This window comes from Musca vetustissima, unplaced genomic scaffold (genome assembly GCF_032173495.1).
Source record: "Musca vetustissima isolate MV318-11 ecotype Yass unplaced genomic scaffold, APGP_CSIRO_Mvet_v1 utg7685, whole genome shotgun sequence".
Lineage (NCBI taxonomy): Eukaryota > Metazoa > Arthropoda > Insecta > Diptera > Muscidae > Musca > Musca vetustissima.
In genome coordinates this window covers 682,250-826,428 of record NW_026887687.1, presented here as the reverse complement: position 1 = coordinate 826,428, position 144,179 = coordinate 682,250, and the positions used below count along the sequence as shown (strand labels likewise).

The 144,179-nt window shown below is 32.3% G+C and overlaps 9 protein-coding genes and 4 non-coding genes across 13 annotated transcripts; 4 read left to right on the top strand and 9 right to left on the bottom strand.

Moving 5' to 3' along the window:
• Window positions 1-34,924: 34,924 nt before the first annotated feature.
• On the bottom strand, window positions 34,925-38,250 carry LOC133335367 (cuticle protein 19-like). Its single transcript, XM_061543647.1, has 4 exons — window positions 38,224-38,250; window positions 38,052-38,135; window positions 35,300-35,374; window positions 34,925-35,161 (listed from the first exon to the last, which is right to left on the bottom strand). Exons 1-4 carry the CDS (start codon window positions 38,248-38,250, stop codon window positions 34,925-34,927), a joined length of 423 nt encoding a protein of 140 aa, XP_061399631.1.
• A 2,024-nt stretch (window positions 38,251-40,274) lies between these two features.
• Window positions 40,275-44,467, bottom strand: LOC133335366 (cuticle protein 8-like). The gene is made up of 3 exons (XM_061543646.1): window positions 44,453-44,467; window positions 40,599-40,724; window positions 40,275-40,538 (listed from the first exon to the last, which is right to left on the bottom strand). The coding sequence occupies exons 1-3, from the start codon at window positions 44,465-44,467 to the stop codon at window positions 40,275-40,277; spliced, it is 405 nt and encodes a 134-aa protein (XP_061399630.1).
• Window positions 44,468-48,543: 4,076 nt separating this feature from the next.
• On the bottom strand, window positions 48,544-51,199 carry LOC133335365 (cuticle protein 8-like). The gene is made up of 3 exons (XM_061543645.1): window positions 51,068-51,199; window positions 48,912-49,052; window positions 48,544-48,835 (listed from the first exon to the last, which is right to left on the bottom strand). The coding sequence occupies exons 1-3, from the start codon at window positions 51,197-51,199 to the stop codon at window positions 48,554-48,556; spliced, it is 555 nt and encodes a 184-aa protein (XP_061399629.1). The 3' UTR covers window positions 48,544-48,553.
• A 9,681-nt stretch (window positions 51,200-60,880) lies between these two features.
• Window positions 60,881-61,046, bottom strand: LOC133335389 (U1 spliceosomal RNA). The gene has a single exon (XR_009754521.1). It is a non-coding gene; the product is annotated as a U1 spliceosomal RNA (small nuclear RNA).
• A 463-nt stretch (window positions 61,047-61,509) lies between these two features.
• Window positions 61,510-61,675, top strand: LOC133335390 (U1 spliceosomal RNA). The gene has a single exon (XR_009754522.1). It is a non-coding gene; the product is annotated as a U1 spliceosomal RNA (small nuclear RNA).
• A 4,072-nt stretch (window positions 61,676-65,747) lies between these two features.
• On the bottom strand, window positions 65,748-65,913 carry LOC133335388 (U1 spliceosomal RNA). Its single transcript, XR_009754520.1, has one exon. It is a non-coding gene; the product is annotated as a U1 spliceosomal RNA (small nuclear RNA).
• Window positions 65,914-66,408: 495 nt separating this feature from the next.
• LOC133335387 (U1 spliceosomal RNA) lies at window positions 66,409-66,574 on the top strand. The gene has a single exon (XR_009754519.1). It is a non-coding gene; the product is annotated as a U1 spliceosomal RNA (small nuclear RNA).
• A 19,729-nt stretch (window positions 66,575-86,303) lies between these two features.
• On the top strand, window positions 86,304-89,021 carry LOC133335364 (uncharacterized). The gene is made up of 4 exons (XM_061543644.1): window positions 86,304-87,161; window positions 87,406-88,107; window positions 88,175-88,304; window positions 88,366-89,021. The coding sequence occupies exons 1-4, from the start codon at window positions 86,304-86,306 to the stop codon at window positions 89,013-89,015; spliced, it is 2,340 nt and encodes a 779-aa protein (XP_061399628.1). The 3' UTR covers window positions 89,016-89,021.
• A 7,632-nt stretch (window positions 89,022-96,653) lies between these two features.
• LOC133335377 (signal transducer and activator of transcription C) lies at window positions 96,654-97,383 on the bottom strand. Its single transcript, XM_061543656.1, has one exon. It carries the CDS (start codon window positions 97,381-97,383, stop codon window positions 96,745-96,747), a length of 639 nt encoding a protein of 212 aa, XP_061399640.1. The 3' UTR covers window positions 96,654-96,744.
• Window positions 97,384-97,392: 9 nt separating this feature from the next.
• LOC133335376 (adult enhancer factor 1) lies at window positions 97,393-99,036 on the bottom strand. Its single transcript, XM_061543655.1, has 2 exons — window positions 98,114-99,036; window positions 97,393-97,529 (listed from the first exon to the last, which is right to left on the bottom strand). The coding sequence occupies exons 1-2, from the start codon at window positions 98,937-98,939 to the stop codon at window positions 97,393-97,395; spliced, it is 963 nt and encodes a 320-aa protein (XP_061399639.1). The 5' UTR covers window positions 98,940-99,036.
• A 6,411-nt stretch (window positions 99,037-105,447) lies between these two features.
• Window positions 105,448-112,807, bottom strand: LOC133335362 (X-linked retinitis pigmentosa GTPase regulator). Its single transcript, XM_061543643.1, has 6 exons — window positions 112,666-112,807; window positions 109,426-109,638; window positions 109,135-109,350; window positions 107,171-108,319; window positions 105,737-107,113; window positions 105,448-105,618 (listed from the first exon to the last, which is right to left on the bottom strand). Exons 1-6 carry the CDS (start codon window positions 112,802-112,804, stop codon window positions 105,524-105,526), a joined length of 3,189 nt encoding a protein of 1,062 aa, XP_061399627.1. The 5' UTR covers window positions 112,805-112,807; the 3' UTR covers window positions 105,448-105,523.
• An 8,456-nt stretch (window positions 112,808-121,263) lies between these two features.
• LOC133335361 (uncharacterized) lies at window positions 121,264-122,911 on the top strand. The gene is made up of 3 exons (XM_061543642.1): window positions 121,264-122,470; window positions 122,538-122,740; window positions 122,816-122,911. Exons 1-3 carry the CDS (start codon window positions 121,264-121,266, stop codon window positions 122,909-122,911), a joined length of 1,506 nt encoding a protein of 501 aa, XP_061399626.1.
• A 2,053-nt stretch (window positions 122,912-124,964) lies between these two features.
• LOC133335360 (trichohyalin) lies at window positions 124,965-133,578 on the bottom strand. The gene is made up of 6 exons (XM_061543641.1): window positions 133,502-133,578; window positions 133,107-133,427; window positions 132,927-133,038; window positions 130,540-130,590; window positions 129,299-129,463; window positions 124,965-126,483 (listed from the first exon to the last, which is right to left on the bottom strand). Exons 1-6 carry the CDS (start codon window positions 133,530-133,532, stop codon window positions 124,965-124,967), a joined length of 2,199 nt encoding a protein of 732 aa, XP_061399625.1. The 5' UTR covers window positions 133,533-133,578.
• Between the last annotated feature and the right edge of the window lie 10,601 nt (window positions 133,579-144,179).

Below are 144,179 nucleotides of genomic sequence, written 5' to 3'. Positions count from 1 at the left end.
TAAATGTATAATTATTGAGATCGATATCAATTTACAATCACCATTGTCTTCACCAATGTAATGAGTTGTAATTTTTTTTTAATTCCATGACAAATCACCAACACACCCTCTTTCAAATTTGTTTGGGGGAAGATAATAAGCTGTGTGGCTGCGTAGGTTATCGGACAAATTGATGTAAAAGGAACGTGCCATTTATTTTTGTCATAATCATAAAATATTTTGACAGATGTCATGTCATTTGTTTCAATAGATAGGGAAGGTGTTCTGATTTGAAGGAAACAAGTGAAATGATTTTTGACTTCGCATTATTGACATTCACTTCTGAATGTTTGAATGGATTTACGAATTAATTTTTACTAAGAGGGTATAGAAAATTGTGACATATACCTATATCTAAAAATTCCTTAAATTCAGGAGCATTGCGCATTTGTTCTTGTTAATGGGTGGTACAATAGATACACAATATTACCAACAGATTCTGACACACACGCATTGTACCTTGTGAGAGAATTTTTGATCCAAAACCACACATTTATAATAAAACTACAACAGTATTCTCCCATACCTGATCCCCTAGATTTCTTCTCAAGACTGATGAGATCCAAAATACTAAAACCTGCGTTTACCCATAAATCAATTTAAAAGGTTTTTAAGGCTGATTTTTTGTGACCCTCAGCCTCATTAACATTGAGGGTATATTCACATTGCTACGAAAAAAATGTGATCCATTGAATTTCTTTGGACCAAAAATTTTCAATACATCTTTGATCAATTGCACAACCAAATATTTTAACAGATCTGTTTGATGTTAAAAAAGGGGGCTTATATGTTCACTTATACTAATGCCTCCCCCCATTAAGGGCCAACATTTTAAAAAAAATGGGTAAATCCAATATGAGAGAATGGATTGTCTTATGTGATCCCAATTATGCAAATTGTTATATTTTTACTAAACCCATTAAGCGATTGGAGTGCCCAAATCGTAATATTTTATTTTCAAACTTAGATTAAGGCTCAATATGTGATTCATTGGTCTCCTTCTTCTGATAACTCCATCCCCAAAGGGTTAACATTTTTGAAATTGTAAATTTGATATGAAGCGGATTGATTCATAAGATTGCACATCATACTATTATTATGAATCTTACATTAAATCGGATGATAGAATCTATAGAGTCACTTCTTCTCAAACATCCCCTTAGATGGTAAACTCTGTGGTAGAAAAATGTTATATAAAAGAAATGGTGAATCTTGTGGTGTCTAAACGTAGCCGAACTATTGGTTATATATGTAGTTCTATCATCTTTGATACCATTCTAAAAACATCCACATTTTGAAAATTATAAATTTAAGGGGACCTCCCCCATTCTCGATTTTAATTTAAATTTTCAAGATTTTCATTGGGCTGGTAAATGAATACCAATGCATGTTAAGGTTTGTTTGTAAGGTTTGTTTGAGAAGAAAAGCAATTTGCAAAATTAGGTTGTTGCTGTTTTGTTGTTGTTTTTGGTGATTAAAGAAAAGTCCTTATTTTTGATGGAGTGCAGATCCTCACTGGAACATCGGAATCCGATAATTCCAAGGATGTTAGAAAGAACTAGGATTATTGACTTCGCTCAAAAATTAACAAAATGGCAGACCTTCAAAAAAAAGGTTTCTGGAAATTCGCCTATTTTTGACAACAAACTAAGTTAAAAATAAAGAAGTTCTTCGCCGATAGGCTTTATCCCAGTTCGTACGAGAGCTATACACTCCTATAGAAACGTGTCACAATTTGGAACCAATTGGATTATTAGTTTTCGAGTTATCGTGTCCGCCATTCGTAAAACACTTCTTCGCGTTACCTCAGGCTGACACAATAAATCGGCTATATTTTCAAGAGTTCTTGAGATTTTCACTTTAAATTTTGTAGGGACATTCTTGAATTAGTGTAGTTTCGAAAAACTAAATACAATTTCTTGACACCGAGAATAGAGGGATCCCCTTTAATTAAAAGAATTTCTTCATATTGACACAAGAAAGGGGTTTGCGGAGGCCATCGCAAATCAAAATAACAACAAAAGTTAGAATAATGTTATACAATTAGAGTATATATTTGTCTGCAAAACCAGACTAACACTTATTTCTCGTTCCTTAACGTGTTGTCCCTTTTGATATCATATCGGCATATATAGGACTGTGATTGAAAAAATATCTATAGAATATTCGGGGCATGGTCAATGACATCGTTCGAAGTAACCTTATTAAATACTACTCTTCGTATAACTATAGCGTTCTACATACTTTGCTTATAGTGACTTTGATTATTATAGTGCCACCTTGGTAACTCTGCCATAATATCACTTCGATTTATTCATTCACTTTAACTGATGTATACTTTATGCATAATTGAAATAATATTTAATAACAAAAATATTGAAGTATGTTTTTAGGCGTTGTGAATTTGGCGTTATATTATATGAAAGTAAAATGAAAAACCAATATTGAGAAAATACAACACATATGTAGAGATTTATGCCAATTGAGTAATAACTGACTCATTGGAATAGGATAGTGAAATAAATGTTTACAGTATCTACGGTATGGTTTAATTTATACAAGAACGTCCATAAAGTTGCACAGAAAATGTTTCCAATCATTAATTCGTTTGCGCACCTCATTGCAAAGTTCCCCATTAGATTTATGTCATACCCACTACGTCAGTTTAAACATATTTCCGGTAAACGTTTCGATATTACATCGCACGGACGTCCGTTTGGTTTTCTTACCATCCTATCGTTTGATATAAAGCCAAATGGCCAAATAACCACTGCCGCCAACATCTGTTCACTTGGCACCAGACAAGTCACCATAACATGTTGCGATTGCGACCATTTGTATTAATCTCTTGTGCATTAATGTGTGTTAGTCTTCAAGCAACACACACGCACACACATTAACAAAGTTTAAGTTCAATAACCATTGAAACCCGACCACACATCTACCAGCCAAAAAAGCCTGACTGAGTTAAATGCCTATTTTATATTTTTGGGGTAATTTATTAAAACAAACTTGGCTCTCGCTCAATTCAAATAATGACTGGTGGTAACGTAAGGTGTGAACATGCGTCCGCTGCTGCAGTCTGCTGAATCAAACAGCATTGCATTGAGATTGTGCGTATAAACGACAAGTTGGATAGCTTCCAGTATGCTGCTAAACTGACTGACCGGTATGGCGAGGTCGCATATGTAATTGAATTTTGAAGTTCGATGTTAACAATGACATTATCATTAACAAAATATTCATTTTTAGTAAATAAATAATAGTGAGGGAATACCCAAAAAAATAGATTGGCAACATATTTCATAATATCTAAAATTAATTCATATGCAATTAAATAATTTATAGTTACTCAAAGCATTAAATAAGGTCAATTGAAAAGTTCTCGGTAAGACACATAGATGGTGCTACAATAATTACATTTATATCAAAGAATTTTTATATAAATAATACGATTTTGCAGAAATATCAGATTTATTAGATCAACCCACATGACGAATCATGGATCTATGAGACGAACGCGAAGACCGTGTGGTTCATAGAAGACAAGCAAAATCCGGAGAAGAAAAACTTCGAAGAAAAGTTGTCCTTTTACTTCGACAAAACTGGTCATGTGGCAATTGTGTCGCATGGGCAAAGTAGGACAGTCCATTCTGAGTAGAAAATCCCAATTTTGCCTTAAGAGGATAATGTGAAGACCAGTGGGATTCTCATAGAAGACCAATAAATGTTTTCGTAGACCAATAGGTCTTCTCACAAAAGCCAAATGAGTATTCTCATAGAAGACCACAAGGTATCCTCACAAAAGCCACATGAGTATTCTCATAGTAGTCTAATAGGTCTTCTCATAAAAGACCAAAAAAGTGTTCTCATAGAAGTCCAAGAGGTCTTCGCATGAAAAACGAAGTGTTCCTCACGTAGAAGACCAAAAGGTATTCTTATAGAATACCAAGAAGTCTTATTCGAGAACAAGAGGTGTTCTCATAGAAGACCAAGATGTCTTCCCATAGAAGTCCACTAGGTCCATAAAAGTCCAGTTTGTCTTTTCATAGAAGACCAAGAGGTCCTCTTATAGAAGATGAAGTGGTCTTCGCATAAGAGGTGTTCTCATAGAAGACCAAGAGGTGTTCTCATAGAAGATAAAGATGTTATCTTATAGAAGACCAAGAGGTCTTCTTAAAGAAGACCAGGAGGTCTTCTTATAGCAGACCAAGAGGTATTCATATAGAAGACCAAGAGCTCTTCTTATGGAACACCAAGAGGGGTTCTTATAGAAGACCAAGAGGTCTTCTTATGGAACACCAAGAGGGGTTCTCATAGAATACTAAGAGATCTACTCGTAGAAGACCAAGAAGGTTTGTCATAGAATACCAAGAGGCCGTTCTATAAAACACCATGAGGGGTTATCATAAAAAAAACCAGAGGACTTCTCAAAGAAGACCATTTAGGTATTTTTGTAATCCTTGCCGTATTTTCAAAACGTGGCTGCAATCTGGCAATAAGGGTTTTCATTTTGTGGATAAACTAAACATACGCAACAAGTTAATGCGTTTATTTGTCAACGCAACGCAAAAACGCAAACTTCGTGAAGAACATATTTAAAGTTACTTTGTGAATTTATTTAATATATTCGAAAATGCCCTTCCCACGAAAATAAACCAATGTTTAACATTTATTTTTCATTCTTTATTATATTATAGGAAATCATCAATAATTAATGCAATGCTTTTATTTTTTAATATTTAAGATGAACAAGACTAAACAAAAGAATATTATTGTTAATGGGTTAGTATGAATTAAATGTTAGATACAAAAATATAATGAAACAATTTGATGATTACATGAAATATGAATATTAAAAAAAGTTACTAACAGCTAGGAACAGTCTATGAATGAGTTAAATAGGACAAAAGAGGAAAACTATTAGAGGTAAATCAATTCATTTTGGATTAGTTGAAACAAAAAGCGTAAAATTAAATCACACAGCTCAATACATTGCCGCTGCTATGGTTTCATTAGTTAGTTCTTATTACGTAGAAATTCAGTTCAAGGTTAATGAATAGAGTCAAGTTTAGCAGTTAATGCTATCACAGAAATACATAAAAAATCAATTACAAAAATTTATATAGTTTTTTAACACACACACATAAATTAATAACAATTCTATAAATAAGATAATAAGGCTACAGAAGTATAAGTTTGGGTACTGATGAGTATGGGCGCTTAAATGATGATGATGATGATGGCATTGAAAAGGAGCATCGCTATTTAAAAATTGACTTCATTGTTTTTTGGCCTTTTAGAGAGAGTTGTCATGCGAATTTCAAACACAAAATAGTGGTCGAAGAAGACAGTTTACAAATTAACTAATTATATGTAAAAATCTTGGCATTTGATAAGCTAACATAAACTATCTATGGTGCACCTCCACTACCCTCCGACAAGGGGTTTGAGGTTAAAAACAATTTAAAATACATTTATAATCACTGTTTACATTTAACTTGTCGTTAAGATATTAATTGTGGATGATGAGTGAGAGATAGAGAGAGAGTGTGTATTTTCTGGTCGCATTTAATAATGATGTTCGTGGGCTTCTTCGTGATGATGAATGGGAGCAGTTTTGTGAACAACAGCATTGAAGCCATTGTGCTTATCGGCAGTATAGTCCACAGTACGAATGGAACCATCAGGTTCAACCAAAGAGTATTGACCTAAAAGCACAACAACAAAACAAAAAATAGCAGATTAATAATAACATTTTTTCAAGCTTGGTTTAAATTATCAAAACAATACATGTTCAAAGTAAATATTGTTAAATTTAATTGTTGCAATTGTAGCAAACCGAAAACAAAAACAATTGTCTGCTACAGTTGCACATAATTGCAAAGACGTGAACGTTATTGCCAAAAAAAAAGCCATTAGTGCTACTTGCAAAATTACATGACTTTTTTCGCAACAATTACAAAATATGTGATTAACAAAGAAATGTAGTTTTAAGTGTTTATAATTAGCAATTTAAAGAGTTCACATTGTTGTTTAATTTTTTAACTAGTTCGCAATTTAAACATATAATTATTATAATATCAGATTAACGAAGATCCTATTTAATTGTAAAACTCAAATAAAATAGATATATATATATATACGGCACTAGGGCTGCCAAAGATTGACATGTTTACCTTACATGTGTTCGAAACGGATAAATTTTTAGGTTCTTGGGATACTACGTAGGTTATTTTGTTTATTTTTTATGGTATGCATAGGACGTTTAACCAAGTTATTCGAGCAATTGAACGTTTTATATCCCCCTCCGCCGGGAGCACCCATAGATGTAGGTACTTCTTCTAGGAGGAAATGAATCCTTTCAAAGCCAAAAAAAAAATCTACTAAGACCTTCAATATATTAATTGACTTAAATAGTGAATATATTTTGTAGAGGAAACAAATTTTGAATGTATGCACTAAAAAAGTAAACAATAAAGTCTGGTCAGGCAAACAATGTGCTACCCCTTAATATCAACGCCGAAATTTAACTTTCAGAGGCCAAACAAATTTTTATTACAATTGTTCCATATTTATATGGTTATAATATACTGAACTACAATAGAGCCTGCAGACCCCAAAGTTTATGACACCAGGATAAAGATAAATAGAGGAGCCATTCAAAGCTGGGGAAAATAACAGATCCAAATATATTCGGACAAAAATTATCCTGCATAGATTAAAAATGTTGTAATTTTTATCATACTACGATCTTAGAACAGTTGTCCCGTAAATATTGACGGATCATTATGATAACTGTCCTGGTGGGCAACAAGTCTATTTTATTGGGTGGTCCATTTTATTCCCACAACATAAACGGACCAAAACAAACGGACTGACCATAAAATATAGATTTCGCTGGAGCCTGAGTCAACAATGGAAATGATTTGTACATAACCTGTAATTTGATTATAAGTTCTAATAATAATCGATTTAGCTAATCGAAATCTGATGATCGATGGATTAAAGAGGCTCTAAGATGAATATGTCGTGATGTTATAAAATGGGTTCTAACAAACTAATAATAATCTTGCAACAATGTCGTGTAAGATATAATTAAATAGGGTACTCAAATTATTTTTGAGACCGTACTCTTTGGGTCCCATGAATGGTACCATTGCTCCAAATAGTACCACCCCATTTATACATTTCTTCGAATTTGCTACAAAGAGAACTATGAAATTTTACAAGATATCTGTTATGAACTGTAAAATTACACAATATAGTACGACGAATATAATTCGAACAGAATAAGCTAAAATTCTACAAAAGGTGTAATTTTTTGTACCAAAAGGTACAAGTGGTAGATACCACGAATACCAATTGATACCAAATAATTTTGTTCTGTTGAAGAAAGCTATAAATATAAATGTTTTGTGAGCGTATTTTTTTGCTGTTTGAAATAAATATAAAAATTGTCACCAAACGTAGGACACCTTTACAAGATTATTCCGATTACTTTACATAATTGCAGACATAACAACCCGTGGAAGTCGTAATCTTTGTTGCTGTATATTATATAAAGTCAGTGCTGTATATATAGCAAAATAAAGTCATTTGACAAACTCATCTTCAAAAACTGAAATCGAAATCATATACCTGAACAGTTCAATATCCTTTGCTACCAACTTACCCTTCACAGAATCACCTTCACGTGTCTCATGTTGAGATTTTACATCACCGGTGTGATAATCATTTACACCATATTTGAAAGCGTATTTTGGTGGTGCCTAAAAAAATAAATACACTCATATTAACATATCTCAAGGCCAATACTTTTTTCATTTTATTCTATTCTCGAATAACACACTTACATAATAATCCACATGTTCATCTTCATGTTGTTCTTCATGATGTTCATAGGCCTCTCCCAAACGTTCAATTTGATGGCCACCATGTCCATAGTCATGTGACAATTCATAGGCTTGTTCGTGGCCACCTTCATAGTAGTGATGATCCAAGGGATAGGCCAAAGTTAGGCACAAAGCAGAGGCGAAGATAACAAACTGTTGAGGACGAAGAGAATCAATTTTAAAATTTCAACAAACACTTTAGTAAATTAGAACGATGTATATTCATAATTTTTATTTAATATATAATTAGGTTTTTTATTTAGACACGTAATCCATTAGTTCATTTTTGGGGCATATTGATGTTCCAATTCACATATTATTATTGTTATTTATTTTCGATGTTATTTAATTTATTTTATTTTTTTCTATATTATCATGTCAAACACCAAGTTCGTTTATTAAGTCTTTTAGGGGTTTTTCTTAATATTTTTTTTCTTTTTGTATTTTATTTTAATATTTTCATTTTCATGTTATGCACTTAGTTCATTCTATATAATTTCTTAAAGTCCTTTTTCACATTAACTATAATATTCATATATCCACTTTTATCACAGGCTCGCTCACCTTAAAGACCATTTTTATTTTTCTAAATTTTTATTTTTAAAATAAATTTAAAACTTTTTTTTATATTTTTGTAAGGAGATCACTATTTCGAAGCTGTTCTTTTGTTTTGAGTTTTTTTTATATTTTTGTTTTCGTTGTTAGCAAACAAGAAGCGTTGTTAACCAAATGAATTTCCACCGCGGAATAATGTTGTTCAAATGAAAATTTGTTGCTTTTATATATTTAGGAAGAAATTGTTGGCTTTATCCATGCAGTCAGCAAACATCAGCCAAACTATAAAAAAAACCTGGTAACAACAGCAGCAGCAAACAGTGAACACAGCTAGCAATACATGTGTCTGTCTGTACGTGTAAAGGTGTAGAAGACGAAGAAGAAGGGGTAAATCGAAATGTATGGACGATGATGGTGGTGGCTGCAACTGTTGCACAGACGCAGACAAAACATAACATTCACAAATGAAGCGCTGCAAAAATAAAAACAACAACGACCATAATATGTGCATTCGAATATAAATAAACTTATTTTTTGTTTCCACTAAATAACAAAAACAACAAATAGTTTAACAAAACCAACAACAATCATGAAAGCTCCACATTCACACTCTATTGTTTTTCTAAGCAGCAGGTTTTGCAAAGAAACAAAATTGAACCAATTGCATTTTCAAGAAGGGGGTAGATTGTTGGAGTATTTTCTATTGGTGGTGGGGTTTACAGTTAAGTTGTACCCTACCTAGAGGGTGGAACAATAATTAATTAGAGGGTGGAATAATGGGGACAGTTTCGTATGCAAGTGCTATTATTGAACTCTAAAGCCATCCCAGATTTTCGGACAACATTTTCTGTAATTTGGAATATGTTATAAAATTAATTAATTTCCAATACTTAAAATCAACTCCTGTCGAAGTATCATGATTTCATAATATAGTATATATGCATACATATATTAGTTTGGGGAAAAAGAAATCCATTATTTTTATATGAACTATAGGACTTTATTTAAAATGCTTCGGAATGTCCGATTTGGGCCACATATGCATCGTTTGATTGATTTGTTGGCATTTTAATAATCAGCATCGATTTCTCCGATTCTATCGACATTTTCGACGACCGGCCTACCTGTGAGAGGTGAACTTTTAAAATCAAAAAATCCTGAACGGAATCTACCCAACCACTTGCAAAGAATTTAGTATTTTGAGTTCGCTTTGTATATATTCCCACCAAAAATAATAAATTTTGCTCCACTATTTGCCCCCATATAACGGAAGCTCCCCATTTTTCGGTGTAGGGCCCATATTAACGGACCCGCACTCTATTCCGTACTAAAGAGATTTTGAGCGTTTTCCAACCAAATCAGGAGGCTAGGAGGTTACACGAGGAGGTTTCAGTTCGAAATTTAAATTTATGTTAAAATCTGTTGAATAATATGCAAGTTCCTTCGAAGAAACGTAACATTAAAGTTGATCTGATGAGTTTGGATAGGGGTTATGAAAAAAACTTGACTTAAATTTAAAATATTCAATGAAAACCATTCATTGGAAAATACCAAAATATCATCGAAATTCTAATAAATGGATTTTATTTTAAAATATGAATCTTTCCGTAATACCAAAAAACGATCCCTTCGAAGAAGACGTTTTCACCAACATAATGTTACACAATTATAATACCTTCACAAGCAGACTTTCTGAATTGTCGTGATTTTTCAGACACAGCTTTATCAATTGTGAGATCTGACAATTTTTGAGAGGATATAGTATGACAAGTGTGTAGGCCTCTTAATTAATTTGATTGAAATAAAAATTAATTTAATTACAAATAAAATAAAAAATTTCAAATATGGAAAGAACTTTTTTAAATATGATAAATTGTCGATATCTTTGAGTCTGAGTCTAAAGGCTTAATGATCCATCACTACCTTGATTGCTTACAAGTTACCAACAAAATTTCATTCCTAATATATATAGGGAATAGTATGCATTCAAAATTTCTCAACAAAACGAGCTTTATATAGGGTATGAGTAGGTCTATCTTGCTCTCTGTAGTCTCTTTTTTAAACTACTTAAAACTCTAAGAGAAATGCAAACGTAATAACCTCCATTACATGGCAAAGTAGAAACTGTGAAACAAAAAAATATTATCATTATTGCATATTGACCATATTTCATAGTAGTGTCTATAACAATTCACATTATACAGTTTAACTAAAACTAATTATGTATGTGTGTGTGTGTTTTCACAGCGAAGTATATTCCATACAACATTTAGGGAGTTTGCTGAAATCAGCTGGCCTAATTTTCACCTTTACTTATTCAAAGAAAAGTTAATACGTCAATTGCAATTAAAGAAAAAAAGAAACGTTATCAGTGATTGGCTTATTTTTATGCAAGACTGATAACCATCTCATACACACACATAGTTATGTATGTAATTTAATATAAGTAATTTAAGAAAATTTCAATATGACAATCTCCAAACATAAATCCATTCATCAATTAAATAAATTGTTATTAAATCAGAAGAAAAACTGCAATATGGGGTAATTGAGTGTGGCGGCAAGTCGAACGTTGTTCATAAATATGTTATCACTTTAGAGTTAGATATTTTAGAAAGGTAAAGGAAATTGTGAAAAGTCTGTGGAAACTAGTTTTAAGGATTTATTAACTTTATGGGGTGTAAATAATCATAAATTATTATATACTTAATCATAACAAAAAATAATAATTTATAAATCCACTATTTTTATAAAAATATAATGGTATGTTGCATTTCATAATATCGAAAAATATAATTTACATCATCTTTGCCAAATCGCAATAGTAGTCACCAAAATTTTATTTCCCAAAAAAAAAGACAGAAACTCGAACAAGATGATCACGATTCCCTAAACAAGACTGACCAAAATAATTGCACAGCAACTGAAATGACATCCATGACCAAAACTAAACGAAGAAAAAACGCAAATCTATCCTCTGGCCATTTTCGCTTTTGTGTGGGAATCACAGGGAACAATGCAATTCGAATTGCAGTGGCGAACGACGGTAACGACATAAATTGACAGTCTGATTGGCAGACTGGACGATAACTAAAAATGCAATCAAATCAAATTTAGGTTAAAGCTCAGATAATCCCATGCCGTGGCTGGCAATCATCACCATTCGAAACTACATCGGCACATAACTTGACGAAATTGAGTCACTAAATGAAGTTAAACTGCAATTATGTTTGCCATCAAGGTCTAATTTGAAATTTTGTTGTTGTTGTTCGGTTAACGAGGCGACTGGAGTGTAATTTTTAATTCAGCAAACAACCAAAAATAATAACAATGGCAATAATGAAAATTATGTCGAAATAACTTAAATTTAACACAAGAAAATATAAGTTGACTTGAGGAGTACCGTTGAAAAAAATAAAAAATATTGTAACAGAAGAATTTTATTTATTTTTTTTTTTTTTGGCAACATTTGTTCATCAAATTCGCTAGTTAACGGATAAAGTAATTAATCACATAAATTAGAGCATTTCGGAATGTGTGCGTGTATGTATTCGCGAAGGTTGTTATTTATATATAAGAGCTTTGGAATATATACGAACTGGGCCGACTATATGCTAAGTTTCGAAGGAACATTGGTATGAAATTGAACGAACTTAAATATGTGATTTTTACCTATATATGTGAACCGACTAACATCAATCCGTATATCGTTTGCGTACGATGGGACAACCTTATTAAAATTTATATCAATCAGACACCCGTGCGAATGATATATGGAATATATATGCCTGCATCTGCACCAATTTCAACAAAACGTCAATAACGTCATTCTAGTCTCAATTTGATACGTTGTGCAAACTTTTGTGTCAATCGGACAAACATTAGGAGTTTGGTGCAGCATTTACATTAGATATGGAGCCATATATAAATCTGAACCGATTTTCACGATCCTTAACACACATCATTGTACTCTTATATATTCTCGATTTCATTTTTTTATGATTTTCAAGCAAATGGACGTGCATTAAAGTTTGAAAAGCACTTCTGCTGACACAATAAATCGGCATAAATCAATATTTCTAGAGATTTTCATTTGAAATTTTAAAGGTATATTATTGAGTTAGAAAACGAAAATTCAAACCGAGAATGGGTGGTAGCCTTTAGGGTTTCAATTGTATTTTCAAAAATGTTTTCCTTCTGATTTTAGGTGACCTAACACCACCCCAACGTGGTAATACCCACTAACCGATTGGACGTTAGACTTTGTAATTTGTTGAGGCCTGCTTTAATTTTAATTTAAATATTGAATTAAAGGGATAAACTGAGGCCTACATTGATTCATAGACGGTCCATTCTGTTTGGAGACATTCAAAATACATCTTATGAATGGTTCCCAAGTAGGACCTTCATTTTCATTTTAAATCATCAGGAATCGGTTCGCCCTTTCGCCACCAATATAAATTCGCACACAACCTGATTTGATTACAATTATTGATCATATTTTATCGAAAAAATTTTCAACAACAACAAACTATTTTGTATTGCATCAACTCTTATAAATAAGAGGGCCTCTTGAACTCTGTTATAAGCGACTTCGACTGTATATTAATTAATATAGGAGTATCCATATACAAAATACACCCCAAATATTAAAAATTTATAATTTCCTTATAACCCCAGGACCTTTTTCACCCCACCATGTCTCCATAATGTTAATGTGTTTAAAGTAGTACATAATTATGACTACAACGATTATACGAGTACTGTTGTTGGTTGTTCGTTCTTTTTGTTGTTGTTGTGTTTTATTGCATTTAACAGGTGAAAAATCATATTGCAATCAATGTCCAATTCCACTCAAGTGATTTTTAAGTGTATTCCCATTAAAACCGATTTGAAAATTTACAGTTGCAATTGGTGGTAGTTGGCAATTTGCTGTTTGTGCCATGATGTCAGTCAGTCACTTAGATAGATAGTCATTCAGTCAGTCTGTGGTCCATCTGTTGTGTAGTTGTCTGCCAACAGAAATACAAGTAGCTGTTGTTTGTATTGTTTCCATATCAACAAACGAGCCAGCAACACAAACAACAACATCAGCAAAGAGTCAAACATTTTAACATCCTTAATAACAGTTTGTTTGTTGTTAACTTTGTGATCTATCCGTTTGCTTAGATGTCTGTGTGTATGTCAGTCCGTCTAGGGGCTAGCAGGTGCAATGTTCAACATTTCGGCGTTTTTTTTATTATTTGTTTGTATATAATTTTCTTTAATAGAGTATTTTCCTCGTAAAGTGCTTTGCTTTAGGTGCCTACAGCTGTTGATTGTTCGCCAGGGTTTTTGCCATATTTTTTTCTTGCCTTTTTTTCGATATCTTTGCCTCCATTAGCATGAAGAGGTTTTTCATAGCCAAATATTATCTATGTACGTGTTTCTTTTATGGCCCACACAACAATTACCCGGTTACCCATATAAAACATCTGGTGGCTGCATGGCTGGCAGCCTGGTGATTTTAAAAATGTCTCAAAAACGAAATAAAAGCAATACGAAGGGAAAGACAAAATTAATGATTTAGTTTTAGGAATCAAATATTACACTTAAAGAAATAATAATTTGTTAATAATATAACGATACAATTCAATCTAAAACAAAAGACTTAAGAAACAAGCGCAGCAAGTGAGTTTTGATATACTTTGCTCCATAGGTATCGAAGTTTGGAATCTCTAGCTAATAAGATTAATAAGATGCACGGTTTTTTTATTTTTACATATGATTTTGTAATATCGTGTATAACATTTTTCTAAATTTTAAGGCAGTATTATTAATTACAATATACATATATATATATATAGGGGAGAGGGGGACACCTTTGAACGTGGGGCACCTTTGAACAGCGCTCATAAAATCTCGGTTTAAAATTTTTCCGACCCGCATCCAAATTTTTTTATGTGCCAGTCTTGTTCTTTATCAGCGTAAACCATTTTGTCTAGCTTTTTCAGTCGTCGACAAAATTTACATGAGTGACTATGTTTTCGCACTGCAACAGTAAACTTTTAATTTTTTGGGCGCAGGAAGAATTCAGTGATAGTTTCCATTCGTTAAACAATTTTTTTCCATTCCGACAATCATTTCAAACATAACTAATGTATTTTCTTTCATATATATTTATTACAAAAAATTTATTATAAACTTCCGCAAAATACCACAGGTGGGGCACCTTTGAACATGGCCACTAAACTCCAGTAAAAAACGGATTTTTTAACTTTTGGCTTCGATTTCTCAAAAATTTCAAATGGTCTAATAAGATTACGAAATTAGCTGTACTTTTCACCATATAAATTTTTCTTTTTATGTCATTTTATGTTTTAATAAATTTTGATCAGAATTTTTAATTTTCGAGTATTTTTGTATATATTTTTTAATAAATAAATGCATTTCTGACACTGTAAAAACCATGCCGTTCAAAAATACTAATTTTTGTTCAAAGGTGCCCCCTAGGGGGATAGTTTTTAACACTTTGACTTCGGCCATTAAAACAGTAATAAAATATGTATATCGAGCTTAAAGTATGTCATATGTATATTCATTTTAAAGGTTACATATGTACCTATTAGTTAAAACTTATAAGAATAGTTCTTTAAAATGGTTCGAAATTACATACGTAACACCTTACGTGATTCTATTGACAAAAATGCGATAGAAAAATGCTATTTCTAATGATGCGTGTGGCCTTGAGACGTCAACGTCTGCATCCAGAAAATATAGCCTTAAACGACAGACATTGAGTAGCATATTAAAGCATATTAAAACAAAATAGAAGCCTAAGAGGATCTGAATTCCAACCAGACTGATAGTAATGATAATTACCAGGCTATGCCTATGGGTGCCGAATGTACCTCATCATATTGCGAATTTGATTTTTTTTTACAAAACTAATTTATCATATGTTTTTGGTTATAGTTTTTATAATTAAGTATCAGAGGACAATAACCAGCCATAAAGTTTTTATATCTGTTGAATAAGTACTGTGATATAGTGCTGTAAACAAAAAGTGCCGATGCTGCCCCAGTCTCCCCTATCTTTACACCAAAAAGGAGTAGTCGAATACGATCCAAAATATTTCCGGATCTTAGTTGACACTTGATTAGGTTTAAAATCTTTAAATACGATTTTGATTTGAACACCTTGAACCAAATGCATAAAATGGATACCATAGAAGAAGATAATAAAAAATAGGGAATAACACTGTGATACATTACACACCTACCACAATAAGTTGATCTTCTGTAAAACCAAATTCGGAAAAAAATTTAAAATATTAAGCTCCTTCTCATCGAGGGCACATTAAATTTGTCGCAGTGTTATTGCCTATTTCTCCAAGTACATTCATGACACTCTTTAAATCATACAACCAGTGTCTTGCATTTCCTCATTTAAGACTTCTAGTTGTCTCTCTAACATCAAACAATGTTAGACAAAAACAAAACAATGACAAAAAATCCGACCACGTAACTATTATGTTCACATCACATATTGGACCCGTATTGAACTGTGTTTCAACGAACATGGTGATCATGTTAATATTTCACTTGTTCCATGTGTCGTTAAGATGGACTTCACAAGAAGGGTCTTTATGCGGTCAATTGGAGGCACGAAAATACAGAGTGTGGGAACTTCTCTGACAAAAGTCATTGAAGTTATTGTAACCAAAAATTGCCTCTGGTCATTGTATCCTTATATGTTAGCAGTTACAAAGCTATGTAAATACTCTCAGGTACAATGCATAGCAAATCTCATGAGGTTGTGAAATAAAGTATATTTCAAAATTAAACTATTTTGGAAAGGATTGAGTCAATTTTTGTGTAATTTTTCTTGCAATGAATCAATGGGTGACATAATTTTTGATTGTAACCAATTTTATGTTTGTATATGGCAACCTAATTGGGAGTTATCAAAGCAATATTTTTTGTTACCATTATTATACGCTTTTGTTTGTTGCGTATATCTATACGGTATCCATACATTTGTGTAAGTGAACTACCCCCAAAGGATTGTTGGTTTTTCTTGTATGGATATCTAATCAAGCTAAAATGTCTCAATGCGTGCAATTTGAAACGTGTGTGTATAACTGCTACTTATGCGTTGTAAACAGCGTAAAACTTGACATTAAATCTGTTGGGGAAAACATGTATTAGATGCTGGACGAGTTTGAGACGTTTTGTGGATTCCCCATATTTATAGAGTTGCCATCATTTACATAAATATATCAAGGATACCGTAATTAATTGTTGTATGTATAAATATGGTAACCAAATCCTTTTAGGAGGCTATAGGGCACATATTTAATGTAACACATTTTATAGTATAATTATAGAGGTTTAATTATGTGTTATTGAAGCCAAAGGTTGAAATATAGGTACAAATTTTCAAATAATGAGTCGCATTTACACAGGTAGTGGAGTCTGGGGACCATTCGGCACTTTTTTAGAGCTTTTTATCTCAGAACATATTCAACTGGTTATTGTCCTCTGATACTTACTTGTAAAAACTAGTACCAAAAACATATGATAAATAAGCATTTGTTAATTATTTTTACGATTTTGTCAAAAAAATCAAATTTGCCTAAGGTGCCCCTACCCGGGGCTGATGGAGTGCATTCTCACCATAGTCATAGCCTGGGAACTATCACCGCTATCAGTCTGGTTGAAATTCAAATCCTCTAAAAGTTCTATTTTGTTTTAATATGCGACTCAATGTTTGACTTTAAGGCTATATTTTCTAGCGACGGACGTTGACGTATCAAGGCCACACACAACATTAGAAATAGCTTTTTCTATTGCATGTTCATCAATACAAGAAATTTAGTCTTATATATGTAACTAGCATATACCCGCTACTTCGTTAGCGACTGTGGGATGTTTTTAAAACCCTATATCGAACATTATTAAAATTTTAGAACCATTTAGAAAAATGTTCTGCCATAGTATGTTCTCAAATCTAACTCTGTATCTCAAACCCTATACTAAATTTGGTGTATTTTTTACCTTTTGTACTCTTGTAATACTTATTTTGAAAAAAATCTAATATAGCTTCACCCAAATCCAAATTGAGTATCACTTAGTGCACATAAATATAAATTTCCATAACTACCTACTTTAGCAATCATAAGTACGAATTTCCAACACTTCCCACTACACCGGTTCGCCAAATACAAATGGTAACACATTTAGTACTTTTTAGTACTTTTCGTACCGTTCTAGTACGAATTTCCAAAAACCCAGCCTTATCTGTCACATTTGGACCAAGAGTGACCCTCACCCAAAATTTCAAGATTCTAGCTTCAGCCGTTTCCTCTGGGCGTTGATGAATCGTTAAATCAGTCAGTCAATCACCTTACTCTTTTATTAGTATAGATTTCTAAACACATTAAAAGATTATTTTTAAAGACAAACTTAAAAACATTTTGAGGAAATAACACAGCAATATCTGTATATGGACGAATGTGCCCCATTTTAAAATGCCAAATGTACCAGAAGGTACAAGTGCCATATATAAAGATCGAAGACTGAACTCCTTTTAATATCTCATCCACAACAAGATATCATTTGAAAGTTTAATATCTCAGAAGCCATGATATGTATAGGAAAATTTATAAAATATCCAAAAAAGCTAATGGAAGATTCAATTTATTTCCAAGTTTTAGTCAGACTTGTACATAAAATCTGTGAAAAATTTCAGGATTGAATTTTTAATTTTGATTTCCCAATTTTAAAAACACATCCTCCTTTACATCATACATCAAAACAACTGTACTTGGCAACCAATTTATTGTGAAAAATCCCATTTTTCCCATTTAGGTGTATAGCACTTGTCAACGGATATATTATCCTGCATTTTTGACATAACCAATTAAAATAATAAAGATTGTGTAAATTAATACAACATCAAACTTGAAAAATTTTCATTCATTCATGAAACCGGTAGTTTATTAAAAGAAATAACAACTATGACCAATATTTGTGGAAGGACAACTAAACATAAATTAATGTCATTGAACTTAGATGTTGGAATGAACCAATTTTGGGCTTACTAACTAGATAATGGCATGATCAAGTTATTCTATTCATTTCTTTAATTCATGGCTAAACAATACAATTAAATATTAATTAATAATTTGTGAACAATACCAAAAGGAGAAAACGACTTATGACTGACCATAACAATGTGATCAATCGCCCAGGCTAACAGATTGAAAATTAAGTTACATTTCTTATGACATATATTTGATTTGCCATCACATTTTTTCCTAGTTTTTCTATTGCACCCCAAACAACTGTTTTTCTGAAATACCAACACATGCACACACACATACGAGTATGTGAACATTTCGGTTTTGTTTTATAGTCGATTTACTTCCTAGCCGCCACAGTTGCTTAAGATGTGGTTTAGCATGCTTTCGCATTTAAGCTTTGGGTGCAAAGTAAAGCAGAAAATAAAATTATAAAACTAAAAATTAAAACAGAAAAAAAATTGAAAAGAAATAGTTGTTTATTTGCCTGATTAATTAACGTTAACGTGATCATGTGTTTGATCGACTCACATTCAATGTGGTGGTGGAATATCATGCCATGGACGCTGACGAAGGAGCCACATTGTATGTGACTGCTTGTTGATGTTGTTATAAATGGAGCTGAATAGGCAAACTAACATAAAAACCGGCACAGACATCCTCATCCATACGCGACTTCCTTGGTAGCTACGATTTTGCATTTGCAAACAATGAAATACGCCAGAGCAAATGATCTGTTTTTGTGTCTGTGTAAGTGTGTCCCACTTGAATAAATTTATTCGCTATTAATCACTTAATCATTTTATAAGATATTCATTAGGGATGTGTGTTTAAAATACTGATGCTGATATCTAATGTCAGTGAGTAAAAACCAAAAAGTACGAAAAAATACAATACCATACGTTTGTAATAGATAGACTACATCTGTCAGATAGTACAATATTTCGATTTCGTAATTTGTATCCTTTTCTCTATAAGAAAATCATTTCCATTTAAGGAAAAAGTGAATCAATTATCTATGTATGGAATTATCTATGGATATAGAATTTGTATTAAAATATTTACAGTTGTCTATGTGATATGATAGTGTTTAGTATTACCATAGAATTCCGAAGTGATCGCTTTGACATTTCACATGAAGTTCCAGTTATGTTCAAGGGCTAAGCATATAATTTTCATGCTGGTCAGGTGATATATAGAGGATGAAATGGCCCAACAACTTTATTTTTTCTGGTTTTCTAGTCGCTCTACGTACTCCGAACTACACAAATTTTACACAGGAATGGCTGATCTGACCAATTAATTACAACGACAATATTTAACTGGCGAAAACGTTTGTGTGTAAAATGATAAAATTTGAATCTTATGGTTCACATGAGAAAAAGAAGATATTGGCCTTTAATCGGTCACTAATTTGCAAATATTGTGAAATATTGTCCAGGCTTTTTCAGAAGGTTTGAGTTCAGAGGAAATTGTGTAAAGTATCATATTGTCGTTTCCCACAGAATATACTGCTCCGCTCACAGTATTTCATTAATTTTCCCCATTAAATAGTTTGCTTAACATTTAATTTCTTTATTGATAACAATAATTTCACAACTACATTATTAAAAAAAATATTTTACAAAATAAAAAATTATATAATTGTTAATTATTGTTGTTGCCTGTATTTGGTTTTTACTCTTCGTGTATTTGTAGATTGATTTGTTTTTCATTTCAATTTAACGCTATTTTCAAAGTGGAAATTAAATAAATTGCAAATATTTACGCTTCTTCTCTGCTTTCAAAACAATGAAAATACCAGACATCGAACCATCAAACTTAATCAAAGCTTTGTAAAATGCACGTTTAACTTTACGCACACATACACACAAATGCAGACCAGCGAATAAAATTTATGACCAACATGCCTACTGAATTTTTAAAATTGTGTCATAATTAATCTGCAATTGAGCGCCGCCACAACAATGTAACTTTCGGTGAAATAATGAAAAGAAAAAAAAACAATCAATGATAGGAAATGTTATATCATAGCAACGGCAATGCCGGCCATTCATGCCGACTCAACTTGGCCAGAAAAACCAGCCCTAAATGCATCTAATAACTTAATCTCTTCGAAAATGAAATTTGGCACAGCTTCAAAAGCGAGTTTTGCTGCAACGTTTTTGTGAAAGTAACCAAGTAAGGCGTCACGTTTTGGGCGTGGGTGGAAGTATGAACGCTAGCCAAAAGCGATCTAGACATTTGCGATATGGCAATGAAACATGCAAACGGGAAAAAAGAAAAAAGAAATTATGCCCATTAGAAAGCACGAACTATATTTACGTTCATGTTTTCCTTTTAACACCTTTAAAGAAAACGAACAACAACAACAAAAGCAACTTTGTATGAGAAATCCAGTTGACCTTGACCTAAACCTTTCGTTCACTTTTGGTTATCCCTCCATAAATCCACATATTTTACAATGATATTGTGATATGTTATCTTATTGTTGTTTATCACCTAAAATGGTTACACAAAATATATTTCTTCATTTTTATTTTCCTTTGACATCGACAAAAAAAACAAAATCTGGTTTCCATCTCTCGTTTTGGTCTTGGTGAAATGTTGGCCTGTCCAACAACATCACATCTCAAATATGTCGATTGGAAAATGTTGGAACAACAAAACGTAAAAAGAAATTGGAAACCACACATCAACGTAATAAAACACAAAACTGACATCATCATAGCCTCAGCTACGGACATTTGGAAAAGTGTCCATGCCTGAATGATATAAAAAACGCACACACACATACAACCCAAACTGGAAAATTTCATAATATCCGGTTGTTGTGGGGAAGTAGCCAGAAATTTATTGATTTTTAACATTCATTTATCACAATAAATACAGGGTGACAAGTTTGAGAGACCAATTATTTTTAGTATATAACGTGAAAATAATGAAGGAAAATTCATATTACAATTGAAATATGAATTTAATTAGTTTACAACCTGTGTATTTCCACCCAACTCAACGACGTTTTTACTTCTTCTCAAATACTTTGTGTGCTTTCATATAAAATTCTTTGTTTCTCAAACTTCGAAGGTCCGAAGCTCCCGCGTCCTTTCCGTGGGAGCTATGTCAAAATATGGATCTATATCGAAAAAATAGCTAAACATTTTCTAGTCCTCCTCCTATCATCTTCAACGATGGACATTACCTAAGATCGACCAAGTCTTCCAGAAAACGAAATACCAAACTACGGACACTCAGTTTGCGCTAGTATTTTTCAACACACCGAAAATGGATATCTGAAAAACTCAAAATACCGATTAACAAAATATGGGGTTAACGTTTTTGGTAGTGAGATTGAGAACTGAAAATATGAAATTATATCCAATACCGAAGCTACCGTTATAAGGGTGTTACTTTAAAAAGTTAGACAGTTTTGATAGGCAAACTTGCTACGCGATCTATACACATTTCTACAGACGGAAATGACTAAATCGACATAGACATTTATTCTGATCAAGAATATATATATCATTCTTGATCAGAATGTGTTGCAAAGGGAAACAAATTAAATATACTTACTTGTGAGATCTAACAATGTTTAAGATATGTATGGGCCTGTTCATTAATTTATATTGGCTTTATTATGCCTTTACATAAAGAATACAAATAAACCGAGACCGAACTTAACATGTGGCTCCGGTTCAAAATTTTGTACAAATACATCAGAAAAAAACTGTGAGGGCAGCAGTATGGTCGAACGGGGTCGACCGCATGATACCCTACACAACTAAAATGAAAACCAATCATTATGCGGTTCTATATTCTGAGCCTACACCCTCTTGATCGGTATGGTATTTACAAATTATAATGGACGGATGGACACACAAGCCTAGATCGACTCCGCTAGTCGAGGTATGACCACCACCATTTTTTCAAAAAAAAAAAAAATCAACTCAATAAGGATTCGTAATCACTATGAAGAAGAAAATTAAATTCGTAAAAACTATACCTCCAACCCACCTGGGAACTATAAATGCATTTATTAATTTGAAAATATGGCTAGAACATCATATTAGTGCAGTTGTATATCTACTTTATCAAGTATTTGACCTATTTAGGTCAAAAATTTTTTACTCTTTCTTTGAAACGCTATTTTCGTGAATTTCTATTGTATTTAATTATATAGAGCAATATACAAAGTTCTATACTCCGTGTGCCCGTTATATTTTGATCACCATGGAAGTTATGTCCTTACTCCTTCAAAGATTCAAATTTTCCAAACTTTTAAAAATTTCCAATAAAATATAAAATAACAATTTAAAATAATTCCTTTTATCTATCGCCATAAATCAGAAATAATTTCACAAAAAAAGTTATGTACAAGATGCTCATATTACATCTATGAAATCTATATACAACATTAAACAAAAGACTTAAGACACAAACCGCACCGCTAACAACAACCACTTTGGCAACCTGTCTGGTAAAATTACCATAATAACGGCAACTTCATAGGTATTGTTCGCGTCTGTGGTATAAATAACCGCCAACTACAACACCCACTATATTTTTCTTTCACTTCGATTAAATACAAAGGAAAGGGTGAAGGAGAGGAAGAAAGAAAAAATATATAGGCTATAAAAATTTTGTACGATTTTTTTGGCAAATGCAACAAAAAAGACCGAAGAAATTTGCAACTTTAACCGCAATCAACTACAAGTATGGTTTTATTACAGTCAGACAATGCAGCTATGTAATTACAAGCAAACGAAAAACGGGATAATTTGTAATACTTCCAAATTGCCAACCTATGTATATGTACAAATATTATATATTGGTAAATATTTTAAAATTTTGAAGCAGTTATTGTAAAAAAATAATAAATAATAATCATAATTCCAAAAATAGGTTAATTATTTTCCAAAATATATACATGTTTAGAGTGATAAATATTTTAGAGCCCAGGAAATTAACAAGAGTGCCAAAAACATCTGGTAGCTGTGATTGAATGACTTGGATGTCCTTTAATACATGGAAGATGATATCAAGGAAAAGAAATAATGTTGGATACATTTTGGAAAATCCACGATTTATAACAACTTTATAGGCTTCTACAGATTTCTATTACAGACGCATATTTCTTAACACCATATTTTTAGATTTTAAATTTAATCTAATCATTCCCATATGGTATGCCCATAAGTAGCACTGAATTTGAATTTATATAATCCCCAAAAATAACAAAAGAATTTTCATGGTGTAAAACTGTTCAGCATTTTTTTCCAAAGCTCTCTATAAACGCAGTCAATGATGATGAAAAACGTGTTGAATTTGTAAAGTAATATTTCTTGTTGTTGGCTATTTTACATTAAGGCCTAGTTGCACGCAAATACTCTTTACATTTTTGTATGCAACACATTTTGTGTGTTTTCTTTTCAATATTTCGCAAAAAAACTAAAACGATTTTCAATAGAAGACTTTAGCAAAATACACAACTAAACTGCAAAAAACCCAAAATATTGAAAGAAAACGAACATAAACCGAAATAATTCAACAAAAAGATAAAATAGAAGAAACAGGTGAAATATTTATTCCAAAATCTTCCGGGTGATTAAGGTGAGTGATATTCACAGGAATTCGTAGCACGCTCACATACAAGCAAGCAGTGCTTGACATGAAAAGTCAGCAACATAAAAGACAATGAAGTAAAAAATTATTATAGAAAATCGGTCATTTGCATATAACACAAAAAAAAGAAAACCAAAAACAACACAGAAAGTTTATGAAAAGATACGGCTGGCTGCTGATCACCTATCTGGATCAGCAAGCCAGCAGTGTGCGACCACAATTGAATATTCATTATTTTTATGGGTTTTCTGCAAATTTTGCTTTGGCACAATTGAAGTCACTTGTTTTTGTAGAGTGAATGTGGTGTGTGTGTGATGTTATATGTAGAGTATTAAGATTCTGATATCGATTTCAAATGGGTTTTTAATTGAGGGTGAAGTTAATGTTTCGGTGATTAAGAACGAAATTGAAATTAATCTAATTTATTTCTAATGACAAACCAATAAAATTCACATTTCATTGACGTTATTTTTTTATATTTACATTTTTAAGATAAGTTATTTCAGGGACAAATATATTCCAAGCATGCGAGACATTATAGTCAATATTTTTTTAATTCAAATTTTAAACAAAGACATATAATGCTGCTCCAAATTCGTAAAAATCTTTTGACTATAAGATTTTTATTCTGACCGCATTAGCATTCTATTTGGCATTTGTCTTCGAATCTAAATTTGACAATTTGTGAAAAAGAAAGTTTGGATAAACTATTCATAGGTATTTAGCAGCGTAAAAAATAAATTTCAAAATTTTAGCTAAATACATATTTCAAAGTATATGTCGATATTTTCAAATTAAATTTGACATCTCGTATCTCCAGCCGATGTTAATGAATAGACAATCAACTCTCAATATAGGCCATTGCTTAAAAGATCAAGACAAACATTTTTGCTTTTGTAAGACATGTTCCAAGGTGGGACTCGTTCCCATTCACCATAAGGTGGAGTGTATATTAAATTTATCATTCCGTTTGCAACACCTCGAAGTATTCCTGAAGACCCCATAAAGATCACAACCAAAGCCTATGACGATTGAGCCGAAGATAGAGCTTTAAAATTTGCACAGGGCATATATCGAGGATATAGACCATTATACTATGTAATTTTTCAATAATTTGGCGTACTGGGTCCTTGAAGGGTGAGACCCATATTTGCAGAAAATTGTCAGTATGAGTCTATGTCAACCCCCGGGAAAATTCTAGGTATTTTGATATTTCTAGGCTCATTTTCCAACTGAAGTGACTAAAATTTGCATTCTTAGTTCCAAGTGAAAATGTTAACAAGACGTCCATGTTTTGAAATATTCCTCATATAAAAATACCATCCTATTTTTTGAGAATATAGCCATGTTTTCAAATAAAAGAATCAGATTTTTCAACTGTCGGGAGATGTCAAATAAAGTTCCAACTTAATTTTCGGCACGTATTGTATTTAATTTTCTCAGAGCATGAACTAGGAAACAATTGACGCAACACTCATATAAATATCCCTATCGATTTGGCATTATATGTTGCCATTATTTTATTTTTTATCAAATAATAAATAAATATTCTACAATACATAGTTTTTTCCCCTAAAATGTAAAATTAACATTAGATATAAAATTAAATCATTATAGACCAGCTAATTCAAGTTTATTATTTTTTTAGAGCTCTTCTACACAATGACATCGATTTTTAATTATATTTAAAATTTAAATCCACTATCACTCCAAATCTTTCAAATATTCTTTACGAGTTTGACTTATTATACGATCATACCAATCGCCATTCTCACTATTCTCGAAGTTCAAAGATCTTCCCTTCGCGGCACCATAAAATTCTGTGTCAGCTTCAGGATCTTCGGATTTTCTCAATGTTTCGGGAGGCAAAGATTTTTCGGCATTATTTTCTTTGGATTTGACATATTTATCAGTCGGCGATGGACCCAAATCGGGAGCTTTTAAAACCTTCTCTGCATTGTTTTCTTTTCTTTGGTCATACTTCAGGTTTTTGTTGTCTTCATTTTGATCATTAGAATCTTCTTCATTTTTCTTGGTAACATCTCCCACCTCTGCCGGAGCATGTGGCAATTCAAATGGTGCTATGGGAAATTCTGGTGGTATAAATTGATTAAATGTTGCAAAACCAATATCCGTTGCCTTTTTCTTATCATTGGCCAAGAGGGGAGTTTCGCCATTGATTACTTCCAGTACGGCCGGATTGACAATTTCCTTTTCCAATTTAGAAGGATTTAAATCAATGCCATGTTCAGCTTTAATCGGTTCCACTGGCAATAACACTGAAGTCAAATTCAGTTTTTCCTTCTCATCATATTTCACTTCTGGTTGTATGGACTCGGTTGGTTTTTCCATTAGAATATTTGGTTTTTCCGTTGGCCAATTATCAACCCATTTATCTTGCTCTTCCGCTTCAAAAGTTTCCGTTTGACTTGAATAACCCTGATCTTTGTCAGCCATAAAATGTGTAACGGTAACACTGCCATCCGGCTTCACATAGCCATATGAACCTTTAATGCTGCCATTGCTGAAGCGTTTCTCGTCCCTGAATTGAATATTACCTGTGGCTTTGTCATGCACCTCAAAACCAAAGGCATAGGTGTTGGGACCTGTGTGTGTATGTGGAAGATAAGTTTGGTTTAAGCATAAACTATTTGCATTGAAAGCTTAGATTAAAGCTTTTCGTTAGCAAGCTTACCATAAATGTTGTGGCGGTAATACGATGTTACCGGACGTTTACGTTCACTGTAATTGTGGTCTGCTTCAAGATGGTCATCATTTTTGGCGGGTATATTTAGCGCTGCTACATTGCATATAATTAGGCTTATGAGAAGACACTGCAAAGAAAGGGAAAATTTGTAAATTTAAACAACAAACATTAGTAAATACTTTGGAAAATTATTTTTTTATTGAAGTTTAAATTTTCTAATATTATTTAATGTTTCCAAAGCTACATAAGAGGAATACTGATTAGATTCAAATTTTAATTTGTTATTTTTAAGCCAAGTGTGGCTTTACGTCTACGTTCTTAGAAAGTGTAAACATATTTGCAGACAATTTTTAATACATTTTCATGTTTTTATGCGTATATAGGTCCTACCCCATGTTCGGTATATGTTGAAGGTTTAGGCGTATTTAAAATTTAAAGTGATGCAATTTTTATCCCGAGTTCTTGGTGCGTAAAACACGTCTTTATTAGCCATTTACGGCATTGATTTTAAAAGCATTTCCAACCGTAAATAGATTATAATTTATAGTTCTTGGAGGATGAGTAACATATTTACAAATCATTTCAGAATAAGTATACGTTTTGACATAGCCTCCATATAAATGGTCCTTTCCAGTTTATGTTTTTTAGATTTTTCCAGAAGCATTTTCCAACCAAAATGGCAGCAATTTACAATTCTGTGTTCTTGACAAAATCTTCACGATCTTTGCATATAGGATGGGTTCTGCCCAAAGAAGACCTCTATTGTTTTTGGTACAGATCGGTTAATATTTGGGCACGAAATGGACCAAATACTTATTTTTCGGTTTTTCTGGTCGTTTTAGAGACCACAATTTGTACATGGAGAAGGATTGGGCCAAAGAATAAGCATGCCTTTTTGATAAAGATTGGTCAATATTTAGCGGGTGAAATGGATGTTTTTTTTTTTTTTTTTTTTTGAAAAATGGCAAAATTTGTCTATAGACCCGAGAAGTAGATAGTATATCCAAGTAGAGTGGTTGGCCTTTAAATTGATACTTATTATATTGTCGTATGTACTCGGATATGGGAGTTACACTTAAATGTTTACAGGTGCTTGCGTATCCATATATTAGATGATCGCTTTGAAATGTTCCATGAGGTTCCAGTTATGGTAAAGGATAACGCCTATAATTTTCGGTGATGATCAGATAATAATTTTGGGGTGAAATGAGTTTTTTTTTATCAGCCATACATCACAACACAACCCACGGTGACTGGTTTTCTAATACATTAATAACCTAAGAACACATAATTTACAATGACATAGCCTCCATATAAAGGTGCTGGCTTCATTTCAATACAGAATAGAGTGTAATTGGTATTTTGAGTTCATGACGTCCGTTCCCGTTTTCCACCCGTTTAATATGCTATAGCCTTTTCCTAATTTGCACTTTTCCGAAAACTTTATATGCGATACTTATTTCGTACATCCACTGCTCTAATTATGGCAGACAAATGTGATGTTTGGCCCACAATTCACTGGTTCAAATTACATTTGTATTTTCAAAAGGAAACTTATAAAAAAGTAAAACTTTCAGTTGTAAAAAAAATCCTAAATTCCTTGTATTTTACACATTCACACACATGTTCGCTTTTCCATGTTTAACAATAATTTCCTCTATGCGCTAGGTATGGCGCTGCCCCACCTTCAATAATTATTTTTATTACTCTCTTTTTCAATAATTTAATAATAAACACCTCAATTTTTTAATATTTTATGTTTTACTAAAAACCACTTCAAGTTCATTACAAATTTTACATCAAAACAATTATTAATTTCACTTTCATTGTCCAGCAGTTATTTTATTGTTTAATTACTATTTAATGACATCACAACGACTTCTGCCAGTTCAACAAACTTACTCGAAAACTGAGTGATAAATACTCATAGCGGCACTTCATTATTTGAATAACAATTTGTTGTATATTTTTTCGAATATATCTCCGTTTGAAATTTCCCTTCGCTATTTCTTTCAGTAATTCACTCGTTAACGTTTGAAATTAAACTGACAACAATGAGGGCTAACCCATAGAATTCTACCTTCCCACTCAGCTGTCGGACTTGGCAAGAAAGTTTTCTAAAAACAAATAGACAAACAGACACTCGCACGCAAACGCTCAATTTTTGTGGCTAGTTTGTAAATTGAATGGTTTTAGCTTGAGGTGGCGTAATAACAGCCATAATTTTTCGCACATTCTATGAAACGAAAAAAAAACAAAGTAAAAGGTAATAGACGAAAAAGAAGTAGAAGATGACTACTACAAAAATTAATTATGAATTCTATACGAATTATTGAACGTCGATAATTAGAATTAAATGCAAATTAATCAGGGGAAGACCATATGAATGTAAAAAATGCGCTGATAGTTTGAGGAAGGCGTTTTATTTCAAGATGGTATACACGTTGCGTGTTCGTTGCTTAAGTCTTTGGTTTTATTCTTTCATTTGAAGAGCATAATTTTTGGAGAATGACAGAGAAATAGTTATTCAATTTAAAACGAATAATAACATAATAGTCCCATGTGTTATTCATGCCCTACTAATCCATTTATAAAATAATGTTATAAAATCCTAATCGCAGGGAATTTCAATAATTCATTATCTTTAATTGGGTTTCAACAAAAACAGTTGTCCGTGTTCAAATGCATATTGGGGGAAATAATCAGCCAATAAATCAAGTTCTAATCTTAATACATATTTGTCACGGCAGTGAAATGTCTGCTACAACAAAATCAAACTTTTTAGAATAATGCAACTATTTTACAGAAAAATCTATTTGCTTTAGAAAATGCAAAGATTTTCTTTTCCTCCTATACAAATGCAACAATTTTTAGTACTTTTCGTATACACATAGTAAGAACTAAGCTTGAAATCAAATCGAATGTAAAAATTTAAAATGAAAAAAATTCTTTAAGTATATATATATTTTTTTAATTTTTATATTTTTCTTTTTTATATTTTCTTGCTGATATTTATATAACAATAATTCTTATAAACTAAAATAAACATGTTTATATACAATGAGAAAATGTTTAAAACTTATAAAGGATAGATTTTAAAAGCTTCAATATTATGTACAATGGACTGCATACGATTAAAATAAAAAACAGAAATGATAATATGAAAACAATGAAAAGAATAGAATAGTAAATTAGTCTGGAAACATTAGAGAGAAAGTGAAAAAGAATTGAAGATGAAGGAAATTCAAATAGAAATATCACAATTTTTTAAAACAAAATTCATAAAAACTTTGAAATGGCACATCAAATATAAAGGACTGCTTTTGATCTTGTCAGTCTAATAATATAAGTTTTAGATATAAGAAACAAAATTAGAAAATTCAATAAAAAATAAAAAAGAAGTAAAGAAAGAAATTTATCCAAGATAGAAAAAGATTCCGAAAGAATAGAAAAAAAGTTAAGCGCATAATAAAAATAATGCAATTTAAACATTTTTCAAAGGGAACTTTCTTTTGAAAAGTTTCACTAAATTTGTTTACGTTTAAGTATTGCACTATTTTTTTTAGAATAAACTCATTTAAAAAAATAACTCTAAAGTATACATTTTGTGTCATCCTAGCAACTCATATTTGTAATTTGTAATATTTTGTCAGTCAGAAAGCACTTCTCCTCTACTCATCCCTGACTATATTTTTTCTTCTTTTAGATCAATTTCACGCTTAATAATGATGCAGAGCCGGAGCAGCATGTATGGCATGCACGGGAACAGCATGTACAGCGGGAGCACTCTTGTGTACAACAGCATTGAAACCGTTATGTTTATCCGAACTATAATGAACGGTACGTACTGAACCATCGGGTTCCACTAATGAATATTCACCCTTTACCACATCACCATCACGTTCTTCAGCTTGGGACTTGATGTCACCGGTGTGGGTATCTTTAACGCCATAATGGAAGGAATATTTTGGGTAGGCCTGGTTTTTAATGCGGAAAGAGAGAAAGGAGAAGATATTTTAAGGCAATTAAATAGCACTAACAACAGTTTTTATCTTACCACTGGTTCAGGTTCATGGGCATGCGCAATAATGGGTGCAGCATGAATCAATTGTCCATGTCCATAGTGGCCCAATTCAATGGGAATGGCATATGCAGCAACAATTAGGAAGGTAATGGCAACAATGTACTGAAATTCAAAAGAAGAAAATGTATTTGTTAGTAAAATTTTCGATTATTATAATCTTCAATTAAAATGAATCAGGCCGAACTTGTTATACACTATCCATACGAAACAAAAAAAAAAGTAAAAAATGCGATGACACCTCACCAGAATTAAACGAGACCTACAGCATGCATTGGGACCTCTAATAGAAACTTTTTAAACACCCCCCTAAAAAATTCGCGTTCAATTTCTCTATGTTTTTTCCCTAGCAAAGCTATAAATCACCTCTTAGCACTGCATTTACTGAAGACCATATAAAGTAGAGCTTGTAAGGTTGAAAATTTCCTATGTCAACATATCTATATTCATAGCCAATTTGCTTGAGAAATATGTACTTTATACGCGGGCTATGTTCTTGCAAAATATTCTATAAAATCCACTCTTATTGATCGGAAATTCCTTGGGACATATTCTGACATAACTGTGCACTTGAAATATTTTTTTACAATATTTTTAAAATTCAAATATTTATCTTCGATCTCTAAAAAAAATATAAAAATTACTATTATATGTCGGATAGTTATTGAAAAATAATAATAATCGCCAGTCTTTACCAAGAAAAATTAGAAGTCCACATTTAAGTTCTAATGTTCCTAAAATAAAATTTTAAAGAGTACAAGCTATAGCTCCGATAATCATTGAAAACAAGCTTCAAAAACAACCACACTATAACAAACTATATCAGTCTTTACAACTGCGATAGAATGCAATAATCCTTCAAAAATCCTTTTAAAAATTTTCGCTTTATTGACGAATATTCCTTCCTTATTGATTTCAAAATCATATAAATGTATTTTTTTAAAAATCTTGCACAAATATTATTTAAAACATACTCTACGATAGCTTAAAGAGTCTTTAAGTCTTTGATCAAATATTCTCATAATCTTTAACAAATATAAATCACGCTCATAGCTGTGGTAGTCCTATCCTAGAAAAATAAATGTTCAAAACTCTTTAAGCTCTTATAGTTGTGGAAGTCATTCAAACAATATTTTTCACAAATCCAATTACATTCTTTAACAAGTCCACATATGATGATCCTTAAAAAGTGTTCCTGGGAAAGCTGCGAATCCCTTAGAATCAACAGTTGTTATTTCTTGATTAATATGCCTTCATAGAGATTTCTGGTTGATTGGTACACCGTGCACTTTATAACTATTTGAGTTTTTTTTATTATTTTATTAAAAATCTCATTAAATATTTGCACGCACATACAATTTAGTTCTTATTATCCTTTAAGGACATAATTTGATATTTTTCAGATACTTCTTTTGTCAGCACTACTTTTGTATACTCTGTCCATTTTTTTTTTTAAGTTTTATACCTTCATTTTATTTATTGTTTAATTATTATTGCACTGTACTGATTTAAGATGATTTCAAAAGCTACAAATTATAAAAAACACAAAATATTAATGTTTTTGTTTTTTAATCCCAAAAAATATGTTTTAATACTTCGTTTATGGAGGTGGTATTAACCGACTGATGGCAAATGTTGAACTGCTATAAATTTCAAATAACCAAAACACTTTATATACAAAATTCCTAACATTACCACAGTCTGTAGGCAAATGCCACCCAAGGATGTTGTTGTTGCTGTGGTTTTTATTTTAGCTACTGTAATTTCGTTTTTCAATTTCTGTTAGTGCAACATCTAAATCAAATACTCGAGGAAAAAAACCTTCAAAGTAAATCAAACTTTTGATATGAAGAAAAAAAAACACAGTGGTCATATTTTTGCATTTTTATGAAAATTTGAGGTTGAAAATTCACTGGTCATTTCAAAAAGTAACCACGCATTATGTCATTATTGTTTACATTACCAGTCCCACTGTTAACTGGATCATATGCCACACAAAAAATGCAACAACACAAACTAATATGCAGATACATGGACGACAACCCACTAATTCATTCCACCGATGTGATGAAGAAATCTTTCATGTGAAAACTACGCCTCGCCTTCTTGTTAGCGAAAAAAAGTGCCAGCGTCAGTACCAGCGCCAACGTTTTGAGTACCGCAAAAGAGATATATTCTGTTGCAACATAATCTAGACATGTTTTACTTCTATTACATTAAATCATATCACGCGGACGAAAGAAATGTTCACAATTTTATTTCAAATGCGAATTTGTTGTAAACTGCAAAAAAGTTTGTGATAAAAGTGCACTCAAGTGTAATAATAACATCCGGAAGGTGACATAGATATGCGTAAAAAACAAGGTAAACCTTAATACCTTAGTGTATTCGATTTCAAATAAACAAATTGATAACATATTTGTAACTAGAGTTGCCATGTGGCCAGGGAGATGTGATGTGTATGATGGATGTAGGGATGAATGAAAATATAATTGTAAGAAATTTACATGAACTCTCAGATCCATTACCAATTTATTTAAGGAACTAATAGATCTATAGGTTTGATTCTTTAAATGGTTTATTTAAAGACCTTTTAAACTCTGAAGAATCATAGATTCTATACAGAGTTTATATTATGAACTATCAGACACCTTTACCTAAATAACTATCAAATCAATAAACTTTATTTTTATAAGTCCATCAGACCTACAAGATCCCCACCGGTTTCCGTTTCCGTTTGCAATACCTCGAAATAATCGTCGGATATCGTGGGATATATCAGACCATGCTTTGGCTGCAATTTGATATTTTAGGTTCTCATTCTGTGTCAAACCTCTCTACAAAACAAACAAAAAATGGTCAAAATTATCCCATGTTTCCACATTACGGTACTTCGCAAATTTCAGTATTTTGGGGAGTTTTGACAATTTGTTTTCAATCAAATTGGCTGAAATTTTATATTTTAGATTACATTGGATGTCAAAAATTCTTACCAAAAATTGTCAATATCGGTTCCTTTTCTGTTATAGACCTCATATTTCAGGCATTTTTTCAACCGTAACGCGTCCTTTTCGATGTGTTCAAGGACCTAGCCCAACTTCAAGTCTGAGTATTTGTTATTTCGTTTTCTCCTGTCCCGATCGATTTTAGATACTTTGAATGGCCTCCTCATTACATGTTTAAAGATTATACATTTAAAAGCTTGGAGGAGTCTATCAGAGCTATAAGCGTAAATTTTTCAAAAAAATCTATCCGATTTTATATTAATCTATCAGAACTATAAACGTTTAGACGTGAAGGGTGCTCTTTAAGAACATTATTAAGAGAATTATAAACATACACATTTAAATTATTTGTTTCAGGACAATTAAGGTCAAAATAATGTCGGCACCAAGCATATCTAATTGGGTTTACAAGTTTTCTGCTTCATTCCACGAGACATTCTCCCATAATCTACAAAGAATTATAATTTTTAAAAATTACAAGAACATTGAATTACGTATTACCTATTTGCATTATTTTCAGATAGCACCCTTAATATAATAAGTCAACACATTCCCGAATTCAGTAGCGTATTTTTCATTCCTAAAATTTAATTAATAACAAATTTATCTTTTTGATGCCTTAATTATGACATATACATTATTTATTTTATTCACATGTATATCCTATGACCAACAGGAGAGAGAGAGACACACAAATAATTTTGAAATATATGTGTATAGGACATACAATTACATAGGATATAATATTTACAAAAATTCTTTAATATATATTTGGCTAGATTATAATATAATACACAAAATTGTCCTTGGTTTACTATATACCCATTTCATATTTACAATAACTTCGTAAACTATATATAAACTAGATATTAATTATATCACTTAAAATACTTTGAATAGATAAAAATGCATTTGTATGAGCAACTTCTTTGTTCCGAACTACATCAATTAATTTTAATAATGATGATCATATACAGGAGCTGGATGAACGGCTGGGCCGGTTTTGTGTACAACAGCATTGAAACCATTGTGATCATCAGCATTATAGTCGACGGTACGCACTGAACCATCGGGTTCAACCAATGAATATTGTCCCTTAACAACATCGCCGTCACGTTCCTCGGCTTGAGATTTTATATCACCTGTATGGGGATCCTTGACACCATAACTGAAGGAATATTTGGGGTAGTGCTTTAAAATAATAACACAAATATTGTTTTATATTATTACCAAAAAAGTAGATAATCTGCAATATCAAATCTTCATTATTTTACTTACAACTGGTTCCACATGACCATGAATTGCAATTGGAGCCTCGGCTAAAATTGCTCCATGTTCATAGTGTTCGATAGGATATGGAATGGCCTGAACGGTAGCAATGAATAAGACTAGAGCGATCAAGTACTAGAATATGAAGGAAGATTAATTGATATTTTATTAATTTAGTAATTAGATAACTGAGTGGAATATCGTGTACATAGTAATATGATTTAATAACAATAAAGACATTTTATGTCAATTTTACATCAGTAACATGAAATGACAAAACTAAAATTTCTGAACTAAAAATTCTAGATCTCACTCAACGAAGGCAATATTTTAAAAGTTTCTGTGAAGAAATATAATATCAAATGAGAACCCTAATTATTAGATTACCTCCACCTCGTTTAGAAACTCCAAATATGACCTCCATAATGCCTAAAATGGGGCGAGGATTTAATATGGGTGATATGTCTAGGCATGAACCTATATGGCATTTTTATGTTTACAAATTTAAAATGCTATTGCTATTTTAACACATGAAACTATAAAAACTTTTTATCGATGAAACATAAATCCTAAACATGAACATAAAATTTTTCTGAACACATTTTGGGAATTTGAAAATTATATGAAGATCATTCCAAAATATTGGTAGATATATCCTGTTTTCAATACCAAAAATCATAGGTTCAATATATATTCTATTGAAAATCCGTTTTATTAGGTCCTTTATGGAAAATTGACCTCAAAAGGTCAATCGTTTCAGTAATAAATAGGGATTTTTAGCGGATTTCATTCACCACAATTAGTCAACACTTTTAGATATTCGTGCATCAATGGGTAAACAATTATCGTTTTAACGGTACCGCTTTAAAACTTATTTTCAGGGATTTCCAAATGTGAAACACGATTTATTAGATAAAATATGCAAATGATAAATCCTTTATCCCGATTTTTAATATAAGGGCTTTCATCCGAGGACTTAAAGTTCCAGCGATGAACTATTTTGCTTTACTATTAATTTATTTATATTTAGTTTATTAAATTAATAGTTTATTTATAATTTGATTTTGAAAGGACCTGTGAGTCGGCGTGCAGTATATTGATTTATTAAAGCGTCCTGCATATTCGTTTTAATATAAAATTTACAATTTGATAATATAAAATTTACAAACGACACAATTTATTCTAAAAAAATTATATTTAATTTTAAACAATATGTTCCAATTCATTAATTCACTTTTACTGTGCGATTGTCAATAATTTTACCACGAAATAAGTAACTCTTCATCATTTACGATGTATTTTTTCGTATAATAATTTATTTTATATAACATTTCTTTTTCACTTCAATTCATATACGCGTATTATATAATCTATAACATTTTTTTGCCATCGATGCAATCGATATAACGAAAATACCTTCATTTTCTTCACTTTCTATTGGTGCAGATTATTTCCGATTTTGTTGACACACAAAAAAAAAGTTGTTGCTGCACACGATTTGTACTTTCGTCGTTATGGATCCAAACACTTTGCCAGATAACGTTTAACTGTTGGATGTCTGAGATGACCAAAAGTCTTTATATGCTGGTCGTCAATTGCATTCGGTATGCCATCATGCCAAATATGTACCAAAAACAAAAATGAAGGCACCGCATCTATCGACTGGTCATATAATTTGTAATGAGATTGACTTTATGGTCATATGGCACAGTGGGCCGATAATGGGATGAATTTCACTGGGAAGTAATGTGATTTGAAAAAATATTTTATTTACATTTAGATTTGCCACTGTGCCCTGCTTTTTCGTTTTTGCAACTCGATAATTAATAAATCTGTTTGACGGTTCACTACTCTCACTTGCGACGAAGAAAAAGAAGAAGACGGCGGCAACGACGACGCTTGCATTTCAAGAGTCAACTCCCAAACATTTTCTTATTGCAAATGCAATGGCCAAATGTGTGTAGTCGGCAAATTAACAATATTTTGTTATTTACGATGTGTGTTATCGAGACTATCCAAGTTTAAATCGGTGAAGCAACAAACCAAAGACAACAACAAATCTGAAAGTGGTTTGTTACAAAATTTTTATATTTTTGATTACACGACAAATTAAATAACATTTTTAGTGTATCGCGTAACAGTGCCAAAAAGAAAGCTGCAAAAATAAACAAGAATGTAGAACCAAGACCAATTATAGTAAATAGTAAAGCATGAAAATATGTAATACCAATTTAATCCAATTTAATTTAATGTAAATCAGAAACCCGTAGCATGTCAATGTTGTTCAAGAATAATGTTCGCCTTTGCGGAACCAGAAGATTATACCGCTTTATATCGTATTTCCGACCCTAAAGGACTTTTGGGTTATCAGAGGGTATAAATTTCAAATTTCAACACAAATTTATATCCTATGTTTTTTTTAATTGCCATTTTAGATTATTAACGGATAAACATTATCAGTGACCGTTGTATGACATATCCGGGTTACAATTTTTAATAGTCCATGGTAAAACATGGAACCCATGTAACGGTTCGCCACATTGTACCACCTGTAATTTGATGGTGCTTATAAAAAATTCCGACCGGTTCAACGCTAATTTTCCACTGGCCATGCAAGTTTTGCTTTGAGACCTGAGAACAGAAAATAGATACTGGGGTCATGATATAGAGAATATATTAGATGCGGATGCATTTGAATCTCAATTAATCACCATCACTTTCCTACGCTTGTGATTTTATATCGCCAGTTTGGGGATCTTTGACACCATAACCGAAGGAATATTTGGGGTAGTTCTTTAAAACTGATGATTACCTGTTCAACATGCCCAAAGTTTTGTTCGATAGGATATGGAATGGCCTGGACGGCAGCAATGAATAAGACTTGAGCGATTAAGTACTAGAATATGAAGAAAGATAAATTGATATTTTATTAATATAGTAATAGTCAAATAACACATCTCAAAATACACACCCCAAGACCTTGCCAGCCTACTGTTAAGCTTGTCAATCATTGCCTCACATCGACGAAAAACTCGGACTTGGGATAATACAGAAACACGGCTCGGAATTGGTTTTGGTCAAAAGTAAAATAGCTTTTCACAGAGAATTGGAGAGCGATCTACTAAAACTTCAATACACTTAGCCCAACGTTTTTCTAGCAATGCTATCCCTTGATTAAAATAGTTTTCCTTAAGGTCTTCAAAATAATGGTTGACAACTGTAATTGCATCTTCATTTGAAGTAAAACGCTTGTCAGCGAGAATTTTTTTAGATTTTTGGAACAAGTAAAAGTCACTTGAAGTTAAATCAAGAGAATATGGTGGATGGTCAAGCTACTCGTACTTTAATTCGTTTAATTTAGTCATTGTTAAAACAACCTTGTGCGCTGGTGTGTTGTCTTGATGAAAAATTATTTTTTGTGTTGTAAGACAGGACGATGTTCTCGTATTTAATTGTAAAATTAGCAATAGTACTTTTTGTAGATAGTCAATCAATAAAATACCTTTGAAGTCCCAAAAAATCGTTGAATTATTTTTGTCTTCTTTGGGACACTTCCTCCAACTTCAGTCCATTGTTTGGATTGTTCTTTTGTCTCTGGTGTATAGTGGTAGATCCATGTCTCATCAACAGTTATGAAACGGCTCGTACTCAAACCCAATGTTAGTGACTAATTTCAATTTACGGCTACTCATAATAAATTTGTTGATTTTTTATTTTGATTTTCTTCGGTTACCTAGGCCCGCCTGGAAGATCTTCTCCTCATAGAGGAACTTCTATAAGCATTCTTTAATATTTGTAGGGTTCATTGACACCCTAACTTTATTTTTACTGCTGTTCTTTCTTTTTTTGTTTTTCTTAGTCAGTTTATCACGTTTGTGTCCTAAGTCTTTTGTATCTTCTTTGAAATTATAAAGAAAAATCTGAAAGATTTTTTTTTTTAATTTTTTATAGTTTATTTAAACAAAAAACATTTAGTTTTCTTGTAAATGCATGAAGGAAATACATCCTTAACTATATACATATAATACACAATATAATGAGAGAGTGATAACGATAAATTTGTGAGGGAGAGAGACTTTATAAAAATTAAAAAAAAAAAAACATATTTATATACACAAGACAATTTTTAAAGATATACATCATTAAAAGTGCTAGAAATATTTAGTATCTATTTACAAAGAATAAAAAAGATATTAAGTAAATTTTAACAAATATTTTGTTTAAAAAAAAATAAGTTGTAATAATGCACAGTAACCGGCTCAATTTGTTGATGATAGTTTAATAAAAAAGAGAAAGAAATATATTTAGAACTCAGTTGTTATATTGAACTTTGCCTCAATGGCACCGTTAGATTACAAATCCACGCATAAATATTATGCAAATTCCATAACCCTTGTTTTTCTTTTGACTTTCTAGAGGCAATAAACTGACATTTCACATTTTCATAGCTCTTCATATTGGAGTCATGTTTTGCCACACATCCATATCACAAAGTTAACTAGATAGCTAAAGAAAATAAATAAATTATTTACAAAAGGTGAAAATAAATAAAAGTTATGACAGACTGGGGGCAATACGAGTAAGTGTATTAAAAAATATAGACGGTGGTTTCTTTGCTAGACAAGTGGGTGGCGAAAAACTCATTCCAATACAAATCGCTTTCATGTCATTCTCTGAGCATTGAATAGAAAGAAGAAATAATAGGAGAGTTTTAGAGCAGTTTAAGAAAATGAAAAGAAGTGTTTGTTTCAATCTTGTACTAACAGCGTAATAAATTCATATCTTATAACTAAATTCAAAAAAATATTTGTATACAATTAGTAAATGATCCTACATATGACAGCTGATTTGTAGTTTAAAATAAAAAAACTTATTTACATATCTTTAGTTAAAAAAACGTTGTAAGGAAAATAATTCAATATCAAACATTAATCCATTTCATTATCCAAATCCATTGTCCTATTTCTGTTTCTCTTCCAACACCCATAACTTACTATGCAGAAAATTTCATTAAATTTATGTTCAATATAAGTCCTTAGTAGTGATGCAATAATGGAGCATGAGCATAGGCGGGAGCATGCACTGGTGCGGCATGTACAGCTGGAGCAGATTTGTGAACAACAGCATTAAAACCATTATGATCATCGGCACTGTAGTTAACCGTACGTACAGAACCATCGGGTTCCACCAACGAATAGTGACCTTTAACTACATCTCCATCACGTTCTTCGGCTTGCGATTTGATATCACCGGTATGGGGATCCTTGATGCCATAATTGAATGAATATTTTGGATAGGCCTATGAAGATAGGGTTGGAATTTATGATTTAGAGTTTTTCTAATTTCTTTTGACACATACCACGGGCTCAGCATGAATAGCATGTACTGGAGCATGTGCTAAAATTGGTCCATGTCCATAATGACCCAATTCAATTGGACTGGCTTGTGTTGCAGCAATGAATAATGCAGCTATGGCAATTAAATACTGGATGAATACAAAGTAAATAATAATAAATTAAAAAATGGTAAAAATTGTATATATTTTAGAATTTTAATATAAAAAATAATAATTTGAAAATAAGTAAAAAAAATATCTCTCATTCGATTTGATTGAAGACATGTCATCTCAAAAATAATCTGCAATATATGAATTTTTTCATCACGAACATTCTTGGTGTTTATACCCGTTACCATAAGGTAGAGTGTATATTCAATTTGTCATTCCGTTTGCAACATACATATTCTTGAATAGAATTAAATTCTGTTTAAATCACGATAGGGATCGCAATATTTAAGATAGAGCCCCGAAATTTTGCACAGATACTGCAAGTAGTCCTAGGATGTTTGGTATATATATGGTGTAGCCCACATATATCAATATTTTTGGATACGTTCTTCAACAGAATTGGTTGTAATTTGGTATTTTTTATTCTCATTGGGTGTCAAAACTCACTACCAAAAATTATCAATATCGATCCCGGTATTTTGAAAAATTAAAACATATTTTTATGGCGTTTTTTCGCTATGTTCATAGTCCAAAAATGTCCAAGGACTTTCATCCCAAAAAGGAATATTCGACCGCCCAAAATCTTGTTGCACAGTATAACAGATTATTTATTCATATTCATTGGAAATTCATACTCGTTAAATGCAAGGACCATCAGTGCTGTCCCATTCTTTGGAAATTTTATCCAAAAAATTGTTCAATCTTATTTAAGTATCGTATTAAGTTAGCAATGCTTCAGCTACGCTTGAAATCACAAGCATTTACAACCCCATTCATCAAGATTTAGGACAGAGAGCACAATTTTTATTTTTTCATTTAAAGGTTATATATGGTATAAATCATTCCAGATTTATACCAGGATATCGTTACAATAGCTGTTGCCTCGCCGAACATTTCAATATTTCTCTTTTCACATACATTTAATTCGGCTGATTTAAGTTCCAGTAATTTCTAAACATCCACAAACACTGTGTTGTTTTTTAAATTCTCACAGTCACAAATATTTTAAATGAGAACTCACAAGGATATCTCCCTTTATTTTTATTGTGTCCTTTTGCAATACACATTTTTATTGTTTTCTTGTAATACCTTCATGTTGTTATTATTCCGTTACAAAACAAATTGTTGTAATCAAATGAAAAGGACTCGCATTCACGTTAACACTCCCGCAATGAAACGACTGCCACACGACCTACAAAAACCAAACAAAACAACCTTTTTTGTTCAACTGAAACTAAGTGGGAAAAACAGATCTTGGTACTTGGTACTACCAACCGTTTGCAAGAAAATTTCAAACTGATGCCTACAACAAATGACCAAAAGTATTTATATACGTTTCGCGTTTCCATTGTTTGGGTATGGATTCCATTACAACAGGCGCTGCTCGGCTGCGCGTACTGAATTATACAGCATCCATCTAATGCTGCTGCAAAACAAAAAAACCTTTGTTGCACTGGCTGGCTGGCTGGCTGACTGACTGACGACAACAGTTTTTGGCAGACAAAACTTTAAAGATGCAAAAACAACAACAACAAACTCAGAAACACACCAAATAATCCAGTCAGTCTGCCATCTAGCTAGATATTCAGCCCAAGAAAATTTACGCTCCCAGTTAGACATATGCAAGGCTGTATGTACGAGTAAGTACGTACACGTAGTACATAGCTTCTTACTGCTATCGTCGATTAGTTGTCAGCTAAGTAAAATACTGCACCAGCTCATGTTGGAGCATTTGAATCTCACGCCACAGTTCACAAATGCCTTTTCTTGCTTTTGTTGTTTTGTTTTTGTGTTTCTAATGGCAACACATTTGCACAAATTCTGTTCAATAGCAAGGCGTCGTTAAGCACACACAGCAAAGAAAAACCGTCGGGCTATTTGTTTTATTTTCTAATGTCTGCAGCTGCACTTTGCTCTGGTTGCAGAATATTATTGTTAACTTGCCAAAATTTAATATGTACCTCAGACACACACACACAAACACACCAACAACAAACGTTTTATGTTGTAGGAATATAGGAACGTATATTGTCACCTGTCGCATAGATTATTGCGCCATGCATATCTATAGGAATGGGGAGGATTACATTATATTAAAGAATATAAAAATATATATTTAAATTCAAACAATGTACCTGGGTGTATATTGAAATATATTCAGATATTAATGAATACAGCTATCCTCCAAAAATATAATGGCATATTTTTAATATGGTACTCTAATACCTTTTTATATGTGTAGGAAATGAAACAAAATTCAACTCTACTTTGCGGTTTCTTATAACAGATTAATTTAAAAAAAACAACAACAGCAAATTTGTAAACACAATACAGGCCACAGTTGTGGACCAATCGCTACGAAATTTTGCATTAGGGGATTAAATGGACCAAAACCCTTATTTTTGTCTGTTTTTCTGGTCGCTAAGGTAAGAATTTTACACAGAGAAAGGGGTATGACCATTAAAAGGGGTATGACCATGGAATACCCATGACTGTTTTGATGATGATCGGTCAACATTTAATGGGTCAAATGGACCCTGCTTTTTATGTAAAAAATGACAAAATTTATATTTTATGTCGTACATATTTACTCCTGAAGAACATAGACCCGAGAAGTTAATAGTATATTCCTGAATAGTGGTTCACCTTAAAATGATACCAATTATATTGTTGTATGTACTCGGTTGTGGGAGTTATATGTAAATATTTACAGAGATCTACATATTCGAATTACCACACTATAAGGTAATGGTATGGTCAAAATTTCGGATATGATCAAGTAATATTTAGAGAATGAGATGGACAAGAACTTATTTTCTTTTTTTTTTGTGTTTTTTTTTTTCTTTCAAATAGCTCTATGAGCCACAATAATAAGCCTAACATCACATGCGGAAGAGAATCTGGCCAACTAATTAGAATGATTGTTTTGATCGATCAATATTGAGCAGGTCAATTCAACCAAGACCTTACTGTAGAAAAAGACAAAATTTGTATCTTATGGCGGAAAAAAATATTCAAAAAATATGCCAGGGTATGAAAGAGTAGCTGTTGATCTGTAATCGGTCCAGAGGTTGCATATATCGCGATAATTAGTGTTCCGTGGTAGTTGTGTAAGGTATCATAGGGTCGGCCCCGTCCGACTATAGTGCTCCGCTCACTGTTTTTTTGACATTTTTTCATGTTTCTAACACTCTCAGAATGGATATTTAATATAATTTCTTCAATGACTGTCTGTGCGTGATTTTTTTTTAAATAAGTATTTATAGAATACCAGACGTGTTATTGTTAAATATTTGTTCATGGAAGTCAGAAATATAAGCATTGATTAAATATTAAAATATTATTTGAGGAGCTAATGAAGTTGGATTTTTTAAGAATATTTTTTCAAGAACTCTTAGAACTTTAATCAGAGCTATATGTACTAAATTTTAAAAAACTTTCCTTTAAAGTAAATGCTTTTGTTTAAAATAAAATTCCTTGTATGTATGTCCGATAGAGATAACAATATTTAACATATAGCATTGAATTTTTACACACTTCAAGAATATTTAATTTCAGTCAACGCTTTTGTATAACCAGTGCAGTCCAATTTTCGCTATTTTAAAGTATTAATTCGCATTTTCCAACAGAAAGGGCTGTAAACTATATTCCATATTCTTGGAGAGCAAAAAACATCTTTGAATAAAATTTGTACTGAAGGTACTCACTCCCGTTTTAGGCATTCTGATAATCTTAGACCCATTTCTCAAACTATGTGACTGCAATTTGATTTTCGGTATTTTGAGTGTCTAAGCCGGAGTTGTCTAAGAAGTAGAAAATCGCGATCAAAATCCATTTCGGGCAATTTGGAGTATACTTATAATCAGTGTTGCCAATTCAGCACTTTTAGTGCTAGATTTAGAACATTTAGCACCAAAAAAATTGATTTAGCACCAAAAAAATTGATCTAGCACCTAGCATCTTTTTTAGCATTTTTTATTTTTCTGGATATTTTCAAAATTTTCCGTCTATTTGGTTTTATACCAAAAAAATTGCCGTTTTTCGATTCCACATAAACCTATTGAACTTTTTTATGTTTCACGCTATGAGCTTTATTTTTAATGTTAAAGAAGTGCCAGTAAATCTGTGAACAAGTAAGAAAACCCGGCCGAACTTGTTATAAACCTCATGTTAAACACCACCCTGCACCACGTGGTGTTTATTAAAATGTTCTTAAAACATGGTCCGATACCCCATATGGTGACTGTGACATTGTCTGGAATTAGGTTGTTTATTTGGGAAAATGAAAAAAATCAATCATGAACCTAAATTGTAAACTTTCTGGAATGTCATATTATAGCCATTTAATAGTACCAACTCCCACATATGTCCCACTTTATATGGGAGTTATGTCAAAAAATGGACATACATACAAATTTTCGCCAAATATATTTTTTAAATTACAGCCGCTTCGGTGGCAAAAGGGTTTTAAAACTTTAAAGGACGGAAATTTTATATGGTGTATATGATCAAATATAGAAATTGTCCGCATAAATATTTTCTACCCTAACAGAGCCCAGAGAATACGACTAAACCCCTCAAAATACCGAAAATAGGTCGGTTCTTTAAGCTAGCCTCCGAAAACTCGCAATGTGACATTACAATCAATTCTATTAAAAAAACGTCCCCGACCGCTCTCTGGAGGCCCAGCCCAATATGGATAATGCTTGATATGGAGATTTCCTGTCTAATTGAAACCACTTCGGTTGAATAACGTGCCTAAAGTCACCAAACCACCAAAATTACATATTGCTAATGTTTGGTAGGCAAATTTTTTATACCCTCAGCCTTATGGCTAATGAGGTTATATACACTTTGATATATATCTGTCGGCAACACCGACTGACACTTTTTACTTGTTTCCAAAGAAAATCCAATATATCAAATTATAGCTAATTCGGTTAGGACTAACCTAAAAAGGACACATATATTCCATTTTCAATACCATCCTAGGAATATTAGCAATGTGCAGAATTTCAAAGATCTGTTTTCAATATTGCGAGCTATATACACATGGCTATATCGACATAGAATTTTATTATGATTATGAATAATAGGATATCAGGTGAATATTTTCAGGTTTTCCAAGCAAATTTTATGAAATATAGATTTAATTATTAGTTATAAACTTTTTAGCACTTTTATTTGGCACTTTTTAAAATTTTCTAGCACTTATTTAAACAAAATCTAGCATTTTTTATTGACAAAGTTTTGGCAACACTGCTTATAATTGTTTGTTAGGTATATTAAGACACACCTCCCGTTACCTCCCCCAATACTACGTACAAACGTCAGGATAAAAGTATACTACATATGTCGTAGGCAGAGGGTATATAACTGTCAACAAAACCATTTTACTCTTTTTTATCGTGTTGTTGCAGGTATAAACGCTTTAAACTAAATTTTAAGGATTTTCTTTTGAACAAATTTCCAAATTTTAAGAAAAAAAAGTAATAATAATTTAATATTGCAGTTGTAAGGAACATTTTTAACAAACTCCTGTGGAATTTTCAAGCGTATTTCGTATTTCTTTCAAGGGCTGTCACAGCTATTATTTCATACATTTATTATGGCATTGGTTGAACGGAATGTCGAACAAATAAGTAAAATAAATTGTAGTTGTATTTAGCGAATAATAAAATTATTTGATATAATACAAATTCTGCATATTCCAAGGTATACATATGTCGATATATCGACGCCTCCGAACCATAGTATGCTAAGTCGACTTAGCATGTTTTAAAGTTCTTTACGTTTTTAGATACTACGGTCCTTAATTTAAATTCTCTGAAATGTTGGTAATCATCGACCAATCCAAACCAAAGTTATAAGCAAAAATGTCCTTAGCATGGCACGTAAGATTTAAGAAACTTCCATACTTTGAGAGCTTCTGCTGAAAAACTCACTTTTCAGACTTAGCATACTATTATTCGGAGGCGTCGATATAGCTCCTGTGTCACACTTCTCTGTATATAAATATTACATTTCTCAATAAATTACCTTATTTGCTTTTAGACCTTTATTATATTTTCTATTTAAAACAAATTATTATTTGTTTAATCGCAAATGATAGTAAACATAGTCTGTTTCTTAAATGAAGTAAAAAAACATTTTAGTTATTTAATAATCACTTCATCTAGTTTAGAGCTGTACATGCATGGGAACTAGTGCCCTTGTTTAAATGCATCAATAAGCTCGTTCTCTGCGTCCTTTTTAGTAAGTCATTTCATATGGCGGTTTCTGATTTACTCTCCGAGCGTTTTCTTTCTACACTTTCTAGTTACATATATGAGAGATTATCTGTTTCTTCAAAGTGAGAGATTATCTGTTGATTATAACATACAATACATACATCCCAAAATTTAAAAACAAACACCAAAAACTATTTTTCATTTTATTTTTATTTAATTCTTTTTTTCTTTTTTTTTAATATATTTACATTAACATTTTGTTTTGTTGCAAACGATTTGTGAAATTTAATTATAATACATAAACATAAGAATATTACATACATTAGATGAGTGAGTGTGAAAAAGAGAAATAGCGAGTAAAAATATTTTTTAGAAGAAATATATTTTGAGAGCATAATTTATGAGTAATGATCAACTCTCTGTGAAACGAAAAATCAAATGAATGGATAAAAATATCAAGTGAAATTGAATGTTTACAGAAAAGTGTCAAATAGGAGGAGTCTAAGAGAAATAAAGTGAGAGTGAATGTACGACTGAGTTCTTGTTTATGAAGTAAAAACTAATATTATTTATGAGATTTGAGAATTTCTAGACTTTTATTTAATAAATGCACATGTGAAACTAGGCAAAGGAGACATAAGAAAGGAGATATGCAAAGTTGGCTACTTCAAATGGTTGCCTTAAGGATTTACAATGACTGCTTGTGTTTATTGTCTAAATGGCACTTCGAGATTTATGAAATCAAGTCAATCTAAATATTATGCAAAACTTGAGAAAATATACATTGAGACATTTCAATAACATTCTCGAAACAATAAACGTCATTGGCATTTTGCAATTCATAAAATCCTGTAGAACTTTTATTGTTCACCTTGGCCAACAAAGCTCACTAGACAGTTTGAGATAATAAATAAATTATTTACAAAAGTGAAATATAATTAAAGTTAGAGTAGACTATGAGTATTGAGAACAATAAAATAAAGACGGTGGTTTTCTTTGTTACCAGGCTCTCCAATAAAATGTCAACAAGATTTTAGTGGGTAATTCAGGTCAATAGGCCTCAGTAAATCCTCAATGTTGTTTTGTTGCAGTCAACCATTTGTTGTGCACAAATTTAAATGGAAAATAAATATGAAAAAGAAAAAAATAATGCAAAACATGTAAAATAATTAAATTACTGGATAATGTCTTCTTTCACTCGAAGACAAGAAATATATATGTGTTTGTTTCATACTCGTTATGTTTACAATTAAGCATATTTTAATACAATTATACTTCTCTCGCCTTGATGTTCTCTGTCATTTAAAAAATAAACTTTGTAAATGTCTAAAACTTAAATACGTATTTTTTGTGGTTTTTAAAAATCGTTAAAAAAAGAAGAATTATTACAAATTCTAGGCCATACCGTAATCCAGCTCATAATCATATCCATTGCCCACTGAAGATCCCCGCAAAAAAACACTCTCTACAATACTTCTATCCAAGAAGCATTGCAATTAAAAACCCCCCATTCATCCCTGACAGCATAATTCGTCTTTACTTCCTTTCATTTAGTGTACTGGTTGGCGTTTTTTGTCTTTAATAATGATGCAACAATGGTGCTGGAGCATGGGCATAGACGGGAGCGGCATGGATAGCATGAACGGGAGCAGCAATAACCTTGGGTGCGGTCTTGTGGACTACAGCATTGAAACCGTTATGATCATCGGCAGTGTAGTCTACGGTACGTACAGAACCATCGGGTTCAACCAAGGAATATTGACCCTTGACAGCGTCACCATCACGTTCTTCAGTTTGTGATTTAATATCACCGGTGTGGGGGTCTTTGATGCCATAATTGAATGAATATTTAGGATAGGCCTGCAAAAGGGAGTTGAGAGAGGGGGAATTATGTGGTTTTTCTATAAAGCATTTACAATATTAGATTGTAACATACCACTGGTTCGGGTGCATGTACAGCAATAGGTGCATGAGCAATCACAGGAGCAGCATGTAGCAGTGGTCCATGGCCATAATGTCCCAATTCAATTGGAATGGCTTGAGCGGCAGCGACCAGTAAGGCAATGGCAATGAAGTACTTAAATAAGGAAAATATAGAAAGGTAGAATTTTTAGTTAAATAATTTAATTTTTAGTTAAATTTATTTAAAATATTAATTAAATAATTAATAAAAATATTACGATTTAGAAAATTTGAATCGAACAGGATATTTTATTTATTTTTATTATAATTTTTTCTATATAAAGAGGCTTCCGAACAAATTTTGGAAAAAAAATATAAGTCGACTGCTTATCTCGTACTGGAACGGATTTCAAATCACTTTGGACTGAATAATCACTATTTGACTAACCTAAATACTAATTTGATTATTTAATTGAACTGAGCAGTATACTCGGGCGGACTGTCAATTTGTTACCCTACACAACTACCACTGAACTATAAATTTCTGCGGATGTATATTCCGAACCTGGGAAATTTTTCGCGTTATTTGAACTCTCTTGACCGATTAGTGTTTAACATTTAATCCGCGGCATCGTTTCCGAATTATGCATTTCACGATTAAAAATTTACACCATAAGATTTAATAAGATTAATTGTGCCGTTTTGAGCGACAAATATAAAGTTTTCGATCCATTTCATCCCAGCAATATCATCGATTCATCGAAAATTATGGGTGTCGTCCTTGACCATAACCGTAACCTTAAGCAAAATTTCCTAGCTATCAGCGCTACATTTCCATCTAGTGTGGTAATGGTAACACTAAGCAATATCAGAACATATTTAAGTGTTCAAATAAATCGACCACATCCGAGTACAAACCAAAATAAATAAAATGAATTTAAAGGACAATCACTTCTGTTGGACGTACTATCAACTTCTCGGTTTCATGTCCTTCAGAAGTGAATATATACGCCATCGAATACAAATTTTGCAATTGTTCACACAAAAGTATGGGTCCATTTGACCCGCTATATATGGACCGATCTTCATCTGAACAGCCATGCTTATTCTTTGGCAAGATTCCTTTCCTCGTGTAAAATTTTGTGGAGTTCGACTCATAACTGTAGCTTCAAAGCAACGAGAAGAATAGAGAAAAATTATGTTTGGGTACCTTTCAGCCACTAAAAATTAACGGATCATTACAAGAAAACTATAGGGACCTTCTTGGTTCATAAATGTGACCTATAATGTTTTTACAAATTATAACGAACAGACGGGCGAACACTCATGTTTAGATCGACTCAGTCGAGGTATGACGATTGGTATACAAAAAGGTGGGTCTAGGACAAATGTTTCGCGGCGATGCAAACTCTTGGAGCGACATAAAGCTATAATACCCTTACAACACATTTGTGTAGGATATAGTGACAATTCAGTTCAAAACTCTCCAGCTACAATTGAACTGAAACTGTAAATTTTTACATTCAATTCTTTGAAATTGTCGATTCTTAATCTCATAATTTCATGCACGCTCTTTAAACTGCACAATTTTTTACCAAAGAAATTTGATGTTTAATATTTAATTTTAAAAAATATTCCTATGAATAAAAGATTGTATTCAGATTTTATCAAATTCTTTTCGTTTTTGATTATAAGTAGAATTCCGCATATTACTTCATCTCACTTCGCTACTTATATATTTTTGTTTATATGTTATAATATCTATTTAGTTTATTTCTCACTAATATTTACAGTCTTTATTCCACTCAAAAGAGTTTGTTTTTTATTTCAATACAATTTCTGGTAATACCTTCATTTTAAATATGTTTTAATCCACGTTTTATTTATCACAAGCGAAGAACAAAAGGACACGCACTCACGCAATACAACAAATTATGACAACTAGAATTAAAGCGATGATCTACAAAAACAATAACAATATTATATTTATTTCAAATCAAATATTTCCAATCGATTTCAATTGTAAATTTATTGAAATTCTTTATTTAGAACGATAACAAAAATTTATTATTTTGGTAATGGTACCAACCGTTTGCAAGAAAACGCTGAACTGATGACTTTACCAAATGACCAAAACGCTTTATATACACGTTACAATTGTTAATTTCTTATACCCCAGCCTCCCTGTACGCCAACCAACCAGCCAGCCGGCGTAACAGAGAACATGGCTCTGCAATTGTTAACAATGACGTCGTCGAACATACGACACACAATGCCGCACTGCACTGTTGTTAGAAACCTTTGAATTGGATCTCTATTCATGCCTAACTTTTGGCACAATGCTTATTGCTGCCCAGCCACAGCAACCAACAGCATTTCCCAAAAACCATGAACCCACCACCAAAGATACTTGGCTCTCTTGCCAACAATATTTGATGCTGCTCTTGTTGTTGTTAGTTTAGTTGGTCTCGTTGGTGCTGCACCAAAGAGTCTGGGCACACACAGCGAGAACTCAATTCTATTAGCAGTGTCTAATAACCAAAATAAAGTTATACTCCTAGTTAAATAATCGAACAGAGACAAATAAAAACAATAACAGCAAAAACAACGACAATAAAGCTGCAGCGGCAGAAGCAATGTGTCATTGCAGTGCAGTGCCACAAAAAGCGCCTAAGAAAAAACTTAGACAACGAACAACAAATCAACCACGCATGCGTAACAGCGGCAACACCATAAATTCACACACAATCATTGTTTCGATTCATAAATTTAATAACAAAATTTACGCTGTCATAGAATCATATTTAAGGACTATTCCGTAAAGTTGAGCTTTTGGTAGGTTTAAACAACGATCTCTCAACCTGATGTTGTGTTATACTACTACTGCTTATGCGATCTCTACAAGCTGAGGATGTACCAGTACCATCAATTAAAAATGTTGGCTAAAATATCTGAGGTATTGGAAAACACATGCTGGAATTCTAAATTAAGGGCATTACCAAAATCGCAATCAAGCATTCGAAAAAAAATTCTACAGTTGCCGATTATTAACATGTATTGCATATTAGCATGAGATTTTAACCACAATAGAACAGTAACCACAATAGGCGCCCAAAGTGATTCACGTCAAATTTTCTAGCATTTGTGCTTCTCGGCATACCGAAAGTATGACAAATGTTCCTGGTTTGTGAATTTATCGTGGACCTTCCAAGATGGCCTTTTACTTCGTCATGGCAGCTCGTCATTTCGAGCTGCTGTTATATATCAATAAAGTTGGTCCAAGGTCCACGACCTTTGACACGTATTTTTATTATTCCAGAAAACTTAGTATAAACTTGAACATAAAAAATTAAAGGTTTGAATATTTGGCTAAGTCCTTCAAACACTGAAAAGGGGGAGAGCTCTGGATTACATAAACACACGTACCTATTTTGCAAATGTTTCTGTATAGAATTTAACCCGCCACGAATTCGAAATAAAATTACAACCTACCCACCAAGAAATTTCAATTACACATTGTTTGGAAAATGCATCAATGACCGATTTGGATTCAACATATACGGGGGAAATTATAACTCTTTTTTTCCATAATAGTCCTTACCAACATAAGTGTGTATGTTTGTATTTTCTTTAATCTTCAAAATGTCTTAAAAGCGGCACACCTTTCTTGAATTGCATCTAATGTTTGGGTGTTTCGTTTTTTTTTTTCTTTTCTTTGTTTATTGTTTCATCTATTACTTCACTGTTACTTTTGAAGGTGGAGGTAAATTCAAAACTCGTAGATCTCTCAGTTCGTGCAGCATTGACTCTCTGGCAGTGTGTTTGTCTAAATGTGCATTTTTGTCGATTGAGCCTAAAAACCAACAAACAAATAAATAAAAAAATAGCAAAACAAAAAATTAGGTTAGCCAGGCCTAAAGGTGGAGCTCTCAAAGTATTTGCATTGGAGTATCGCAGTTTGGCGATCTATTAATCCGTAACATTATGTTAGACTCATGAATGTACTGCACACATAACCAGTGTTTGTTGGGTTGGCAGCAACATCGGTCTCCAACACAGAACGTTGCGTTCGTCCGTTGAATTTCGTTTTCATTTGTTGGAGGAGGGGGTATTTTTTGGTTTGGCCATAACCAAAACAGTTGGAAACGATACCTCACTGTAATGGAGTACATAGTTGGGCGCCCAAAATTTGCTGTTGTTGTGCATGAAATGGTTTTTGTAAAAAGTTATTTTTAGTTTGTCAACAGTGTTGTTGCTGTGTCGTATTTTTTTGTTTTGTATTTTGATCGGTCTGAGTTGATTTTTTGCCGGGGTTTTTGGTCATTTTGACACTTGGCATGTATTATAAATTAGACTAAAGTGAATGTAAATGATATGATAAATATCTGTCTCCCCATATGACTGTCTGTCCGCTGATTGCCGGTCGCAGCTTTATCTATGTATCATTTGGACGTGTGTGTGAATTGGATTTCCTTTACTGTTGAGGGGTTAAAAGGTTATTTAATTAAAACCGGCAAAAAAATATTGTTACATGACCGACTTCGACCGATTCGAGTTGAAATAGTGACAAAAAAAGAGTATATTTGAATGGCAAATATTAACGATTTTGAGTAATGTGATCAATGATATTGATGATTCATGAAGTTTTTTTTAGATTGAGTACAAGGAAATTCAAATATTTAGCGTAGATTTAAAATACTTTTTTAAATTGTATGGATATTTTTCGGAACTGTAACAATTGTTACAAAATGTTGTCTTTTTACACAAAACTTCAGTAAAAGGGACCGAATTGAGAGATCTATTGAATTTTGTATTATTGAATATTGAAAACTCTTACTGGAAAAATTTACTCAGTAAATTTGTGTACAAGCAAACAAGAATGGTTATGATTGTCAACTAATTTAATTTTCAACAAATTTAAAATTTTGTAAAAAATTGTTTTCTTTTTCTGTAATTTTATTGTTTGAAGAAGATGGCAGAGTAATTATTACTGGAAAAGTTCGCAGATAGACCTAATAATTGTGGATTTTTAAGAATACTTTTTCAAAAGTGTGTGAGCCCCGCAAGTGTCTGAGTTTAAAATGTGGATTTTAAAGGACTACAAATATAGCATACAATGAGTTTTTAATTTTTTAATAAATCTTCAAGATCTCCAGGAGATATAATGGTAGAATTTCTGAATAATACCTCATTTCTCAGAGCTATATGCGTGGATTTTTTAACGCCATTTTCAAGGACTTTCTAATATATAAACGAGTATTTTTAATATTTCAATGACAATAATCGTAGATTTTTTCATATAGCCTCTCAGAGATATAAGCGTGATTTTTTTATTTTGAAAATAGTCCTTTTACGACCCACAGATCTATAATTGTCAATTTAAAAAATGTATATTTTTTAGGTCCATCAGATCTCAAAGCATGAATTTAAAAAAAATATTTATCTACAACCACCAATTAAAAAAATATTTACTTAACGTCTTTGAGACCTTATCCCTTCATGACTGTTACATATATTTTAAAAACTATTTCTTAAAGACCTCAAAGCGCGCATTTCCTTAAATATATCTTTTGGGACCCTCAGATCTATAAGTGTAACAAACAAGAATTAAAAAAATCTTAAATAATAACGGATCTTTTAAAAATATTTCTGCAATTATTTTCAGAGCTATGATTGGATATTTTTAAAAATACTTTTAAAGCACTCTAAGAGCTATGATTGTGGATTTTTTCAATATATATTTTGGCAAGACATTTCAGACCTATAAGTTGAGATTTTTATAATATTTCTATAATTACTATTGGAGATAAAAATATGAAATCTTTATACATATAAATATTTGTAGATGAGCTATAGATGTAGAATTTTTAAAATTATTCCTAAAGGACTCTCGGAGCTTAGTGCTGATATTTAAAATATATTTCCCAAGAACATGATGTTTTTCAGGAGGTGGACTCCTTTTGATTGTTTTTAACATTATTAGGTTTTAAAATTAAAAAGCTTTTTAATGACTAGCAATTTTTAAAAAAATATCAGCGTGCATTTTTAAAAATTTGTGTTTGCAATGGCTATATGTTTAATTTTCTATGAATATTTGTTCACGGACTATTAGACCAGAAATTTAAAATCCAAATATAAAAAAATTCTATTAAAATTTTTGTATGTTATTCTTTATTCACTACACCAATCCATTTAAAGAAATATGTCACACACACAAAATTATATCCCACATTTCAATATTCAACCTCTGACCATGTCTTTTGATTTATGCTATTCTAACATAAGAAAAAATATGTCGGTTATTTATTCACATGAACTCAATTAGAAAAGATCGCGCAGTATATTTCGACAACTTGATACTAAATCACATTTAACAATTTTTTCTCGCTCTACAAAATGTTAATTTAGCATGCAACATATTTCATCATTTGTTTGTTGATATGCAGCATGCAACATAAACTGTGGCAAAAAAAACACACACACACAAAAACTATTTAACCAAAAACAACTGAGTCAAAAAGAAAGACAAAAACACGTCACAACGCCACAGTCGTATTCATACATATGGCGATAAGTAAATATGTGTTTTTCGAATATGCATTTCTAACGCCATTTGATATGACAAAATAGCACCGAGTATTTCTTCTGGCTTCTATGCCAAAAAATGAAGCTAAAGAAAAAAACGCGGCAAACACTGCTCCACAAACATAACAGCTCCAACTATTTTCCATGCCACAAATCTGTAATTTTGTAGTTTTTTTCAGACTAGACGGTTTCTTTAAGTGTTGGTTCGTTCGTCTGTTGGTTTTTCTATCAAACATATTTCGTAAGACCGAAAGTAAAACAACAGAAAATAAAATAAAAAAACCAAATAATTGAAATTGATATTTTAACGCCATAGTTTAAATTTCAGATATCTGCATACATGCATATACTTACATACTCTTTTATAAACAAAAAGTAGAAAAAATATTAAAGAAAACTGTGTTGCTAGTCTGAGTCACAGACAGAAAGCCAGCAAAAAAGAAGGTGGATATCACATGAGAATCAAATTGTCGTGTCGGCAATTGCTGTGATCTCCAAGTAAACAAATCCATATGTGATTTTTATGCAGATGTTATCGTATTATTTTATTTTAGTAAAAAAAACATAAAAAAGCTAGTATCATGTTTCGAAAAAAAAAATATTATTCAATAGCGATACGTAATATTGATTGTAATATTAAAACAATAATACCGCACCTTATGAGTAGTCAGTTAGACATTGTCACAGAAATGTGCGTACAATGATGGATCAAAAGTCAATATTTTTAAATTTCAAATAATTCTTAACCTGAAGAGAACCATTATAACTTAAGGTTCTTATTTATAAAAATTTCCATGACTGTCTGAGCTTAATGGTTGATATTTAAAATTATTACTTCAAGGGCAGATTTTCTATGATTAATTCAGGGGTAATTCCAATTCATTATCAGAGAATTTATTATTACATGCGCTATTGGAGTCGAAACATAAAGTTTCCGAGGAGTCTCCTTATTTACTATCAGAGCTGTAACTGTGAACTGCCAGTCCCACGCTAGTGGGTATATTAACACTTTGAGGGTTCTAATCCAGAACTTTTTTATGTTTGAAATATTATCGAAGCTAAAAGCCTGTACAATTTTTGATTCTCTTCCCATTGATTTGTTAAACTCGGGGCGAAATGGGTTATTAAACGGTTCCCTCAGTATTAAATCATCTTATTATAAGAAACGATTTTGTTAGCGTATTATAAATGTTTGTTTTATTAAGACTTTGGACTGAGAACAACCTTGTATTCAGTGTACACCACAATTATGGGCCGATGGAAATGAGATCCGACTGGCAAAGGGCCTAGTTAAAACATACACTAATAAGTTTGGATCACCTTCAGCATTAAGTGACACCCACTACATGAGACTTATTTTTCCCATTGCAAATTAAGAATTGCAGATATTTTGTCTAGGGTAAAACATAATCTCATGAAATATGATGACAAAAATGCTGCTATGTATCGATACCTTCCGATTTTCTATATTTTGAAGTTAAAGAGTAAACTTTTCCACTTGTACCTTTTTATACCCTCAGATTTATGGCTAATGTATATACACTTTGATACTGTGAAAATCTACCTCATCGAAATATAGGTTTTAGACCCCAAGTTTCTTTGGACCATATCCTTTTTAGAAAATTTGGAGTAGATTTACACATAACCTGTGTATAACTTCGAAGACCTTCCCCGCAAACCATAGGAAGAGCTTATATATCTTTCGGCACACCGACCCACTGACACTTTTTTACTTGTTCAATAAATCGTATTTTTTCAAAACTTTTTGATATGAGAATACTAATAACACACTTTTATAACCTCATCTACTAATTATGCTTATATATCTTTCGGCACACCGACCCACTGACACTTTTTTACTTGTTCAATAAATCGTATTTTTTCAAAACTTTTTGATATGAGAATACTAATAACACACTTTTATAACCTCATCTACTAATTATGTCAAATAACTTAAAACCTACGCTTTGACCCGAATCATACTTGTCTGCTGCTATAATCTCTATATCATACAAGTCTTAAGAAAAAAATTTAACAATACCATTTTGAGCCATCATAAATGTAGCTTCCGTTAGAGGCATTTCAAAATTAAATTATGATCGACAATTAAAACAAAATGTATCTGCTAATCTATGGCTAACCTGATGATTAAGTTTTCTTTAATTTAATGACCAATATTTGAAAATTATTGAGCATTAAGCGTAAGCGACCACTACTTCGTTCGATCTCCTGCGCAACAAAAAAGTTGAAATAAGTCATAAGACCAACTATAAAAATCAATTCAATGAATTGTGCTGAATAAATTTTTATTGTTATTAGTCAATGCAGAATCACACACACAAAGCCAAACGAAATTGAACACAATTATATGGGTATAGACATATGTTGGCGTTGTAAAGCGAGAAGTGGTTAAGTCCACATGACATAAAAATACGCATAATCCATTGTGGTATTTTTCTGTGCTCTAGAAAAAAAATTAAAAAATATAACTTTCTTTTAATCAATTTATCAGAAATCATTAGATTTGCTGGCAGTCTGATTCTTGGCTACCTAGTTAATAGTAGCTTTTTGTATTGTCATTTTTATAGACCACTTTCCACCCTCTATTTCGTCACCCATATTTATTTCTAATTATAATTTCATTTCACATGGACTTAGTCGGTTTCCCTTTCCTCCAAATAAAACATTCGTACTAACCATAGAGCATTTTGTTGTATTGCATTTTATGCGTCTTTTTGTCAATAATGGTTTAGTACCCCTAGTTGGAACATGAGCTTTTAGATTTTCATTATGTATTTGGAATTCTTTTGATTTGTATTTTTTGTATTCTCATTTATGTAGCCAGTTGTATTACAATTGTATGTCTGTCCGTCCGTCTGTACGGCTTATTGAACCTTGCAACATTTTTTTCAGACTCATTGACAATGCGATGATTTATGCACCTGGTGCCTCTGGTTGTGGTATTGTTAACGAACCAAATCAAACGAATTTGCACGTGGGCTCTGGACATAGTCATTGCCTGCTAAAGGAATACTCACAGAAATTAACGACACAGAAAAACCAAAATCGCATATTGCAATTGACTAATGTAGGCCAAGAAGCCCGGAAATGCAATAGAAAATATAATAAATATATTTTATATTACATTTTCCAATTGATAAAATCAATGACTTAGTAGCATTGCCATATTAGGTGTCAAATTCAAATTTAGTAATCGATGCAGGTTAGCCACCTGCACCGAGTGGAAATAATTTTGGGCATATTATACCCTTTTTCATAGCATTTAGTAGGAGTCATAGAATCAATTAAAAAATGGCTCTAACAACCTGCTAGCAGATAATTATCAATGACATAGTCCCCCTATATAAGGCCACGACCGATTTAAGGAATTGAAAATACACAACATGGCGGAGGATATAAAAAGTTAAGCCCTATCGAACATAACATTGTATAAATAAAAAAAAAATCGGTAGGTCAACTCGATCTTAAAGTACAATGATCAAGCCTCACTTCAGGGGAACCGAAGTAACCTCTATACCAGGAGTACACGCCATCCGGATATATCGATATTATTCTGTTTATAGATAATGGTTCTGTAGTCGAATATTTGTGTGGCTGAGTGTAGGTTAAAATTTAACTGGTTCGATCATCACAAAGCCAATGGATGTCATCCGCGACCATAACCAGAACTTCATGCTGGTCTTTCCACAACTATGGCCTGTACTTCGATTAGTTATAAGTCATAATGTACATACATAGCTAGATCAGTTCACAAATTTTTGTAGGGTATAATCACATATATTCCAATATTGTCATCTACGCGTCATAAATATTAACATTCAACTACCCTTTCTCAGTAAATGATGAGTTCCCTATGGAAAATAAATGTATTCCTATATCAAAATATATTATATATTATATCCTCCCGTACTAACTGAGGTATACTCTATCACTTCCCCCGCTAAACCCAACATCCTATTGCAAATACAAATGAAAAATCGTTCAACAAATCTCTGAAATTGTAATTCGAGGTTTATGTTAACAACTTTCTTGAATTTTGTCACCCAGAAAAAACCAAAAACAAAACAATGACAACAAACAGAACAAAGGTGGTATTGCTCACAAAACAAAGCAAAAACTGCTCTACACGAATCACGCTTTTAATTTTTTGTTTTCTAAAATATTTAAAACAAATTTACAGTCCTGTCCAGATTTGTGTCGTCGCCGCGGCTGTGCTTTATGCTGTTTTGACTAAATGCTTTGCTTGTCTCCTCTAACTGTGATGTGGTGTTTGGGGTTTTATTTCACTCGAACTCATACATGTACCAAAAACAGCATGAAACAAACTGTTTTTCTTCAAAAAGAGTTTGTCGAGGGACCAGCACCAGCTACTCCTGTAACGCCGCATTTAAAATGTGTTTGTTTTTTGGTTTCTGTCATTTTCTTCTTTGATTTCTTCCCTCTCTTCCATGAATTATCCATTATGCAATTGTCTGTCTGTGTGTTTGTTATTGTTCATAGATGGTGTTATTGTTGCGATTCGAACAAAAAATGATTGGAAAATTATGTTTTTTTTTGTCATGGTTGTTGCTATTGTCCAAGGAGATTTTTTTGCAGGTATTGTAATTTATTTGGGTTACAAATGCCAGTGGTGTTGATTTGTTTTTTGTCCCTAGTGCACTTCAACATTGTGTGGTCTTTGCATGTCCGCCATGCAAAATCTGAAATGTGTCTTTAATGGCGACGTTAATTAAAATACACTTTTCATACTCCCATGACGTGATTAGCAAGAAGGACATAATATTGAGATAAAAAACGAACAAAAAATATATACATAAACAAGGAGAAAAATTACATTTTGAAAGCACCAAGGACTAAAGACACATACTCAACATTTCTAATTTTAAACTTTTAACATCAATTCTAATATACGGTTAATAAAGTATATCTATTTTGTAAATATGACATATTTTGTTAGCACTCCTTTATAGATACCAACTGAATACAAAAGACACTGGAATTGAGAAGAAACACTATTGTAAGTAATGAAGTCGATTTTTAGTCGACTGAGAAGAAAATACAAATACCATGAGGTCACCTGCTCTTTTATAAATTGTATGCGATATGTCCTCGCTCTTCGGAATAAGTACTCTGTTTTGAAATAGTTGTTTTAAATCCAACGTATTTCAGAACGCAATCCTATTTCAGACAATTTGTATCACGTAACTATCGGTTCGAATTATTCGATGTAGACCAAACTTAACAAATCACACCTTTCAACAAATTTAGTACATGGATTTTTGTATGACCACTCCTTCTTTTCAACAAAGAGGCAATATTTCGAGTAGCCCCATATAAATTTAAGTTAACATTGCCAAATAAACATAACAAATTTAATCTCAATATTAATTATAATATTTCGGGACGGCGCGTACGCCATTCCCGGCTAACAAAAATTACACGCACGAGTTATTCACATTAGGAATAATCGCGGAGGTCAACTCAATCGTATAGTGCAATGATCAAGCCTCACTCCGGGGGAACCGCCTTCATGATCACGGTAACCCCTACGCCAGGTAAGTATGCTTTTGGCAGGGCTCAGTGAACATTATTAGTGAGAGGAATCATCAACTAAATGAGAATTATATTCGAGTTAAACATAATGCTGCAAATGATAATGTTACTCTGACCAAAGAAATACATTGAGTTTGTTGTTTGAAGCAGCTATTAGATGCTTTAGGGGTTGACTTAAATGAATAGAAAAATAATACAATGCATCCTTCTATTCCTTACTTGTGTCCGCACATACAGAACATTTCGAGAATTTAACCAGTGAAGTTATTTTACAGAAAATACAAAATTATTTTCTACCTGACTTGGGTTCAAATTAGCATTCAACCCCTAGAACATCAAAATCATCATGACCTTGTACCCATTTCGGTATTTCAGTGCCACTAAAAATCTTCGAATTCAATTTCATTTAGAATATTTCTCATTTGGTTTATAAAATCTCCCACCTAAATAGTTCGCCTTGAGTTGAGAAAAGCATACTTACCTGGCGTAGGGGTTACCGTGATCATGAAGGCGGTTCCCCCGGAGTGAGGCTTGATCATTGCACTTTACGATTGAGTTGACCTCCGCGATTATTCCTAATGTGAATAACTCGTGCGTGTGATTTTTGTTAGCCGGGAATGGCGTACGCGCCGTCCCGAACTGAGTTGATACATAATATATGATAAAAATGGTTTCTAGTAAAGGTATACACTATTTGAAGGTCCTAATCACACTGTTTAACTGCTATACAGATCCAGTGTAATAGTACTTGATGAAGTTTCGTAATACTGAATGATTTAAGTTCAAATCGAATCCAGGGTGCTGGAGGAGATCTGACCAACAAAGCTGCTCTAATTTGGCATTTTGGGATGTCCGAGGATAAAATACCACCTCACAGAAAATTTGTGTATGCCGATCCATGTTTTGACACAACTCGATTTTTAATATTTCGAGGGTAACGCAAAAGTAACAACATCACAGGAGCAACAAATTCAAATAAGGACTCCTTGAGGAATGATGACAAATATCGATCCTTAATATGGTTTAATTTACTTCGTATATAGAATATAGCCTTATTTTTTAGTTTTCGATTTAATTACCCAGCTTCTTCTATACTCCATAATTATATTCTTCCTAATTTATGAAGTAGATATCTAATTGTAGAGATTAAAAAATCACTTAAAAAATGCGACAAATCTGGGGCGTGTAAGATAATTATGGAGTCATTGCAACAAATGTCATAATTTAATTGCCTCGCCTACTAAAATATATATCACGCAATAAATAAAATCAGAAAAACCCCATAATTACAAGTAAAAACCGCAATGAATTGTTATTGAATATTGGCATGGAATGTTACACAAATTCTGGCGACTTACGCATAGCCAGTTAGTTTTATGCTACCACTTTTCAGTAGAAACAAAAAAAAGCAAACCCAAATTCCAAATTTAAACCGTAATTATTTTCTTGGTAAATGGCAAATATAAAATACAAAAAAAAAGTAACAAAACTGTGTGTTAATAAATTAAAACAAAATCTAAAAAATGTTGTTCTTAATACGCAGTGATTATAATCAAAAGACTTAAGACACAAACTTTGTTCGTTTGTCGAAAAAAGTAAATCGAACGCAACTCTAATTTGAATGTTGACTTTTGTGTTCTGTTTTTGCTTGTTCATTTTTCATAACATATCAAACAGACTTTATTCGAATTAAATTGGATTGTTGGCTATCTAACTATTTTCCACAAACCCACTTAAATTCTATGCATTTTTTATAACTGAGTGGAGCAAAGCTCAAAGTGTAACGAATTGCCCCCTTTGGATTCTTGGGGGTTTTGGGTTATACTTTGCAAGCATTCAAAATTCAAGTGGCGAATATCCGTTTCACTTGTCCATTGAATTGTCACAACAATCACGTTTTATCATGTATCATGCTGGTTCTCTGTTGACCGATCGGACACAGTTCTCAAAAGAACCAAATGTCAATCACGAAAATTTACGCACATTTCACACAAAATTCAACAGATATGGGTCATTCCCAATATGATCAAAACAATACCAAAATTTTTGGCGATATATTTCATGTTGACAAGCCCTTCTATTTCTGTTGGATATCTAACGGATAATGCTTATTAGTGTCAATTCTATGCCATTCAATGACACAGCAGCACATGTCCATTTTTTGTGTTGTTCACACACTTCAATGTCAACTTTGAAATGGAATTTACCATAGCCACAAATCTCAAGTGGAGCAGTACTTTAGACCCCACGAGAACAAGAAAACAAAAACGTTCAGATTTATAATTGGTATCTAAAAACAAAAGCGATCTAAAGATAAGATTTGTTTCACAGTTATCTGCTGTGGTATTGATTGTTTTTCGCATTGCTGCGATTGTGCTGCATTCAAATCTTGAGAAATAGAACTCACTCACTCGGCTTAATTAAACAATAAAAAAAAACCCAGAGTCATAAATTTTGTAAAAATCAAAATATTGAAAACAAAGCGTGGACCGCCAACTCAAAAGGCAAATAAATGATTTTCCAATTAAAAGGAATAGCAGACATAAAAACAGAAACTATGCCATACATGATTTATGTTTTATGGAAAAATAGAAAAAAATGTCTACTCGTAAAAGATTTGACTGTATGATTTTTGATTAATGGTGGTATATTAAAATTTAACAAAAATATATAGTGGTATTACATAAATGTGTCAATTAATTAAAATAGTACCTTTAAAAATATTGCCTAAAACTACAAGCAAGGTGAGTTCTCGATTAGATCCAAATGCTGACCATAAGTTAAAACTCTACAAAGGTAGAGTCCTCGAGGAAAAACTAATCCAGATTTATATATTTTGTTGCATAATGATTTTGAAACCCCCCATTCAAATTTTGATTAAAGTAAATAGATATTGGTATATGGTGCGAATGGAGTAAACAAATTGATTCAAACATGGTACATCGTAATATGATCATTAGATCCACTCCTTCTTATAGCCCCTTTATTTGATTTTATTTTGTATTTGATTTTATCCAAACGGAAACCAAATATGGACACCTTCTTCCAGTGTTTTTTTATCGTTAGTCAACATTTTTATGATAAGATATATGTATCGCATAATGCGAATAGAGAATCGAATTTGTTTCTAACTTTGCATATCATAGTATTTTATTGAACAAATGATCGCAATATGAAAAAATATGTATCTCATCAAATGTGTAATATGCCCTTGATTTTATTTAAATATTTCACATTTTTCAAATTGTCCATATATTTGTATTTTAGATTCTCAATGGTTAATATATACTCCAAAAAGTATCAAAATAGGTTAATGTTTTCTTAAGTCTTTCTACTCCCATTTGAGATAGCTATACGCATATAGTTTTTTCACTAAGCATGTTTGTGTCTTAAGTCTTTCGTTTTGGATTTAATATATGACTGTGATGCAACCACGCTACGCAGTCACAATTTGACGATAAACAAATACCGAATGGTGGTGTTGCCCGACTCAACCAGTATTCTATAAATTATATATTTGTTGCCCGTCAGCCCGCCAGCCAACCGACCAACTAACCAGATAATCCTTAATATGACAAGCCGCATAACTAGATTAGTTCGGCTTGGTGATGGAGCTGCTGTGGCTGCTGGACGCGCATTAATGCGTTCATTTGGCCCGTACTATTTCACTCAGCGTGTGAATGAAAGTGAGGCGGTAAATCAAACGTTTACAGCTGTAATTTTGCAATCTTAAATTACAGCAAATTGTTTTGGGATTCCAAATGAAATGAACAACAACAACAAATGTTTTTTGTTGTTATAATGATAAATGAATGTGGTGACACTAGTTTGTAATAGAGTCATTTTATGCTTCAGTTGAGAATTATCAAAGGAATGTTGTTAAGCATATTTTTATTTTTTGTTCACACAGAAGATGCTCCCAACCCACAATTTCAAAACCTAAGCAAACGAAATTTTAATTATATTTTAAGGATTAACATCATTTACCCGTAAATTATATACCCAGTGATTTAAGCCAGTAATTTTCAGACATTATGATATTTGTAGTGGAACATGTATACCGCTGACAGCTGCTTATGTAATCAAGAAACATTTTGAAAAGTAGGACATTTACACCTAAAATTTATTCCAGCAACCACCAAAGATTACAACAGGTATGAGTTGGAACATTTTGTTGGAATAGTTGTTGTGTTAGCTACAATTATTCGTTATTGGTGGCGTATTTTAAGCTCACAAAGATGACATACTGAGGAGATAACGATTTGTAATACCAGCAACAACAATAGCAAATGTTGACGTTTAAACTAGTGATATTTTGAGAAAATCATAAAGTTGACTTTTCAAGATCAACTTTCGATTTTCTCCTTAAAAACTTCGTTTTTTTATCACAAAGCTCAAATTGCCCAAAAATTGCACTTTCCGGAACTTTACTTTATCTGTTCACAATAATTCATATAAAAAATCGAATTCGTCGTTTTACAGAAGTCAGTAAAAGTAGAAAATCGATTTTGAACAGTTTTGACAAAATCGAAAAGTCGACTTTTCAGTCAAAGGCAAAAATCGACTTTTTGGTCAGAGGCAAAAATCGAAAAGTCTAAAAGTCTACTTTTGCGCTCGACTACGTATCCCTAGTTTAAACAATATAAATGTGACATACTGACACGTTTGTTTAGAAATTAAATGCACAATATGCTTAAATTTATCAAATAAAATCGGGACGGCGCGTACGCCATTCCCGGCTAACAAAAATTACACGCACGAGTTATTCACATTAGGAATAATCGCGGAGGTCAACTCAATCGTAAAGTGCAATGATCAAGCCTCACTCCGGGGGAACCGCCTTCATGATCACGGTAACCCCTACGCCAGGTAAGTATGCTTTTACAACCTCTAAGTGAATATCTTTAGTGATAGAAATCCTCAACTAAATGAGAATTATATTCGAGTTAAAAATAATGCTGTAAATGATAACGTTACTTTGACCAAATATATTCCCTGAAGTTGGTGGTATGAAGTAGATATTGGATAATTTAGGGGTTGATATAAATGAAAAGAAAAATAATTTTCCAACACAATACAATGCATCCTTATACCCCTTACTTGTGTGCGCACATACAGAAAATTTCGAGCATATAAAAGGTGAAATTCTTTTACAGAAAATACAAAATTATTTTCTACCTGACCTGGGTTCAAATCAGCATTCAACCCCTAGAACAGCAGCACTGCTATAATCTTAAAAATCATCATGACCATGTAGTCATTTTAGTATTTCAATGCCACTAAACATCTTCGAATGTGATATCATTTACAATAATTCTCATTTGGTTTATAAAATCTGCCACCTAAATAGTTCGCCTTGTGTTGAGAAAAGCATACTTACCTGGCGTAGGGGTTACCGTGATCACGAAGGCGGTTCCCCCGGAGTGAGACTTGATCATTGCACTTTACGATTGAGTTGACCTCCGCGATTATTCCTAATGTGAATAACTCGTGCGTGTAATTTTTGTTAGCCGGGAATGGCGTACGCGCCGTCCCGAACTATTTTAATAAATTTAAAAAGTATGTATATATTTTCCATTGAATTGATAATAATTCCCCACTGTGCAATGTTCCTGGATGGTTTAGCAACATGCCTCAAAACATTGTGTGTGGGTAGTCACAACATGTGTAGCGTAAAAATATCCCAAGATGTAAACAGTAATTTTGAAAACAATTTTTTAATATGGGTCAATAAATTTAAGACACATATTACACTTCACCACGACCACACACAAAGGCTATAGACATTTTCTTCGTGTATTCAGTGACCACAGGAGAGATATGTTTTACTGCAATACACAATGCCTACCTCGAGTGTGGGCATTGAAATGCTCGTAATTCATTACAATTACATCGAGACTTATTATCCTACACGATAGAGGCAATGTTTTCAATTTTTGGCGAAAGCACCCATGTGTCTTGTTTTTTGTGGCACATACATGCATACATATTCCCTTCTCTTTCGGTTGGGCAACATGTAGGGATGCCAAATTTAAAAATGTTTTTATTGTTTGAACATCAAATCACGCATTCCTTCCACGGTATGAATATAAAAATCCTCCATATTGCTACGGTGTTCTTGGTGTTCTATTGGAATATTTTTTGGCCATTCAGTTTCATATGTAGACCTTCTGAAACTCTCTGATATTTTATATAAAGAACCTTCGATGTGAAAATATGATCTTCTGTAGGTAGACCGTACGGCTTTCTGTACGAAAATATTCTGGTCTTGTGCAAGAAGTACTTCTGCCATTTCTGTATTTTATAGAAATACATTCTCTCTTTATAAAGACTTTTTGTCTTCTAGGAAGATTTTGCCTTTCAGGTCTTTTATAGGAACACTTTCGGATCTCATATTTTACAGAAAAAACTTTTGGTCCTCAAAAAGAAATCTTAACAGATGTCATTCTGGATTTCTATAGAAAGGCTTTCGATTTACTATTTGGGTTTCTATAATAGTTGTGGTCTTCATTAGCAAGTTACTTGAAAAGGCGATCTTTACAAAATATTCTAGCCATCAGGACCAATCGTCTGGTTTTCAATAAGAGGATATTATAGTCTTCTGTACCAAGTCCTTCTGAACTTTGTTAAAATCTTCCTTGGACAGCCCTGTGCCCCATTTAATACACCATGTGTCTGTTTTCTAAATGTTTCATTCATGGTTTTCTTCTCTTCTGGAATTTTCGTTTTTATGCTCAGTTTGAAAAAAAAAACTTTACTTTAACTAGTCTGGACCATCGTTCCTCCACACGCCAACAATTGAACATTTCTCAGCTAATTTAATTTTTATTATTTTTTTAAATGGTTCGCCAATCGTCCAACCATCCAAACTATGTTATGCGAGTGACCCAAATACAAATACCAGTCTCAGCCGTTGAATGCCACAAAATAGCCAAGGAGAAGGTGGATGTGGAGAAACGGCACAGCCAACCACTAGACATAACCAAAAGTTGGTTGACTTGAATTTTGTTATAGTTTTCCACCTCCCCACCTGGCATGTCTTACCGACCACTGATTATATAATCCTTTCGCTACAATCGCCAGCCGAAGTGTAAAATAGCTTTGGGTTATTTATCGTTCAAATCGAACAAATGGTAAATAGTATTAGTCTTTCCTCCCGCAAAGAAAGGATTGTGCACAGAGCCCACCAAGAGTAGTCAAAACAAAGTTTCGGCTATGACCTGTGTCTGTCGCACATTCGTTTTGCCTTCACTTCACTTTACATTGAAATGTGGCCGCATTTGTTACATTTATTTGAATAAATGTGTCAGTAGATTAGATATTTGGAACGAATTTTGAAAATAATAGCAGTAAGGAAAGGATCAGACAGGATGGCTGTATGATATATTATATTACATTGTAAATTTGGTCGAAGTATTTATTGGATACTATATATTTTATACCATAGTGTTATGCAGTTACTAAACCACCCAAAAAACTACTGGTCTTCATTTCTATGAAGATTTTCTGTAAAAAGTGTACTGACCTTATATGTGTGGACCCTCTGGTCATCACTATGTATTTATATCATTTCACATTAATACAAATGAATACCAATTATATTTCTCCACTTTGATTACAAGGTTACATTACTGCCAAATTTATATTTTTTTATTTATCAGATGTTCTTCAGCAGTCGTTTTTTAGATTTTTATCAAATATCAGTAACAAATACTTCTACATATAGAATTAATTCACACGGTTACAATGAATGGTGTGGTATAAAAAATGTTTTTCAAACTATATGCATGGCATTTTCGAAGATTTTCCCATGAAAACGCCAAATATTGCTACTGTTGCATAACATTGGCCATAAATTTCTTAACCAAGTATTAGCATTAACTCTTTTTTACGAGTGAATCACACTTTTTTGAATTACCACATTGCTATGTAAAGGAAAAAAATACTCCTCACACACACCACCACCATCACCTTTGAATTGAAAAAAGAGGATGTCGAAGAAAAAACTCGTTGCTTTTGGCCAGACCATATGTTGCGACAAAGAAACGCCTAACATTTGCTCTATGGCCATACTAAGCTGCGACACAACATTAAAATCGATGAAGTTACTCCCGACAAAGCAGTTTAAAACATCTGAGAGACAGACGGACATTACCAAGACCCTGCTAAAGGTTAAAAAGTCAAGTAACAGACAACAACCGCCACACAATTTCATGAATATTCAAACTTCACAAGCTGCCAGCAGACTTGCCGACAACAAGCCAGCAACATGGCCAACAGCAATAACGTGTCTGTCAAAGAGCCGTAGCTAGTTTGCACCAAGAACCGCAACATAGACATCATCAATCGACATCTAACAGCCAGCCATCCAGTCAACCAACCAGCAGCAGCAACAGCTTCATACTACAAAGTGGTTCCCCTTTATTCAAGTACACCATCTTCCTATAGTGCCACACTTGAATCTATAGTTCAGCACGGTGTGTCATAAACTTGCAATAGCACCAACCAGTTGGCATCCCCAAGTGTATTCGGGCAGACATACGCAATATTCATCCTGTGTGGGAATGTCAAAACTAATTCGGAAAATACAAAAAATTGTTCATCAAAGTTACAACATTATCACCATCACCACTACATAGCCTATGGTTTGGATAACATATACATTTGGGATCGAGATGTCTACAAGCATAGATATTGTTGAAAAATATATAGTTGAAGGATCATTATTATTATAATCGTGGATTTTAAGGAATGCAGGGTAAAAAATTCTGGGGCCAAGTTATCATCGAACTGGATTTATTAAAGAATAAACACTCTACAAGTGTTCCTTTTTTGGAATCATATAAATTTTGGATTGATAAGTCTACAAGCATGATTTTTTTTTGAAGAATATTTTTCCAGGACCATTGCCTTTATAATTGTGGATTTAAAAAAAATATAAGGGAACGTGATTTTTTTAAAAATATTATTTTTAAGGACCATCGCCTCCACAACGTGAATTTTTAAAGATTATTGATTTAGGACCATCGGTCTATTATCAGCGCGCACACACAGATCTTGTGACTGCATTAGCCACTTATCATGAAACCACTCGAACATCATTTACATGTTCATATTTTTATAAACAACATTATTTCTTTACAATTGTGAATTTTTAAAAATATATATTTTGGGGGGTCTCTTCAATCGCGGATTTTTTAAATAAAGAGTATTTTTCTACAGATTTTTTGGGACCGTGACCATCCCCTGCAGTCGTGGATTATTTAAAGAATTTTTTTTTTTCAGGGACCATCGCCTCTACAAAGTTAGATTTTTTTAATAACATTTGTTCCTGTCCTGCCCGATCTGTTTAGAGCTCGCAATCTTTGGTATAGAATTTTTAAATTGTGAAGATATGCAACAACTATGATGTGGATTTTATTTGTCATACCAGGTTTTCGGAAGTTTAAGAACTACTTCGCCAAATAGATCAATGTTTTACATTGACCTATGTATATTGTTGAGATGATTGCCGACCGATTTTATGTATTTTAAGCGCGCATATCATTTTGGAAATATAAAAAGTTTGGCCTGGGCAAATGTAACCACGTTCTTCCCTGTTAATTTTCTTATGATTTGAAATAATTTCCTTTTTTAATAAGAGCTAAGAGGTGACTGTTTTTTTTTTACTGGTTTCGCGTTTTCCTATGTGTTTATATCCCGATAATATAATGCTCCAACAAAACTATTTCTCATAACAATATTTTTAGCTACAGAATACCTTTCTTAAAAGAATTTTTCAAATTCACCTCTTTGTCTTAACCGAGAAACATTGGCCGCAGACATAGACAACCAGCTGCACTTAGGTCAATATGAGCTGTGTGAACCGGTGTTTATTTTTACTATTATTTTCATTTTTTGCATATGGCTACGACATTAGTAATGGATGGTTTTGATCTTTGTGGCCTGCAACGTCATCATCATCATATTTTGTTTTTTTTTTCTATTTTTGCAACGATAATATCTCGGCACGGCAAGCATTGTAAATTCAATACAATACAATAACCTCCAACAATAGCAGAAGAAAAACGACAATATTTGAATATTTCGAATAGGAATTTTGAGATGCTACGCGCGATATAACTAAACGGATTAAATAATTGCTTAATGTATCTGCTTTTTTAACCGACAGAGTCAAATATTAGGATTTGTAGTCTTTTATATATCTCATAAACAATGGATAAATTGTTTAACTCATTCAAATTGGGGGTGGACACTTTTTTGGAATTTAAGAACCAATGTTTTATGCTGATTTTTCAAAAATAAACTGTTTATATATAAGCAGTTTTTATTACCACAAACAATTTAAGGTCATTGATCTATAGATTGCATTCTGATCGCCGATTCAACAACACGCACACAATCATCTTACCATCGGATAACCAATGTGGGCAGCAACAAAACATAAACGTAAAAAGCAAATCCAACATCGAACACAAAATAATAAAGAACCGTCAATAACAAATGAGGTTAAACGCATTAAAGCAATGCCAATGCAGTTTCAAATCGTAATTCTTTTACACAATTTATGCAAATCGAATTCTGCCGTTGTTAAATGTGTTTTCTATCAATCTCTGTAATTGACACTCACACACACACCCAAAGTGGGTGTAATAAAAACAACAAGATAACATAACCGCATATTTGTTTTGTTGGGGAAAATTTGTCATCTCGATGTTGATCATTAACCGGAACTATGCTAAAACGGTTATCTGAACTTTTGCGGTTTAGTTGTGGCCAAATCAATTGTGGTTTAAAAAAATTCTTAATGTCATCATTATTTGCAATAATTCTCTTGCTTTTATAGTATTCAAGTCTCTTCTATTGAGAATTGATCTTGTGGAATAATAACAACGGGAAATTGAAAACAGTGGTTATTATCGCGCAGCAAATGTTATTTTTAAATGTTTTCATTGATTTTAGGGATTTTGTGTATCAGGAGTGCTGCATTAAATGCAGGTGATATTCATTATTGATCGTACGATCCCACGGATTTGTGGGAAGCAAAAATTGGCACCATAATATCGCACTTGCTCACGCTATTTTTGAGCAAGACTCGTATGGATGTGCCGGATATTTCATCCTCTGAGAAAACAAAATTCCAATTACAGAGACTTAGGGCTTTAACTATCAACATTTAATTTTATGTGGCAGCTATGTCAAAGTATAAGCCTATATTGAACATTTTCTCTGTAGAATTGTTTTCACAACAAATCGCCAAACGAAAATGGACAGTAACATTTTTTTAGGATAACTTGCCCAGACCTTTTATCGATCCTCCTTTATCTTATATCCACTTATCAAAATAAATAAAAGGGTCGGAGCACATTTATGGGGACTAGTTGAAAGTGTGGTGCAACATTGATAATTTTTGCTACGTCGTTTTCACCCTCCAGAATTCGGAGTTAATGCATACATGGATAATTTCAGGAAAAGAAGTTTTAAACTTTCGAAGGGCCTGGAATGCCAAACAGAAATCATTTCCGTCAGAAAATGCAGTTGAAACAGCTAAAGTAGCAAAAAGCAGGCGATAACGTTATATGAGATTTGCTTGTAACGATCTCTATGGTGGCTAATATACCTGGATTTCTTTATTATACCCTACACAGCTATGTTGTCAGGGTATTATAGATTTATGTAGCCCAAGTTTGTAACGCCGTGAAATATTAGTCCTAGACCCACCTTTAAGTATACCGATCATATCTCGAATAGCTGAATCTGACCAAAGAATACCCCTATTGTTTTTGATAATGATCGGTTAATGTTTAGGGGATGAAATGGACCAACTACTTTATGTTTGTCTATTTTTCTGGTCGCTCTAGAGGATACAATTATGACCCCAACATCAATTATACACGGAGAAGGGTGTCTGACCAAGCAACAAGCACGACTCTGTTCATGAAAATTGGTTAATATTTGTTGAAAATTGATGATTATACATCTGATTTTATTGGTATGATTTTCCTATATTTATGATATTTTACTTATTTTTTGGTTCCACATCTGAAAATCTCTTTTTTTGCCACTGTCTCCTACCTATCAATGGTAAATCGTTTGGCAATCATGTGCATCCAATTTGTGTTTTTTTTTTTCAATTATCATTGTTACATATTTCTATGATGGAATAAAAATGGAACCAAGCTACGAGGGAATAAAGTGAATATTCTCTACAACACGATGACTTCCAAAACTATTTTCTTAATCAATTATTGTGGTTTCCGCATAATCATAACCGTAGTCGGACCGTGAAATACAAGAAAAATCTTATAAATAAATAAGAAGTGTCAAAATTGACATTTAGTTTTATGGCAGACCATCAGCGCGGTATTGCTTTCGTTTACAAGGAAATATTTTCGCAACATTTTCAAATTGTCAAAGTGAATTTAGTGTTTCCTCAATTCAAAGAGAGAGAGTGAAAGAAAAATCAAATAGTTGTTACAATTCACAAAGAAATTTGCATAACAAAATGTTGTTAATTGAAAACTGTAAACATCATAAAAATATATCAAATAACATTCAAATTAAAATAAACTCTGGAATGACGGCATGTCGGCACAAAAATATCTTGGGAAATGTGTTAATGCTTTTCTATGAACAATTGAGTAGATTTTATGTGCAGCATTGTGACCACACTAACACTCATCAGCATCGGCAACGTCTTCAACATCATCATCATTATTATGGACACCGCATGCGCCATCTATCATCTCTAATAGCAGTGGTTTTGGGTGTCATTTTGTTGCCATTGCCACCACGTTGCAATGCTGTCGGTTACTCCTATACACGTTTCCGTGGACCTGTCTCCGGTCCCGAACATCGCATCTATGTACGCAATGGAGTTGGCGCATCTTCTGCCACTGCCAGTGATCATGGCGATGCCGAGTCACACTTGGATTATGTTGCCAAACCGGAATATGAATTTGCATACGGTGTGGAAGATACACAAGCCCATATTTTACACAATCGCAACGAGATGCGTGACGGCGATGCTGTAAAGGGGGTTTATAGGTGAGCCAGCTAAGGTTATTGTAACACATCGAAATGTAATGTAATAATTTTAAATTGTTATTTAAAAACATTGAAAAGAAAGAAAACGGAAGCTACTATCGAGTAACATAGAAAAGAGGAAGTAAAAAATGAAGAAACCAACAAGGGGAAACAAGTGCAGGAAATGTATATTAGTGTGTTTTGGATTGTTTGTTATACTTTTAATGCAGGTTGCAAAAAATTGATATAGGAAACCAAGGGAGCAAAAAATTATGGAAAGTAGCATGCAATTGGTTGTACCTTCACGAGATAGTAAAAATATAAAGAAGCTCAATGCAGATAAACTTTTAGGGGGAAAATCCATGCAAATGATATTTTATCCTCTGAGAGCTCAAAACACAAATTTCCAGTCCTTAGGTTGCATTTTTCAACCAAAGACACTTGGAAATAATATTAACACAATATTCTTAATATAGGTATATTCTTGACATGCCTTCAAAAATAGCTTCTGCCGCATTTCAAACCAATTATACTGAATTTTGCATTCCAGATTCTTGATAAATAAAAAATTTTTTAGATGATGTTTCTAGACTCCATATAAGGCTTGGATATTTTATCATTTTATTCGTTTCGTTTAAAATCTAAAATTTTAGTCCGAAATTGGATGAAAGATAGTCCGATTTAGTCCAATGTTATAAAGTCTCTTATGGTGTTCTCCGTTAGGCCTGTAAGTTTTCAATCTATATCTTAGGAGTCCTCTATACATTTATACAGACAATAATGGGTTTAGTATAATTTTATTTTATTTCAATCTTATAGACCAATTTATTTACTTTTTCCAGTGTCGTTGATCCAGATGGTAGCTTACGTGTTGTACGATATACAGCAGATGATGCCAATGGTTTTCAGGCAGAGGTGGTAAGAAATGGCATCTCTGCAATTCATGGTCAATTGCAAAGGCAGCCGCCTTATAACAAAAACGACAATTATTATGGCTACAATAAATATCCATCCTCAAATAGTTATGCATCTGATACTTATAATAATTATCAAAATCCAGGACATTATTATTCGCCGAATGCACATTATGACACTGCAACAGCAACTCCTGCCAATTATTACAATAATTATCAAAATTATGATGAAAATCCAAATATTGATCCAGAGGAGCAGGAGGAAGAATATGTAAATGTGGAGAATAACGAGGAATATCATCCACAATATGAAGTTCATGAAGAGGAGCCAACTAATGGTAATGGTAATGGGGAGAATAAGGATGAACACAAGAATAATGAAGGTGACAAGAAAAAGGACAATGATGATGATGGCGACGACGAAGATGATGATGAGGAAGAGGATGAAGATTATGATGACTCTGATGAAGTGGAAGATTATGATGAGGCGGTTAAACACAATAAGGGTAGCGATGAAAGTGATGAATATTATTAATGGGCGCAATTTATATTCCAAATTTAAATATTAAATAATAAAGTTAACAATTTAAGATTGTGATAGATATAACATATTTATAATTATATTTTATCCTACAATTAAATAAATGAAAACGCAATAGAAATTAATAAATTTAATATTTATAAGAATTAAATAATGTTTGGTTATATGTAAAAAAATAAAATCTATCTTTAACCCTTTGAGCCCCGAATATTTTTCGGCAAAGTTAGAACAAATTTCTGTTCACAGATTTAATACAGCTATCCTAATTAGGTTATGCACAAAATTTGGCATCGCTACATCCTTGCATTCAGGAGATACAGTACATTCTTCCGGAAAAATTAAAGTCCAATATCAAGAAAATCAAATGCAAAATCGCCCGAAAAATCATTTTAAATTATTCTCTATATTATTTTTTACAATGAAGTGGAAGATAATTTTGATGGCAGAATTAAACAATTTGAATACGAAGCGATTTAAATAATTTGGAGTGTATACACAAATAAGTACTGTACACAAATGTACCCTCTTCTATATATTGAAAAGCTCACAACTTTACCAAAATTTTGAATTTTGTAGATTTTTCTTTTGATACGTGTTGTCCATAATCAGGTCTTGACAAATTAAATCAAAATAATATATATCTACTAGCTGTATATTAACTATAAACTCTAAAACATGTTGTTGCCTCTGGGCAACATGGGCCACAAAGGGTTAATAAAAGAGCCCTTTTCTATCTATAGAAAACTACGATTTCTTCAAATCTCCGAACTCCATACCAAATTCCCTTACATACTGTCTAAACTTTCATTCCATATCATTTGATATTTATGTCTACAAAAAAAATTATAATATGTGAATGTATTCAATTTTGTTGGACATGTTGCGCATGTGTATCACATAACATTAATTTTCCAAACGTTTCATATTGACAAATCCTGAAGGGTGGAAAATTGCATATCAAAGACATATTACGCCTGCTACAAAATACTCTAATGGACTCTGCATTCACACACACATTCACACATGAAAACCTCTCTAATGGACATGGGTGCGGACAATCAACTTTTACTGATTCCCATTTTCAAACCAGTCACATTGAGGCAGGTTTTTAATATTTCACATTTTGTTATTTCCCCTCGTTTTTTTATTATTCCAGTGAAATGTACGTTAGACAAGCCCGATCGTCGAATTGAGTCAAAAATATCAACATAAACACATTCATAAATTCATTCATACCAATGGCCACATCTTGGTTAGATGCCTCTAAGCTGATAGGTGGAATAAAAAAATCAAAACATTTATCCAATCAACTTTACAGCCTCATACTAGTAATAGTCAGTCCCCCAGTCAGTCATTTGGTCTAAAAGTCACCATGTCTATGATGGAGATTATATGAAATTCCAATGACGTTTCCAGTGCTTTTGTAATACTCCTCGGTTTTTCTTCAGGTGTCAGACAGACACACAGAAAGTGTGTGACCAAATGACCAACTAACACAAATGATTGTTGATTTGGGCGGGAAGGGAGCTGGTCTAACGGGATCTATTTATTTATCTTTGTATGGATCTGGATCGATCTGCAATTCGAATATGGTATGGTGGTCGTGGGCAACCCGCTCGTCGTATCACAACAATTGTAAATACCCTCTCATACGAAATCAATGAATTTTTCTGGTAACTGGTGTTCGGGAATGAAAAACGAAAACACACAAATATGTATTGATCTACTCTATGGGAGTGAAATGTAAAAATTTCGCATAAATAAAAGTTGTTTGATGGGGGGGAAAATTAGGTCAGCAGAAAGCAACAAAAAACAGACGCAGTCAATAACCAGACCAAAATCCAATGCTGTTTCGCACACTGGTCCATGTTACACTGCACTTTGTTTTTGTTTTGTTTTTATTTATTTTTTTTCTGGTGTCCAGGGGCTGTTAATTGACAGTTTAATCTGGGGTCTGTTGTTTTTCTTTATTTTCTGCATTGGAAAATAAAAACTTGATTATTATTGACGGATCTTGGCTATGCCATGGCAGTTTTTTGTGGATACGACGGACTTAGTTGATTTACAATGACCAGACGAAATGCTCTCAATTGCTGTATCTGTGTTTGTTTGCAAACAAAAACTCTTGTCACATAAATGTTTTTGTACTGATGTTGCTGCTGTTGTTGTTGTCGTTGTCACCGACATGATGAAAATGAAAAGAAGAAAATGTTGTAATCATCTCTCAACAACCTGTTATTCGATATACACAAATAAATTCACTTTTAAATGAGTTCTGGTTGTTATGATATTCAAAGTTAGTTTTTCATTACAGAGATGGGCAACCATTATCAAATAATCATTGAATAATTAGGTTGGCGATGGCTGTACTGATAGATTTCTCGTAAAGTATCGATCAAACAATTTCAGATTTATGCTCGTTGAAAGGGTGACATTTCGCAGTAAAAAAATGTTTTGCTGTTTTTTGTTTGGTGCATTCAGTTGTGAGTTACATACGCCATACAGTCCGGACTCGGCGCCAAGCGATTTTTTTTGCATTGCAAAATTTCTTTAATGATAAAAAAATTGTCATCTAGGGAGGATTGTGAAAATCGACTACGAGATTTTTTTTTGCAAATAGAGAGCAGGACTTCTATGAGAAAATTCTTGAAAAATATAATATTCTTACAATCCACTCCTAAAGTTTGCAGAAATTTCAATGGTTGCCCACATCTGCGTTATTAAAACCCCATAATAGACCATTAATTTAAACGCAATCAGAAAAAAATCCAACAACGCGAAAAAAAACATAAAAATATTTTAAACAATTTTCAATATAAACCAAAAAATAACTGTTGATCAACCGGCAATTTGAAATCAATTAAAAACAGAAAACGAGACAGGAATTCATTGAGGTTTTTTGTAGACAAACATCGCCATCGCCACTACCACCAGCTGTGATTAAGCAGTTGCTTAAAACGCTAATCGATCGATTTAAGAAAAAGGTTGTTAAATGTTTTAATTTTCATTTCATTTTGTGTCGTTTTATCGCTTCGATTAAGCTACAGTAACGTTTAGCCCAATCAACACATGAACAAAATAATTTCCGTCAATTATGAAATTCAAAAATAAGTTTAGATTATTATTTGTTACTAAAACAAATGCATTTAATTCGATTTATTTTTGGAATACCTTTGAATTTTTATTACAATTGAATTAACATCGTTCCCACAAGTATTGCAAAAATATTGTAATTACTATTAACCCTCTTAAAGAAAAATATGTCATTTATTTTTGTTTTGAATCAAAAAATATTTGTTTAAATAAACATTTACATAAACAAAGGTTTGGTCCCTCGAATTCGTTCGTTTAGAATTTTACAAAAACAGGCTGTTAGAGTAAATTTTTAAATATAATTTTCGAGCTATTAACCCTATATAGTGCGGGGTATTTTTTAATAGCCATTAACCCCATAAATGTGGGGTTAATATTCTATGGAAATCCACTCTTATAGTGTTAATATTTCTTCCAAAAATTTTATTCACTTTAAGAGGGTTAATAGTAATTTCAAATATATATTTTTAAAAATTTACGCTTATGGGTTTAATAGTTTTTTTTTTAACAATTCCTTAAAAATTTACGGTTTTTTTAATTGCTTTAAAAAAACTATTCTTTAAAAATTCACGATTATAGGGTTATATTTTTTCCAAAATTAAAAAAAAAAACTCTCTTATTTAAATTCGGGTTTATAATTTTCGAGGTACAATGTTTAAAAATTTTTTAAAAAATATGTTTTAAATTTTATATTTATAGGGTCAATTGTTCTCTCGTGAAATATTCATAAAATCTCCCTACTATATGGTAACGAGTTCTTTAAAAAAAAAAAATTCTTATAACAATCCAAACTTATGGAGTTCATAATCTTCTCAAAGATATACTTTTAAGTTCACTACTAAGGGTTTATAGTTATTTCAAAAATATTATTTTTCAGTCACTCTTATAGCTCTATTGACAACATATTCCCATATTGTAATGTAAGGCAATTTATTATTTCTTTTAATGTAATTGTATTGAGTGCCTTTGCGTTAACGGTGTCAACAATTAACGGGTTGAAAATTTTTGCTCAAATCATTTCCAAAATTTTTGGTCTGCAGCAGCTAAGAAATTTAGTTCACAGCATACCAGCAGCATTGTTCCGCAAACTAATCTCCGACATATCGTGGATATTTTGTGGTCACATGCTTTGTGTTAAGGCAAAATGCCAGCGAACCTTTAGAAATAACAAATTTTATTTTTAGGATTTTATACAATTTTAGGCATTCATTAACGACGACAACGATGATGATGATGATGACGATGAGGACTACCGTCACTACAGCGACAAGACCATTTTAACTAAATCTGTTATGCAACACAGCAATGAATGACCATACTCAGAACATGCCACATGTACAGCATGCCACATGGTGGCAGCGTACGTGGGGTTTCATGTCTTCAAAAAAAATTTTTTTTCTGTTCCAAACTTCATTTTTTTGCACTAATTGCAAGAGAATTGTTTTTGGCTAGATTTTTTCGTTTTTTGTTTATATTTTTTTCCTTTAACGTTCACAGCGCTACATTCCACGTTGACACAAAAAATAAATGAGATAATGTCTTAATTAATGAAGTATCGATGTTGTATTTTTACTTTACTTCACTTCTTGAAGTGGTCCGAACGTTGGCCGCATGTTAGGTGCTGAAATTTGTTCATTGAAAACTTTGAATGGCGGCAAGATTCAAATATAGATATTTAATTAAATATTGACAAATGGCCGGCCATTCACATTAGTGTTGCACTAAATGGCTAGATGGCATTTTTCTTTAGTAAATAATTCACGCAATTTCCAAAAAGGAGGGAATGAGATTTCCTAGAATAGCAAAAATTGTTTTTTTCTTTCATGGAATATTTTCCCATTATAGTTAATGCTGATCAAAGATATGCGTAATTTATTTTAAAAGCTAGAAAATGTAACACTTTTTTGTGTAGGTATATGGGAGATTTTTTGCCGAAAAGCCTTAAATGGTTTTACAGTTAGTTTGAATTAAACAAAAAAATATTCCCATGGCCAAAAATTCGCACATTTGCTGTTTGGTTTTTCATATATTGTTGGTATTATGTTCGTCGTTATGAGTAATAGTTTGGAAACATCTGACAATTCAAGTCTTTGGAGAATATGTTGTCATCAAACTTGGATTTCCTAAAAAAAAATAATCATTGCATTGTCCTTGAAAAAAAAAATTGTTAAAAATTTAACCTTACAATTGAAAAAAAAATTAATATCTGTATTTATATTTCTGATAATATATGAAAAAAGTGTACTTAAAAAATTCAAGCTTTAGTTCCTATATAAAATATTCTTGGAAAGTTCTTTCTTATAAGCTAGTTTTCTAACTTATTATCGAATAATCTTAATATTCCAAAAATTCATAAAAAATCAACATATATAGTTTAAAAAATATTTTAAAAATAGTCCTTCTTAAAATAGTACTGAAACTACACGCTTATGTTCTTGAAAAATATTCCTGAAAATCCACCCTCATATTCTTGAAAAATATTCATTAAAAATTTACGCACATATTCTTAAATAATGTTAATAAATTCCAATATTAAAAAAAATTAAAAAATATTCCCAAAAATCACAGTTTATACCCTTTAAAATATTTGTAAAAATATTCTTATCAGTTTTTTCCTATCCTTATCCTTATATCATTAAAAAATAGTCAACAAAATCTTTGAAAATTGGTTAGGCTTAACTTCGGGTAATATGTGGTTATCAACAATTAGAAGATTATGGATTTCCTTTAAAATAAAAACCTATTGAAATATAATAATTGTAATGTTGCATGTCATAAAGCAGTTGAAGATTCATTTCCAAAAAGTAGGTAATCGGTAAATGTCCTGCTTACGGGTTATTTCTATTTTTTCCTGTACATACAAAAATAATCGAATGTTCGAACAGAGCAACCTACCCACCCTACCCATGTTGGCGTATACATAATCTTATAAAAAATAAATATAATACGACCCATGGTATATGATGATTATATGGCATCAATAATAATAAAAGAGTAAAGTGATGGATTGACGGACTAACTGATTGCCTTACTGACTGACTTAACGTTCTATCAACGTCCAGACGAAACAAATGAAGCTACAATGTTGAAATTTTGTGTAAATGTGACAGATAAGCTGGGTTTTTGAATTCGTACTAGAACGTAATGAAAAGTACTAAATATGGTATCATTTGTATTTGGCGAACCTGTAGAGCAAGATTATGAAATTTATATTGCGGTTGCTGATAAAGTGTAGGATAGATGTACCAACGGCTTTTTGGGAATACGAGCTATAAGTATCCGAAAAGTACTAAAATGTACTAAATTTGGTACAATTTCGTTGCATATGAACGTATAGAGCTAAAAAATTGGAAATGCGAATCAAGGTTGGGAAGTAAGGTTGATATAAAGATGTTTTTTTGGAAGTGTGCACTCATGTATACCAAAAGTGTGTAGTACAATTTGAATTTGGAAAAACGGATGGATGTGGAATCCTGAATTTACATTGCCGTCGGAGTGTAGGATTAGAATATGTAGGCACTTTTGGATTTTTTTACTTATATGTACAAAAAGTACAAAATCGTACTATAATTTAGATTTGGGTAAACCGATACAGTTGGAACACAGAAATTTGGAAATAAGGATACTTTTAGAGTGTAAGATTGGGGTATGCATGTAGTTTTGGAAATGCACACTTATGGATACTAAATGTGGTACAATTTCAATTTTTGGTGAACCGATAGAGCTGGTATCTGGAAATTTTGAGTTTGGATCATTGTGGGAGAAGAGGGCTAAGATTGGGGTTATGTAGGAAGTTTTTTAAATTAAGTTTTTTAAATTCTTTTGTACACTAAATGGTACCAAATTGGGTTTGGGTGAACTAATAGAGCTGGAACACTGTAGGATGTTGTTTTGGAAATTCATACTTATTGGTTATGGGACTAAATTTGGTACAATTTGAATTTTGGGTAAATCTATTGATTTGGAATCTTGAAATTTGGAGTTAGGATCACTGTTGAGGTGTAGAATTGAGCTATGTAGGTAGTTTTGGAAATTCATACTAATGTGTACTAAATTTGGTACACTTTAAATTTTGGGAGTACCGCAAGACCTGGAATCCTGAAATTGGGTAATAAGATTTCCATTTGGTTGACCAAATTGAAATCTTATTACCCATGTAGTACAAAGGGTAATAAATGATACCAAATTTAGTATAGAGCTAGATTTCAGTTGCGGTCAGAATTAGTGTGTAGTGTTGGGATATGGAGGTAGTTTTGGAGATACCTAATATAAGAGAACAAAGGAACAAAATGGTACAAACATTTTAATTATGGTCAATATTGGTGTGTAGGGTGATTAAGCAGTTTCTTCAATATATTTTTTCTCCCTCAAATTATGTGCCCTTTGGTTGGAAAATGCGACTAAAAATAAATATAACGAAGTACGTTTTCATCGGGCTAATTGGTCAATCATTTTATAGAATAAATAAAACTAATTTATTTCATTATTTATTCAATGTTTCGTTGGCCTTTTTCCAACTTGTTTAGGAGTGTTTTTATTAGAAATTCCTAACAACAAGAAAAACTTTTATGTGTCACTTTATACATTTTGCAGTGTTTTCTATTCGTAACATTATACATCAAATTGGTGTATTACTTGGCCCATTCTGTAATTTATTAAAATCTTTTTATTTATTGTTTGTTTAGATTAGTAGGTGAATTAATTTAAGATAAGATATTGTAATAATTTAAAGAATTTTCCATCAATTTATGTTTGTCATTTTTGTATTGGCATTTGACAGATATATATGTGTGTATGCAACGACAAACATACATATGTCGTTTATTTTTTACACACAGATCCAATATAGTATTCAAATTATAAAATGTTATAAATTGTCAAAATGTAATGTTCGGACATATTTGACCTGATTGTGTGTGACTTGTCTGTCTGTCATGAAAAAAGTGCATGCCATAACACATAAAATGTTAAATGTGAAGGTTATTTCATTTCCAATCAAAAGTGGATATTTCTTGATTAACCTTTACTATGCATTGACTCTGAATAACCAATCAAAATAAATTTAGAAAAAATTGAAGTTTGACTATCACTCATGCCACCACACCAAAATTAATTTTATTTAATTACACTCAATTATTTCAACATTTCGGAACATGGAAAATAATTACACCTTCCAAGTAGTAGGCCTATAAATAATCACTTTATGAGGTGGATACAGAATGATGTATGAACTGAAATTGTATTAAATTGAACGGGTTTTAATATGCCACGCCGAGCGCCACCAAAAAATTTAGCTTCTAACGAGTTTTTGTTTTGAAAAATTAGAAGAAGAAAAAACAACAAAATCCTACTGTAACAGAACCCCTACGTGTTTTTTCATTATCCATTCACAAATTGGTGACATATACAACACTTTGGAATTATGAAATTGACTGCATGGGCATGATTAAAATAAAAAACCATAAAACATGATGCCTGGGAACTAAAATTACTACTAAATGTCTGAATATTGATTGATAATGGAATAGGTTAAGTAATTGTACGAGGCGCATTAGAAAATGTGCAGGAATTTCCAATTGTTGTAATAAAATCTATAATTAACTCCTCATCATACAAGGGTAATTTTTTCAATAATACTTTCAAGATCCATCTTTGAGGGTACATTAATAAGACCAACATAGTATAGCAATACTTAGTATACACCTGATAGAATATATCTCTAATTGGAATTGTCAGTATAATAGACACAATTTTGTATGAGTAATCAATCCAACTGTAAACATTTCTCGAGTGTAAATCTCTGTGTGGGATTTAAACATTTTAAATGTTTATTTTAACATTATTGCTCTTGTTATTTTGTAAATTTTTTAGTTTCTTTTTTTTTTTTTTTGTTTTCGGATTTTTAGCAACTACTGCCATACTATTTTGCATGTATATACATGTATGTATGTTCTAAAATTTTACAACTTAGTTTAAAACGTTTTGGCCAGAGGACAACGTTTTTATTCGCTGAAAAATCACACACACACAATTTCAAATAAAATAAGAAAAACATTTAAATGTTTGTCTTTGGGTACATCTAGATAAAAATCATTAACAGGTAATTTAAATTTTCATGTTGCCATTCTTGTTGTTGTTGCTGTGACATGGAATATAAATGCGCTGCTAACCTTTAGCTGGTGAACATTTTTCTTTTCCTCGCATATGTGTGTGTGTTCTTTTTATTCATTTGAAAACTTTTATGTTTTCCCAAATTAAACTCCATAAATCACGAACTGTAACAGTTGTATAGTTCGTTAGTCAGACATATTCCACAAATAGTTTCAGAGCTTTGAATGTTTGTACTTCCACCACGAAATGTAAAATCTGTGCAAACACTGATTGTGACAGGTGTATTGACTTTTTAATTTAGTTTTGTAAATGTTCAATTTGACTTCCACATTGAAGTTGCAAAAATGGACATACCAAGAATAGGTTAGTAATTTTAATTTATAAGATAATTAATTTTATAATCAATATTCCTGAATATTGTCAGAGTAAAAATATGCAGAGTTGGACTAATGGACTACCTATTTATTGGATTAACTGTCGATGTGCTTAATTTCTACAGGAATTCGATGTGTAATGTTGCCAATATTACTAGATGCAATTTGACAGATTGCCGGATAAACACAAATATTTTTGTTTTAATGCATCACATTATTGTTTCATCATGATCAGAACACATAGGTGCCTTTAAATATGTTAGTACGAGTACATGCATCAATAGGTATCAATTTAAAGGTCAACAACTCGTCTTGGATATGTTGTCAACTTCCCATTTTGTTCAATTTTGTTAGATTCCCATTTTGTTCAATGTATTACGAACTGTGTTCAATAACTATCAACAAAAACATATGTTTTATTAATCGATTTGCGATATGTTTAACAACAAAAATGAGAAAAATGTCAGCTGGTTTGTTTATTGCCCTGGTTATCTACTAGAAAAAGGCTAATGATATTGGAACGTATTAAACGATGTCGCCTTAGGGACGCATCGGACCCAAGGGATATGTCCGACCATTATCTCAAAGGCCCTAGGCTACAATTAAATGCTGTAAAAAATAGTAAAAATGTAGACTTTACAATCAGTCCCTATTCTATATATATATACTAGAAAAAGTAATCTAAATTCTACCATTTTTAATTCAATATTGTAAAAACAAGTTAAATATTACTTCTGCGTTATTTTTTAACTTGTATGTGTTAAGAAAAAAACACATACCATCTCATTTCTTTTTCAATCCACAAGGCTACATGTGTTCGAATCATATTTCCAATATTTTTTTTTTTTTGGTATTCGGAATATAACACACCAAATGTTCACGAAATGCAGCACATGCCCAAATAATACCTTTTTTAATTAATACTTTTAACTGACCAGTTTTCATTCCAAAACATATGACATTGTACAAGTCGATCTATAGATTCCTTGCTTTGCTTTCTGAATCTAAAGCTATCAATTCACTTGGCTACATGTTTTAAGAAGAAGCTTTTGTTTTGTTTGTTTTCGCGTTCCTGGGCATCTGTGCGTCTTGTTTACTAAGGTGATTCCTTACACAGTGGTGTTACAACCGCCAAAAAATCACAGACAATAGAATTATCCAGTTTTTAATAAAAATCAATTAGTATTTGAAAGTGGCTGTAATAAATAATGCCTATATTGGCCACAACGAGATCCGGTAAAAACAAAGATCCGGAAAAGGAAAATAAAAATCAAAAAGTTAAAGCGTCAAAGCGTGTTTCAAAGAAAACGGAAAGTGGGAAAGAGCTAAAAGAAAGCAACACCGAAGTAAGAAAGACCAGAAAGTCAAAACAAAAAAGCAAGGAAGCCATGGTTAATGAGGAGGAGCCACAAACTGTCAACACAGATAATCCTGAAAATGGAAATCAACACGTTGAAAATACCAACAACGAAGACAATCAAAACCAAGATCAATTAGGTGGTACTGAGGAGAAACGTAAAGCTAATGAAGAGTCTCCCATGGATATATCGGCTGGAGATGATTTAGAAGCAAATAAAGATATAAGTCCACCTAAAAAACAAAAATTAGATAATGAAAAAAATGAGGAAGTGTCAGAGCCATCAGATGAAAAATCAAAGTCGTCAGAAGCTCTTATTTCGTCCAATGCAAAAATCAAAACAGAACCTAAAAATTCCTCAACTGGTTTCTCATTAAAGGCTCATGGAACCAAAGCCAACGATGAAGAAGAAGCCGGTAATGATATGCCAGAACAGTTACTAACCGTAATTTCCAATCTGTATCTTAATGTTGGTAAACGTTTGCGACTTGATTTTCATCCAAGATGTCTGGACGATTTGACCTATTGTCATCGTCATCATTATCATTCTGATTTGCCGGAAGCGCCAATACAATCTCAAGCACGTAGTTTGCGTAGTGCTCTAGATAATTACCGCTATGTATCCTTTATAAATTCCACAACTGATATGGTACATCGTGGAGAGTTTCCTGGCAAGGGCATATTTATGAAAATTATGGAGCTAGTACTGGTATGTGGATTTCATTTACAACCCTATTCCTATGCAAATATCATTAAAAAGAATGGAAGATTGAACATCAATATTTTCCACATCCATCCAATATTACAAACTATAGTCAGACGATTATGTTAAAAATAAAGCGGTATCTATGCTAGCATAACTTTGACTTAATGTAACATTTTTAGCTCCATTTTAGTTTTTTGTGCATAACTACAATAAAAGATTATTTATTACATGTATTTGTCGCTTACAGAGCATTAACTATAGCACCAAACATCAGAATATTGTAACCTTCCAACAATCGTATCACAAAGCTGTTGAACTATTCTCCATGATTGTACGCACATTCCCTCCGTGTTGGCATAAATTACGTACCTTTTACGTGGGATTTTTGGAATACGGACTGGATCAATCCAAACTGGGAAATGTTAAAAAAGATGAACCTCTTTCAAAATCAAACAAAATATTTGATATAATTTTGGATTTGCTGGAGGATATCCTAAAAACGGCTGAGCCGGATGAATTAAATGCAAGTAAAAGTGATTCCTTAAAAAAACCAACAACTGTATCAAGTGCAGCTTCACATCTAACATCGCCACAAAATTCTATGGATTTAAGTGTTTGCAATGACATATGGAATCAAAATGATTACGAAGAAAGAGAACGACAGAAACAAACATATACGGCCTTACCAATGGACCAGAAAATAGAGCGCATATTCATGTGCCTGAGACTGTTGTTGGAAATCTTGGAATATGATATGGCAATGTGGATATTGCATCATTTTAAGAAAACCAAAGAATGGATATTTTGTAATGATAATCGTCCGTTAATCGTGGTCTTGTGTGAGCTAACCCAGTACACCAGAATGACACGTGTGGCAAGAAGAATATTTAGTGTTTATAGTGAGAGTGCCAATAAAGGACTGTGTAAAGAACGCCTACAAGTGTTGGAGGTAAGGTCTCAGTAAACTCAATTCAATTATCATTTTATTTTAAATAACGATTTATTTGACATCATAGCGTTACATTTCCTTGCTAATGGTTGCCAGTAATACAGCTGATATGGAAAACACTGCCATAGGAGTCAAATATCCCTATCTTGGAGAACAAACCAAGAATTTGATTAAAGAATTTTTCAAAATATTCAAAGGTAAATCTTACACTTGTTTATTAAATTCACTTCTAAACAAATTTTTATATTTCTATTATAGTTCACAATCGCGAAGAAATATCAAAATATATGGAAACCATACATCTTCTACGCATTCCCTATGTTCGTTACGAGTTCATTGATAATGTTCTCTTTACCAATACCGAACCATTAACGCCACAAAAGATTGCCGTTGATATTGCCAAAAAACGTTGGCTGAAATATAAACCCCAAAGTGAACTCTCCAAACCAGATGAGGACATATCACGTGAACAATATCTACATTTGCTTTTGGATGCTTTACGTGAATACTGTGAATGGCATGGCACCAAAACTTTCCTACATATCATCACCGATTACGATAAGATTTCTCCCCTAACTACCACAAATGATTCGGTACACCGCTATCCCACCAATGGCAATGGGGTATTAGTATTGAAGAAAATTGCAAAAGATATTAAAAAGCTGGAAAGTCAATTGAGAATGACAGTGCGTATGTCAAAGCCAAAAGTGAATATTTCACAGGCTGATATTTGTATTGATGAGGCTATCATTGTTAAATATCGCAATGATTTGAAATACATCATAAGTTTGCAAAATGTGGTGCTTAAACAAAAGGAAACATATCCTGAGGTTGATTTTAGTGAATGGCTTGATTACCTAAGTAGTTTTCCAGCTAAGAAATTAATCAAAGAGGAAGAAGTACAATAGGTGGTTTGCTTTTATATTTTCGTAATTTTTATCGGAATTTGTAATTGTATTTTTGTTTTTTTTCTTTTGTCCTGTGTAAAATGGAATACTGTAATATTTATTTTTTATTTGTTGTATACGTTAAAATAAAAATAAAAAACAAATAAAATAAATATGTTACTTTTTATGGGGGTGTTTCACATCTATGGGAAGTACACATCTTTTAAAATCTGAAATATATCGATTTTTGTGATCACTGTGGTGTATGGAGTATTAAAAAAAAAGTATTCTCATATTTTTAGAATTATTTTTTATTCACAGTTTTGGACCAATCGCCATGATTTGTGCAGATAGGATAGGACCTGTGCTGGCCATTTTTGTTAATATTTAGTCAATGAAATGGACTGGTTACGGTCAAGGATATCAGAAGATATTTGGGGATGAAATCTAATCGGCCCAGATGGTGCTAATTTCGCGAAATATTGCCCAGGCTCTGAATATAGATCCGCAGAATATTGGAATATCACTCACTGTCTTTCTTTTAATGGGGGACGATACATAGTTCGCCGTGTCAGCTAGTGTTATATATATTTGTTTTGAGTGAAAGTATCCTAGCTTTCTATTTTTTTTAAAAACCTCTTTCCTTCATGTTAATTAAAAAACTATTATTTTAGTTTAATTTGCCATCATCACTATAGAATTTTATTCAACAATATTTTTTTTCATTCTGTAATCTTAGTTTTTTATTATTAATATTAATAATATTCGTTTGATATTTTGAGTTTTTATACCTTTAAAAAGGTACTTTTGTTGTTGTGTTTTGTTTTACTATTACTTGTTATTGTGTGGGTGTGGGTTTGTGTGTTTCTTCTGCTTATTTTCTTGTTTGTAATTCATCACTAACAAAATATAATCATTTACATATCATCACCAGTTTTGTTGTTGTTTAGCATTACATTAAATATATATTTTTAATATTGTTTATATATAAATGTAATTTATAGTCATATTCCTTATTTTTTTAGTTACATATGTATTTTTTATTATTTAGTACATATACAAGGATATAAAGCCAATGCATCTAACAGGGATTGGTAGGGAGATTGTCACCTGCATTGACTTTCTGTCCCAAACTCCCAACACCTCGGTTGTGTTTTCGTCATCATTCCATTTACAAACAGACATCGATAAGAAATTATATTTTTTATTTTAAATGTTGGAGTTGTATTACCATATTATTTTGTTTTTATTTTCATTTTTTTTCTTCTTCTTTGTGTTACACATTTATACAGCAAACAAAAAATGATCATAAATTTACGTATGTATGTATTTTTGTACATCGTGCCGAAATTGCATGATGTAGTTTGTTCTTGTTAAAAACACACTAATATGTCCTTTAATTTATAATATATATGTTAATTTGTTTGTAAATTCTTATAAACTAATCTCACTACGCTTTAGTTATTATTCGTCTGGAATAAATACAAAAAATATTTCTATAGAAAAAATGTCTTTATTGTAATTATTTTGTGTGTTTTGTTTTAACTACAAAAATAAATACATTTATAACAATCAGTTTCTTTATCATCAAATATTACTACTATAAATTATTCGACGTTGTATTCTATTCTATTAATTTTTTGTTTTTGTAAAAAAATCAAATTAAAAATTCCGAAAGCGGTTAACATTTTCATATACATATAACTTTATTATAATATGGCCCTGTATTTTTTTAAGATGTGCTTGAAATTATTTAAGTGCACAATATTAAACCAAATAAAAGCAAACAACATTCAAATATATATTTAAATCTATTTAAATTGAGGATAGAAATGTGAATATATCTGTCCGATAAACAGTACATTCATGTTTGGTTAACATTTACTACATCCCATAATGTTTGCGATTTCACGATTATTAGTTACATATGGGTAAAAATACAAGCTTACGGCTATGAAATTGATAATCAGGAAAATCTGGAAAAAATAATTTTAATGACTGTTTTGAAATATCAGCAAGAAATTCTTAAATATTATCATAACGGTATTTGAGTACCGGACATGGTTGCATCAGTCCTTTTCTTCTGTTGCTATCCTGATATATGATCAAAAAGGAAACTGACTTTTTTTAGATCATCCAGTTGAAAACAATATTTTTACTACACATGTATATGCCCAAAATAATTTAATTGATGTACTCAGGTATGAATCGAAACTCTAATATATACAAAATAAAATTTCTCTTAAACGAGTTCAGAGACATTAAATAAACCAAGGGACTTGTGGACCCCCTTTTGAAATCGTGTCTATTTCGTTTTTATAACAAATGAATATTTTAACACGACGTAAAATGTTTATATCATTAAAACTGTCTTCCTTTGCCCTTGTTTGGCTTAATAATGTGTATACATGCATACCTTTGAATGTAATAGCTTTTTATGTTTATAAATGCTTCATTCTCTTCTAATATTTTTACAAATGATTAAAAAACTAAAATTGAAGCGAAATGTCATAATGCAATATAATAAATTAATTTTTGCATATGTATTTGGTTGTTGTTAATATTTTCTTCTTTTTTGCATTTCTATATTATACCTGTAGATTTGTTAATTTTTTTGTTTGTTTATTATATTTATATATTTCATATATATGCATTTATATATAATGGAACAACATTAATATTTACCATTGATTTGTAGTTTATTTGTTTTTTTTATTTCTTAGTTTAGTTCGTATACATTGAGTTAGGATTTGATTTTTTGTTTTTCTTGTAATTAAATTCAGTTGTTAGAAATTAAATAAAATTGTAAAAAAGTATACTAATATAATGAAAACGATCTTGTATATGATAAATGTACCAACATTAGCCAAAAACAAACTGATTGCAGTTCAGTTCGCCATCATTGGTACGGACATTTTTAAAACTCATTAGTGCATGCATTAAAAATTTGAACACCGCCAAATATCAGTTTGGTTTAAGCGGTGGTCACCAAATACTCGTTTAGTGCTATTCTTAAGAAAACTCTCCAAACGGCTTCCCTATTATTGATATTTGAAACGTTAAATGAGCAGGAACTTTTTACACTGTAACATGATTAAAATTTCAATGTTTGTTCGCGACATAACTTCTCTTTAACCATAAACTTCCATATAACCATAACAAACATGAATGGCACTCCCATCTCACAAATTCTCTATTGTTCGGTCACTAATTTCTTTGTTGCAGAGTGGTATAGAAATTTGAGAATATAATGTTAAAGTATAACGTCATCGTTCAATTCTTGGTATTTTGAAATTTTGGTCATGTCTTCATGAAATTTTCCAATATATTTCAATGTCTTGTACGGAATTATTTATGAAGGAGTGTTAATTATTTATGAAGGAGGTTTAAATATATTACAAACATATTTAATATAGTCAGGATTCTAATTCACACCAAGAAACATTCTTGCAAAAAGAATTTTCATATGATTATGATAACAATTCTTATTCGTCGTCCCTAATTTTTCAACCAGTTTTAATGAAAAGACATATTCACATTAATTATGTCATTTTTTTCGTTGCAGCTACGATCATTTAGTTCAATGCGAAAGAGAAATAAAACACTACGTAAGTAAATCTTCTTTACCACTCCCAGATCTTGATATTCATTGTCTGCAATTGTTTCAATATTGTTAAATGATTTCCGACCACTGCTACATTTGAAAAGAAGCGCGTTTTTGAAAATTTCTTGGGTAATTTTCAATATTGTTAATCCTTATATTTAAATATTGAAAATAGTTTCCAATGTTTCTCTCATACACGAAGAATAAGATTGGATGATTTCAGAGAATTTCTGTCTGTGGTCATAGTCAAAATTCTAAATTTATTATTCATACAGTTGGTCTGTTCCCGTACTGCAAGAATTTACTACTTTCTATTACGATAACGAATTTTCCTTTATCTCATCGAAAAAAATAGTGAAATAATACAAAGTGCAGTCAATTCTCATACTTACAATTTCCTATTGCGATTTTAACATATTCATATTATATTAAAAATGGGGTACCACAATCGTTTTTCAAAACTTTCCTAGTATTTGATTAAATGACACTTTTATAATTCCCATTGGTGAAATCAAATTATATCATGTTTTATCTTTTGAAATGAATATAATTACATATTTTGTTTGGATTAAACAGAAATAGGATATTTTTATTGTTAATTGTAAACAAAAAGAAAAAATTAAATGAAAATTGTTTGTTTTGTTTTAATAAACAAATGATCATTGTAACTTAAGTATCAATAAAAATTTGTCTAACAATTTATAATACAATAACAATATATAGAGTGTTGTGTGTGTGTGTTTTATGTGTGTACGTTATAAACTAATCCTTACTTTCTAATAGACTTTCAGTTTTTATATTTTTCATTTCTTTAAAAGCATGAAAAATGTTTACGTTTTTTTTCTCCTTCTTTATTTTTGTATTCCTAAACAATAATTATTATGTGTATTATTTTCTTTTCACTGTCTTAAATTAAATTGTTGTAATAATAGTTGTTTTTTATATTAAAATATAATTAGGAAATAGTAGTGGTCACTTATTCGTTAAATTATAAATTAACTTAATATGGAAATAATAATGCTTGTTTGTGTTTTGTGAAACTCAACTGAAACAAAATTGTATAAAATAAAATTTAATATTTTTATATTTAAATTATTTATTAGGTTGCGTGTTGACTCTGTGTATCGCTTTCTTAAGGCTTTTAAAGTGTTTTTTTTTTTTTTTTTTGGTTAAACACAATTGTGAAATATTGTTTAACTATGTAAAGAAATATTCAATACAGGATGTAGGATCTGCTAAAACAAGGCCCCAGTTATGGATGCGATATATGCAATATTTTTCTAATGCCGTTTAGTCAAAATCCCTAATGGGCATCGGAAAGGAATTCTGTTTAAAGAATACGAAAGTATCAATTTTTTCAAAATTAAATTTTGTGGACGGCATTTTAGTGTGTTTTCTGCTTCTAATTTATATTTAAAAAATTTATTTAATACACACAAGTTATAACTTGGTCATATTTTGAAATTATAAATTATTTTTACAGGACAATTTTTAATTAGAAAAAATCAAATGACCATATACACATTCAGATTGGGGTATACGGAAAATATTTTATAAATGAATTTGTTTACTACTCTAATCCATCTGACCTGCAATAAAAAAATTACGAAACATTTTTCTTATAATTTTATTTAATATATTTTTTTTTTTTTGAAAAATCAAACCCTTACCACTTCTCTACAATAACAAATTAAAATAGACCGCTGTTTGTAATTTCGATGGATTTTTCATATTTATCAATGCGTTTTTTTATAGTTTAACATTTTTAGTTTTCAAGGGTAGAAATACTTCACATAAATATTCAAAATGCTTATTTAAAGACCTAAGCACTTTTTAAGCAAATTGAATATCGCAAATTGTAAGCAAATTGAATGAATGTCCTAAACGCATAAGGGACTGAATTTTGTCATTTAGGATTTGTAGAAGAATGAATGCATCATTTTAAGTCACTGAAATATACCACATTATAATGGATTTAGGAATTCTTTAACGTATTTCAAATATATATATCAGCTTAGAGCTAACATGATTTCTATACCATCACACATTTGCCATTTGTATTGTAGCTCAGTGAAAAATTTGTTAGGAAAATAAAAAATGCTCCAAATAAATTTAATTTTCTATGTTTAGTTTTTGTTTTGTGTATTTCTTAAAGAAAATTTACAAACTAATAGTAGATTTCTTCACGTTTATGTGTTCTTTTGTTTTCTGTTATGGTTATTATTAATTAACATTTAAAACTTAACAAATAACTTAAATAAACAAAATTGTAATGTATTATAAAGTTTGAAACAAAGTCTTTATTATCCAATAAATGCAAGTAGGCTGGGTACACAGTTTTGATACTTTTTATATAATAAAAAAGAAGAAAAAAATCAAATAAAATCTCAAGACTTTTATTTATATATATCATACAAAAATAGATTGTTTAATATAACTAAAATTACAAAATTTAATATAAAAAACTAAATCGCTGTCATTAGAAAATAGGAACAATTTCTTTACTTCGAAAAATCGTTATGTATTTTGGCACGATAATGAACCGTTAACGAGCCTCACGTGAACTGAAAAATATTGGTCACTATTGTTACAAAAAAAAAAAATAGTCAAACATATTCTCTCTGAAACAAAGTATTTCTCAGCATTGTGTTAATATATTTCAAGGGGAATTAATGAAATAGTTCATCATTTCTAGTTATAATTGATATCCGCCATTTCCCTTCTTCTATATACAATTCTCTGATATTTTCATCCAAACTTTCTTATAATATGTATAACATTCTAGACCGAGAAACAATTCCACATAAGCATACATTTTATTAGTGGTATTCTTTCTGAAAGTTTAAACGCAGTTTATGTGCAACAAGTTACATCTTCATAATCGAAGCTAAAATATAATATTGATATTCGGTCACTTCATTGAAGTTGGGACTGTAATTCATAATTCTGAAACCACTTGCGATCTATGCATAAGGTTTAAGTTTCAGTTATTTTAAAGTAAAATTATTAATTTCCAAAAATATCTAACTAAACTTATATACGGAGGACTAAGTCTTTTTTAAAAACCAAAAATTTATATATATTTTTTTAATAAAAAAAAAACTTTTCAAAAATGTTGAACCCAACTCTACTTGCATAGTACAAAAAATTCCACATCAATTATTGTTTGCATTATTTGATTATAAACTATTTTTCTTCAATCACTTGTTTTCCATTTGTGTATGGGCCTGTTAGAGTTTTCCTAATTTTTCGTTCTTTCCAATTTGTTTAACAAACGTAAGTGTTTTAACATGTGTCAATTTGTTGAATGTCCTCATTTGAATAAAAAGACTTGTTTTCAAAAAAAAAAAAGAAATTTTACTAAAAAATATCATGGTTTTTAAGAGGATAAAAATAAACTAGAAGAGAACGTATGTATATTTAAAAATTAAAACAACTTTATTACCTATACAAGACAATTAGTTCAAGTATTTGTTTTTTATGGTCTTATCATATGTTTTTCTTTTTGTAAAATAATTGATTACTTATAGTGTGTGTGTTGTGTTTTTACTAATTTGTATTTGATAGGATTCATTGTGTAGACTTATTGTTTGTAGTTTTGTTTTATTCATTCAATTTAGTTACACTACAAATAATGATGCTTAGAGGAGAGATGGTTAGGTTGCCACCATTTCTTTAAGGCAGGCAGCAACGGGGAGGAGCAGGAGCAAGCAGTAACTCTTAGTGTAAGAACAGTCAAAATGACTATTGGAGCAGTAGGTTGTTTTGTTTGTTATACAGCATTTATTCTTGCGGCATTTTAGTTTTGTTTTTAACAATAACTAATTCCTCAATTTACATTTGTGTTTCCGTTTTGTTTTTGTTTTTTAAGAATACTTGTTTTTCAGCTTCTTGTGTGATATTAAATAACAACAACTAACAACAATAATGATATTTTCTGGTTTTCGTGACAACAATATAACAAAAATAATACACGATTTTGTTTACGATACAGCTTATTTTTTTTAAGAAATTGGCTTTTGTTTTTTTTCGGGGTCATTCAATTTTCTTTTACTTGGAAGAGTCCATAACAAAATTGCCATTGATTTCAACCCATTTGTCATCTTCGTTGAGCACATATTCCAGTAGTGTCTCATAGTCAGGGACTCATCCTTCGTTTGCCGTATTTGCATGTCTCGTTGTATTATTGGCATTGTTATTGCTGCTGCTGTTGTTGTTGTTACTATTACTATTATATTCAGTGGAGTGGGGTGACGGTTCCATTTTGATGACACCCAAATGGGGTGTTTGTATTCGCAATTGATGTTGCAAAAATGCACCACCGCCACCTGGGGCTGGATGTATGCGCCCAACGACCACACCACCCATAGTCACAAAATCACCATTGGCTGTTAAATGGCCACCCATTAATTGAGCGGCATTTATGGAACTTAATTCGAGTGTTTGAGCTGCTGTTGCAATATTGGAAAACGCTTCAAGATTGGACGGTGCTGCAGCTATTGTTGTTGTTGCGGCAGCATTGGCAGCCGATGTGCCACCGTTAGTGGCATGTGTCGCTATTATGGTTGTGTTATTGTTTTGCAATTGTTGTTGGTGTTGTGCTAAGGTAGAGGTAATAATTTGACGTGTGTGTTGTTGTTGTTGATGTTGTTGCTGCTGGTGTTGTTGTTGCTGCTGCTGTTGAGCGAGTGCTTGCTGTTGTTGTTGCTGCTGCTGTTGTTGCTGATGATGATGTTGTTGTTGTTGAAGCCCATTAGATGTAGCCTCAGTAGCAACCACCATCATATCCTCTAGTCATCCTTCCTCTTCCTCGGTTTTAATCTTGACGGGAACATAGACTTTGTCCATTACATGGATTTTTATATGGTTATTAAGAGTACTAGATTGACGGAATTGTTTTTTACAAACGGCACATTCAAAAGGTTTTTCACCTGGAAAACGGATAGAAAGAAAAGGGGATACATTAAGACTTTCACAAAATAATATAGCGAAAACCTAGAAAATTTAAATTGAAATACTGATTATGGTCATTTCTAATCTAGTATACGAATAAAGAAAGGGTCGGCTGATATAATATTGACCTCCAAATGGGTTATAATGGAATTGATTACTATAATGTGAGGTGAGAATAAGAATAAATAGTAAAATATGCCAGACTTTTTTTTTAAGACGAGAAACGGTCTGCTTTTCAGATATATCTTTATTTATAGTAAGATATACTGGCAGTTCAATAGAACTTTCCCAACCAGCCAAAATTATATTATTGCACATTTACTTTTTGTTATTTGAATTTTGCCTTGTAAGGGCAGTGATCATTTCAAAGTAATTTTAAGTGATTATTTATACTCTTTCGAGTCGAGGTTGATGATGTAAGTTTCGCAATGAAAATGAAAGCCAGGAGTTAACTAAAAAGCTAATATTTTCGAAATTATCCTATCACGATTTTCGATTTCAATCTGTAAAAATTATCTCTACAAAAATCAACACTTAAAAATATTATTAGTTTTTTACCCACCTGTATGAATTTTCAAATGATTTGTTAATGTACTCAATTGACGAAAATGTTTCGGACAATAGGTACAATTAAATGGTTTCTCTCCGGTATGTATTTTCAAATGATTTGTTAGTGTGGACGATTGACGAAATGTTTTATCACAAACATTGCATTTGTACGGTTTTTCTCCAGTGTGAATTTTCACATGATTGGTAAGTGTGCTCAGTTGCCGGAATCGCCGCTCACAGACATTACACTGAAATGGCTTTTCCGGTGCCGGACCTCCACCGGAGACGGGCGTTGAATTGCCATTATGGCCGTTAGTCAAGACGGTAGCATCGCGGGCAATAAAATGTTGTTCCGATAGTGCAGGACTGTGTGCAGCGGTGGCCACCAAATGTGCCAATGGATGTTGCTGCAGTATGGCATGATGGTGGGCCAAAGCACTGCCAGGTGCAGGTCCATTCCCACCGTTCTGATGTTCAGCGGCCGCAGCTTGAGCGGCGGCTGCCTGGGCCGCTGCCATTGCAGCTGCTTGGGCGGCAGCGTGCGCCTCAGCGCTCACTCCTGCCAAATGCATAAATGGTATTGGAATTTCCGTTGGTGCAGCAGTCGTTGGACCCTGCTGATGATGATTGTTATTGTGGGCTCCGCCTCCACCACCAGTTCCACTGCCGCCACCGCTACCATTGCTGGATGTTCCATTTGTACTTTCATTGTTATTGTTATTATTGTTGTTGTTATTATTATGATTAGGCGACGATGATACAATTACAATTTCACAGTTTGGCATTGCTGCTGCCGCTGCTGCAGCAGCATGAGCATGTTGCAGACTTTTTATATGCATTCTAGGAATGCTACGTTGTTTTTCTTCTCTTGCAGAAAAGTGTTCTACGAAGTCTTAACAACTAAACAAAAAATTATTGAATAATTTTTGTGATTGGTTGTTGCAATTTTCCTCTTTCTCCTCTTTGTCTTCTAACTAAAACTATAGCTATCTGGTTTCTAGTTTTGTGACTCGACCTATTCACTTTAGAAGTTCATAGGCCTGGTCCGTTTCATTTAGAAGTGGGCGTATTGGATGCAGTTAACAATAAATTGATGTAATATTCTCTCCGTTTCACAGATCAGGGATGTTAACTATCACGTTTTTCGGAAAATGTTGCCATGAATGTTGTATATTTGTGGGACGGACAGAATCGGTCCTCGTGGCAAATATGTGGGAACAAATATCACCTGTTAATGGAAGATAAAAGAAAATGGTAGTTGTTAATATATATGTAAAATAAGTATATACTATATTACTTTGGATGTATAAACGCGTTAACTTTCAAAACAATATGGAATGGTATACAAAAGTTGAAGTATAACATTCATTAAATACGATTCTGGAACCATTAAATTGGTTCCTGACCACACGAGATTACCAACTGAAAAACAAAACAACAATCCACGAAACTTCAAAACTCTTTCGCTGATGTTGTTCCTTTGATTGAATTCCTAACATGTTTGATCGTACGAAAGTGTATATACCTATCCTAAATACCTATAAGAATGTGGAAATGATTGATGTGTGGCAATCCAGTATATCTCAAATTCGACAAGAATAGTGCAAAGTTGGCGATTATGTATTATACGAAAATCTAATGGTCCATAAATTTTTAATACAATTTCCCAAACATGGCATATTAATGCAAAATATGAATATTTTAATAATAGACTTTGGAGTAAAGGTATATATTGTTGTATCTGTATTCGATCTTGACTCCTATGAGATATGTTCAGATTCGTTGAAATAAATTGATTTGACGAAGTCGATCCCAAATCTGTAAATATATGGTTGTTTTCAGAGTACCATCTTGTTGTACAATGGATTGTAGTGGACCGGATCACCAGGACAATTGCGATTGAACCTTGATTGAAATTATCGCGGCATCGCATGTTCAATAGATTCTGTAAGCAATTCACCAGGTTATCGGTGGACTCATGATATGCATTGGAATCACTCTACCACATGTCATGTAAATTGTAAACCATTCTAGCACACTTAAAACACCATCATCACAACACGCATCATTGCCACATAGCTTTACATTAATTTGAAGGAAATAGCACTTTGTGTGCGTCGAGGCCATAGAACTAGTCCTTTATTAGTTCCTTTCTTACATTATATGCGTTTATCACATTATTCTGTATTTTGTTATAAAAAGTTTAATTTAATATTGTATTTAATCAAATAGATTGTGGTTTGTTTTCAAATTTCGCGACACAGAAACAAAAATCCCAAGGAAATAAAAGTGTAGTAGCCTCAGTAGTGCTGCTACTACAACTACTACCACTTAAATACAACCGTGTTTTGTAAGAAAACACGTTTTTGTTGTTGCTCTCCCATTAAAATTTCCACCGATCACACAAAAAAAATCTCCCGCTTCACATTCTCTTTAAAACTTGACACTTCTTGATGGAACATTTCTCTTTGGTTCTCTTCTTTCTCTCGTCTCAGAAATTCTCCTCACACCACACCAATCACATTGGAAATTTATGCAAACGAAGAAATTATCCAATGAAGACATTTTATTTTCGAAAATCCGATCTAAATCCATAAAAAATAACAAACATAAACGATAATAGGACGAAAAGCACCTGTCGCTTGGCATACAGAATTTTGTTTTTCTTATTTGTCACACAGCTAGCTTTGAGAGGTTAGAGAATTTCAAGGCAAAATCATACAAGGAAAAAATATCAGCTGGCGCGACCATGTGTCTGGTTATAGCTGTTCGAGAAATTGGGCGATTAGCGCGGTCTTTTTTTATTATCTCGTATATGGGAAAAAAGCGAGGGAACACTTAGCCGCCGGTTAACAAATTGTTTTGTTTTAGAAATAAAACACTATCGTATACCTTAATGTAGAACAACACTGATGGTTGGTGATTTGTAAGTTTTTACGATTTTCCGATTATGCCAACGTGTTTTGTTTTCTTTTTTTCTTGTTACAGAGCAGCCACTGCCACCGACCAACGTTGAGTTGTTTGTGTGCCCGAAGACTATGAAAAATAACTTTCACCTCCCTTTAGCCCCCTCTCAAAAAAACGACAAACACATTACTACCTCCTCCGCCGTCGCGCCGCACGCCTTCATCATTACGTCTTACACAACGACATTCAATGTCTCTCTCACACCCCACCAGCACTAACCAACCAACCACTTGACAAGTTTAACACGAGCCGATCGGATCGAGTTGGGCCGTGTTGATTTTTCGAAATGACTTTTTCACTTCTTACGTGCGTTACATGTGTTCGCTCGCTTGCTCGCTCGTCAATTTACGTACGTATAAATGTTTTGTCAAAAAGAGGAACAGATTGTCAACACACAGATTACACAGAGGAAAGCAGGCTAGCTAACATGAATGGACGACAGACAATTGCCTGCCACTCGTAAATGGATGTCCACATTTCAAGCCATCCATCCATTCGTTCATCCTAAAATTTGTCGTATGCCTTCTTTCTCTCATACAAAACGGCGAAAGTTTCTCTATATTGAGCTCAGGGTCTGGGTGCAAAATCATGATATTGGCACATTTGGGATAAGCATTCGTGGAATGTTCTGTAAATGCAGTTGGAAGCACACTTTACTTGAATTTTCATTGAAGAAAACATGAATTTCCACTTTTTTCGCCTCTCGCCTGTTATCTTGGCTTTTGAGTAGACGACTGACTTTGGTGCCTCTTATTTAACGGCACAGCAGCAGCAGCACAGACACCACACCGACACCATCGCACAATGCTTGTTTTGTTAGCAGCAGTCTCACTCAGTCTCTTCCGTGTTTTGTGAACCAGTTCAGTTGTTCGTTCTGTTGAATTATTTCCACAACACAAACATTGTTGTTTTTTTGAGGTTAGACCTTTTCATATTTCTATATGCGGATTTCAGACAACACGATATTTTGCGTTCGATTTTGTCGCGGACTTCAATGAACACTTCTCATTGCGATTAATGGTCGGACTACGAACATTACAACGATTACGTCTATAGAGTTGTCACGTCACACCCGTGCAAATATTTTCACTTTTTCTTTTCTTGACGACACACACGCACGCACCAACGACACACCATATAGCTCACTCGATTTTTCACTTATTGCACGTTTCAACTTTGACCTACCTTACCTCTGTATGTCTGCCTGCCAGTCAGCTTCGTTCGTATTTTGTGTAATGTGGCGAGGCAGTTCCACCAGTTTTCCCTGTTTTGAATGTGTAGTTGAATCGAGTTGAGGCGAAAACCTTTCGAAACTCGTTATGAATCAAAGGAATTTCGGTGTGTGCTTTCCTAAATTTCAATGCATTTTTTCAGCCAATTGGTTCTTCATTCAAACACCTTTATCCCCGTCGTCAACGTTTCTCTTTTCACATTCCTTTCTCTTTCCTTGCAGTACAGCAAAATCCTTTTTACAGACGGATCTTTGCTACGGCGATTTGCATTTAGCCACCTTTTTACGAAATCTAGTTTCAATGTTAAAATAAAAACTTAACTGTATATCAAAAGATTTGTTTTGATTTAATCTAAACTTTTTTTGAAATTGTTGAGGTCGGTCGGTTAGGAAAAAAGTGTATTTGCTTTTTTCTTGATGTTACAATTCAGTTCAGACCATTCGTTTTGACAGTTCCAGCGGTTGCTGTGTTCAGTATGACTGCAGTGATGTAATAAATCGTATGGCACATTGCGGTTAGGGAGCTCCAATCACAATGAGTGACACCCAGTATTCATTGCATTTGTTATCAGTTCAATTTGAACTTCATTCCTCTATTAAGGAGATTCACATATGTAAATATTTACCTTATTAGATACAATTAGTCGTGTGTACTGAAATCTTCAACTTTGTAATACTTGGGATAACTATATTTATATCGAATAAACCCAATAAACATGATTAAATTCATGATACAACATAGGTTAATAGTCCCTGTTGATTACAAATTTTCTTGTTGAGCCCACTATCTGTGTTTATGAATTTGTATATTTTTGACAACTGTTCTGTCGCTTGTTTATGATGAGTTAAGGGGGGAATACATACAAAAATTCATTCATATAATGCTAAATCGAAAATAATTTACCTTGAACTACCCATGGTACAATAATACTAGGTAGGTCAGCTTGAGTTGAGTAACAAAAAAGCGACTATGTAGCTTCTATTTTGGCTTCTCCTGCCAAAACATAAAATAAATATACGCACCAAGTGGTTGTGCTTATTTGATATTTTTTCAACACATAACTAAAAACGCGAAAAATCCAGTAGGAATGCCAAGAAATATTTGTTTCATCCATAACAAAGTTATTACTTTCAATTTCAAATAAATTTGAATACATTTCAATTTATTAGACAGAGTATTCAAAATAATACACACACAAAATATGTATTTTGATTTGATGGAACAAATCATGGCACAATGAATAGGTAGTCCATTTAGAGCAGCTGATGTCTTCATTAACTGTCAAAGTTGGTAATTTCTAATTGAATTCGATATGCAGCGTTGTCCAATCATGTGAAATATTATATTGAAAATTTTGACATATGATCGAGACAAAAACAAAGGTTCTGATACATCCCCTTTTTATTGTATCATGGAACAAACTACCTTGATAAAATTATTATTATACCATGAAACTACCATAAAAATTAAATCCGCTCATTAACTTTATTTGCAGAAATCGTATGTTAAACCGAAAAAACTTCAAAACAACTCTGTTTTTGCACAAAAACATACAGAAATTATCCTAAAAGTACCAGTTTAAAAAAAAACCTACTGACTGACATCCATTTATTGCAATGTTACAGAACATGCATGACACAACTATACAAGATAGTCTCATATAGTCATTTGTTTGTAATTTTTCCCATCAGCTTTCAATATTTCTTATAAAAAACCTTCCTTATATTCAAAGCCTGTGTTCAATGATAAAAAGTAATAAATTATTTATTTGAATTTGATTATGGCATAATTATACAAGCTACGGTCATCTGCATGACAGTTGCATTAATCCAATTTTTTCATAATCAAAATTTTTACAACATCCGTCATTTGAAATTGAAATGAGAATACAAGTGTCTTTAGTATTAAAATGAAATGAAGTCGATTTGCCAGCAGTTATTTGTTTATGTATACATACACTTTTCACTGCTTCCATGATGTGTGTAGTAATATTTTGTTAGAAATTATATAGTAGGTTAGAAATGCATAAAAAGCTTTGTCGTTTTAAATTATAGTAATATTTATTATGAATACAAACAAAAAATGAATTTTCAGCAGTTGACATATTTTTGTCAGGCAGTTATTTTAAATATTATCTAATTTGAAAGCATAATTTAAGGAAAAACGATTGTTTTTTGGGACAAAATAAGGGTTGTATTTGAAATTATCTCGATTTAGCATACGATTTATCGTATGTTGAGTCGAGGTAAATTCAGCTCGGTTTACCAATTAAATCAATATAAAACACTTTATCACGATAAAAGCTATAGTCTATATTGTTAAATATTTTGAAGTTCTCTGCCTCTATAATCTATAAATATAAATTTAAATATATTTAAGTTTGTGCATAGTACATATATTTATATGCAATTATTAAAGAATCTCCTTTGGATTTTTAAAATTTCTTTTGCACAGGACCGTACAAATTTGTTAACGGCGTCATGTATTTTTGAACTGCTTCGGATTTCCAATTGTTTTTAAATGTAGGGATATGTAGTTGGGATACAAATTACATTTCATCTACTGAAATAAGAGTAGTGTGAACAATTCTGTATAAAATAAATGTTTCTTTTTATAAAGATTTAATATTTTTAAATAGGGTTTGTAGAATATTCTAATAAAAAAATTGTTTGCCTGATTATTTTTTATCGGTTTATAGATCCCTGAAACATCATTGCATTTCTCCCTTTTGGTTTCATTCTAAACAAAACGTTCTATTGGGAATTTTACTTTGTCCATCATTCGTAACATTGCATTCTATTGGTTGTTTTGCTTTGATCTAATATTTATTTGTCATTTGCTTTGAAAAAAGAAGGAATAACATGTGAATTGTTTTGTTTTTCTCTCTTCTGAATCAAATAATCGAAACTATTGAATTTCGGTATATTTTGTGGATTTTACTCTAAGTGTATATTGTATCGTAAATGTACAAATAAATATTTAAAGATAAAGTGAAACACGTAGACAAACAAATCCAAGCCCCCATCGGTCTTTGTGATCATCATTTTTACGGACAAGTGCTAATAAATCTCTAGCTGGAATACTTCAGGTAATGTTCGGATCTAAAATAACGTTATTGTTAGTTTTGCAAATAAGTTAATCTTTATTAATAATGTTCTCTGATTATAAATAAACAAATGCAACATATTTGGTATTATTACTCTTTGAACTAGAAAATAACATAATTATAATATTGTGCAAACTTTTGAGCCATTCTCAGGTCGGGCATTTACCGGCTGTAGGGCCAACTCATCTTCTACGGAATATCGGGGTGGTTGATCTGTAAGGAAACAGATAAGAGCACGTAGTAAATTAATAGGCTTTTTATTTATAAAATATTCTTAGTTTCCATAAATCATATGTGCAGTGATCATAATATACACGTAATTTTCACTTACCTTCAATAATTTGTACAGATTTTTCATTACGGCATGTTAGACCTTTCGATTTTTCACGCATATCATCAAGAAATTTGGAAAATTTACTTTTCTCCCCCACGGCTACTTCTGTGGCCGCATCACTTAGGTGATTTTCTGTTGCCATACTGGCTCTTTCAACGTCCTCTTGAAATGCTTTCTTACTACGTTCAATCATGGCATCCAGTTCGGGGTCATAGGGAATTGTGCCACCATTATTCTCATCATTTTCGTCGAACGGATTATTGTTCTCAAAGGGGTTATTGTTTTCAAATGGATTGCCGGCTGAGGTATGGGCCGAATTCACCGATGCTGTAGTTCTTTCGTCGTCCTCCTGAGCGCCGCCTGGTGTATTGGTAGATTGTGAGGTGGGATTTGTTTTACTGCCACCACTATCTTTGGCACTAGCTTCGGCCTGAAATTCGTCGACAGCAGATGTATCTTGTAGCTCATTGGTTGATCTTTCCACATCTACTTTATTTTTCTTTCCTTGTAGCAGCGAACTTAAGCTATTCTTTGCATCTTGTACTTCGTGGGAGATTTTCGAAGTTACAGCCCCAACTGCATTGCGGGTGTCGTCGGCCATTTTACGGATAGCATTACCCATGGAATCCTTGGCTTCGCCGGTTGCTTTGGCAGCATTGTTTCCGACATTTTCAATTGCCTGGCGGGCATCATCCGTTGCCTTAGACATTGTGGTACCCACATTTTCAATTGTTTGTTTTGCACCTTTCGCCGCTTTTTTAGCATTCTCACCAACGACATCGAAAGCACCTTTTGCACCAGCAACCGCCTTCATGGCGCCTGTTTCTATGCTATCTCTGGCATCAGCGACTTTCTCATCAACACATTGAGCTGTTTCATTTGCTACCTTTTCTATAGAATCTTTTGCCTCTGCCACAGATTCTTCAACTTTATCATCAATGGCTGCGGTCTTTTCTTTAATGGCATCTTCAGCTTCCACTTTGGTTATCTTGAACTTTTCTTCAATTTTATTTCCAATAGATAATGCATTATCCTTTACAGTATTTTCAACATCGTCTTTGGTAACTTTTAACTTTTCTATTTTTTCGTCAACTTCCTTTTCCACACCGCTAATGAAACCTTTTGTCTGTTTTCTTATAATTGATTTTGTATCATCTCCTTCATCTTCGTCCTCTGTCTCATCAAGAGAATCATCAGATTCTCGTTCTTTTTTGACATTGGCTGTAACATCAATGCCATTGTTAATGAATCGTATTTCATTAATTGTGACCGTATGATCCAATGGATCTGTGGTCTCTCGTATTTCAACAGTTAATTGTTCGTCCTCTTCGGTGGGAGGTGTGGGCAAAGAGAGACGTACTCCTGGTTTGGTTGCTAAAACAAAAGAGACTATTTAAAGTGCTATATATACAATTCCATACAATAACCTACCATTCACTGCCTCTGGTATATTTTCAAGGCTCTCCACTAGTCTCGGTGATGTGTGATCAATATAATCTTCCTCCATTTCTGCCTGATCTGCTGTACTTCGCAATGGGGTCTTTTCAATGGCTGTTTGTGGGGAACTGCCGCTACTGCTTTCAGGAAATGGTGTTCTCGGTCTCAAGCTTTTCTTTGTGGAGCTGGTACTTTTACGTGACTTTATGGACTCTGTGGGAGATCTTCGTTGCATAGAAGTTCCCGCCATTTCCTCTTCATTATTATTGGTATCTTCTGTATGTTCTAAATTATTGTTGTTATCGCTTGATTCTTGAATTTGTCCTCCTTCCTTCCCATCCACATTGAGTGTTTCGTGTACTGGAGTATTGGTTTTCGGTCTTTCCAGCACCGGCTCCATCAATTGTATGCTCTTGGGTGTTATAGTTGTTTCTTCCAATATTGTCTCTGGTTTTATTTTTCCGCCATTTTTCATTCTTCCCATGAGGCCGCCGGTGGTATTGGCCATTATGGTACTTTGTGACATAAGGCGATGTTCTGCCCCAGGACCCATTGTAGCTGCCAAAGCCGACGACCTAGGCACACCATGCACTAAAACATGACGATCCCCCAATGCCATATCCATTAGACGTAAATTTTTAAATTTCGAAATCTCTCTAAATGTTTTCAAATGGTGACCGCTTTCTGAAAAGGTTGTGTAGAATTTATGGGCCCTTGTCAGCACGGCAAAAAATGATGTACCCTTTAGTAATTTCCAAATGGGACCATTCTCTTCACTATCGTAATCATAGAATCTTTGAAAGATAAGACTCTTGTTACGTAACGATTCATAACTGCGATATATACTGCCCGTATTGGTGACAATGAAAATCTCACTGGCATGTGAAATGTGTATGAAAATGATTTGCTCATTTGGGGGCAGATTCTTTTGCAACTCGGTAAAATTTGAGAAAACAAATTCATTGAGTTGTCCGGTTAAGTATAAATTGCCCTTTTCAGTTAGCACCAATGTTGAGGCCGGACCACAAGCAAATTGTTTGATGGGCGAATCCAAAATAATTTCATGGGGTTTTAGAAGGGGCTCCTCAGCGTTACCTAGTTGATTGGATTGATTTGAACCCCAACCAATGAGTCGGCCAAAAGCTGAAATAAACAAAGGAAGTTGTTTTGAAAGTAAAAATATAATTAAATGAAATGCAAATGTCACCATGTAATTTGAAAATGTCATTGTAAATCTATTGAAATTCTAAATAAGGTCCATTTCTTTTGTAAGCCTTTAGGTCTTGGGATGTAAAGCATTGTTACACAATGGACAGAGGTGACTGTCATTGACTCAGCTTTTTGGATCATTCAAAAATCAGCATCATTAATTAGTTGCGAAATAAACTTATTGGGTGACAAATTTATAGACTATATAAGAAACATTAAAAATAAATATTTGTTTAGTGTCACTCTAGTGTATGATGTCAATCGATTTTCCTTACTCAAACCTAAATAGGGAGAACTTCAAACCCATGTATTAAATTCACAAAACAAGGACACGCAATATGCTAATAGTTTTTGAAATATAAACCCGTAGCAATGACTTTAACCAGTTCCCATCTTTTCCTAATGGAAATTAATGTTAATATCCTGTTATCATTGACTTGACTTTTTTATTTTATTTGTAATATAGCCGCCACCCACTAGCTTCCAGTATAAACGACCATTCAAATATTTTGCATGTCATAAACAATCAATATTTTGTTTTTGTTGGTGGTGTTGGCGGAAAACAACAGGTCGTGGAATGTTATTTATATGCACATTTCATGTACTCACTAGCCAAGTGAAACAATGAACTATAAACCCAGTGAATGAATGACTGGCGCTAAATAACTACAAAATGGCCAACAAACAAATAAAATACAATTGCAACAACTTTAAAATGAAAAAAAAAGAATAACAACAATTCAACTTACATGTCAATACCACAAAATGTTCATTTCCGGCTAAAACATTTACAAAACTCTCGGCCTCTTCATTGTTCGACAAACAGTCATCGAACTCGTCCAAACGAAAGGGTTTACGTATAATTTCACATGGTTCTCCATTGACGGTGGATTCCGTAAAATTTGAACGGACCGGACTTTCGCCATTGAATATATTACGACCCGTAAAGAACAATTCATTGGAATCTGAAAAGAAATGAAAAATTACAAAACAAAAATTTGAAAATAATAATTTCCATAATTTGATTGCCACCCACTTACGTGTGAGTATTACCGACCAATCACTGCCAAAGGCTATATCGGCTATTTTCAAACCCAATGTCTTTAGAGACTTAACACAGGTAGGCTTAATAATAATGTCGACATTATTGTTGCTGGTATTGGTATTGTTGGTGTTGTTGGCATTGGTTGAGTGACCACCAATACCAAGTTGGCCGTAGTTATTTTCACCCCATACAAATAAACGTCCAGATTCTAATTAAAGGAACAAAAAGTAAGATATATTTATTATGAGGGTTAGAAAACTTTAGTTTGTTTGTGTTAATAAAAGTGAATAAGATAATAGTAAATAGTATTTTATTATGCAGAATAAATAAAACGCAAAAATCGGAAACGTTGAATGAAGATTCCACTGTTCACATAAATTGTTGTTGTTTTAAATGCTGTCTTATATTTTTGTTTTGTATAATATTAAAAAATATATATTTTGGATAGAATTCTGTACTGAATGATACACCTTCTTTTGATTTGATCGATATCTCAGGTAATAAATGATTGCAGATGTTGAAAATTAATAAAATTTTTATTCTAAAGCGTATATGTTTTCTCTAGAAGACAAGGTCTAGAAATTTGGGCTAAATAAGCAAGATCTTCTTGTTCAGTGGTGCATTGTTGTTGTAAACTATTGCTTTATTTTTTAATTTCGTCCTTTAAGCGGTTCAATCACGCTTTCTAATAGTCGCTGTTGAAGGCCCTTTATTATCTATGCAGTTAATACAACTAAACCATTTACATACCAAAATACTATTGCTCTCTAGAGTGATTGCCAAATATTTGAATGACTGCCGATTCGTCACATTCGGTAAAAATTGAACACCGAAGAAAGCTTTAAATAAATCATATGAATTCGACCGATTTTAGTATTTTATGTTAAATATGTTGATATTCGCAAAAATGTGATATTTTCCATTTCAAATATACGTTTGCAATGAGTTCAAAGAAAATTACAAATTACATGCTGATTTTTATTACTAAATCAATTTTTCCTTCATTACAATAATAAAAAAAAATAATTAAAATCTAAACATCAAATCTAGATATTATATTGAAATAATTGAATTTTATTTATTGCAACAAAATGAAACTGTTAAATTTGCTACTCATATTAATGGTCAATATTAAATCCAACAAACCCATTGCCCGAATTGGTTTTCCAAATAATTATCAATGTCCTTGACAAATTATTTACTGGAATTTTATTTCGTTTGCTGTTGTTGTTGTTTATGGTTCGTTTGTATACGCAGAAATTGATAAAAATCTAGTGACCGTCATTTACAAATAAATGATGGTCAGCCATTAGATTGTCGTTTGGTTGTTTTGTTTTTTCATGTAAAACTAACAAAACCCCATGCGACCTGACCTCAAAAAATAAAAATAAAACCAAAAAAAAAATTGTTTTTGTTTTTTTCCCGAAATGTTATTTCCAACAAAACTTATTGCCTAGGTTGACCGCTTAATTTCTATATTCCGGCAAGAAGTTCGGTAATAATACCAGTCGGAGCAATGTTATCCTTTTATTTCTACCACTTTAATAGCACTTAAACTGGCGTCGTCGTCATCGTGATTGTTGTTGTTCCTTATTTTTGAGAACTCAGTTTAGGTCTTGTGACCATTAAAAACGTCATTCGATGATATTTTGTAGTAGTGTGCTTTCGAAAGTTCTTGTTTATTTTCATTTTTTTCTTGGGGGAACTACAGGAGGGAGGTAATACCAACAACGTGATTGGATTAATCAAAAGTGAAAGTTCTTGCAATCGAAGTTGAGTGCTCGAAAGTCGGATGATGATGAAAAAGGAGAAAAATAAGAAGAAATAATTGCCGGTAACATGCAACGTAAACATTCGCATTGGCACCTTACACGTACCGGAATTTCTTTTAATGCACCCGGCTTATGACGACAAGAAATGGTTATGGTTGAAACAATTCTAAGATATTTTTGCTTAAAATTAAAAATTTAAACATATTTAGGTCACATTTTGAGCCAATTGGATGCCAATAATTATTGTTTCCGATTTTATATATAAATATTTATAGAAGCAATATACTTTGAATCCATAAATACATCTTTGTCACATCAAAATATGTTTGTGCAAAAGCATCGAGGACTTTGGAAAACATTCAAAAATATTGAAGTATGTTCTTTGTATAATCAAGGGAAAATGTGCAGCCATCAGTCGAATGTAAGTTTGAGAAACCTTACATTCAACACGACACTAATGCAATGAGAATGAAAATTCATTACCAGAGATTGTCCGTCAGAAACAGTGACGTAAATGACATACATTTCCGACGTATAATACATACGTCAGAAACGTCGCACAATTAAAACCTTGTTTAATTTGTATTAAAACCTTGTTTAATTTGTATGCACAGGATATATTAAAAATGAAATAAAAGCAATTCAAACTTTGTTCAATTTGTTACTCCACGATTTAACCTTTTTTGTATTCCAATACATGAATTCTATATTAGACAAATTAAGATGTCAAGAATATCCATGTATATATCAATTCAAATATATACAATGTTCCGAAATGAATATATGGTTTGAACGAATTAAAGTTTCCTAAAAACGGTTTTTTTAATTTATTCAATTAATTTTATGATTATTTTGAGTAAATGATTTAATTTACCCTTGGGCATAGACTCTAACCCATTTAACATATTCTGTACCTTTTTGTCGTTGTTGTTACCATTCAAATTTTTTTTACACAACAATAACTATAAAAATTGTCGGCATGCAAATGAAAAACAAAAATCCCATTTCATTCCTAAACGTGAGCAAGAAAATATTCCCAACTTACACCACAAAGATATTTATGGCTACCTTTGGTTGTGACACGCTATTATTGTTAGTGGTTATCGTTTTTTTTGTTGTGCTCCAAAAAAAGTTAAAGGCTAATATATTTTACTTTAAGGCAAATGCAGGTCAAACTCCCCAAGGAATGTCCTGTCCTGGCTGGTCAATTTATATCAAACAGTAACAATAAACCATAACCATATACATATATGTACATACACATATAATATATGCATGCTTGAAAACAAGAAGTGTATAAAAAATATGTGTGTGTGTAGTATTAGCATACATGAAAAATGGGAATAGTAGGTGTTATCATTTTCCCCCTCTGGGTGGGTAACTTAAGTGTTATGTTGGTAACCTAAATAAATGATGATACAAGTATGTAGTTTGTTGCTGTTGTTGTTATTGTTACAAATTACCACAAATCACTGCACTCTGATAGGGGCCAGCTATGAGCCTTTTTATGGGATCATTTTTGATATAAAAATAACTTTGACTATTTTCGGCCAAATAGGATTTGCCCAAAGTGAAAATTGCTCCAGTGCTGGGAATATCCATTTTTTATGGTTGTGTTACAAAACGTTTGATGATAAAGATGTTGTAGAGTTGTTGTAGATTTAGTTGCTTTATTTCGCCGTTGACGTTGAAAACATTTAACCTTTTGACATTTTACGCAATAAGTTAAATTACTTTATAAAATATTAAATTGAAATGCATTGTATTTTGTAAATTTCCATTTCACTTGATGTAATTTCGTTTTTGTTTAATTGATTTTTTATTTTTTAAATATTTTTCTTTTTAATATTACACATTAATTAATGAACAACACATTAATTTTTAATTGCGTGTTTTGTTATTTTCAATTTAAAAAAAAGGCCATTATTTATCATTGAAAGTAAATCCCTTTGTCGAATGACTTGTTATTCCAAACCGTTAGTCTATTGTCGCGCCGAATTGTTTTGTTTCGCGTATCCAGGTGTCCGGTCAGTACAACGGCTACTCTCCAACTGTGGCTTAGTGGTCATTCTCTTGCATTTACCCCATTTGATTTAGTTTATGTCCTGTTCGTTTAGCTCAGTTGCTGGCTGTCGTCTAGCTCATGCCTAAAAGTATGCTAAGTGTTAGTAGTTACTTGACCGTTAAGGGGTCTAGTACTAAAAGTTCGTTTGTTGTTTACAGAATTACACACACACTCTCAGTATTGTTGTTCTCTCACCATTGATAGCCGTATGCTCTCTTTGTAAGTACTAAATTTATTTTTTTTTGTGTTTTTAAAAGTATGAGTTAAACTAAATAATTGTCCCCCTTTTGGGTTGTTGTTAGTGGAAATATGATTTCATTTGGAATTCGAATATAAATTATGTGTGACGTCTATAATTAGACATGGAAATAATTTGAAAATCTAGAGCAATTCCATATGTATGTAAAACGAAATTTAACAACTTGTCAATATGTTATTTGGAAGTTGAAATAGCTACATACATACATACATTTTAAATATTTAATAACAATTGATGACAGTTACATATTTGGATTTTTTCGATTTATAAATTACCAATACAGCACAGTGTTTCAAAAAGAATTAGGAAATCAATAAAATATTCATTAAAAATCCACGCTAAGGGGACTTATAGGGTAGCAATAAAATATGAATTACATATCCACTCCCAGGGGACTATAAGGGACCTATTAAGTAACTAATACGATTCAACAAGAATCCACCCTTAAGGACCTTGTAGGAAAATATTTCTTAAAAATTTATGGACCCAGAAGAGGAGAAATAAAATATTATTTAATAATCCCGGTTTAAGGACCTTAATATTTTATTTTTTGTCTATTTCAAATTCATGATGCCTAGCCTTTCGACCTTAAGGCGGTAAACTACACTAAAATGTTAAGTAACACATTTTAATAACAATTATGGTAAATTAGTTTCAACATAATTCCACGATTAGCGGCCTTAAAACTGTACCTTAAAAATTCCAAAAACACGGCTAGGGCGAGCTATAACTAAAAGTAAAAATAAAAACACAATTTTATGGTATTAAATTGTTGCCTAAACGTTTTTTGAACTTTAATCAAAGCAATAAAATATTCGTAGAAAATCTCAGCTTAGGAACCTGTAAGCAAAGCAATAAAAACTTCGTTAAAAATTCACGCCAGGTTGCTAGCAACCTTATGATTTAATAAAAATCCACGCTTGGGGCATTAAAGTTTAGTCTGAATATTTTAATACGAATCTACGCTTACTGTTCTTAAACGGAAAGTAAAGTAATTCTAAACTTAACATTAACAAATTCGGGATTTCAAAGGATAGACTAACCTATATTACAAAAACATGTATTAAACCTTAAAATGTATTAAAAGGTCTGGATCTTAAAGATGATCAATAAATAGACGCTTAACCCTTTCAGTGTCAAAAAAATTTTTTGTCGGAATAAAAAATCTAAAATTTTGTACTTAAGATCATATAAAGGCACTGAGTTTAGAAAAAAAGTTATTCTTATTTTATTCCTCGGACAGTTTTGTCTGTCTTTCAGCAAAAACATCAATTGTAACGGTACTTAGGATAATTTTAAATGTCGAATATATCCGACAAAAACACTGAAAGGGTTAAAGTTCGGATTGTAAAGGGATTGTAAAATAGTTATAAAACAATTAAAAATGCCGATAAATTCGTCAAGTACCCTTCCATCGATTCCAAGCTACTACATGTTCAGCAACTTTTTTATGGAAAGGTTAATTAACACAAAATCATCAATATAGTCCATATTTATAATTTTTGAAAGGAAGATTTGTCTATCCAATTGTAATTCAGCATATACCGAAAAAATCCCATCTTGGTGGTGGGTATAAACTTAAATATTGTCCTACACACCCACATTCCTGGTTGATGAACTGTGACAATTACTTACATGTAAATAGGTATGTCTATAGTATTTGATATTTATTGTTAAATATTTATTTTCAAATGTCCATCAAATTCTAGTCTCATGTTTGATATTTTAAAGTGTATCAACATTTCAAATGCAGAACATTTTTATTTAGAATTTTTAATGGTATTTACAGGACAATGTCCTACAAATGGCCTTTTTGGCTCCTTTGCTTGTTTTTCTAGTTGTCGTTGTTGTCATGTTCATTTCTTAGTTACAGTTATTGGTAGGTTTTTGGTTACATTTGAATGTGGGTCTTTGGTAATTTAAGCCTACATGATGGCTCTCTTGTTGCTTTTGCTGTTGACCACCAACAGTTGTGGTGTTTTTTTCTGTGGCTTGTTTTATTTTCCTTGTTGTCGTTGTTTTATTGGATAGCAAAGACCGACCATAAAGTGCAACAACTTGAACAGCAACAACAAAAACGACATGTAAAACCATTATATGCAAATTTTAAAAAAAGCCCAAGTAAACATTTTGCCACATGTTTTCAGAGAAGTTTTATATTTTTGCCTTGAATAACTGTGGTAACACTAAGGGTTAAAATAAAGGATAATAAATACAAATTATTATGAAGATTTTATTGAAATATTATTGATGAATTATTATATATATATATAATTTAACAACATTTTTAGAATTATTAACAAGGATATTAAAAAATAGTTTATTTAAATGTCATATTTTTAGTCGAAACAAATTAATCGATATTTGCCTCTTATTTCCTAATTCATCAGTTAGAAGTAGCATATAAGTTAGTAGAATATTAGGTTTCTGGTTCTCGTGTAACCTGGATACATACTTTTGTCACTGAGTGTAAATATATAGTGTTGAAATTGTAATATTTATTTCTTTTTCTATTTCTTTTACACTACTAACCTACCTAAAAAGTGTGTTTCTTTTGTAGCTCTTCGTATATCAAGTTGACATTATTCCATCTCTATGTGTATGTAGTTGTTTATATTTTATTTTACCTTTGTGTTTGTTGGTGTTGTCGGCATTTCTTTATCAGGTTTATCATAGATAAGTACATGTGCAAAAAAGTGTGTACGAAGATATGCAAATGTTGAAACAAATAAAAAAACCAACTGAAATTCTTCATTGCATATTTTTAAAGTTTAAGGTTCTTTCCGGGGAAATGTGTTGTTTTGTAAAGGAGTAAATATATACATATTTTATAGAATTGATTTAAATATAACGGAATACATTTCTACAGAAATATTTAATCCTTTGAACAGTGAATTTTTTTCCGTGACCATACAACGATTTCCTGTGCATAGATTTAATGCAACTATCTTAATTAGGGCATGAACATAATGTGATGTCTCCACATCCTTGTAATCGGTACATTCTTTCTGAGAAATAAAAGTCCCATATAAAGAAAAGAAAATTGAATGTCTACGAAAAAGTCGGTAAACTTACTCTTATTTATTTATTACGAGAATCAATCATAATTTTGAGGGTACAATATGTACAATTCGAATGCGAAGCAATTTCAATAATTTGGACTGTATACAAAAATGGGTACTGTATACATTTTTGCCCTATTCTCTATATTGAAAAGCGAATAACTTGACGATGGTATTTTTTATTTCATACATGACATTTGTGGATTTTAAAAAATACGTTTGACACAAAACTTGAAATATGTAATTTTTCCAGTTAATGCTCTTGAGAGTAAAACGATTTATACTTCCGCGTAAGGCCCTTTTTTATTTCTCCAAAATTTTAGAAGCCACTATTATTTTCTGTGGAAATATATTTCAATGAAATTTACCAAATTCCCTAAATAGGACATTATTATAGAAAGCATTTATTAATTGTGTTCATATGCGTCATAGAAGTGGATCATGGAATTATGGTTGTATGTATTTATGTGCGTGGTGTGTGTGTGTGTTTATACTTATTTAGTTAATTATTCATTAGAGAAATCCAACTGTGTGAAAATCCTTATAATTAACTGTTTCTAATTAGAATATTCTGTTGAAGATGGAAAATCCAAATATAAAGAAAATACGATTAGCGACTTAAGTAGTTATGACGAAATGGATATACCACGCCAGATTTTACTTTCAATGGAACAGAAAGAAATTTACATAAAATACACCCCCGTGTATATGAAGGTGGTGTTATGCACATGTATTGCGATAAGGTTTTCTTGGTAATAATAACATGAAGATGTATAGAATATATGTATATATATATATATATATATATATATGACGTATAAAACGTATATATGCTTTACACCAAGCTTTACACTATTTACGTGTACAGATCTTCTTAAAAACTTGTGCTCTTGAAGGGAATCCTATATACCATTCTTTCCTTTGAATCTGTCCTTTATATCCTCTCTACCTAAAGGTTTCATATGAATTACAATAACTTATTCATTCTATTTCTTAATTCTCAAATGACTTCTTCAAGTTCCTCTTCAATGTCCTCACCTTCCCATGTTATGAAATCAAATCATAAATTCTGATTTCTATTGAAATAGTGCAAAAGGTGGACAGGTCATTGTATTGCGGACAATTCGTGTTAAGAATTTGACACTCAAAGCGTTGGTGTTGGCGAACGGAAATCAAGCATTTTTCTTCATTATATTTCGACACATGGAGTACACACACAGACATTTATATATACGTAAAAAAACAAAGGAAAGAAACTATTTCTTTTTTATTTTTTCTAATACACCTCCCTGTATAGCCCCACTGGATTGTGTAAATATATAAACAATGTGTGTTACTGACATTACAGCTGAGGAAAATGGCGGGAGAAAAAAGTTTATTTTTTTATTGCCAAAAGAACCAACAGCAACAGAAATAAACAACAACCAACTTAAATAAACAACAACAATACCATAAGAAAAGAATTTTTTCTTTACGATAACCACATTGCCATTGGCTGTATGTATGAGTGTTTGTGTGTACGCAGGGAGTGGGGGTGTTTGGTCAAGTGTTAGACATTAGGACATTACAAATGTAACTTTTATTTTTGTTTCGCCGGAAATGAAAGTCAATTATGGTAAAGAACTTGAAGGTCATTATAATCGCATAATGGCCACAGCCGCTTGCCAGTCTGCCTGTGGTGGTGAAAGCTTATTGAAGTTTACGTCGAAAATTCCTTTAGCTGTGCTATGTCCAACAATGTGTCTTGTCTTTACTTTCATTTGGCTAAGAATAATGCTACGAACATAAACTTAAGTTAATGTTTTTGGCCATGCATACAACTTGGCTAACACATAGGATAACAATAACAACAACCACAACAACAGCAGCATTAAATCTACATTCAGATCCAATGAAAGCCAAACAAATAAACAACAACTATCTGAATAAATATTTGTGCACGCTAACTCATACACACACGCGTAGGTACTTATGAATGTATTAAGACCAGGTTGGCAAAATGGATTTCAGGGATACTTAAAGACTTTGTTTTCCTTAGTTGGGTATGTGATTCCTTTTTATTATAGTATATAATAGCGTGGATCGAATGTAAAGTTTTGAATGTAGTTTGATAGAAAAATAATTTTAATTAGATTTGAGCAGTTGTCGAAAACGAGGGATTAAGATTTTTTCATGTGTAACAATTTATAAATCCCTGAAGACCAATGCTATGGTGTTTGTTAAGTGTCGGTTTTTAGAGTATCTGACTTACACCTTAAACTTTTATCACTATTATCAACATTTATAAATATGTATTGTTATTGTTTCCACACATCCTGCCTATAGTAGACACCTCTCCTTACACAATATATAAATGTAATGTGTTCCACACTCCATCTCCATAGTGTTGTTGATGACCAACCGGTAGAAGCAGGTCATTTAACTTGTTGTTTTTTGTTTGTCAGTTTTTGAGACATGCTTTTCCTCCTGTGCTTCTCGTCTTGTGCTGCTACCTTACCAAATTCCACTAACGGTGTTACTGACACTTGACTACCTCACAGCACCTTTGTTCTGTTTATGCTCGTGTCGTCTTCATATTACCTCCTTTAAGCCATACCAAAAAACGTTGTCGTCTCGTCTAACACTTGCAAACGGACGAAACTATATGGATACAATAATACGAAATGAAAGAAGCGATTATGGAAAAAGTGTTTCCTTTTTGGAATATGTTCAATTATTGATTGATTTGAAAAGGAAAGAAATTGGATGTATTAAGCCACTTTAAGTTCAACAACCTTTTTTTTTTTTTGGGTTCAAAAAATCGTTAATGGATATTGCTATATTATTGCAGGGATGGAAAAGTGGATTAAAATAAGATAAAAAAATAAAATATCAGTTTTTATAATTAAATAATATTTTTTTAATTAATATAAATATAAGATTTTAAAAATTAAAACTAAAATTTCTTTGTACCCCCTTACCATAAGGTGGATTATATTAGGATGAAAAAAATAAATCCATTTTTTAAGTGCACTATAGGACATTAACATGCTTTGGAATCCGATATGGGCCAAATATGCACCTTTTTTGTTGTATGACTTGTTGCCATTTGCCTCTCTCATAGAAGTCCTGCTCTCTATTTGGAAAAAACTCTAATAGTCGATTTTCACAATCATACCTAGATACCAATTTTTTATCATTAAAGAAATTTGCAATGCAAGAAAAATATGATAATCCCTTTGTGCCAAGTCCGGACTTTATGGCAGATGCATTAAAACTTCCCAACCAAGCTCCCGAAGTTTCTGGCGATGTGTGTGGGCTAGCGTTGTCCTGGTGGAACACGACACCTCTCCTGTTGGCCAAGTCTGGCCGTTTCTGGTCAATAGCTATCATCAAACGGTCCAGTTGTTCACAGAAGAGATCAGAATTTAGCGCTTGGCCATATAGAAACCACTCATAATAAATAATCCCCCCTTCCAGTCCAACCAAATGTATAGCAGAACCTTCCTGGCCGTCAGTCCTGGTTTGGCCACCGTTTGAGTTGCTTCACCGCTCTTTGACCACGATCGTTTTCGCACATGTGATCCATTTCTCATCTCCGGTCACCATAAGTTTAAGAAATGGGTCTATTTCATTCCGTTTGGCCAAGACTTCGCAGATGGAAATTTAATTTAATTTGTCATTCCATTGGCAACACCCCAAAATTATTAATTAGTTTAAATTCTAGCTTTTCAATGTTCATATGAAATCATAATAGCGCCCAAATTTGAGACTTACATTTTTGTATTGAACAATTGGATAAATCGGTCCACATTTTTTAAAAATATTATCGGAAGGTTCTAAAATTTTACCTAATTGGATATTCAATTTAGATATATTCTAATTTCCCATCTCTGCTCTATTTTTATACAAATTGTTATGTTCACTAATGTTTTTTTCTCTTCCTTTTGTCCTCACATCGATGTTGTTGGTATCCGCCGACATTTGACAAGTCGTCTAATAGCCATTTGTTAAATATTTAACTATTCTTTCAAATTATAAATCAACATGTTAGTAGAATATTATACTATAAATTAACTGAGTACAAAAGAGGTTAATAAACTTTTGCGAAGAAAACGGGAAATATAAAAAAAGTTTATTTTTCGAGGCAACTGTAAGGAGCAAGACGTTCCGGCAATTAGGTCAATGGAAAGTTCGTAGGGATATGTTTACGTGGTGGATTTTTATAAAGTCTCATATTAAACACACTTAATAACACTGTGCGATAAGATTTTGGTGCGAATCTTCCTATATGGGATGACACACCATGTTTTCACACTTTGACTTATGTCCTTCTGGGGTTCACAAAGGTGTCAATAGGACTTTCCCACCACAGACCATGACCACAGTTTCTCTCACAGTGTAATATGTTAATTCAATGGGGTTTTATTCGATCTATACTGCAACCAAGCATACTGCAACCAAGTAATAAGCATTCCGGAATATTTATATCCAATACATAATATTCAATGTTTTTCAAAGAAAAATATAATTTTTTTCTGATATTCCGTACAACCTTTAAAATACAATTAATACTTGCAGCTTTTTCCTACATTTCCCTTCCCTGTTCACCGACTTTTTCCTTGAAATAATTATGAACATTAAAACACAAATTCCTTCATTTATTTTTTTCTTTACAGTTTAAAACAATTTAACGATGAGCGAGGGTCAACAGGATGAACCGTCAGACATTGAGGCAGCGGAAACAGAAACAGAGAGTGAAGAGCAATGTGCTGGCACAAAAGATAATACAATAATAGAAGACAATACAACAAAGGTCGAAAGTGAAAACGTTAATTTGCTAAATGAAAAGTCAATTCCTGCCAAAGAGGATAATCGTGAAAGTGTAACGGAAACAAGGGCTGTGGAAGACAATGATAAAACATCAAAATCGAGTGAAAATGTTTGTGATAAGAATAAAGAAGAGCTTAAAAAATTAGACAACAATGAAACGAAAGAAACTGAATACAATGCAGCATGTGAAACGACAGTAACGGAAAATCAAGAGTCCAGCGGAAAAACGAACGAAATTTCAGATTCTGAAGTGACTGTAAAAGAAAATCCAACAGATGAGTGCAACGAAAATTCTAAAATAGCTACCGATTCTAACAAAATCTCACAATCAAGTCCAAGTAAAGAAGTAACTTCAAATCCTCAAAAATCTACAGATTCAACAAAGAATTCACCAGACAATAAAACAGCACAAGAAAATCCTACAAGCGAAACTGCAAGTAAAACATCTACAAATCCCTCCAAAGATGATTACGCTGAGCATGTTACCTACACCGATGATGGCAATGCCATATATACGGATCCTGCAACAAAATATCAATATAAATGGTGTACGAAAACCAATAATTGGATTCCAGCGGAATCACAAACTACCCCAACGGCTGACAATCCCTATGAAAATGAACACTACAAATGGTGTCAGGAAACACAGAAATGGATACCAAAACAGGTGCAGGTAACCGAAACCGACCATTACAAATGGGATAGTGAGAAACAGCAATGGATACCCAAGAATCCGGACAGCAATTCCGCTCAGCAATCCAAGGATATTGTTTATGACATTGACGAGGACGGACAACGTATCTATACGGACCGAGATGGCACGGTGTACTTTTGGGATGTGGAGAAAAATGCTTGGTTCCCCAAAATCGATGAAGATTTTATGGCACGTTATCAAATGAATTATGGTTTTATTGACAATACCACACAGGCTGAAAATGAAAAGAAACAACAAGAAATAAAAGCTGCAGAATTGAAAGAGAAAGAGTTACAAAAAATGACTGAGGAGGCTATGAAAAGTAGTGAGGACGCAGTTAAAGGTCCTGCAAAACGTAAAGCACAAGAGCCACCAAGTATGTCAATATACATTAGGAAAATCGCTTTCCTTCTAATTTCCTTTTTTTGTTATCCTGCCTTTAGAATGGTTTGAAATTGATCCTGAGCACAATACAAAAGTTTATGTTTCTAATTTGCCCTTGGATATAACAATGGATGAATTTGCCGAGCTTATGGGTAAATGTGGCATGATTATGCGTGATCCCCAGAGCCAGAAATTAAAATTGAAACTTTATGCAGAAGCTGATGGTCAGCTGAAGGGTGATGGTTTATGTGATTACATTAAGGTAGGTGAAAAATCTATTCATAGTGGTTGCTCTAAAATTATTTTCAAATAATTAGTTTCACAACTATTTTTATAGGTAAATGTTTCATTAAGCATGATAGAATCGATTTTTTTATATCCACCTCTATTAGGTATAGCCGATCATAAGTTAAAAGTGAGACAAGAGTCATAAAAACGATATCGAATCTTCTTCTGGGGAAACATATACGTCTTCCAAGAGCATTTCGATGTTTCTTAAAATATGCTTAAATATGAAAGCCTGTGGCTAGCCATTAAAAAATATGTCTATAAAATCCACGGTAAACCTTTAGGAAAACCTCATACTGTATTTGATAATATTGCACGGTCATACCTCCTGGTTGTTAGAAAACCCACGTTTACGGATTAATTTTTAGAAATTAAGGAATAAAACACTCAACTTGTTTTGTTATTTTTTATTTGTATCGTTTTTTATTTGTTACTTAATAGAATACTTTTTTTTAATATTAGATTTTTGTTTTTGACTATTTCAATTTTATACGTTCTATGTAAAGATGTGTTTGTATTTTTATATCCAGGGTTAGTTTAGATTTAAGATATTTTAAAAAAGATTTTTGTTTAAAATTATAAAAATATCAATGAATTAACATTTAATACAATACATTTGCTGTGTAGAAAAAAGAAGGCCAAACAATTTTATAAAAAATAACATTAAATTAAATTAAAAAAATAATAATAAAACATAATAACTTACATTTTGAGGTAATTAATAAATTGTGTTACAAATAAGTTTTCTTTATAAAAATAAAATAATTTTTTTCGTAATTATTTAAAGCTTAAATTTAACAGTAACTTTGCGGTATTTTACTTGTGGGGTTTATGTTTTAATTTTTTAATGAAAACAATGATAATTAATTTATAATCATTTTTAAATCATATTTTTATTTAAGATTTGTTTAACAATTATTTGCTTTGCTTTGCCTTGTTTTGCATTCATTAAAAAATTGGTTTTATTTTTGTGCAATTCTGTTTTTTTTTTTTTTTAATTTCTTAGAATTCTATAATTTATATATAATTTTATTATTTGCTTTTTAATATTTTTCATTCATATATTTATGGCTACTGTATAGTTCTTTTTCTTAAAGAGCAGTGCTTTCATTAGAAAAAACTTAAAATTAAATATTTTTTATTAATATTTATATATTCGTTTTTTGAATGAGTGAATGATACTGTCCTTTGCTTGTTTTTCTATTTTGGTAATTACACAGTGCTACAAAATTGCAACCAAAAAATTTTGAAATGCGAGATTGTAATAAAATTGGCATACAATTACAATAAGTATTTTGGGCATAACCTCACATTTGCCAGTTTTTTTTTTATTTTGAATATGCCACAGCATGTCATCTTTTCATTTGCAGCACTGTGTTTCTTAGGCATATGATTAAGAGTGACTGACATCAAGAACAAATATGGAATTATTTGTATTCTCGAGAATATCATATTATTTTTTCTGTTAATAAATTTGACTATGATGTCCCCCACCCCTAATCATATTTCTAAATATCGTTGTAGGTTCTTATTCGGCTTTTATTTGTTTTGGTTTTTATATTATGGAAAGTAGTGGTATCGGTTGTTGGGAGTAGAGCAGTATAGTTTTAAAAAATCTATTATTAAAAAAGTTTGGTGCATTACATTTTAAGGATATGTATATACAGTTCTTCTTGTTATGTATTTAAAAAATATTTTCTTTTTTAAAAATATTTTCTCACATAAGTATTTTGGCATTTGACTTTTTCTGTTTTGATTGTTTATTAAAACCGGGGTTTAAAATGTTAATACTATAGTGCACTTAAATCACTGTACTAATGGGGGATGTTGTGGTCAGTGGGATTTTAACAATGCGAAAACGAAATACAAAATTAAAACAATTCGTGCTTTTACAAATTTTGGGGAAATATATTTTTTTTTAAATAAAAAAAAAAAAACATTTACGAATTGTCGAAAGAAAAATATTAAAATTTTGTGTGTTTTTTTCAACTCTCTTTAATGCTTACAACAAAAGAGAGTAAACTCATGTTCTCTTTTTCAATTAACAATGGAAAATATACAAACATAGATACAATTAGAGAGAACACTAATGGGAGAGAGACTATCAAAAATTATTATTCGCAAATTTTCGTTTCAGTTTTTCTTGTTGTTGTTGTGTGGAAAGAATAATAAGTTTCTGGATGAAGAAATGAAGAATTTTATGCTGAACCATTTGCTAATGCCTCCTGTCTCGCCTTCTCTTCTCTCATTTTTTGCAATTTACGTTGTTTTCGTTTCTCCATGAATTCCTTTAACAATTCCGGCGACAGGGAGGCCAAACGATTTCTGAAATTATTACTAACTTCGTTTTTGGTTTGTTCTTTGCGCGACTCTTCTATTTGTTTGGCTTGTTCGATTTTGGCCAAACGATCGCGTTCCTCTTGCTCTTCGCGGCGTTTAAGTTCTTCTTCTTTTGCACGGGCTTCTTCCTCGGCCCGTTTAGCTTCCATTTCCATTTCGAGTTTACGTTGTCTCTCCGCCTCTTCCAGTTCCGATTTAATGCGTGCTTCTTCTTCGGCAATACGTTTTTGTTCCTCCTCCAAGCGTTTGATTTGTTCTTCGCGTTTACGTTCGATTTCGGCCCGTTTTCTTTGTTCTTCACGCAGGCGAGCTAACTCTTGTTCCTCAACGCGTCTCTCTTCCTCCAGTCGTTGTAATCTTAAACGTTCCTCCTCCTCATCTAGACGTCTGCGTTCTTCTTCTTGTTTGCGTTTTTGTTCCTCTTCGATTTGACGGCGATTAGCTTCGTCCTGCAAACGTCTGCGTTCTTGTTCCTCGGCCAACTGGCGTGCCCTTTCATCTTCAGCTTGTTTCAGACGCTCTTCGTATTCTTTACGCTTGGCTTCCTCCAAACGCTTACGTTCTTCTTCCTGTTTGCGGGCTTCTTCCATTTTCTTTTCTAGTTCTTTTTTACGTTCCTCTTCGATTTTGGCTCTCTCTTGTTCCTCCAATTCGCGCATTTTTTCCAAATAAGCTTGACGTCTACGCTCCTCCGCCTCATCTTCCAAACGTTTGCGTTCTTCTTCTTCGCGCTGCTTCTTCAAGGATTCGATTTCTTGCAATTTGCTCTTCTGTTGTGTGTCCTCCAATTGTTTTTCACGTTGCTGTCTCTGTTGTTCGGCCTCGTTTTCTTTTTGGCGAATTTGGTCCAATTGTCTTTGTTGTTCTAGTTGTTGTTGCATCAATTGTTTTTGTCTCATCTTTTCTTCGTGCATTTTACGCTTTTCTTGTTCCCTTTGTTCGCGCATTTTTCTCAAGGTTTCAGCCTTTTCGCGGCGTTTCTTCTCCTGGCGTTCCTTTTTGCGTTGCATACGACGCAATTCCTTTTGGCGTTGACGTTCCAATTCGCGATCCAATTTGGTTCGGACGTTTGTATTTTTACGTTTTTGGGCATTGGCAGGAGTTGGTGTGACCGCCTGATGTGGTGTCAGTATTTCATTGTCACTATTATTTGGTAGGGAGGAGGCTACGCTGTAGGGGTAAGGAGTTGTGGTGGAGGTGGTTGGGCGAACACGTTGATGTCTAATGGGCTGGGGAGATTGGTAGTTGACATCATTTTCACTGGGCACGGCGGTGGGTCGTTGAGGTCGTGGACGACGGCGACGATTGTGGCTACCGGGACGTGTTGGGACAACCATTTCTTCATTACTGCCATCGGCAATGACACGACGATTGTATCTGCAAAATTAATGCAAAAATGAATGCAAAATTAATGCAAATCGAAGAAATTTAAATACAAAAATAATTTTGGATCAAATTTGAGGTATAAAAATGAAATAGTATTAATTAAGTATTCACAAAAAATCTTTAAAACATTCGAATGCTTCCCAACAGTTTTCAAATCTAATCTCCAACATAACCAATTTCTTTATAGGTGGAATCCGTGCATTTGGCTTTAAAAATACTGGATGAATATGACTTGAGAGGCCATAAAATACGTGTTCAACGGGCGCAATTTCAAATGAGAGGTGAATACAATCCGGCACTTAAACCGAAAAGGAAAAAGAAAGACAAAGAGAAATTGGCCAAAATCAAAGAAAAGTAATTCATTCATTGATTATTTTTTATAATTTCCTAAATTATATGAAATATTATTTTTCTTCTACAGGCTGTTTGATTGGCGTCCAGAAAAAATGCGTGGTGAACGATTTAAACATGAAAAAAGTGTCATTATTAAAAATCTTTTCCATCCCGATCTATTTGAGAAAGAAGTACAACTTATATTGGACTATCAAAACGATTTGAGAGAGGAGTGTAGTAAATGTGGTACTGTGCGCAAAGTCATTATCTATGATGTAGGTTGCATTAATAAATATGTAAGTCATATACTAATTATTTTGTTTTGTTTTCCAGCGTCACTCTGAAGGCGTTGCCCAGGTTAATATGTCCTCACCCGAGGAAGCTGATTTAGTAATACAAATGATGCATGGAAGATTTTTTGGTAAACGTCAATTGACAGCCGAACATTGGGATGGTAAAACAAAATACAAGTGCGTTAAATGCAATAATATTTGTATATTCGTTTATATAACTAATCAAATATTTATTCATTTCCAGAATTGAAGAAACCGAAGAAGAAATCCAAAAGCGTCTTAATAAATGGGATAATTTTTTGGAAACGGATGAAACAAAACCTGAGACATCGGAAAAAACTGCCGATAGTGAGGAGAGTACTGTTGAAAAACCTGAGTTTTCTGCGCCACCTATTAATCCATAAAGTGGATTTAGCTTCGCAATAAATATGCCGCTAAAATGTCAGATTCAAAAAAATCAATTCTTTTAGATTGAAGTGCATTAATATAGCCGCGTAGATGTATGTATTCTAAACAAATAAATACCTCTTGAGATTCAAAGTTTAATGTGTATTTTATTACAAAATATTCTAAGCATTTCATCTATGTAGTTAAGCAGTCAATTGTTATGGTTAAACAAAGAAAATTGTTATTTTATGTTTACATGTAACTCTGGCAAATTTTCATGGACACGGTAGGTATGTGGATATTCTAAGCTAAAGATATGATTTTTTGAAGTAATTAAACATAGCATGTTGTTATGAAAATTATTTATTAAAATTAATATTTTGTAAATTTTTTTACAAAGAATATTTAATAATAAAAATTAAAAAGAAAAGAATTTACTAAAAATGAAGTTTGTTTTTTTATTTATAAATTCAAATGCGTTAAAAGTATAAATCAATGCACCTTATGCGTGTGATACCATGTATGTGATGACGTCACAATTTTTTCCTTCAACTGGTTTTTGTGCTTTTTGAGCAAATTTCACAAAAATACCAGGCCCCCAGAATAAAATAGAAAGTAGCCCGCCAAAAATAAAAATGTAAGAAAAAATTGCGTCTGCCAACACCATAATAAGAAATAACAAAATGTGTAGCATACTTTTAGGCGCTCGAATTTTTTCTCGGGTAGAGAGTTGCCAGATCAATTTTTTTACATTTTGGGGGCAACCTGGTAGTTTTGTAAAATTTACCCAAAAATTCGCAAAATGTTTGGGATTTTTTTAAATTCATTGGGAGCCAGGATAGACATGTGACGTTATGGTTTCACAATTAAATACTGAACAGTAAATATTACTGAGAAACTAACATTGAGAACCCCCACTAACAGTTTTTTTTTGACGTCCATAAGAAAACTTTATAAAAAATTTCATTCAAGGGCCGAATATGGGCGTAGATTTTAATAGACGTGGATTTTTTTAAAATCTTTTCGACCGTCAAAAATTTGCCTGAATTTTCATAAAAGTATTTTTTAGGAACCACGCACAGGCGTGGATTTTTAAACATTTTTCAAAGACTAAACAAAGGCATGGATTTGTATACCCTTCACAACTATGATGTAAGGGTATAATAGCTTTGAGTTTCCTCAAGAGTTTGCAACTTCGTGGCCCACAATTTTGTGTGAAAAGTGCCAAAAATTGCATTTGTTGGCATTTACCACACGATCAAGATGTATATATCGCGAAATATTGTCCAGGCTCGGAATATAGATCCGCAAAATATAAATTTCAATGGTAGTTGTTTAGGGTATCATATGGTCGGCCCCGTTCGACTATACTGCTTAGCTCACTAGTTTTTTGTTAACATGGCTACTCAGGCAAACCTTCTTGAATACGGGTGGAAGGTGGATATTCAAGCTAAAGATATTCGTATGATTTGTCGCTGTATCGTATTCAAATGTGAATGAATGAATTTTGCCAGATTTGTTAGCATGGCAACACTGGCAAACACCTGTCGTCAGCGCCATCTATTGATTGACAAGATTCAAAAAACGATTGTGCAAAATTTAAACTCTATTTCTTCTTGTCAGCAACATTTCGAAAAAAAATTGTATCATGTGGAAGGTACAATTTTGAACTTTCAATACAAGACGATTTTTATATTGTGGAAAGAACAAGCGACCGACTGCATCTTATACCACAAGCACATACCACGATTTATATCTATTCCGCTTCAGTATATTTATTTTTCAGTACTTACCTTCCTTTACGATCGATCACCTCCAAAATAACTTCATTAGCCAATTGATTGGGATAGGTGGCATTCCAGCGATTGTAGACCTTGTGGCGATTCTTTTCGCTAACCTTGGGCATTTTATGTTGGCAAATGAAACGATGTTTGTCCACACATGATCTCGATGACCACCTAGAGGGAATGAAAGAAGCAAATCAATAAATTTTATTTGAAGGAAATAACAAAAGAAAAATTTCGATTCAAAACATGCCATACGGTCATCTTTAAATTGATAAGTCCATTTATAGAAACTTTAGAATGTATAAAGTCGGTTTTAGGAAAATATTCTGAAAAATATGTATAAGGCTAATGAAGATGGCTTTATTAGAAATTACAGTCATGTTGCGTTGTTGGAAATTGAAACCAAACAAAATATAATATCGATACGATTTGAAATACATTACCGTCATTTTTTTTGCAAATGATCAATTATTGGAGATTTTGCAGTTCAATATAATTCAATTATGAATTATTCATTTCGTCTACAAAGTATTTTATGTATATATTTTAATTTTCCTAAGACTCATTCATTGTTTTAACTTTCCATTCGATTGAAAATCAAAAGTCCGAACAGCTTTTTACGCCTGTCAATTAAGATATCCACCTACTTTTTTGTTATTGTTGTCGTTGTTGTTGTTTTTGCAAAAACATTTGACATTTGCACGTTTCTGTGTTCCATGTTGTGTGCTGACTTTTAGAAATGCAATATGGGTTCGTACATTGCCAAGTAACATGGACGTAGTCAGTCCATGGAATTTATTTAGCCACACTCTTTTTAAGAATATTTTATAAATTATTTTGCACATTCATTTTTGTGGGCCAGTGAGTCTAAAAGCGTTTACAGTAATGGAGCAAAAAAATGCATGAGGCATTGCTGTGCATAAAATTGAAGGCAACATAATATATTGCCCTGGTAAACGATGTGTTTTTTGTGTCGGCTAGTAGTAGTGAAATTTATTGACACAAAATTGAATATTAATATTCAGTTGGTGTAAAACATAATCATGTATTTTAATGGGATATTAACATCAGGCGACAAGCATTTGCAAGAGAATATATCAATTGAAATAAAAAATTATAACGGTGTTGTTTGAATGCAATAAAAATTGCTAAATTATCATAAGAAAAATATTTTCTAAAAACAACAAAACTTGTTTCGTCCCTTCTTTTTATAAACAGCAGTGAAAATCTACTTTTCCAACACTTACCTATATTTATATTGAGGATCAAATACTGCGCAATGATTTTCCATAGTGTGTCTGTAAATAAAAGGAAATCAAAATTTTTAAAATAATTAATATAAATTACATTTTTCGGATACTAAAAACCTGAAAAAAGATGCTTTTCACCCTCCGGAGTAATAGGTAAATTAAGAAAAAAATATATCCGGAAGCCATTCTGGTAGTCGGTAATTTGCAAAATTCCTCGAACTCTCTGGAATCAAAACTTTTAAAGTAGAAAGCTGGAATCCGACCTAATGTCGAAGATGAAATCTATTTATAATCTGTTTACAGTTTTCCTTTGTCTTATATTATTTCAGAAAGTCCAATTGTGCGTATATTTTAAGAGCTGGAATTCATTGAGAAACGTGCAGTCTAAAAAAATGGCCCAAAAAACATTTATTTGTAAGCCGGATATTTGTCCAGACCCGGTCTCGAAACTAGATATAACTTACCATCATAAATTCATCCCATTTAGTAGTATAGATAGCGCTAATATAATTACATATATCGACGCCTCCGAAGAATAGTATGCTAAGTCTGAAAAGTGAGTTTTTCTGTAGAAGCTCTCAAAGTATGGAAGTTTCTTATATCTTACGTGCCATGCTAAGTACATTTTTGCTTATAACTTTGGTTTGGATTGCGCGATGATTACCAAAATTTCAGAGAATTTAAATTAAGGACCATAGTATCTAAAAACGTAAAGAACTTTAAAACATGCTAAGTCGACTTAGCATACTATGGTTCGGAGGCGTCGATATGGATTTAATTATACATTGTCCTAACCTTCAAAAGACAAGGGTATGAATATTTTGTCAGGTGTCGGATTCGTAGTTTTTAAAACATAACAAATTGGACTTAGTATGCCCTTTTATTCTCTATGTATGCCCCCAGCGATTAAGAACTCAAACGAATGCTCACTGGCAAGAAAGGTTCATCGAATTTTAAAGCAAATTATAATTCGCACTAGAATAGTCATATTTAAAAATTCACATTAATAATACCTCTACCGAATTGCGGCCACTAATAGTATGTTTACATTGTACCGCATTTATTAAATCTAGTAGATATAAAAAAGGTTACCCGAAAAAAGTTCTAATGTGAATCCCGTTTTAGATTGTAAAAAATGACTAGGAACTTTAATAGGGGCGGAAACATGGTTTAATATTAAAACTGTTCTGTCATGAGGTTTTGGACTCTTTGATAACCCGAAATGTCGGGTTACAACTACTATGGTCTCTTGATATTACAAAATGCAATATTACAATCAATTATTTATACAATGCAGTCTAGAGCCCATCAAATGGCTACAATAGGACCGATACTCTACATAGGGAATATGTTGAAACACGGGGCTATGTTTTATACCCTCCAAGAATCCGTAATGCTATTGCCAAATGTATATATATTAATTTATCCCATTTTAAATAACTTTGATTTGGTAATAGAAAATGTATCCGATTAAATTGGATATTTTGCATTTCAAGTTTAAAAGGGTATGTTAAGGGAACCCCCCCCATTCTCGATTTGAATTTTTTAAGATTTTCAATGGGCTGGTAAATCAATACCAATGCTTGTTAAGGTTTGTAACTTTGCCCATATATAATTGAAGATTTAAAAAAGAAGAAAAATAATTTACAAAAAATTTTTGTTATTGTTTTGTTGTTGTTTTTTGTAATTAAAGAAAAGTCCTTATTTTTGATGGCGGGCATGATAACTCCTCACTGGAACATCGGAATCCGAAAATTCCAACGGTGTTAGAAAGAGTACATGTCTGGCTCTCGTATGAACTAGGATTATTGACTTCGCTCTAAAATTAACAAAATGGTGGACCTTTGAAAAAATATTTTTGGAAAATCGCCGATTTTTGACCAAAAACCAAATTAAAAAATAAGGAAGATCTTCACCGATTGGCTTTATCCTAGTTCATACGAGAGCAATACACTCCCAGAGAAACGATGCAAAATTTGGAACCGATTGGATTATTAGTTTTTGAGTTATCGTGCCCGCCATTCGCAAAAAATGTTTAGAGAAAACGCGTTTAAAGTTTGAGAAACCCTTTAGCCGTCACATGATGCTGACACACTAAATCGGATATATCTTCAACAGTTCTTGAGATTTTCACTTGAAATTTTGTAGAGACATTCTTTAATCAGTGTAGATTCGAATTATATCAACAAAAATTTTGACCCCGAGAATGGGGGGGGGTCCCCTTAAGTTATAATTCACCAAAGTCAATTTGATAGATAACATCATTATTTGAAATTAGAGGATATTTCAAGATAAATCAATTACCTCGTTCCATCTATTCTGACTAGAAATTCTGCTGCTGAAAATAAAGGTTTTTTTTCGTTTCTACTAAATATTCAACTTACTCTGTTGATTTATCATAAAAATCATTAAATGTTAAATTGCGTCCGCTAATACTCCATTGCCACATTTTGTTGACCCAATCGTATGTGGCGCCAATCCATATGGGATCCGTATCTACGAAAAAAAACATTGTTCACAAATAAATAACTTTTCAAACAAAACATTAAAAAAAATCAACTTACTTGCATCATTTTGCAATAAAAATTGTCGCAATTTACGATTTGCATATTTTTCCGGTTCGGCCAGGCGGGCATTTTTATCTTTGCAAAAGAAATGGCCCTCCAGCCAGCTACCCTGGTGTTGAGACAATGAAAAACATTCGGTGCCGATGCGTTGGAAAGATGGCGGACACATGGCATACATGCGTCGTGTTCGTGGTTTATCCTGTTCGCTTTGCGATGAGGCCATGGCACCGCCCGTCATATGTGGTGGCGAGATATTTCCAAAATTTACACCCACCGAAGCGGAGGATTGATGGTATTGGCCACATGCTATGTGAAGAACTAAAAAAATATGCATATGAACAAATTAATATTTATATTTGTTTAAATGTTAAAATAGTTAAACAAAAACTTACCTAAACCTAATATTAATATTATAAAGCGCATTTTGTTGCTGTGTTATCGCTCTCACTTCCTCAAATGGAATAAATAAACTCTGTTTGAGTTCTAATTTCAATATATTGGCAAAAATCTCGTAGATTCCTCCTTCTTTTTTGGCAATTTATGGTTTCCTTTTTAAATTTGTGTTCAAGTTTCAATTGGTTGTTGGTTTGTTCTTTAAATTAACAATAACAAATTTGATTGATATGTTGTGTCAAAATCAAACGGCCTCTGTTGCATATTCACTTCTCATCAAATCCAATTTAATTTCATGGAAACAACTGAAAGTAGAAGAAGAAACGGAGGGAGAGAATCAAATATTAGTTTAATGTTTCTTTTGTTTTGATAATTTATAAATGTTAAATGGTTTCACTTATGTTCGGACAAAAAATATTTAAATTTCCTGGAACTAAAACTTATAGAGCATTCAAAAAAAGTATTCAATTAAAATCGTATTAGGCAAATTTAAGGATGGCCACACAGTTTTTTATTCAAGGAATAATTTAAAGTTTGTGGTTAGAGCTGAGAAATATTCTGAGAACACAATATTAATTTTAGCAGCAGAAATTATGAATTCAAAAAGCTTTAAAGCTAAGCTGATTTTACTATTAAACTTATTTTTTTACTAATATTTGAAGTAAATTCCTATTTTTTACTTGGAAATAGAACACCCAAATATAGGAGTATAATTATTAATAAATTATAACTACCAATGGATATAAATTCCATATCTTGAATTTCATAAAAAATTAAAGACTATTTTTATACTGAAAATATGTTCAAATTTTTATCATTATATCTTTGGATTTACTTAATCATGTACAATGTAAATGTACTATTAAATACTACGTTATATCATCTATAACCCGACTCCTGAAGAATCGATCAACCTTTGTGTACAAACAATTATGGGACCAATGGGTCTCATCTTCCTTCTTGATCTAGGCTAGGTTGTACAAAGTTTCATTCAAATCGGACATTTCATACGCCTGATATAGGATTTTTAAATATTAAATATTGAATGGACCATGGTACCCATTGGTCCACTCCTTCCTTTGATGTGGTAAGATAATAGGTTGCACAAAGTTTGTTTCAAATAGGCATGATATTATAAAATTTTGGTACCTCTCCCACAATTGTGTGGAGGAGGTACCAAAAGGAATTGATCGATATTCCCCATCTTCGAACTTGAACTAAGTTTTGAAGAAATAATAAGATGTGAAAATCTTGAAAGAAATCGATTATTGCCTTCGAGAGTTATCGTGCGCCCCAACCAGACAGACGGACTTTTGTAAATCGACTCCAAATTTTCTGAAACGGATTTGGTCCAAAGAAATATGGGGTCTAAAACCAATATTTCGATGAGGTAAATTTTCACCGTATCAAAGTGTATTATGCATTAGCCAAACATGCTGAGGGCATAAAAATAAAAGCTGCATTGCAATTCCAGTCCATATAGAATCTTCCTTTAGACAGCCTTCTTCAAGCACTTCCATACACAGTTAAAAATTTCATCGTAAGTAAATTTATCATCGAATCCTAGTGTGGGGTATCTGTAAGGTATAGGTTCAGGACCTTAACTTATTTCATTGCACAAATTTTAATTTTTATCATTTGTTGACAGTTTTTGAATTCTATGTTTATATATTAAATCATACTTAGAGGTCCACTGTGGGGAATCTGTAAGGTAGGATTGGTAAGCCCCTTCGTACTCCAAAACCACAATTTTTACTATAATTTGATATTAAGGGTTCTCATTGGGCGCCAAATCTTCCTACCAACAATTTAGCCTCCCACATAAAAGATCCAATAGATTTTAAGTATTTTCAAAATCCCCCAAAAAGTTTGGATATATTGGTAAATTCATAAAACGAAATATTTTGTATTGCACAACAAATGATAAGCCCCTTAAAGCTTATTAAGAATTTGGCAAAAATGGTGCTCTCCTCAGCTTGTTATTAATGGGTTATGTTCTTTTATTTAAAAGCTGAAATTGAAATCATGACATTAGAATCAAGACACACAGAAATAATGATGTGGTCGGTCGGTCTGTCGATTGAACCGTTGAGTTTTTTGATGGCTTAGTTTTTTTTTTGGTTTTGTTTGGGAGTGAAGGTCAACAAGAAGATCATCATCGTGATCGTCAGCAAAACAATGATGAATAGACCCATGCGTGGTAGAGCCAGATATATATAAATGCTGTCTGTGTTCTTTTCCTCTTTAAAGTTCACGATTTCCGTTGCATTTAAGTTTTTGTTTCCAACTGGGATATATTGTAGCAACGAGTGTGTGTAGGGTAGCTGCTATTCGAAACCCACAATGATTAATGAATTAATTTTGGTAACCATTAAATGATCGAGTTTTTTTCATTATTACGTTTGTTTTGTAATTTTTGTTTTGTTTTTATTATTATTTTTCTTGTCATTTATTTTGTTATTTCTTTTAAATGTGTACTCGTAATTTAAACTTTTGTTTTCATTACGTATTATATAAGGTGGTCAATGAACCACCTTTTATTCAGTGATTTATTTTTCTTTTTCGTTTATTTGTTTATTACGATTTTGTTTACTTTTGTTTGTTTTTAATTTTATTATAGTAAAATAAAATTCAAGACAACAAAAACAAAATATTGAATGAAACGTGAAAGCGTGCTGCCTCTACTCTGACGTCATTATTTGTTTAGATAATAACCAGTAATTATCAAATACCGAGCAATTTATTGAACAATTTAACCACACGCCAAAGAAAGAACACTTTTTCTCAACGAGGCGTGCTTAAATGCCAGTTAAATAGTTTGCAATAAAAACGAAACAATTTAATAAAGAATGCGCCATTTAATAAGTCAATTGATTTTAGTTTTTCCCATGGGAATTAAAAAAATTGCAAATAGAAATGGAATTTTAAATAAATGTAAACAAGTGAAAATAAAGGTGAACAAGTGAATATAAAGGATTCTATTGCCTTTGGAAATATCAAAAATAGCCTAATGCTGACTTTTGTGGGGGAGGTGATGGATTATATATTCGATAATTTATCTAAATCGATGCTTAGGTTTAGATTACACAGGATTCATATTATGTACAGCCTATTAGCTTCATATGAAATATCGTTAACTAAAATGCAAAAAGGCGTAACTAACAAAAAATTGACTTTTTGAATGAATATTGTGAATGTCAATAAACTACACGTGTTTACAAAGTTTTACACGTCTGCGGTCAAAAAAGGAGCTTCTATTAACAAAAAACAAAAAGACGTAACTACAAGTGGATTTATTTGATAAATGCAAAAAGGCGTAACTAACAAAAAATTTACATTTTTAGTTAATTGTTATGACTGGCATTAAACTAAATTTGTAAAAAAAATTAGTCTATTATTCGTCATATGCAATATCACCCTGCCGGGCATACTTTTTAATTTCACATGACATGTTTATAGTTTTCATTCTCCTACACAATTATGCTTTTGTTAGTTACGCCTTTTTGCATTTTAGCTATGGGTCTCATCTTCGATGTGAAACCATGTTGGGCATTGAATTCGCTAGATATTTGATGTACAAATTTTCAAAATTGTGATAATTTTTTGACTAATGTGCCAGAAGGAGTGGACCAATATTGAGAGAAATATTGTCAAAGATAGGATAAAAACGGTTACACTTTTCGAAAGTTATTGTGCGCAACAGCCTGACAGACTGGTATAAGTAAATCGATCCTAAAACGGATTTGGACCAATTAAAATTGAGATTTTAAGCGATAATTTGAGTAAAAAAGTTTATATATGCCTGGAGATAGCAGGTCAATGAGGAAGACCTGTACTGCAAATATATGCCTTAGACCTAATCTTCAAAAGATGTGTGTGTGTGTGTGTGAATTGTTCAGCTGCACAGCCACTATCAAGAATTAGGTTTAGAAATTTATTCGTAGAATTTGTTCTACGTATGATAAAAACTGTCTGTAATATAAAAACTCTTGTCGCCTGATAACAAGTTGATGATTCGGAATAGAGATTGGAGTAATAAATTTGAGTCCATATTCATATTTTCATTCCAAATTCTGCTTGCGATGAACCTGATCTAAATCATGATGATATTATTATGACGTCCGTTTGAAGCAAAATAAGTGCTTCTTTTTTGAAGTTTGTGTCAATAATAAATATTGCTTTCGTATTCTCCAATTCTGTCTCAAGACCAGCGATTATTTTATTTTCCTAGATTTCAAAAAAATGCTCGCGGCCAAGAAATGTTTCATATTTGTATTCTGATTGCAAAGATCTGATTCATGGGGGTTTATCAATCGTAGTCTTAAACGTGTTTTACTGTGCCTTGAACTCCCCCTATAGTTTTAATATTTTACAAACCTTTCCGATGTCAATTATGAAATAACACCTGTAAACGGAAGTGTGAAATTCCTACAAAAAACACACCCCAATGAGTAAGCAATGCAGCTAGCCCATTTTAGAAAGGGCTTAACCCAACCTTAAATCGATAAAAAAGCGAACACACAACAACAACTAACAATTGCTGACAATGTCTGTCAATTTCATTTCTAATTAGAGAAATACATTTCGAATTTAAAATAAAAACAACAACAAATGTTTGTGATTATTTAATTAGTTAATTATAGTAATTGTGTTTAGAGATTGCGTGCGTTTGCAGTTTTTTGTTGTCTCGATGTTTTTTTGTTTCGATTGTAAGAGAGCTGTCATGGCGCTAAAATATTTGTCTACTTTTTTTATTTCAGCTTTCATTGTGAACTATTTGAACCAAATGTAATGTATGAAAATAGAAATCATGAAAAAAAACATAAAACAAAAACAAATCTACACCATTCATGTCGTTAACGTTTCTTTTTGATCATTTTCAATGATCAAGTTCAAGTTCGAGGCTTGTCTGTCGTATTTTTATTTTATTTTTTCATTCAATTGTATTTGAATTCGTGGTATTTGTTGATGGCCATGAGATTTGTTTTTATTTTTGTACAATCACGCTTCAATGGATGCGAGGTGGGGATTAAAAATTTGTTACATTCACTGTTAGGTGGGATTCTGGAAGTTGAATAGAATTCGAATCAAAACAATGTTGATGTTATGAGATATATTTCAACCCTATTATACATAAGCGATTAATCTAAAAATAGAAGACTTCCTTTCAAACTATTTTAATTAGGTACCATGAAAACTTTTTTTTGAATTATGGATTTAATATCATTTCAAAATTACATATCATTACTATTCATAGACATGTCCCTATATGGATATATCATTGCGAATATCCATCCATTGTATATGAAATAAATCTCGGGAGAATATTTATTCAAAATTGGCGTACATCGAAATACAGCCTTCTGCCATACCTCGTATTTCCATTTCATTTTATTTATATTCCTCACCCAATCTACCCGTATATTTTTCTCCAGTTGCCTATTTGATATTTTCAGTTTCGCAATTATTCTCTGTCTGACAGTTTGTCCACTAACTGACATCTAGCATCAACATCATCATCGTCGTATCTTGCTAACAACTAGAAAAAATATGTCTCTTATTTTTTCATTTCAAATGGCCATAAATAACTGAACAGTAATGTGATATTGACATCGACAACAACAGCAACAATAATTTATTGGCTGTTATGAAAATGACAAACCTAAAAATTTGTAGCAGCAGCAAAAGAGAAAAATGCAAACTCAAATGAATTTAAAAAAAAATGTGGGAATAAACAAATCTTTGACAGATGATTGTTTGAAAGGCAATTGATGTATTCTTCTTTGGACAAATGATGTTAATTGGAAACAAAACTATGTGTTATATTTGCGGTAACGGAGGGATGAGGGCATAATCGGAAAGGAAAATAAAATTGGATATATTTTATGACAATTTCATAAGAATCCAAAAAACTGCACCAAATTCAAAGAGACAATGTTTCTAGGCAACGATAGATGGCACACCCATCACCTGGAACAGGCTACTGTCTACCAATCATTTAGTTAGCTGGAATGAGTGCAATGGAATGTTTAAGGAAACTGAGGAATCGAGTAAGTTGACGATGCTTTGTGGAAGCCCTTTTGCAGGAAAGAAAAAATACTTATAAAAATATAGGGTCGAATATTACCATTTTTACATAAAAAAATTTTTGAGGACAAAAAAATCATCGATAAAAATCGAATAAAAATGTCAGTAGTACATGTAGTTTTAATAAGGTAGATGGATCAGGAATCGATGATAACAACAAGCATTTTTAGAGATGCCAAAAGACTTTTCATATTTTTATACAAGATAATTCAAAATAGGATTAACAAATTTATTTTTAAAAATGTAGGAAATGTGCGGTGTTGTATCGCTTTTGTCTACTTTTGTGGTGACATGTCTCCATATTTTCAACAACTTGTCTACATATCAGGAGAAGCATTTGTTATGCTAACAGCCAATTGAGCATGGTTATGCTTCTTCTTATTTTTTGTTCATTAGAAATAATTCTGGCGTATTAGTTTAAAGTGGTTAAAGGTGATTTACTGTAGACATGTCCTACAGGGCAATTACTTGTAAATATGCTTTTTGTTTCAAATCACAATCACTTTTTAGCACTATCCGGCAAACGAGAAAATTGGTGGGATAAAATAGAAGTCAATTTTTGTTAGAGGTTATAATCGAAAAGTTGGCTTCTATCGGTCTACAGTTGAGCCACAAATAATTCATTGGAGAAAACATCTAATTTTCGAATTTAGTTGTAAATTTTACTTCGAATTCAATTTAAAATTCGACATATATTTTCCTAGCGCACTTTCTTATTTTTTATTAAAATCACCATAAGCCATTCGCTGTTTATCTTACCATGTAAGTTTAGCTTAAAATATAGATATCACAATTCACTCTTAAAATAATATTATTTTCAAAACAATTTCTTTAATTATTTACAAAATAAACGTACACTTCAAAATGTAGTTCTCAACTGAAATTGAGTGCAGGAAAACTCTTGAAGTGGTTTATTTAAAAGGATTTTCTAATTCCTACCTAACAACAGGTAGATGTATTTTTCCATACCGAAAAGGGCGAGTTTCGAAACCAAAGGCAAGTGTGAAAATAGGGAATATCCGGATACAGGTAGGATACATTATTCACCTGTTATCATGCATTTGTTCCTTTTTTCTAATCCTCATTTTATTATCCATCTTTGCACTGTACTGCAATAAAAATTTTATGAGATAAAGCCGACAATTGTGTCTGTGATTTTTTGGCTTTAGTTTTTAAAACCTAGTCGGTAATCATTTGTAGCACAGCTCTGGCGACATCAATGAAGGGTTTGTGGAAGGGAACATCTTAGTCAAATATGATTTAATCAATAAGAATACGGCTAGCAGTGAAATATATTTACCCCAAAACTAGTTATATTTCTTTAGAATATATTCATTTTTTGAAAAGTATTTAGACGCTTTGATAGACGGAATCGAAGATAATATATCTAGACCAAAATAAATTCTGTCTTATTTTAAGATATTTAGGGAATAGAGGTGTACTTTAGATTTAGTTTGTGGTTTCTCACATATTCAACACAAAAATTACACACTTCGATTTACAAAATTTGAAACCTTAATTATTCGTGTTGTGCTTTTGGTGTTCTCCCCTAGTGAGCTGCCAATGGCCACAAATTCTGCATGGAAAAAATGTTAAAAATATATAATCTACATTTTAGGCAATATATTTCACTTTGGCTATACTACCTAATCGGCCCTCCTATTTCATTTAATTTACCTCTCAAATGTCCATGAATGTTGGTATATTTGTCATATTAGCCTACATGAAGTCATACACAACGATCTAATTTAATTTTCCAAGGTATAAATTGTTCACATTTCTTATTCAATTTTCTTTGCCATTTTTTTATTTTTATTTGTTTGTCATGCCATGAATGAAAGTCAAAAGAGAGGAAGAAGTCGAGAATAACAACGACAAAAAATGTGCAAAGAATGGCAATAACAAGATATTACTGTCAATAAGCCCACATAAGAATAAATAATTGGAAATCCGTTTTTTTCTCTCTCTCTCTCTTTCCGAAAATCTATGGACATATGGTTGGTCGAAGTTAGGTTGGATGGTTGGTTGGTTAGGCAACAAATATCTATCCAACAGTTATTTGTCCAATATGTGTAGGTATATATCGATTGGATCTTGAATCTTTTATGGTCGAACAGCCTGTGCCAGCCAGCCAACTAGCCTTCCTAACTGCCGAATGCAATTTATACAGTCGATTGAGTTGCAATTTCTGTTCAGTATTTTTTTCGGCAATGGGCTTTATGCCAATATGTCTGGTAGGTAATGCTGCCAAACATGTTCAGTTTGTTAGCACTCCCAGGTTTTGTAGATAAAGGAAGGCGACGGAAGACGGCCGACGAAGTAGATTTCGACAAAAGCCAATTTATATTTATTTTTTTATTCATAACATTTGTTAATGGCAGGAAATAAATTTATTCACAAAATTGTGAACTGCATCGATGGCTGTTGGTGTAGGTTTTCAATACCGTTTTATTATTTATTGGTAGTAGCAGTTGGTTTTTTTTGATTCGCTCTCATGATTGCAATAAAAAAATCCTGTTTCAAATTGAAATTAATGAATGGATTATTTTATGACAATAGAAAGTACGAATTTTGAATTTTTGTTTGGATGTTAATGGGTTATAAATTAGAATTAGTTGAATTAATTGATACAAATATCTAGAATATAGGAATCAATTTAAAGTCATTTTATTTGAATAAACTTGTGGAAGAATTTATTCAAATTTATAATAATATTTAAAAAAAGAATAAAAATAAATCCATTGTTTCGTATATAAGTTATTTGAAATCGTTTGAGTATTATTTTTAGAACATCCATTCTCCAATATCATCAAGGAAAGTATAAAATTCTGTTTGTTTGCGAAATTAATAACCTGAAGGCATGCTGGAGCAAAAATTTATACTTTATAACTTTAGATTTCAGAATGACGGTCTGCAATGTTTTGACCAATTTTCTTCTAATTTGCCATATTTTCCAGCCTTCAGCTGTTCTTTTGTTCTAATAACACGTGCTTCAGAATTTATTAACTAAATTTAGAAGCAAAAAATAAATGTCAAACAACATTTCAATGTCACATCATATGTCTCGTTTCATACACATCACGCATGTCTCTGTTCATACATGTCAGTCCCGTAACAAACGGTGTGACATCTACTAGGTTTCCTAGGTTCGATTGTGTTTCATGGCCTCTTAGATTTCATTCATTAATCTCTGTGTTTGTTTTTTTTCTGAACAATATTTCAGAGAAGGGTACTTCGGTGGATAGATTATTAATTGAGCGCTGAATTGTAAACGAAAAAAAAAAAAAATAAATAAAAAATGGTTGGCTCGGAATTTAATAGATTTTAGCGAAGTAATATTTTTTATATGCAACATATGTCGTTAGGTTAGGAAAGACTGGAGACGTGGTTAAAATTTTTATACCTTTCGTTTATTTACAAAAAATTGGGCATTTTTTTATCGGAATAAAATCTTATATCGATTTAGACATGTACGTCTGTTGACATCGTAGTATTCAAGGTAGAGTTCTGAAATTTTGCACAGGCATTGCTGGTACTTCTAGAATGATTTATATTGTAAATGACGAACGTTTTGAAATATCCACAAATATACCAACTCAATATTCGTTAGTTTTTGAATGTTGGATACGTTTTGCAATCGAATTGGCAGTAAGTTGGTATTGTGTGTTCTCATTGAATCCGAAAGCTTCAGGGTAGCCCTTCATTTCGACCGAATTGACTGTAATTTTTTATTTTGAATGCTAATTGGACAGCAAATTTAACTACTAAAAAATATCAATATGGGTTTATTATACCCTTCATCACACTGTGGTACAGGGTATTATGTCTTTGTGTATATGTTTGTAACATGCAAAAGGAAACGAGATAGACATATGGTTGCTTTTGAGAATATGCATAAAATCGCTTTTAAGTCGATTTATGCATGTTCGTCTGTCCGTTCGTCCGTCCGTCTGTCTGTCTATGTTAAATTGTAAACAAAGTACATGTCGCATTTTTTATTCGAATTGGATGAAATTTGGCACGGCTCATTTATTTGGTCCAAGGATGAACCCTATTTAAATTGAGAAAAATCGGTTCAGATTTAGATATAGCTCCCGTCCGATCAAAGTACCTATATATGTTTTGATTTCCACGAAATCTGGTATTGCGTACTAAATTAAATCTAGAGTTATGTGTGATAAGTTTCGTAAAATTCGGTTCAGATTTAGATATAGCTCCCGTATATATTTTCGTGCGATTTTAGTTAAATGGTGCAGCAAAGTCCCTTTATATCCTTCGATTTGCACGAAATATGGCATAGCGTACTGAATTAACTCTACAATGATGTGTGGTGAGTTCGGGGAAAATCGGTTCAGATTTCAATATAGCTCCCAAATATACACATATAAACGTCCAATTTTACATAAATGGTGCACATGGTGATTTGAAATTTTATGTACTTAAATTTGTTTGTCAAATTTAATTTTTGCGAAGTATGTTCATATCACGAAAAAGTATTTATGAAGGAAAAAAGTCTGAAAACATCGATAGTATCGATAGTTTGCGAACACTAGCTTAAAGATTTAAGTGAATTTCCCTTTAGCGCGTACA

Excerpts from the sequence above, each read along its gene's own strand:
- LOC133335365 (XM_061543645.1), bottom strand. The coding sequence starts at position 51,199 with ATGAATAGAGATCCAATTCAAAGGTTTCTAACAACAGTGCAGTGCGGC. Across the intron at positions 49,053-51,067 it reads CGGCTGGCTGGTTGGTTGGC|TACTTCATTGCCATTGCCTT; the intron begins GTACAGGGAGGC and ends TCCTTATTTAAG. Across the intron at positions 48,836-48,911 it reads TACATGCACCCGAACCAGTG|GCCTATCCTAAATATTCATT; the intron begins GTATGTTACAAT and ends TCCCTTTTGCAG.
- LOC133335376 (XM_061543655.1), bottom strand. The coding sequence starts at position 98,939 with ATGCATATAAAAAGTCTGCAACATGCTCATGCTGCTGCAGCAGCGGCA. Across the intron at positions 97,530-98,113 it reads TCATTTGAAAATTCATACAG|GTGAAAAACCTTTTGAATGT; the intron begins GTGGGTAAAAAA and ends TCCGTTTTCCAG.
- LOC133335361 (XM_061543642.1), top strand. The coding sequence starts at position 121,264 with ATGAGCGAGGGTCAACAGGATGAACCGTCAGACATTGAGGCAGCGGAA. Across the intron at positions 122,471-122,537 it reads TAAAGCACAAGAGCCACCAA|AATGGTTTGAAATTGATCCT; the intron begins GTATGTCAATAT and ends TCCTGCCTTTAG. Across the intron at positions 122,741-122,815 it reads GTTTATGTGATTACATTAAG|GTAAATGTTTCATTAAGCAT; the intron begins GTAGGTGAAAAA and ends CTATTTTTATAG.
- LOC133335364 (XM_061543644.1), top strand. The coding sequence starts at position 86,304 with ATGCCTATATTGGCCACAACGAGATCCGGTAAAAACAAAGATCCGGAA. Across the intron at positions 87,162-87,405 it reads AAATTATGGAGCTAGTACTG|AGCATTAACTATAGCACCAA; the intron begins GTATGTGGATTT and ends TGTCGCTTACAG. Across the intron at positions 88,108-88,174 it reads AACGCCTACAAGTGTTGGAG|CGTTACATTTCCTTGCTAAT; the intron begins GTAAGGTCTCAG and ends TTGACATCATAG.
- LOC133335377 (XM_061543656.1), bottom strand. The coding sequence starts at position 97,383 with ATGATGGTGGTTGCTACTGAGGCTACATCTAATGGGCTTCAACAACAA.
- LOC133335366 (XM_061543646.1), bottom strand. Across the intron at positions 40,539-40,598 it reads CTATTCATGCTGAGCCCGTG|GCCTATCCAAAATATTCATT; the intron begins GTATGTGTCAAA and ends CTATCTTCATAG.
- LOC133335367 (XM_061543647.1), bottom strand. The coding sequence starts at position 38,250 with ATGATTGACAAGCTTAACAGTAGGCTG. Across the intron at positions 35,375-38,051 it reads ACTTTGGGCATGTTGAACAG|TACTTGATCGCTCTAGTCTT; the intron begins GTAATCATCAGT and ends TTCATATTCTAG. Across the intron at positions 35,162-35,299 it reads TCGAACACTATGAACATGGA|CACTACCCCAAATATTCCTT; the intron begins GCAATTTTAGCC and ends ATTATTTTAAAG.
- LOC133335362 (XM_061543643.1), bottom strand. The coding sequence starts at position 112,804 with ATGGATATTCCCAGCACTGGAGCAATTTTCACTTTGGGCAAATCCTAT. Across the intron at positions 108,320-109,134 it reads ACATTTTGTGGTATTGACAT|CTTTTGGCCGACTCATTGGT; the intron begins GTAAGTTGAATT and ends TGTTTATTTCAG. Across the intron at positions 107,114-107,170 it reads TATACCAGAGGCAGTGAATG|CAACCAAACCAGGAGTACGT; the intron begins GTAGGTTATTGT and ends CTTTTGTTTTAG.
- LOC133335360 (XM_061543641.1), bottom strand. The coding sequence starts at position 133,532 with ATGCGCTTTATAATATTAATATTAGGTTTAG. Across the intron at positions 133,428-133,501 it reads AATATTAATATTAGGTTTAG|TTCTTCACATAGCATGTGGC; the intron begins GTAAGTTTTTGT and ends ATATTTTTTTAG. Across the intron at positions 129,464-130,539 it reads GATCCTCAATATAAATATAG|GTGGTCATCGAGATCATGTG; the intron begins GTAAGTGTTGGA and ends CATTCCCTCTAG.